Source organism: Ovis aries, chromosome 11, assembly GCF_016772045.2.
Source record: "Ovis aries strain OAR_USU_Benz2616 breed Rambouillet chromosome 11, ARS-UI_Ramb_v3.0, whole genome shotgun sequence".
Lineage (NCBI taxonomy): Eukaryota > Metazoa > Chordata > Mammalia > Artiodactyla > Bovidae > Ovis > Ovis aries.
The window spans coordinates 12545940-12684510 of NC_056064.1; the positions used below are offsets into that span (position 1 = coordinate 12545940).

General features: G+C 49.9%; 6 protein-coding genes, 1 long non-coding RNA gene and 1 other non-coding gene across 25 annotated transcripts; 6 read left to right on the forward strand and 2 right to left on the reverse strand.

Moving 5' to 3' along the window:
- The first annotated feature begins 315 nt into the window (after positions 1-315).
- On the forward strand, positions 316-7415 carry ZNHIT3 (zinc finger HIT-type containing 3). Its single transcript, XM_012185251.4, has 5 exons — positions 316-465; positions 558-589; positions 5053-5139; positions 6325-6408; positions 6911-7415. Exons 1-5 carry the CDS (start codon positions 380-382, stop codon positions 7090-7092), a joined length of 471 nt encoding a protein of 156 aa, XP_012040641.2. The 5' UTR covers positions 316-379; the 3' UTR covers positions 7093-7415.
- Positions 7291-40571, reverse strand: MYO19 (myosin XIX). 5 transcript variants are annotated; one of them, XM_027975321.2, is made up of 26 exons: positions 40512-40571; positions 39725-39882; positions 38355-38508; positions 33615-33753; positions 33126-33274; positions 31583-31696; positions 25547-25679; positions 24555-24624; positions 23902-24004; positions 23139-23235; positions 22940-23016; positions 21347-21437; positions 20720-20891; positions 18741-18814; positions 18039-18160; positions 17777-17890; positions 17394-17570; positions 16926-17078; positions 15980-16087; positions 15030-15100; positions 14087-14190; positions 12324-12439; positions 12097-12226; positions 10756-10841; positions 9155-9457; positions 7291-8057 (listed from the first exon to the last, which is right to left on the reverse strand). In XM_027975321.2, the coding sequence occupies exons 3-26, from the start codon at positions 38364-38366 to the stop codon at positions 7929-7931; spliced, it is 2844 nt and encodes a 947-aa protein (XP_027831122.2). In that variant the 5' UTR covers positions 38367-38508; positions 39725-39882; positions 40512-40571; the 3' UTR covers positions 7291-7928. The 5 variants fall into 5 exon arrangements, 4 of the variants coding, with proteins under 4 accessions (XP_027831122.2, XP_027831123.2, XP_042111288.1 ...); XM_027975322.3 differs by lacking the exons at positions 38355-38508; positions 39725-39882; positions 40512-40571 and having other exon boundaries at positions 33126-33288; positions 33615-33727; XM_042255355.1 differs by lacking the exons at positions 7291-8057; positions 9155-9457; positions 10756-10841; positions 12097-12226 and adding an exon at positions 12893-13003 and having other exon boundaries at positions 12332-12439.
- On the forward strand, positions 9635-9764 carry LOC114117095 (small nucleolar RNA SNORA11). Its single transcript, XR_003590886.1, has one exon. It is a non-coding gene; the product is annotated as a small nucleolar RNA SNORA11 (small nucleolar RNA).
- Positions 40572-40716: 145 nt separating the features above from the next.
- Positions 40717-44603, forward strand: PIGW (phosphatidylinositol glycan anchor biosynthesis class W). Of its 3 annotated transcripts, none has more exons than XM_012185252.4 (2): positions 40717-40815; positions 42567-44603. In XM_012185252.4, the coding sequence occupies exon 2, from the start codon at positions 42579-42581 to the stop codon at positions 44088-44090; it is 1512 nt and encodes a 503-aa protein (XP_012040642.1). In that variant the 5' UTR covers positions 40717-40815; positions 42567-42578; the 3' UTR covers positions 44091-44603. The 3 variants fall into 3 exon arrangements, with proteins under 3 accessions (XP_012040642.1, XP_042111295.1, XP_004012480.1); XM_042255361.2 differs by having other exon boundaries at positions 40717-40810; XM_004012431.4 differs by lacking the exon at positions 40717-40815 and adding an exon at positions 41159-41263.
- On the reverse strand, positions 42053-49265 carry LOC114116922 (uncharacterized). Its single transcript, XR_003590762.3, has 3 exons — positions 49138-49265; positions 47019-47163; positions 42053-42913 (listed from the first exon to the last, which is right to left on the reverse strand). It is a non-coding gene; the product is annotated as an uncharacterized LOC114116922 (long non-coding RNA).
- A 109-nt stretch (positions 49266-49374) lies between these two features.
- Positions 49375-81402, forward strand: GGNBP2 (gametogenetin binding protein 2). 12 transcript variants are annotated; one of them, XM_042255356.2, is made up of 15 exons: positions 49375-49551; positions 50080-50281; positions 57594-57674; positions 60100-60353; positions 62728-62826; positions 66719-66844; positions 66934-67047; positions 72976-73185; positions 74190-74364; positions 75775-75969; positions 77649-77796; positions 78130-78255; positions 78338-78486; positions 79458-79706; positions 80754-81402. In XM_042255356.2, the coding sequence occupies exons 2-15, from the start codon at positions 50189-50191 to the stop codon at positions 80955-80957; spliced, it is 2223 nt and encodes a 740-aa protein (XP_042111290.1). In that variant the 5' UTR covers positions 49375-49551; positions 50080-50188; the 3' UTR covers positions 80958-81402. The 12 variants fall into 12 exon arrangements, with proteins under 12 accessions (XP_042111290.1, XP_012040647.1, XP_042111292.1 ...); XM_012185257.5 differs by having other exon boundaries at positions 75775-75954; XM_042255358.2 differs by having other exon boundaries at positions 75775-75909.
- A 2127-nt stretch (positions 81403-83529) lies between these two features.
- DHRS11 (dehydrogenase/reductase 11) lies at positions 83530-91883 on the forward strand. The gene is made up of 7 exons (XM_027975317.2): positions 83530-83913; positions 86621-86830; positions 89174-89268; positions 90029-90158; positions 90767-90859; positions 91053-91118; positions 91242-91883. Exons 1-7 carry the CDS (start codon positions 83557-83559, stop codon positions 91281-91283), a joined length of 993 nt encoding a protein of 330 aa, XP_027831118.1. The 5' UTR covers positions 83530-83556; the 3' UTR covers positions 91284-91883.
- Positions 91884-92647: 764 nt separating this feature from the next.
- On the forward strand, positions 92648-101849 carry MRM1 (mitochondrial rRNA methyltransferase 1). The gene is made up of 5 exons (XM_004012434.5): positions 92648-93256; positions 93459-93552; positions 98836-98968; positions 99061-99180; positions 99667-101849. Exons 1-5 carry the CDS (start codon positions 92694-92696, stop codon positions 99837-99839), a joined length of 1083 nt encoding a protein of 360 aa, XP_004012483.3. The 5' UTR covers positions 92648-92693; the 3' UTR covers positions 99840-101849.
- The last annotated feature ends 36722 nt before the right edge of the window (positions 101850-138571 follow it).

The following is a 138571-nucleotide window of genomic DNA, read 5'->3' on the forward strand; positions in this document are numbered from 1 at the left end:
ATCCCATGGACTATATACAGTCCATGAAATTCTCCAGGCCAGAATACTGGAGTGGGTAGCCGTTCCCTTCTCCAGGGTATCGTCCCAACCCAGGGATCGAACCCCAGGTCTCCCTCATTGCGGGCGGATTGTTTACCAACTGAGCCTCAAGCCTAATCAGGGAGTACCCCTGACAATGGGCTCTGGATGCGTATCGAGTGCATCGACTTTCTACTTCTCAGGCCTGGAACGATGAGTGTGATCAATCGATTGCTTTTGACGACCAGTAAGTGCTGCGCGCTGATTGGTCCTGGTTGAGGAAACGGAAGAAAGGGCGTGCACGTGGGGCTCCGCGGCCTGGGGCTGGCACGCAGTCGGGGGGCGCGTCCCGGGAGAGACCATGGCGTCGCTCAGCTGCGGTACCGCCGTCTGCGTTGTCTGTTTGGAGAAACCCAAATACCGCTGCCCCGCCTGCCGCGTGCCCTAGTGAGTGCCGGGGGTCGCGGGGAAGGGGGCGGGCGGCGGGAAGCTCCGCGCCTCCCTCGGGACTGACGCAGCCTGTGGCTTTGTTTTTGCAGCTGCTCCTTGCCCTGCTTCCGGAAGCACAAAGGTAAGGCCCCCTTCTTCGTGGACCGCAGCGCCCTCATGCCGCTGCGGTCTCGGGAACGTGAATCCCGGGGCCCGGCTATCAGCCTATCAGCCTTGCAACGCCTGACCCTGGGGACCGCCTCCCACCCACCGTGGGCAGACGGATACCTCTTCCTGCGAATGCGCCTCCACTGTACGGAAAATAAAAAACCTTTCCTCTGCTCCACTTTCCTTTCTGCGTGCCATCTTTTTTTTTTTTTTTTTAAGTCTTTGGTTTTTGCCCCCAAAGCCTCTCCTAGCTGTGCCTTCCTCTTAGTTTTCAGCTCCGCGTTCTTTGGCAGAAGCTGCTCTGGCTGAGGTTAACGACGTTTTCTTTCTTTTAAGTGGTGTCTTCATAGAAACGGGGAGGTAACACCAGTTTTCTGTAAGGAGCAGCGACCCTGGCTCTCACTGTTACCAAGTCTACATGTCTTTTTCTATCGGCGCCTCTTTTCAGTCTTCAGGGAGCCTTTCCCACGCCCTCTTTTTCTGTGACTTTTCTGCTAAGAGTTCCTCACTGGTGGTTTGCCTGTAGTTTTATCCCCTCCAGTCTCTGATTTTACAGCTGTTTGTTTTGCGCACCACCTTCTCCGCTCCAGCTTTTTTTTTTTTAAATCCTAATGTCTTTGGAGCACTTTAAAAAAAAACACCTTTCAGCTCAAGATAGGAACGAAGTAGAACTGCTTTGCTGGAATAGTTTGGGAGCTGTGTCTGGAATGCTTCTGTCTGGTCTTACAGCCCTGTGAGGCCCCTGCCAAGACCCCCTAGCGCAATCTGGGTAATTTTTCTGATACACAGATTTGCGTAGTTCACTCCTGTGTTGAGAGTCTTCCCTGGTGGCTCAGATGGTAAAGCGTCTGCCTGCAATGCGGGAGACCCGGGTTCGATCCCTGGGCTGGGAAGATCTCCTGCAGAAAGAAACGGCAACCCACTCCAGTACTCTTGCCTGGAGAATCCCACAGGCCGAGAAGCCTGGTAGGCTACAGTCCATGGGGTTGCAAAGAGTCAGACACAACTGAGCGACTTCACTTTCACTTTCTCCTGTGTTGAAAACTCCAGCCTCTAGGCTAGTGTTTTTTTTGAGGGGCCAGGGGAACGCTGCATTGGTTCTTGTTTGCTGCTAAGGGACTTTGTCTAGTTGCGGTGCGGGGGGGTCCTTCTCTTTAGTTACAGTGCTTGGGCTTATCATGCAGTGGCTTCTCTTGTTGCGGAGCACTGGCTCTAGGGTACATGGGCTCAGTAATTGTGGCCCACAGGCTTCCTTGCCCTATGGCATGTGGCATCTTCTCAGACCAGGGATTGAACTGGTATCAAAGCACTGGACCACAGGGAAACTCTGCTTGCTTTGTTCTTATTAAAAAAAATTTTTTTTAATTGAAGTATAGTTGATTTACAATGTTTCAGGTATACAGCAAAGTGATTCAGTGATCTGTATCCTTTTTTGGTTCTTTTTCATTATAAGTTATTACAAGGTAATGAATATAGTTCCCTATGATATACTTTCCTTGGTGGTTCAGTGGCAAAGAATCTGCCTGCCAATGCAGGAGACACGGGTTAATTCCTTGAGCTGGGAAGATCTGCTGGAGAAGGACATGGCAACCCACTCCAGTATTCTTGCCTGGGACATCCCATGGACAGAGAAGCCTGGAGGGCTATAGTCCATGGGGTCACAAGAGTCAGCTACCACTTAGCAACTAAATGAAACAATAATATATTTTAGGCCCATGTTGTTTATCTGTTTTGTACATGGTAGTGTGTTTCTGTTAATCCCATATTCCTAATTTATCCTTCTTCATCCCTTCTCCTTTGGACCCATAAATTTGTTTTCTGTGTCTGAAGTCTGTTTCGGTTTGTAAGTAAATTCATTTGTATCATTTTTTAGATGCGATATAAGTGATATCAGGATTGTTTGTCTTTCTCTGACTGACTTCATTAGGGTTCATAATCTCTGGGTCCATGTATGCTGCTGCAGACGGCATCATTTCCTTTTTATGGCTGTGTAGTATTCTGCCGTATATGCATACACCACGTCTTCCTTATTCATTTTTCTGTTGATGGACATTTAGGTTGCTTCCATGTCTTGGCTATTGTAAATAGTGCTGCTGTGAACATTGGGGTGCATATATCTTTTCAGATTTGAGGTTTTATTTTTTCTGGATATATGCCCAGGAGTAGGATTGAGGGCTATGGTAACTATTTTTAATTTTTTTAGAGAATCTTCATACCGTTTTCCATAGTGGCTATACCAATTTACATTCCTACCAACCGTGTAGGAGGGTTTCCTTTTTTTTTTTTGAAGGAGTTCCTTTTTCCCACACACACTGCAGCATTTATTATTTGTAGATTCTTTTTTTTTTTTTTTTTGGCTTACTGAATTATTATAAGGTGAACACCACCCAGCTCAGGAAAATAAAACTTGGACTTCCTGGTGGTTCAGTGGATAAGAACCTGCCTGTGAATGCAGGGGACACAGGTTCTACCCCTCGGAGCTTCTAAGCCCGTGCACCACAACTACTGAGCCCACATTCTAGAACCTCTGCTCTGCAACAAGAGAAGCCACTGCAGTGAGAAGCCCGTGCATTGAAAGAGCAGCCCCTGTCTGTTGCAACTAGAGAAAGTCTGTGTGTAGCAATAAAGACCCGGTGCAAACAAAATAAAATAAAAATAAATTATATATTTTTAAAAATATTTAAAAAACTGCCTGTCAGTGCAGGGCCAGTGTGTTCCATCCCTGGTCTCTGAAGTTTCCATATGCCTCGGGGCAGCTAAGCCCGCATGCCACAGCTGCTGAAGCCTGTGCCCCTAGAACCTGTGCTTTGTAGCCCCCACTTGGTGCAAGGAGAGAGAAGCCCTTGGAGCAAGAAAGACCCAGCACATCCAAAAATAAAAAAAATTTTAAAAGAAAATAGAACTTTGCCATCCACTCCAGAAACCCCTCCACACGCCCTGTCCTGACCCACTGTTCTCACTTCCTGTAAATGACCACTCTGTTGAACTTTATAGCAGTCACGTCTTTGCTTTTTCAGTTTTATTATGCAAGTATGTATCCTGAAAGAGTGTTGTTTCATCTTGTTCCTAGTTCCCTGACCAGGGATTGAACCTAACCTAACCAAGTCCCAACCACTGGACTGCCAGGGAATACCCCCAAAATGTGATATTTCTTTTAAGTCGCTCTCAATTTGTAAATTGCTCCTCCATCCTCTGTTATTACCTTTTTAAAAAAACAATTTCTCTGTGGAAGAATTCAAGCCATTTGACTTGCAGAGTTCCCCACAGTCCGGGTTTTGCGGACTGCAAACTCGTGCTGCGGTTAGGCATACTCCTCAGTCCTCTATTTCTTACAAATTGACAGATTAGAGACTGGATCAGAGCTCAGGGTCAGTCTCTGGCAAAACTACAGGTGGTCTTAGGCACAGCTATAGATGGTGCATAATGTCTGGTGGTCTTTTTTTTTTTTAATTGAAGTATAGGTGATTTACAGTGTTACTAGTCTCTGTACAGCAGTGACTCAGTTATGCACATACATAGCATTCTTTTTTCTTTATATTCTTTTCTATTGTGGTTTATCATAGGAGACTGACTGTAGTTGCCTGTGCTATATATAGTAGGACCTTCTTGTTCATCCATTCTCCTAGTATTTTGCATCTGCTAACCCAAACCTCCTGCTTCATCCCTCCCCCAGTCCCCTCCCCCTCGGCAGCTACCAGTCTGTTCTCTGTCCAGGAGTGTGCTGCAGTTTCATAGGCTCATTTGTGACATTTTAGATTCCACATTAAGGTGCTGTGGGATGAGACAGACTGGCGTCTTGCAGGCGGCTTCCTCCTCTTGTGCCCCATCCTCCTGCCAGGCCTGCTTTGCCTATCCGCTGCCAATTGCTTGTCACCATGTCCTTGCACCTGGCTCGACTTGCTCAAGGGTCCGCTCCAGCCACGGGCCTTTCCTGCTGCCCGGAATGTGCTGGCAGCACCTCCCCTTCGTCTCCCCACCCTCTTGGGTGACTCGGATCCGACTCGCCTTACCTCGTCCATCTCTCTGTCCTCTGTGAGGCGGCACCCCTCCCAGGTGGGCCTGGTGAGTTTCATGTGTGGACTCCCGGTGGCTCGTGGAACCTGCACATTCAGTATCTGAAACCGCTGAGAACACAGTTTGCGGCTAATTAAAGTCAGTGTGTTACTGCATTGTGGTGAAGTCTCTGGGATCAGGCAGGACAGGGAGGATGGAGACGGGCCCTAGGGGAACGTGAGGCGGGCTTCCTCAGCCCTTCTGCCGGGCCCAGGTTTCTCCTGCCCCTTGACTGGATCTCTCAGTTCCACTCCTTCGTCCCCCACCCAGTCCCTTACCCCCTACGTAGGCTTCCCCCTAGATGCTGGATGCTGGCTTGGGGGAGTGCTGCAGCCTTGTCACTCAAACGGAGGTGACGTACACCTGAGATTTGTGTCTTTTCAGAGCAGTGCAAGCCTGCAGCTGGTCCTGTCGAGAAAAAAATAAGATCAGCTCTTACTGCAAAAACTCAAAAGCCTGTGGAAAACGAAGGTGGGTTGGTTGACTGCAAACACACAAACCGAGAAAAGGCTTTCAAATAGAATATGTGGAAAGAGGAGAAGAGACTCATGGACTGGGGCCAGGAGGCAGGCTCACCAGCGAGCAGCAGCTTCCTCAGCCCTGTGCACCGGGGGGCACACGTCGTCACGGGTGGCGAGGTGGGGCCGCCTGAAGATGCAAGAGAAGGACGGGGGGTGGGGGGCGCGGGGGGGAAAGGCCGCAGCCGTGGTTTGGGGTGAGCGGTGGACCCTGCTGGCAGGAGCCGCCTCTAGTCACGGCTTCGGGTCTCCCTCCCTGGGCCTGGCGGGGGTTCACCTGACCTGGACCCGTGTGGCGCATGGCCTTTGGCCTGGCTGCTCCTGGTGGCCCTCAGAGCCTGCAGCACGAGTGTCCTTCCCATCCATCTAGCCTTTTTAAAAATATATATGTATATATTTTTTCTGGTATTGGGCCTTGGTTGCCGTGTGCTGGCTTTCTCTAGCTGCAGAGAGCAGCACAGGCTCTAGGGTGAGTGGGTTTCAGTGGGACAGCGCTCAGGTTCCAGAGCGCAGGCTCCATAGTTGTGGTGTAGCATACAGGATCTTCCGGGCCCAGGAATTGAGCCCGTGTTCCTTGCACTGCAAGGCAGATTCCTAACCCCTGGGCCACCAGGCAGGCCCCACGTACCCTTTCTTTAATGCCGCCTGTGCCCCGTGCACCATGCTGGGCTCTGAAGACGGCCCCTCCCGGTGCCACTGAAAAGGTATTGAGCAGTCAGAGCCAGGGGATGGCCCGCTTCTGCCCTTTGAAAAACTTCCTTGTTGCGTTCACAAGTTTCCGCCCTTGCCGAAAACACAGGGAAGTCCTGTCTGCGGGTTTTTAGACAGGGCTGGAGCCATAGTGAGCAGAGGTAGGCTGGGAAGAATTGGAAAATAAGGCCCTAAGCCCAAACATAGTTCAAGTGTGTGAACACTAGGAGGCATTTGTTAAAGTCACCAGCTCTTCCCTTTCCTAAAATAAAGCGTGTTAGTGTAGTCACAGATTCCTCAGAAGTGGTGGTTTCGTCTGTACCCGCTTGCTTTCTCTCTATTCTTGTCGTTTGTGTGCACACACATTTATTATTTACTGGAGCTGTTGAAGTCTGGCACCTAGGTTTCCTTTGTGGTCACTTAAACAGGTGACTGTTATGTTCCTTAGATGATGGCGACGACTCTGTGGCTGATTTTCTCAATAGTGATGAGGAAGAGGACCGAGTGTCTTTGCAGAATTTAAAGAATTTAGGTAAGTCTGCAGGTAAGACAGTTTTTAAGCTAAGTCTGTGCAGATAAAATAACTTTTTCTTAGGTGAATGGCATTAAGATATTTACAGAGGTCTAATAAAGATTCGGACAGCATTTAACTTGGAAGCCAGCTGACGTGCTGACCTCACCTTACGTGAGCATGCATGCTCAGTCATACCCGACTCTCTGCAACCCCCTGAACTGTAGCCCACCAGGCTCCTCTGTCCATGGATTTTCCAGGCCAGAATCCTGGAGTGGGTCGCCATTCCCTTCTCCAGGGGATCTTCCTGACCCAGGGATCAAACCCACACCTCGTGTGTCTCCTGCGTTGGCAGGTGGATCCTCTACCACTATCGCCACCTGGGAAGCCCTACCTCATGGGAAATGCTGGGTCGGGGGTGCAGCGTGCTTGGTGTTTATTACGTTTGGAACATCTGGCTTTCAGCCGTCTCTGCCTGCACCCACTTGAGCTCAGCTTGGCTCTCCTCGCTGTTCATTTTAAGGGGAGTCTGCAGCACTGAGGAGCTTACTGCTCAACCCGCACCTCAGACGGCTGATGGTCGACCTCGATCAGGCGGGCGACAAGGCCGAGCTCATGCGAGCCTGCATGCGGGAGCCCTTGTTTGTGGAGTTTGCTGACTGCTGCCTGCGCATCGTGGAGCCGCCTCAGCGCGAGGGTCCTTAGGGTGGATTGCTGTGTTGTCTGCTCCTGCTGGGAGGCCGCCACATGGGGGGCCCTGCCCAGGGGTGGTGCTGCCAGGACTCAGCGGCTGACGTCAGGTGGGCCCCCAGACCCCTTCCAGCACTGCAGGCTGGGGCGCAGGCAGGCGGAGGTACTTACGGTGGCAGACCCATATGGAGAGAGAGCTCGATGTTCAAATGGTGGTTTTTAAGTGTTTTATTTTTGGTACAATTAAGACATAAATATTTACTGAGTTTCCACACCCATTTGAGTAAAAACTTGCTCAGTGTTTCTAAATAAAATTTTGGTGTGGTGTTTCTTTGGTATATTGCATTGATCATTCTTGATTTACAATCTAGTTGCTTGACATTAAATTAATCACATATTTAAATAGTAAGGTTTTGTTCCTTTTAAAGGAACTCAAGGCAAAGTTTCCCCCAGCCACAATTCTAGAGCTGATTTCAAGCTGACTTTGCCTGTGGGGTTGGAAGAGTGAGGTGCCCGCTGCAGTTATGGCCAGCACCGCTGAGTTGGATCCGTGAAGGTAGTGAAGGCCCTGATGTTTCCTAATCCTGGTTTGGTCACTGCCAACCCTGACACCCATCAGGGTGTGGAGGCAGGGGGTGCGTAGCCTGCCGCCCCAGGCCACTGGTGCAGCCGCTGGCCCGCCTGCCCACAGAGCCACGGCTCCCTGAGTGCGCTCGGAGTCGCTGTGGGAGTCGTCTGGCAGCCGGGTGTTGATTACATGTCTCTGGCGAGGCCGCTGGCAGGAAAAGGCCTTGTGGAAACAAAGGCATAGGGGATGGCCCAGCTGGGCGAGGCTGGGAGGGGAGAAGAGGTCACACGTGGCCCGGCCTGTGTCTTTCCAGCAGGATCTGATTAAAGCCAGTAACACTGTCGGGCGAGGGTCCAGGGCAGGTGTCAGCGTAGCGCAGTGGAGACTTTCTGCAGTGGAACCTGATTGAGCCCTGGGGAGGGAGACGCAGCTCAGCCCCAGCTCCCGGGAGGTCGAAGGGACCTCTTGGAGCGAAGGCTAGGAGTGCAGGGAGGTAGGGACACCCAAGGACCTGCTGGAGTCACAGCAGTGGCAGACTGAGTGTGGTTTTCCTCCTTACTCTAAAATGGTAGCAAAGTCCAAAACGGTATTAAAGACAAACTGTCACGTCCACCTAGCATGAGATAGATGAGGAAACGCTAGGAGGGAGCGCTCTCCTGCCAAGAATATCATCTGTCCCAGTCTCAGGACTGCTTAGAGCTGGAAAGTCAAAGAGCTGCACTTGTGTTTACGCTCTGGCGGGCCTGAGTGTTGTCATGGCGATTTTATCCAGATTATGTCCTATAGGAATTCCTCCGGTAGGAAATGCAGTTTCCTTCCTCCTGCCTTGTGTCACTTGATCCTTGTAAAAGGTGGGTATTAGCCCTTGTCTGCGCTCGCTGCCTCTTTCCCTGGCGGCTGCCCACAATATAAAACCCTGAACCACTGACTCATGTGCTTCTCAGGAATAAGATAAACCAAGGGATACAAGTGAGGGGAAAGTGTGTGTTAGTCTCGCTAGGTCGTGTCCGACTGTTGGCCACCTCATGGACTGTAGCCCGCCAGGCTCCTCTGTCCCTGGGAGTTTCTAGGCGAGAATAGTGGAGTGGGGCGCCAGTTCCTCCTCCAGGGGATCCCAACCCAGGGAATGAGCCCGGGTCTCCTGTATTGCAGGCGGATTCTTTACCGTCAGAGCCACCAGGGAAGCCCAAGTAGGGGGAAGCGTGTGGTGCTAAATCCAGCGCCACTGGAGGGAAAAGCTGCTGTTACCACGACCCATTTTTCTGGAAGTAGGACTAATTTAAAGATGACTCAGAAGAGATGCTGCAACACTTGGAGGCAGCTTTTCACCAGTGGAAGGGCTTTGGAAAACCCTAACTGTAATGATGGGGACGACGCGACTGCTGCCAGCTGGGGTGCGTGGGGTTCGGAGGCCTTCGTCTCAGCCTCAGTCCCGCTCCTGCTGAGACCCCTGGCTCTGCCCCCCACCCCGCACCCCAGTCCGAATGCCAGCCCCATCGCATGGCGCACCTGAGGCAGCGCTCGGATGGACAGGACTCCAGCTTGTTCTTGGGCCGTCTGGATGGCGCAGCTCCTGGGGCTGCCCACAGGGAGCTGGAGGCAGGCGAAGACCACCAGCTTCCTCTGAAAGCCGTGAACACCCACCGCTCCGTTGGCCAGGGCCAGTCCCAGGGGCCAGAGGCGGGTTATTGCGCCCTGGAGCCTGGTCTGAGCCAGGGGCAGTGGGCTGGAGCTCGGGGAGCAGGGAGCTTGAGATGAGTGTTTTTCTTCCACACCATCCAGTTCTTCAGAAGCAAGGAAGGCCATTCTGATCTTAAAAAAGAACACCACATCACAGCTTTCTCTTAATGGAAAACAGAAACCAAAAGGCTCTTTGGTGATTCACCCTTAACAAAGTGAACTGAAGGGCACCTGGCTGGATGCGGCACAAGCCTGTACCCACGGCGGCTGTGCTGAGGATTCACATTCTTTTAAAAAATAACGGCCTTTGGGGTGTGCTCAGAGCAGGGGGCCTGAAGAAATGGCTCGTCTGTTTATAACACACCCGACAGGAATCTGGGTTCACTGTAACAAGGGGCATAAAACGTGTGGCCTTCCTATGAACAGAAACCCAACACGTGTCCCCCTGACCTCCACGTGGCTGCTGGGCAGGGCCAGTACTGGAAGGAAAGTCGCAGCACGTAGTGGGGGAGCTTGCCACCTGGAGCCTGTCTAGTCCACGCCTGGGTGGGCCAGGAGTAGTCTCATAAAGGGTCTGAACCTCTCATTTCAAGGAGAAAAAGATTCCAACTGTGTGGGAAAGGCAAAACTGTGGAGACAATAAAAAGATCAGTGGTTGTCAGGAGTTTGCAGAGAGGAATATACAGAGTACAGAAGTTTTCATGAGCAGTGGAAGTACTTTGAGCGACATTATGGATATATGTGGTCATACTTTTGTCCAAACCCACAGAGTATGGAACTGCTCTGCCCATTGGAGTGAGCCCTAAGGTGACCTGGGGATGTTCTGATTATGTGTCAGCGCAGTCATCCTTGGTCTAAAAAGAAAAAGAGAAGAGGTACCATTCTGTTGATAATGGCTGTTCATGTGAGGGAAGGCCATATGTGGGGAATTTCTGTACATTCCTGTCAAGTTTTATTTTAAACCTAAAACTGCTTTAAAAAAAGAAAAAGATCTCCAAAAAAAATTTAACACTCAGGTAGACACTTTTGGCAAAACTTTTGTTTCACTTTTATATATATATACATATTATATATGTGTGTGTGTTTGTTGGATTGTGATAAAAAATATATATTTTTTTAGATCAAAGAAGCCTGCAGGCCACTGTGGTTAATTATGCTGGCAAATAAAAGCATAAATTAACCTTAAAAAAAAAAATCCGCCTTATTGAGATCTAATTGATACACTGTAAAATTCACGCTTTTAAAGTGTATGGCTGTGTGAGTTTTAGTGTATTCCCGGAGTGCCTTGTACCCGTCACAGCTGTCCTGCCTCATGGCTGGCGCGGTGCCCACATCACTCGTGAGGCCCTGCGGTCACCTGCCCCGAGGGCAGGGCCAGTCCCCAGCCTGGGCCCATCACTGGCCGCCCTGACCTCCGGCTCAGCACTTACCCTCCACTCCCGCCACGCACGCTTGATGACAGTGGCAGCCGCGTGCAGCCGCTGGACGTGCTTCCGAGCCAGCCAGGAACGGACGGCTGAGGGGTTTGTCCGGAAACAGGAAACCAGAGTTAACATGCTGGTTAGAGCTCTTGGTAAACCAGGCTACACCAGTGCCAGAGCTGCCGTAAATGTGGGAATGAACGGCGGCACCTGCGTGAGGCCAGGGACCGAGTCAATGGGACATGGACCTGGCTCTGAAAAACAGTGCTCAGACCTGCAGGCAGATGCCTACAGCCAAGGGGAAGCTGCCACCTCCCATCCTGGGCAGCGCCCAGGGAGCACGAGGGGTCTCAACTGTCTGCACCTTTTAAAACGACCTCTAAAAAAAAACAAAAAAAATGACCTCTATTTTTGGAAGCCCTCATTTGAATTTGCTCGCTCGCCTTATGAATCCGTGATGGATGCCACCACACACCCACACCTGGTGAAGGTCATAGCTACTGGACGGGAGACTGATCATGGGGCAATTTTAATTTTCTCCTTTTGAAATAACGCATTTTCTGGTTTCTTGGTACAGTCACTCAGAAAAAGGGCTATTTGGTAAAGACAGGAAAGTCACCGGTTATCAACCCAGGTAGTTTTGCAGCACCCTTCATATTTTTCAGGCCTACACACACACCCCTTAGGAAGGTGGCATCACCTTGCTGTGTAAGCGCATCATGCAGGTTTAAGCATCAGATTGGAAGTGGGGTTCCCATGAAACTAAAAATATTCTTCAAGAACACTTCTTAGCTGGATCACAAGGATGGGTCCATAATGTAGCCATGCCTCCACCAGCGTCAGATACTTGGGTTGTTTCTAGTATTTTTGCTTTTCAAAGTGAGGCTGTCTCATGGTTCATACATTGCTTCCCTGTTTCATCAGATCTTACTGGTTTTTACCTTCTTAAGCGCAACAAGCCCAGGAACCCAGGTGATGATGGGAGTTGGTGTCAAGGGGAATACTACATGACAAACATAGCTAGCTGGGACTGGGGGAGGGGGATTCAAGGCGACTTCTGAGCCTCTGCCACCTATGGAGCACCCTTAGTTGGGGTGGGACGTGGTCTGCACTGAACTGGGGGTGCTCTGGGTGAGCTGGACAGGGAATTGGAGGCCCAGCACACCACAGGGTCATGCAGTTAACATCTAGAGGCTGGGACACAGGCCGCTTTGGCCTGTGGGGACTCTAGGAGCAGCGTCTCAAGGGAAACGGGTATCCTGTGGGGCCATGTGCAGCTGCAGAGATGGCCGCCCCTGGGCCCACCTGCTGGCCGTGAGTGTGGGCCATGTGCCCCAGGCCCCCTCCTACCTGCCTGGATGAGCACAGCTGCCCGCCTCCGCCTGGCCTGCGTGCGGCACCGGTGTCTCCTCCAGCCACGCTGGATGTGGCGGGCACACTGCTCCAGCACCTGGGCACGCGCGCGCTCCAGGAGCTCCAGCTGGGGGAAGGGCGTCCGCTGAGGTCCTCAGCCTCCTGCGTTCCCCGTCCTCCACCCAGGCCTGTGGCCGCCAGCTCCTCACCCCAGGCCCGCTTACCGTGGAGTCGGTCATGAATACCTTGGTCCTGCCGCAGTGCAGCGGGGCTGGCAGTGCGTGGAGGATCTCCTGGAGGAGGCCCCGCAGCGTGGCCGGCTCGGTGCACGGAGGGCGCTCTGAGGATGGAGACATGGCCCGTCAGCGTGTCACCATCCCCTCAGCGTCCCCCTGACGTACCACAGGCTTCCTTCCCGCTGCACCTGCTTCTCAACATCCCTTCCTTCCTTTTGGGGAGGAGGCCAGAGGGGGCCTCTTCTCATTGTCCCCCAGGCTGCCCCAAGGGATCTCGAGGTCCCCCTGGAGGCTGTGCCCTGCACTGGCCGGCAGCCCCCACCCTGGAGGTCCCCTCGGGCAGGGGGCACTTGGTGCCTAGACTCCCACGCTGCTTCGCCAGCCTGTTTCCAAGGCTCCAAACATGCTGAGGGCCGCACAGGGCAGCCCAGCCTCCCCCTCTGCCCCCGAGCCCTCCCGCCCCGGATGGAAAGTGGAGAACAGATCCCCAGACCCCAGCGGAGGCCCTGCCTGCCCCCCACACCTGGCAGGGCAGCTCCTGCAGACGGAGGGTTTACCTGAGGGCTCTGACCACCTTTAGCTGCCCAGGGCCTCTCTGGAGACAGCGGCAGCCAGAGGCGACGCAGCAGATGAGAAACAGCAGCAAAGCCGACCAGGGGCCCGGGGGGCTTTGGGCAAGAGACAGAACAGGAGAGCACACCGCAGGGAGAGCGGGGAGAGGTGGGGAGAAAGGATGAAAGGAGTGGGAAAACTGCCCGAGAGATGGGAGATCCAAAGAAGAACTGTGCCTGCGGGTGCAGGGCCCCGGGGCAAGGCTGGGGGGGGCGGTGTGCTGGGGGGACTCGCCCCGTCCTTGGCCTTTGCCCAGGTGTGTGTGTGTCTGTGTGTGAATGTATTGGGAGGACGCGGCAGCCTTTGCCCAAGTGTGTGTGTCTGTGTCTGTGTGTGTGTCTGTGTGTGTGTGTGTGTGTGTGTGTGTGGGTGTATTGAGGGGACTTGCCCCGTCCTTGGCCTTTGCCCAGGGTCTTCACACCTGCTCTCACAGCCTCAGTGACGCCAAGTGCGACAGACAACCCCCCGAAGAGCAGGCCTCTCCTGACATCCCCCTGGCCAGGCCTGGCCCGGCAGCTGCCCCCAAAAGAAAGCCCTTTCCCGACCACTCTTCCCTGCTGGCCGGGCCTAGCTAATCCTCCCTACATCAAATCCAGTGCTAGCCAAGTCCGACCAATTTATTCCCAACATTCCCAACTGTGCCCACATCTAGAGCCTCTCTCCCCTTTGGCCACTCAGGGCCCCACCCCGCAGTGGCCTCCGGAAAGCCCCAGGCTGGAAGTGCCTCCCATCTATCTGGAGACTGTCCGGCTTCTGGGACTGGGGTCCGCCTGCCCCCAGCCTCGCCTCACTGTCCTCTATCCCCAGGAGCCAGCAAGCTTCAACAGCCTGGAGCTCCTCACACACACGGTGCTGTCTCCTGTCCATGCAGTGCCTTCACCCAGCTAGTCCCACCCCACCTCAGACGCCACCTCCTCCAGGAAGCCTTCCTGGTTCACCACGCACAGCATCCCATTTCTGTCTCGCCATTTTCCTCACTGCTTAACTGCCTTCTTTCAGTCTCTCCCACTGGACCAAGAGCCATGAGGGCAGGACTGTGTCTTACGCATCTCTGAGGCCCCAGGCCCTCGCCCTGAGATGGTCCAAGTAGGTGCCCAGGGAACTGGGTGAACAGATGACTGGCCAGTGGGTGCCCTCACCTGAGCGCCCTCCATCAGGACACGGGCCATGGCGGCCGAGGGTTGTGGCAGGACGGAGCCTTCTCAGTAGCTCGTACCGCTCCACAAAGTTCCGGTGAGAGACCCTGGAAGCCGAGACAGGTGGAAGGAGAATCAGAGTGACCAGCGGGGAGCCGGCTCACTGTTTACTCTGCTCGACCACCCGTGAGACACTGCCCTGCTGTGCCCACTGCATGGATGAGGTCACTGGGCTCCCTTGGCGGGAAGCCAGCCTTGGCCTTTGCCAGATGGAGCCTTGCTTTTCTCCGCAAGGCCTTAACAGAGTGCACTCGCTCTCAGCCTCCAGGACACCCGCAGCCCCGCTTCCTCTTTTACCCCCAACTCCCTCCAGGCTGTTGCTGGCTTCTCATCCCTCAGGGAGTGGCCTCACACCTCCCGCCTCACCCTGGGTCTCCTCCTTGCTCATGCTGTTAAAAGTCACCGAGAACAGTCCCTCATGCCCCAACATTTCAAACCTGACTCCCCACCCCTGGGCGTCCCCCCAGGTCATCCTGTGTCAGCAACTGTCCCGATTCACCCATTTGCCTCAGATGGAAGCTGGAAGTTGCTTCTGTGGCCTGGAAGTCGGCCGCTCCGCTCCCCAGTGACCCACCATCCATCAGCCCAGGTCCCACTCCCACAGCCACGCCACAGTCCACTTCTACCCCTTTTCTTTCACCAGGCCAGCCTTGCACCTGGAGGATCGGTAACCATCTCCCACTCACGTCCTCCCTTCTCTCCTGACTGTAGGGCAGACCCGGTGCCTCCACAAACCAGGGCACAGCAAGTGAGCACAGCCCCCGAGCTCCAGGCCGACTTCTGCGGGCCTGCCTCTCACTCCATCTCCGCGTCTGCTGGGCGTGGCCTGAGCGCCACCCTGGCTCCGCCCCGCCCCAGTGCCGGACCGACAGACCGACCCACTCACCTGATGGGGAAGCCGGCGGCACTGATGTGGATGGTCTCCACGAGGCCACAGGCCTCCAGCTGGCTCAGGACCTGCGGGGAGGGGAGATGGCGTGGGCAGCAGGGGCCAGAGGCCCCAGACGCCACGCCATCAGTGGCCCCGCTGGCAGGGAGCCGCGGGCTCCCGTGAGGGCGGACACCCTTTGGGGCAGCGAGCAATCAAGGGACCTGGAGAGACTCTCCCTGCTAGAAGGGGTCCCAGTGGCTCCAGATCCCTTTATGTGAAGCCTGGCTTCTGGTACAGTGGAGGCCGGTGCTGGCCGTCTTACTGCTTCCAACTCTGCTTCACAACGTAGCCTGATCCAGTTCCTAGTTTTTATTTATTTTATATTCTGCAGACAACACAGTGCGTCACAGCTGAGAGGTGGGGGAGGTTATACTGTGAAGACGCTTCCGGGACCCACCCAAGGTCTTTACCATACAGCCATGATCCTGGCCATGGACCCTAAGGCCACATCAACCATGTGGCTGTGGGGCCCACTCCAGCACCTTCCAGCTCTCGCACCTCACCCACATCCCTCCACAGGCCAAAGGGCAGCTGCTGGCCACACAGTGCTTCTGAGCAAATTTTAGGAACTACATACACCCTCATCAGAACCAGCCCTGTGCCTGGTCTGTAAGGTGATGCAGACTCTCAGCTAATCACAAAAGACACCCGTTCCTCTGGGCCGCCTGTCCTTCAGGGCACGTGACTTGGCGAGCAGAGAGCATGATGCACTGTGGCCCCTACTCGCCGCTGTGGCTGGGCCACTGTGCAGTAGGCCACACCACCGTACACGACTGTCCTGCCAGAGCTGGGGAGAGAAGCCCTTCCTCACGCCATTCCACTTGGAGCAGACGTCCGTCTCTCACCCCTCCAGCCTCTCGGCACAATGGGACCCTCCACGAAGCAGCTCCAGCCCAGTGTGTTACCTCCTCTCGGTGGAATATCTGCGCCTGGGCCTGGCTGTTGGGCTTGATGCAGCGAATGTAGTGGGGTGTGGTGCCGCGTAGCACCTGCAGGAGCTGCTCCAGGGAGGCCTGCAGAGGAGAGACTGTGGCTCAGGCTGCAGGGGGGCATCGGCTGGGCAACCCGGAGACCAGGACCCTTACACACCCAGGATGACTCCCAGCGGCCCTCACTGGGTATACCCAGAGCACGCCCCCAGGGACCCTTCTTGACCTGTGACCCTCCACCTGGTCCATCTGCCTGCATCTAGTCTCAGGCTCCCCCCACAAAACCAGGGCAACCTTCCCAGAAGGGAACCGTCTCAGAACCCCTGTCGTTCGTTCAGGCGACTCCTGTCATTACTAAGCCTGTTGTGTGTGCCGGGGCTACGACACAGCTGTCCACCGTCATCTCACAGCGCTGGGCCTCGCAGACACGGGGCAGGCCCTCAGGGGCGTGTCTGAGGCTGGACAAGGAGGTGTTTCCGGGCCCCGGGAGGTGATGAGAAGATCGGTCGGAAGCAGGACAAGGAATAAACCGAGAGGGGCGGCAGGAGGGTGGGAGTGCCGCAGAGCCGAGGGGAGGGCCGAGGGGCGGGGCTGGGAGCAGCCCACGGCGCCCCAGGACAGAGTCCGTCCGGAAGCGAGGAGGCTGGCAGCCGGCTGCCACGGAGCTTCAGCAGCCGCTGCTCTTTCGTGATCGCTCTATCGGCGGAGGGCGAGGGCACACCGCCGCCCACGGGCCCGAGGCTTCCCATCACGCCAACTACAGACCCCCAGTTCATCTGTCAGGTTCCCGTCTCTACCGCAAACCGGGACCATGGCTCTGGGCTCCGCCGTGCTCTGGGTGCACAGCCCCGATCCCAAGAGGTGTTCGGTAAATGCTGGACACTCATGAGAGAGCACGTGGTGTCAATGCCGCCAGACCCACCTTGAACTTGGACACCACGGTCAACACAGGGGCCCGGTTCTGCCCGGAGGGCTCCTCCTGGGACTTTTCTTCGGGGTCGGCAGGAAACAGCACCTTGAGCAGGGGGTCCTGGGATTGCTGGAGGAGCCTGGTCAGCTCCGGGGGGACAGGGTCCTATGGGGAAAGGAAAGGGCAGCGGGTGAGGGTGGAGGGCTTGGGGGGAGCTGCCGGCCCTGTTCACTGGGGCTCCAGGAGGAGGGCTGGCCCACGTCTGAGCCTGGAGGTCAGGAGACGCTGTGTGAGGCGGGTTGTTTCCGGGCAGGTCGTGCCGGAGTAGCAGAGACTTCAGAAAGGTGGGCCCGAGAGGTGACCCTAGACCCCGAGAGGATGTCGGGGCAGGCAGGGGACACCGTGGATGCTTCTGCACACGTGCGGCGACGCCTCCGCCTTTGGATTCACAGGTGACACTGGGCACGGCCCGGCCCTCACCTTGTTCTTCTCCACCAGGCCTGCGGTGCGGTACCGCACGGGCCCCGCGTAATGCAGCACAATGAAGTTGGGCTCCGGGCTCAGCCTGTCGCGGCCCAGGCGGGGGCGGCCGGTCAGGGCGCTCTCGATGCGCGTCTGGAGCTGGGCTGCGCTGCTTGGCCGATTAAGGCGGCACTCCTGTGTGGGGCGGGCAGTCAGCTGCAGGGCAGAGGGGTGCGGGAACCCACCCATGGGAGCACCACGGCACCCCTGCAACGGCGGGCTCACAGGGCAGGCGAACCCATTAAGCAGACAGACAGAAAGAGGCACACGGTGGGCCTCGGGGTCCCAGGAAAAGCCCAAAGCCCCGCCCAGGGGCCTCTGCACACCGGCGACCCTCCCACCTCGTTTATGAGGGAGCAGATGCTGACGGGGCTCCCCTCGATGAGATCCAAGCAGGGCTGGTTGTCCTGGTAGCTGACAAACGACCACTCCAGGCCCTCGACTGCGTACTCCTCCTGGGGGTGGAGGGCAGGGGTCTGAGCTCTGGTGGGTCACCCCCTGCTGGCCTCGGCACTCACAGAGGGAAGTGAAGGCGCCCAGCGGCACCCAGGCCGGGGCTGGGGGCCGGGGAGAGGGCGAGGCCGTGGGCCGCCCACCACGCACCTGCTGGGCCCGGAGGTAGTGAGCCACGAAGTGCTGCTGCAGCTTCTCGTTGGCGTAGTTGATGCAGAGCTGCTCCAAGCTGTTGTTGGGGAATGACTCAAACCCGTACACGTCCAGCAGGCCTGGGGGGCCGGGGGAACCCGTGGGGGTTACTGTGGGGCTACAGCGGCCTGGGGTGAGGCCTCACCCTTGGCAGCCTCAGGATGGAACCGAGTGGGTACTCTACCCCACCCCAAGGAGGGAGGCGGTTCCCATCGCCACCTCCTGCCCCTCAGAACTCAGCAGGAAGAGGCCGAAGGTGTGAGGGAACCAGGACCCAGGGACCCCGTGTCCCACCCAGTCTGAGTGCTCACCATTCTGTTAGCCAACATTACTGATGCCTCTGAGCTTTGCTTCCTCCCCTACCTGACTGTCCCACCCAGGGTCCAAAGATGTTCTCAAATCCCCCCCCGAGGCCCTTCGAGCCCGTTCGCTGCTCCTCACTACTCTCCTGAGACTGGATCTGGGTCTCCAGGGGGTGAAGGGGCCCTCGTGACCCGGGCACCAGCTGAGCCTGCCTGGAGAGCTAGGGATGGCCAGACACGGGCACCGGAGAAAGCGACATTGGCCCACACTGGTGGAGCAGGAGGGGATGGGTGCAGGAGTTGCCCAGAGGCCCGCAGGAGACCTGCGCTCTGCTCTGTCCAGGGTCCCCCGACCTACCTATGAAAGTGGTCCAGGAGTCGGGGGCGGCACAGATGCTGCTGTTGATCACTGAGACCAGCCAGTCAAACAGCCTGTTGGTGTGTGTGTGTGGGGGGTTCGGGTGAGAGGGGTCCAGTTGAGCTGGAAGGGTGGCAGAACTGCCCTTCCCGCCTGGGTACCACCCTTGGATGGAGGGCCTGTCTTCTGAGCCTGAAAGGTCAAGGGCTAAACCCTCTCCGCTGGTTTCCCGCCCATCCTGTCCCAGCCCACTACATCTGCAGGCTGGGGTCACGTGTGTTCCCAGGCACATGAAAGCCTGGCTGGTTCACAGCAAGAGTGAGCAGGGGACCAGCTGCAGGCACATCACAGTAAACTCCCTTTACCGCCTGCTTACAGACTGAAAGTCTGTGCCAACTCGACATCGAACAAGCCTATCGTGCCACTTTTCCAACAGTGCTATTTTAAAATTATTATACGTTGTTCTTTCAGACATAAAGCTATTGCACACTTAACAGGCTACCATCCAGTGTATATACACCTTATCTATGTACTAAGAAACCAACAAATTTGTGCGACTCGCTTTATTGCGGTGGTCTGAAAGTGACTCATATCGCTGAGGTCTGCTGTGGAACACTGGGGCTGGACAGGGTGGGGGTGCGCCTCAGTCACTGGCCTGACACCCAGCTGCCGTCTTGACAAGAAGGGGTGGAGGGGCAGGCCTGGGTGGGATTATAAAGGACTGAGTTCACTGGACTCCCCTGCAAACCTCGGCCAGTGGAGGCCAGAGCTCAAGGCCCCGCGACATCCCCCTACTCTGTCCTGTATGAGGGCACCCCGTCACCCCAGTTGGACAGTGACACCCTGCACTCTGCAACCATCGCCCCTGAGACGATGGAATGGTTGCCGTCCAACGTGGTGACACGTACGGCATGATACAAGGGTTTTCTTCCTTATGGCTTCTTTAAGTAACTGCTCTGCAAATTTTTAAACGGTTTCTATTTTTGCAATAAGGGCTTCAAATATCCATGTGAGGTAGTAAAAACAAGAGACCTAGTGATACCTGTTTGCTGTGTGTAGTGAGAGGTTCACCGTGTCTGTGACCGGCATGCTTTATCTACCCATTTTGCAGTCATTTGACACAAAACCTTTAAAAATCTTTGCCCTGAAATTCTGACCTGAAATTTGCTTCAAGGGAGTGAGAACGGAGCCCCTTGCTAAACTGGGTTCAGTCTGGGCCCAGGGGCCCTGGGCCACTTTCCCTCAGAGGTTCCGACTCCCTCAGCAGTGCTGGTCAGGCTCTTAGCTCTTGAGCAGTTCATGAAAGCAACGGGACCGTCCCTCCAGCTGCCCAAGCACTCAGATGTGTGCACACGTACACACAGAGGTGTTCTGTCCCATAATTTCAGAGACTCCTGGGCCCCAGATACCCTCAGGGGCATCCTGAAGGGTCTGAGAGCCCAGGGTGAGAAATGCCCCCAAGCGCATGCCTGGAGGGTGGAGATGCCCACAGAACCAACAGGGAAAGGCCACGACCCCCACCTTCCCTGTTCTGGGCTCCACTCCCTGCAGTGTTGCTCAAGGCTGAGGGCTAAACTCCCGGCTCTACCAGCAGCTATCAAAACCCCACTACAGAGAGCACGAGGGCAGGGACCCAGGAGCCTGTTTACCCACAGGTCTGCGCCTGGACCTGGGAGGACCTCACGTCACCTCTGGGCCGGCCTTGCCAGCGGCCAGCCAGGCAGGCCTTCCTCGCCCATCGCCAAGGTGAAGGCAGGCTCCTGTCCCTGAACAACACGCTGAATCTAGGCCAGGCTGTGGCCACTTCCCCAGGCAGAGCCCTCTGGAATCGAGCCAAGGGCTTTGCTCCAGGAAGCCCAGCAGCCACTCCCTGCTGTCCCCCCGGGGCTGGGGAACAGGGCAGGGAACCCGTCTGCTTCCGTCTGATCCAACTCCAGACTGGGGGCATCTGGGAGGAGGGCAGGGCCCGGAACGCTCACCGTGCATAGACCAGCTTGGCCAGACAGTCTCTGCGGGTATCGCACTCGGCCTGGGAGCAGGGCTTCCGGAACACCTGCCGGCCCCTGCCCGCCCGGATGGTTCGAATCCGCAGTGTTTCTAGCAGATGATCTTCCAGGAGCCCCAGCAGCAAGGCTGATGTCCCAACAGAGCCTGGGAGGCACAAACATCCTCTGTCCAAACAGCCCTCTGCACAAGGCCCCGGGAAGTCAGCATGGTGCAGCCGTGACCCCCTCAGTGGGGCAGAGCAAACTCAGGAACGGGGAGGGAAGAGACTCAGCAGGGGCAGGGGCAGGACTTGAACCCAGGACTGCTGTGTCCCAGTCCACATGGCCAGGAGTGGGATAAAGCACTACATAATCCAACCGCCCCCACCCGCCCCAGCTCTCGTTTTCTCATCTGTAAGGAGGCTGTCTGCCTCAGCAGAATTGGGGTGAGGAGGAACCCCTCCAGGGCAGGGCCCTACAGCAACAGCTTCAGGGCCACAGATCCCAAACTGCACCCTCTGGCCTCCTTGCACCCGATCCCACCACACGCTGGCCCTCCTCCGGTCGGGGCCTGCCTTGCTCCTGGGCAGTGTGACCAAGGGCCCCCGTCCTCGCCCTCACACTGAGCATCATCCACCAGCGGGCAGAGCTGGGCTTCATTTCCTGAGTCAGCAAACTGGGTGTTGCCGAGGTGCAGCAATCCAGCCAGGGCCTGAGGGGGCAGGAGAGGACACCCAGTGGGCACCTTCTCAAGGGCTGGAGCCCAGCCTGGGAAGGGTCTCTCTCCTGCCAAACAGAATCACGATAGTGGAATAGCAACAGCTCTCATTTACTGCCCACTTACTCCCGGACTCAGCCAGGCAGGACTCTGCACAACTGATACGCATCGTCTCGTGTAACCAGTAAGGCACGTGCTATGGTGATGCCCATGGCAGAGACGCCGCAAGCAGAGGTTAAAGCCCACACTTGGTAAAGGAGAAGGAGCCCAGGGTGGAGCCCAGGCAGTCCGACTTCCGATCCCTCCTGGGGCAGCCAGAGGGAGCGCCACGCCACCCAGTCTGACCCTCTGTCTCCCACTCCAGGAGCAGGCTGTCTCCTGTGGCCCAGGCCACTTCTGGGTGGCTGCTGGGGGCTTGGCTCTGGTGCCCTTTGGCCCTTTCCCAACACTGTTCGGCTCCGATAGCCCAGCCCAGCCCAGGGAAGGAGCTGCGAGCTTGGTCTCTGTACAGTGGGTGCTCCCTTGCTTTTGCACTCAGCGATCCACTCGGGGGAGCCTCTGGGGGCTGAAGGAAGAGGACCCCCAGGTCCAGCAGTTTGGAAACCCTTGGACCAGGCACCAGTAGAGCAGGGCCTCTCCCCCCATCCCTGTCTGGTCCCAGAAAGGGTGGCTCCATATGCTCCCGGCTTCCAAGCCACAAGCACCTCAGGAGGAGACCGCCATGCTGATGGGCATTGTGGATGGGCCAGGGCTCACGCTGGCCTCAAGCTCGCACTCCTGGCCAGACTCCTGGGTGGTCCACTTGCCCTGGGCTTGTTCCCTGTGCCGTCCCTCTGGCCAAGCTGCCTGTACTGGCTGTGACCCCCCTCCCCTGCCTAAGCAGCCCCCACGTGGAGATGGAGGCCACACTTCACCCCACTGCTCTGCAGGGGTCACCACCTGCAGACGGAAGCTGCCATTGGGGGTGACTGGGCCCGGCTCGCCTGGGCCAGCACTGAGTCCCAGGAGGAAGAAGGAGGTGGGAAGTTGGAACCAGCACATCCCAACAAACTGTACCACCGAGTGCTGTCTGGCTTTGGGCAGGTCTCAGCCATGGAAAGGGAATAATCTCCATACCCATGGAACTGCTGAAAAACACAAGTGAGCTAAGAGTGACGATTTAGAAGCTTTAACACGCTAGACAAACACGCGGCAGCACTGCTTGCTCTGCTCTGAGTTAACAGAGCAGCAACTGATCCAGGCACTTTCCCTCTGACCTCCGGGACCACCGTGCTGGTCTCTTCTGCGGCGCTCTGTGCTCTGCCCCGTCCACCCTGACACCCTGTCTCCAGGCTCCGCCGCGCAGAGAGGTGGTCGCCTTCTCCTGGCGATGGTGCTGTCGGAGCCTAGAGTCCTAGATCCTCAGGGAAAGAGACTCCCGAGTCGAGAGAAGGGCCCTTCGAAGGGGGCTGCCCATCACCGCCGCCACAACTGAGTGGTGTGGCTTTTCCTCTGACCTGAAAGATGTTGTTCTGGGTGGGGGCATCGATGCCCAAATGAAGCATGGCCTCCCTGGTCACCTCGAAACAATCCTCTGTAAAGGAATCCGAGCCACAGCCCTGTGTCAGGACCCGAGGTCAGCGGGGGCGGCGGGCCCTGGGGGGATGTGTGGGTGCTGCTGGGCCAGCCCAGGGCGCCGGGCAAGGCTCCCCCTACCTTCCAAGGTCCTCTCTGGGTGGGGCAGCCAGGAGAAGGTGGCTCCCTCGGGGAGGCACCACCGGACCCTCTCCTCCGCGTGGGCTCCTTTGTAGATCTGTGGGGGTGGAGGCGGGTGGCTGAGGCGGGGGTCCTGGGGATGCCCAGGCCTGCATGGGCTTGGGTGGGCAGGGGGGGTAGCAGCAGCCATACCACAAGACCCAGAGGCCCCTGAAGGGAGCCACGGGCGGGCGGGGGTGCGAAAGCAGCAGCAAACAGTTCTGGGAGTCTCCACTCGGAGCAAAAAAACCCCACTCACTGATGGGGCCTGCGGCATGAGGAAACCCTAACCCTGTCTGGGGAGCCCCTGGTCCCGATCTGAGAGCAGAGAGACACTGTCCATGCCTCGGGGGACCCCTGGTCTGATGGAGGGGGCAAGGTTTAGAGAAGGCCTTGTTCGGTTGGTGGAGGCAGCTGCCGTTCCAGGACAGCCCTCAGTCTGAAGGTGAGCGTTTCCCATGTGGAAACAGGCCCAGCCCCAAGGACCCTCTGACGGGAAGAGAAGGCAAGCGCACCTCCAGGCCTGGGACTGCCCTGGGAGCTGAGGGCCAGGGCGAGGCGTGAGTGTGACGCGAGGTTTGTGGGAGTAAGTAGGGTGGCAGTGCTGAAAGCCGGGCGAACAGGAGGCAGGAAGCAAGGCGGGCGGGGGGGGTGGGTAGGTTGAGAGGCACAGACCCTTCTCCATGCTGCACCTGGGCAGCTGCGGGCCCCGCCTGGGACTCACCTGGTAGAAGATGTGGAAGTTCCTCTCGCTGGGGGCCTGGCAGGCCACTCGAGTTTTCTCCAGGAGGTAGGTCTGAACTGCAGCTCCCGTCATCTGCTGGGCCCTGGGCACAAGCAGGTTGGCCCGTTAGTAGCCTGTTCATTCCAGAGCCATTTATTGGGAACTTACTATGTGCCAGGCTGCAGCCTCGCCCCAGCTCTTTCACTTAAGGAAAGGGGATCATGAGGACTCGGGAGGACCACTCAGCAGGTCCTGGGGTGGGGACAGGGGTAGGGAGGGAATAGGCCAGGATAGTCCCCTCCAACCAGCTCAGGGACAGGGCCCAGGCCTCGGTGCCTCACTTTGCCCCAGCCCAAGGCAGGAACAGCAGCCCCAGCCTCAGGCTCAGAGATGCGGCCGAGAGGTGACAGTTTTAACTAGCAGTCTCCGCGAAGGGCAGAAGCCAGAAGGCGCGTGTCAGGACAGGCACTGTCCCTGGGTCCCTCGGGCCGGGGCAGCTAGAGTTCCCAGGTTCAAAGTGTACACGCAGGTTCACTCACCTCACGTAAGAACCTGCCAGGAGCGGCGGGGTTTTGTCCGCGGCGGCCGCCCAGGCTGGGCACTGCCCCTGAGCCCACCCGGCCCCCAGCAGCCAGGGCGGCCGCAGAGATTACCCGTTCAGCTGGAGCTGGATGAACTTCCCGAAGCGGCTGCTGTTGTTGTTCCTCAGCGTGCACGCGTTCCCTACGGACCACAGCTTCTGTTCAGAGGCCCCACGGGCTAAGGTGGCCGCAGGTCTGCCGGGGCCACGTCGCTATCCTCAAGTCACCGACAGGCCCCTCTACTGGTTTCCGGGTCACAGGGGACAGGGCTAGGGACTGGGCACTTGGGCTTTTAGCAAGTGTGATTCAGTTGGGTTAGAACTTCCTGGCAAAGTGGGAGGAGCCAATCTAGGCAGTCAGGGATTTTTGTTTGAAGGGAAAGGATGAAAAACAAGACGTTGGGAATTCCCTGGTGGTCCAAGGGTTAAAAATACTCCTGCTAATGCAGGAGACCCAGGTTTTTGATCCCTGGTCCGGGAAGATTCCATGTGTCTCGGGGCACCTAAGCCCATGTGCCACAACTACCAAAGTCTGCTCGCCTAGAGCCCGTGCTCAAGAAGAGAAGCCACTGCAATGAAAAGCCTGTGCACTGCGACTGCAGAGGAGCCTCCACTTGCCACGAGAGAAGGCCCATCTGCAGCAGCAGAGACCCAGCATGCCCCACCACCCCCTCAAAAAAAAAACAGCGGTTACTACTGAGGTGGACAGTAAGGGGCAGCATCTAGAGTGCCAACATGGACACGACCGCTGTGCATCCTCAGACACGTCCCCTTCTCTGAACCATCAGGGAGCTGTTCAGAAGGACGGGACATGGACTGGGCGAGCCTCTCCTGAACCTCTGCTCCCTCTGCCTGGGCGAGACGGAGAGGACGACAGAGTGATACTACCACCGCTGGAAGGAGGCTAAGGGCACCCAGGAGGCGTGGTTGTGGATCCAGGGCAGTGAATGATGAGTCACTCTCCACCCCGCAGAGAGGGTCTCAAAGCACTGCTCCCCCGCCCGGAAGGTGGTAAATCCCAGAGGAGACAGGGCAGGGGAGCTGTGCGGAGGACACTGGGCTTACCAAAAGCTTCCATGACGGGGTTGGAGTTCAAGATGCGCTGTTCGATCCTCTGGGCAACCTTGTGGCTTTCCCAGGACGTGGGTGAGGCGGCCACCACGGCGTAGAACTTCATCAGGCAGCGGGATGTCCATGTCTGCGGCAGAAACAGCCCTGTGGGAGCTGTGCCCACATTCCATCCACGTGTGAGCCTGCCAGGGGGACTGGGGGCCCATGACTGCCCTCTTGTCCGCCATCCATGGTGCTCATCAAAGGGCTGAAAGCTGAATTCAACTGTGTCCCTCATCTGTGTGATGGGGACACTGACTTCTGCTTCTCCTAGCTCCTGAGGATGCATTTAAGAATTGGGGGGTGGTGGTGAGAACTTCTCTGGTGGCCCAGCGGTTAAGAATCTGCCTTCCAAGGCAGGGGATAAGGGTTCGATTCCTGGTTGAGGAACTGAGATCCCACGTGCTGTGGGGCAACTAAGTCCAAGAGCCGCTAGAGAAGCTGGTAAGTGGCAACTACTGAGCCTGCGCTCCAGGACAAGGGAAGCCCACGGGACACAACTAGAGAACGCCTGCCAGCTGCAACAGAGACTCGGCGCGGCCAAAGAGAGAAAAAGCAAATGACAGGGCCTGGGATAGAGGAGGACCACCCACGCCGACCTGAGCAGGCTACTGAGCCACATATGTTTTCACCAGCCCTACAGATGCAGGTGCAATTATACACCACCTGCTTTCTAAATGATGAAACTCGGGCATCAGAAAAACCTAGATTTTATTGAAGATGACTTACTCAGTAAATGATAGGGCTCTGATTTATACTCAGGCAATCTAATTATAAAATTCCCACTGTTTTTATATCCGCTGAGGTCTATTTACATTTTGATTTCCATTTGTTCATCACGAGGACAGAGAACCACAAGAGATTTCTATATACTGACTCTGGATCTCGTCACTGCTCTAGACCTAAGTTTTTAGTTGTAGCTTTGTTTTGGGTTTTTTTTTTTTTTTTGGTTGCTCTTTTGGTATATATTTTTTTAGATCTCGCTCTGAGGTGGGAGGTGTTCCCTCTCTACTGCTTTTTAGAAGAATCTGTATGAAACTGGTAACATTAATCTCTGAAATACTTGGTTGTAGCTGTCCTTCAGTGGCTCAGTTGTGTCCGACTCTTCCTGACTCCAGGGACTGCAGCACGCCAGGCTTCCCTGTACTTCCCTGTCTCCTAGACTTTGCTCAAACTCACGTCCATTGAGTCGGTGATGCCATCCAACCATCTCATCCTCTGTCATCCCCTTCTCCTCCCGCCCTCAATCTTTCCCAGCATCAGGTTCTTAAACACTTGGAAGAATCCACAAAGTGAAGCTGCCTGAGTCTGGGGCTTTCTATGATTTAAATTTGCCTCAGAAATTTAGATATTGAGGTTATATATTTCTTCTTGTGTGAGCTGCAGCTGTTTGCATATTTCAAAATACTCTTTTGTTAAATTGGAGAATTTATTGAAATAAAGTTAATGAGAAATCTCATCTGTGGGATCTTTAGTTATGCCTACTCTTTCATTTCTGACATTTGTAATTTGTCCTTTTCTCTAAGTCTGGTTAGAGGGGGACCTCCCCAGTGGTCGAGTCGTTAGGACTCTGTGCTTATACTGCAGGGGGTTCAGGTTCGATCCCTGGTCAGGGAACTAAGATCCTGTGCTAATGGACAATAAAAAAGTCTGACTAGAGGGTTATTGATTTTACTGATCTTTAAAAAAGACAGCCATTGATTTCATTTACTTTATTATTTTTTTTGTTTCCACTTTAGTGTTTTGTTAAAAATACATTTATTTATTTAAGAACTATGGACACCACTTTGCTGACAAAGGTCCGTATAGTCAAAGCAATGGTTTTTCCAGTACTCGTGTACAGATGTGAGTGTTGGACCATAAAGAAGGCTGAAAGCCAAAGAACTGATGCTTTCAAACTGTGGTGTTGGAGAAGACCCTTGAGAGTCCCTTGGACTGCAAAGAGATCAAACCAGTCAATCCTAAAGGAAATCAACCCTGAAGATTCACTGGAAGGACTGATGCTGAAGCTGAAACTCCCTTACTTTGGCCACCTGATGCGAAGAGCTGACTCATTTGAAAAGACCCTGACGCTGGGAAAGATTGAGGGCAGGAGGAGAAGGGGATGACAGAGGATGAGACGGTTGGATGGCATCACCGACTCAGTGGACATAAGTTTGAGCAAGCCCCAGAAGACAGCGAAGGACCAGGACACCTGGTATGTTGCGGTCCGTGGGGTCGCAGAGAGCTGGACACGACTCAGCGATTCAGCAGCGACAACTCCTTCATTCCTGGCTGTGCTGGACCCTGGTGGCCGTGTGGGCTTCTCTCTGGGTGTGGCCAGTGGGGCTTCTCTCCAGTTGTGCTGCGCAGGCCTCTCGTGCTCTCCAACACAAGCTACAACAAATCTCCCTCCAGGCACCGCTTTTTCTTTTTTAAAAGCACAGATTTTGATGTGTTGTGCTTTCCTTTTCATTCAGTTCAAAGTGTTTTCTAACATGCATTGTGATTACTTCTTTGACCCAAAGGATATTTACAACACAGTTTATATTTTAGTCTTTTCAAATTGAGATATGTTTTATGGCTCAGAAGAGAGTCCATATCAATTCCACGTGTACTTGAATGTACAAATATCAAACTACTAGTTTTGACTTTATTTCTCCTTTCAATTGCATTTAAGAACAAGGATCTGTGGTTGCCACCTTTTGGTAATTTTCTTAGGATATTAATACTTCTGACCCACATTCTCTCTTCACCTGGGACACCAATTACAAGTATGGTAAACCATTTGATATTGCACCAAAGCTCCTGAACACACTTTTTCTCTTTGTTTCTCAATTTCCTCTTTGTTTTTTGATTTTTATTGACCCACTCTCAAGTTCACTGATGTATTCTTCTGCATGTCTAATCTGCTGATAAGCATAAAGGAGTTGTTCGTGTTTTTAATTTTTATCATTTCCATTTAACTGTAGTTTCCATCTTTCAGGAAAGAGATTGGATGAAATCTTTTCTGGAGATACTAACAAGCTCATGAGAAAAGTTATGGGCATTCAGGGTCCTACAGGTTTAGAAAGCTACCCCTGGTGAAGTAGCTTTCTAGACTCTCATAGTCTCTTATGTTCATGGTATCCTGTCCATAAACAAAGAGATTCTAATCAGTTGCTTAAGGCTTTACTCTTAAGTATGAACAGAAATTCAATCATCAACTACTTGGTGAACCTCTTTTACGTGACTGGCAAGCATCACAACAAAAGAGGAAAAGGACTAGAAGGAAACAGAAATGAAAAGGGCAGGAGCCACGTAAAAACCATGAGAGATCCTCAAAGAGAAGAGAAGAAATAAGGCCAAGATGCTGGGGGAGAATTATACTCAGAGAACAAGAAAGAACTCCTAGAAGTAAACTGCTTAATAAAAATCCAAAATTAAAAAGAACCGAAGGATAAATTAGAGAATATCTCCCAGAAGACACGACAAAATATTAAGAGATAGAAGAATATGCAAGAAAAATAGGATATTAGACAATTTATCAAACTCCCTACTAATAGGAATTCCAGAAGTAGAAAACAAGGGGTGTAAATCATTAAACTATTACATATAGCATTTTCCCAAACTAAAGGACATGAGTCTCAAGGTTAAAAAGACCTACACAAAGTATCCAGCATAGCAAGAGAGAAAAGACACGTCACTGTGAATTTGAACACCTATGGATAGAAAAGATGACCCTGAAAACTTTTGCCAAGAAAATACAAACTGCCACTTATGGACTGGGACTTTTAACATCAACACTTGAAGAATATATAAAGAAATGACTTCTAAACTCAGAAAGAAAGTGATTTCCAACTTGAGATCGGAATATCCAGCCAACAGGTCGAATTAAGGCACAATAAACGTGCAGATGTGAAACAACTCAAAAAATGCCCTTCATGTGACCTTTGTCGAGAAGCTACTAAAGAAAATGCTCCAGTCAAACAAGGCAGTAAAGCAAGAGGAGGAAGCGCCTGGGCTCCAACAACAGGGGATTTACCGTAGGACAGACGGCACTCTGGATCCCCGGAGCGAGGCAGACAGCTCCCGGGTAATAGCGCCCCAGTAGCCCTTGGCAGCCACCAGTCCAGATGGAGGAGACGTGAGAGCGCTAGCTAGGGCATCACCAGGGGAAAAAAAGCACCTGCTGTACCTGCCAGCTGGGCAGGTGTTTCCCAGTTCTGGTGACAAGTTTGATAATAAAGAACAGGTATATGAAAACTGTACAAGTGAAAATATGCGGGAGTTATTAAGAAGAAAGTAAAAATCATATAAGAAAGGAAATATAATCATAGAATATTATAGTGCTTGGCTGTGAACAATATGTACGTAGCTGTAAATGAGCACTATAGATATTAACCTCCTTAGAAATCGTAAGATAATTACATATGCATTTGGGGGCAGGGTAACAGGGCTACACCGTCAAAGGAGGAAGTGAACAGAGAAGGTTCAAAAGGTAAAAATCAGTAACTAATTACATAAGCACACTGTTTAGAAACATGGATGGTCATACCCAAACTGCTAAGATGGAAAGTCAGTTGCCCCTGAGACAGGCAACAGGGTTGAGAGACACAAGGCAGGGCTGCTGTTTTTCTTTGTAAGCCCTGTAGTATTGCTTGATTTTTGAAGTATATAACTATATTGCTAGTTTGGGTCTGGGGCCAGATCCAGCCTCAGCTCCCCAGAGCAATTCTGGAGGACAATGGGCTTCATCCAGGAGCCGAGCATCACCACCCCACCAGCAGCCTCGGCACAGCTCTCGAAGATCACCTCTGTACTCAAGTCCTAGCCTCATCCCTAGAGCGTACAGTCTTCATCTGCTTCCTTGTCTGACTTTCCCACTGGGCCAAGCATTGTTGTGAAAGTTGCTAAGTCGCATCAGACTCCTTGTGACCCCATAGACTATACAGTTCATGGAATTCTCCAGGCCAGAATACTGGAGTGGGTAGCCTTTCCCTTCTCCAGGGGATCTTCCCAACCCAGGCATTGAACCCAGGTCTCCTGCATTGCAGGAGGATTCTTCATCAGCTGAGCCACAAGGGAAGCCCAAGAATACTGGAGTGGGTAGCCTATCCCTTCTCCAGTGGATCTTCCCAACCCAGGAATTGAACCAGGGTCTCCTGCATTGCAGGCGGATTCTTTACCAACTGGGCTATCTCTGTTTCTCCCCTTGCTACTCCTCACTGGCTAGCCCAGGGCCTAGAACCTGCCTCGGTGCTTGGCAATGCTTTCATGGGTGACTGTAGACAGAGTGGGTTTACAGTCCAAAGAATCCCTTGAGAAGGTAACGTGGAGGAAAGGGTGGGGTGGCTGGTGAGGCTTGACAAGAGGGTGAGGCCCGGGCCAGCAGGCCTCTGACAGCCGCGCGACTCCTCACCCATCCGTGCACAATGGTCCGCGTCACCTGGACTGACTGTGCCACCTGGGGACCACATGGCCACACAGGAGACTCTGTCCTTCCCCGCAGCCGGCCCCACGCACTGCCCTTGCCATCAAGGGCAGCCCAGAGATGCAGGCAGGCTGCTTCCTTATTGGAACCCTGAATTTGGAGGAGAGCAGCCGAGTGCCAAGCACGCCACCAAGCGCCTTACGTGCACAGAGGCCCCCATGAGCTACGTGCCAGTCCTTCCCTCCTTGCCATTTTACACATGGAAGAACTGAGGTCTGCAAGAGCTAAATACTGTTCTGATGTGATCTTCAACGCTATGCTGGAACCCCCAACTGCTGACTTTAGTTTCAAATGGCTCTCAGAGTTGGGAGAGTCCTCCCATGAGGAAATGAAGGCTCAGAGAGGAAAGACTCTCCCCTCGGGTCAGGGCAGAGCTGGCGGAAGAGCCGGCCTAGAACCCCTGGCTCCTGACTTCTGCCCAGGTCCCACCCAGTGCTGCACGCCGACTCCACGAGTGACACTCCCCGGAGCCCCAGCCCAGCCTGTCTGCCCGCCCAGCCAGTCATGAAGCTGACAGGGTGGGAAGGAGGCCCGCCTACCTTTCCAGCGCCACTCTCGCCACTGACGACAATAGACTGGTTGACCGGCTCCATCAGGCTCTTGACATTCCTGTAGGTCTGTTCACCCACAGTGAAGATGTGGGGCTTCAGTGTCTGAAACATCAAGGGGTGAAAGGTCATGGGAGCAAACCCCTGTCTGCGAGGAGTGGTTGATCCAGCGATGGCTGCAATGGGGAGCCTGTCCACAGCAGCAGCAGAGGCTTCCTCTAGAAAAACTTCTTGGTATAACAATGTGAGGCCCAGTTGCGGGCGTGACCCATTCATCTTCTGTTTGGAAGCAGTGCTGGCCTTGACCAGTCTGTGACATTAACACGTTATTCTCCCATCTTATCTTATGTCAATAGTTTTATTCTGCTACTTTTTTTATGTTATTGCAATTTGCAAGAACTTTCTTACCAGTTATTGCCTAAGAAGCAACCCTATTTTATAGATAAGAAATCTGAGGTTCATATGGGTTAAATAACCTTCTCAAGGCCACTCAGCAAATAGAGGCATCTGATTTGGATTCCAATGTTACTGTTCTCCTTTCCATCAACAAGGATTAATTGTTCTGTATGCTAGGCATCAAGCCGGGCACTGAGGGAACAGAGGGGACCATCACACGGCTTTGCCTTTGAGGAAGCAGTCGGTAAGATGGGCTCTCAGGCCAGACCTCCCTGGCTTCCCATCCGGACACAAACCCTGGATGAGCCGAGTTAGTCCATGCAGACCCAGTGCGGCTCTACCGCTTGCCTACAGCTTCCTGAAGGGAGAGGGCATTATCCTGGAGGCTGTCAGAACCATCTCTCTCTCTCTCTAGGCCCTCACCCCACCCACTGCTCACCTGGACAGTTACAAAACCTCCCACCCTTCAGCCGCTGATCTCACCTTCCTTAACCCAAGTCCCCCAGCTTCATCCCCATGGTGGGGTCCGCTCACAGCCCCACTCCCACCCCGATGAAGCAGCTCTGTGGACTCTGAGCTGTGGTGCAGGCCCTCTGGCGCCAGCCCTGGAGTAGCTCACCTTCCCGCCCCATCTGTGCTTCTCCCCACAGCACCCTGCTCCCGCCCTGGAGTCTGCTCTGGCTTCTCCCTGCACGCTAACATCAGCTGGGCTGTTCCCTGCCTGCACCAGCTTCATCCCCACTTGTGTAAGACGTGACCCCTCATCTCAATCAGTGGAGACGAACATGTGCTGAATTTTCTAAGGCAATCCTTACCGCACGTAATTTTATTCTTTTCCCCAAAAAGTGGTTTTTAAATACACAAATGTGCCTTGGGAAATTCCTTCCAACTAATAAATTCACAAACAAGAATGTCTCTATTTTAGGTTCCAAAATCAGTTAGGCAAATACTGCTTTATCTCTCATTTTGCACCTCCTGGCATGTGTCCAAACTTCTGTGAGCTTCTGGTGGGCAGGTCACTGCCCCAGTAGACTCTGAAAGACAGCATGGCTGATGAAGACACAGATAAGGACAGCAAAGCTGCCAGGTGCCTGCGGGGAGGAGAGCCCTGATTCCCTCGGAAGCAGGGGGGTCTCACCTGGGGCTGAGAAGCAGCGTGGTACTCTTGCATCAGCTCGGGTGAGTAAAGCTGAGGGACAGGCTTGAAGGGGTTCATAGCCACCAAGGTGCAGCCGGCGTTGGTGTAGAATGTGTCAGCCGTGTACCGGGCCTGCAGACACCTCAGGACTGAGGCAGGGGTGCTGTTAGCAAACTCTGGCTCAGATGGAGACACAGCCGCATGTACAGACCAACACCCCACCTACCAGAGTTCCCTCTGCAATTAGCCAAGAGCCATGAGATCCCAGCCTCTCCCTGATGAGCAGGTATGAGACAGATCTAATTAAGATGAACCCCACATCTGGAGCAAAGCCTGTGTTGGGGAGCCTGGGGGGAGCCGCCAGGCGGGGGTCTGGAGCAGCCCACCTGGCTGTCCACGTCCGGTCTGGCCTGAGGCAGCGGAACTGAATACCCTCTGGGAGAAGGCGCACCCCTCTGGGATGGGGTGGGGTGGGAGGGGGAGGCATACCTGTCTCCAGTGTCACAGGATTCACCTTGGTGAGGTCATCGAGCTGTTGCAGTGGGGCTTCCCCACCCAGGAACTCCTGCAGGTCTTCCCTGAGGGACTCCCCGCCGTGGGCAGCAGAGCCTGAACCATGGCCGTTAACCTGGGAGGGAAAAACAGGACCAGAAGCGCGGGGACTCAGACCGGCCAGCAGCTCCGTCAGGGTGAGGGCTTGTACTGGAGATAGAAAACGGCCTCTGGGATCACAGTCTGGTTGTGCAAACCGTACCTCTGCCATTTACTAGACCTGTAAGCCTGCAAAAGCTTCTTAACCTCTCTGAGGTTAAGTGGCGGCTTCTTTGTTTGTAAATAAAGGAAAACAGAATCAACTCACAAGGTTGTTTGGAAGAAAAACAAGAAGGAGATATGCAAAGCACTTAGCTGGGGACCTCCCTGGTGAAGCAGTGGTTAAGAATCTGCCTTGCAACGCTGGGGATGCGAGTTTGAGTCCTGGTCAGGGAACTAAGATCCCACGTTGCAGCGGAGCAACTAGGCCCACAAGCCACAACTACTGAACTTGTGTGCTCTGGACGCAGTGGGCCACACCTGGAGAGCCCTAGTGTTGCACCTGCCACAACCAGAGATTCTGTGCTGCAAGGAAAGACACCAGACAATGCAATGAACACCCTGAATGCAGCAACCAAGACCCGATGCAGCCAAACAGATAGATGCTGCGGGCAAACACGCAGAGCCCTTGGTGCCTGGCACAGAGAATGTACTCAAAGCGGAAGTGTTAGTCGTTTCAGTCATGTCCGAGTCTTTGTGACTCCATAGGAATGTAGCCCGCCAGGCTCTTCTGTCCATGGGGTTCTCCAGGCAAGAGTACTGGAGCGGGGTGCCATGCCCTCCTCCAGGGGATCTTTCCGACCCAGGGATCAAACTCTCATTCCCTGTGTCTCCAGCAGTGCAGGCGCATTCTTCACCCGCTGAGCCATCAGGGAAGCATGTACTCAGGAAATCAATACATGCGATCCCTTCTCCTCTGCCAAGCACTCCAGCTTTCAGGTGGGTCAGTGCCCGGCCTTACTGGGCTGGCGGGGGTGAGGCCCGAGGTGGGGAGTACTGCGAAGGGAAAGAACCAGGGTTTGGGCCTTTTTTGAAAGAGACGCTATCAGCTTGAGGTGGAAAATCAGCGGTGAGGTAGTACCATGCCTTCGTCACCGGCCTCTGGAGACTGAGTTTAGCCTGGCTAATTAATTAGCTCCTGCTGCCCCGGTCTACTTGAGAGCAGGTGAGGGCAAGAACAAGCGCCAGGGGGAAGAGGCCGTTTCTGACTCTCCCTTGCCCATCCCTGATACCAACGCTTTACATAACTTCTCCCCACTTTCCTCCTGTGATCCCACTTCTCTCTTCTCCCAGGGGGCTGCAGGGAAGGTGTGCGGAGCAGGCAGTAACCTGGCTGAAATCTGCTTTTGGAGGAAGGGGATGTGATATAACACGTGTGGGTTTCTTTTTTTGGAAATTTTTATTCATTTATTTGGCTGTGCTGGGTCTTCACTGCTGTGCGGGGGCTTTCTCTAGTTGCGGCAAGCAGGGGCTACTCTCTAGTTGGGGTTCACAGGCTTCTCCTTTCAGCAGCTTGTCTTGTTGCCGAGCATGGGTTCTGGGGCAAGCGATCTTCAGTCGCAGCTCAAGAGCTTAGTCGCCCATGGCAATATGGGATCTTTCTGGATCAGGGATCAAACCCGTGTCCCCTGCAGGTGGATTCTTAGCCACTGGACCAACACAGGAGTTCCTATGTGCGGGTTTCTAATGAGACCGGTGAACCTTAGAGTTCAAAAATCTCCAACAAAAGTGGCAACTGTCACTTGAGAGGCCCAGTGATAAGTTTCCTTCCAAACATGCTACCTGTTCTCTGAACTTAGGCCCACCACAATGCATGCACAAGGCAGACTCTTATCTCCAGGATTAACTGCTGAGGTCAGAGCGTGACTGTGTCCATGGAAATCCCTCTACCCTAGTGGAAAAAGGAAATCACTCACACCCAGCCATAATTCATGAACAGATCTGATCCAACCAGACAGGCAGCTGAGTATCATGGTTCTTGAGTTGAACTTGAAAGCTAGATTGCCTGGGTTTGATTCTTGATTCCACCACATCCTAGTTACAGAATCTTATGTAAGTTTCTTAGTCTCTTTGCACCTCAATGTTCCTCATCTGTAAAATGGGAATGGTGGTAGTAGTGATAGATCTCATAGATGCTAACAAGCACATAAAGTATTTAGAAAAAACATCTGGTTTCTGCCACCAAAAGTTTGCTATTATTATTCTGTTAAAAAGTAGCTCTTCTAATTAGGCAATAAGATACTGGTGGCTCAGATGATAAAGCGTCTGCCTATAGTGTGGAAGACCCAGGTTCAATCTCTGGGTCGGGAAGATCTCCTGGAGAAGGAAATGGCAACTCACTCCAGTATTCTTGCCTGAAAAACCCCATGGACGGAGGAACCCGATAGGCTACAGTCCATGGGGTCGCAAAGAGTCAGACACGGACTGAGCAACTTCACTTTCTTTCACTTTTCATACCAAGGGCCTTAAAATTACCCTGCAATTCTTCTTCTAGAACATGATACTATGTAAAGGCCATAAGAATGTTCTGCGTATATAGAAACATTTACAATTGCAAAACAAACAAAAAACCCAAGCGTCCAAATAGCACCTTAAATTATAGTGAAGTGAAAGTGAAGTTGCTCAGTCATGTCTGACTCTTTGCAACCCCATGGACTGTAGCCTACCAGGCTACTCCATCCGTGGGATTCTCCAGGCAAGAATACTAGAGTGGGTTACCATTTCCTTCTCCAGGGGATCTTCCCAACCCAGGGATCAAACCCTGGTCTCCCGCATTGGAGGCAGACGCTTTAACCTACCTCCTTACAATTGAATAAAGCAGGTTACAAAGAGAATGATATCTTTAAATGTTTTAAAAATTTTTAGGGAGAAAAATCTAGGATATTCTTTAAAATGTCAGTTATCTATGGGCAGTACAATTATGGGTAATTGTAATGTTCTTTTTGCTTATCTATATTTCCCACATCATTGTAATGAACATGACCTTGAATAAGTCACCTAACTGCTCTGAGCCCTATCTTCAAAATGGGGATATAATGGCACTGGATATGTAATACTGTATCCTTCTCAAGTAGTAAACAAAATTATATGTGTAAAATGCTTAGTATAGTGCTCACTATACAGCAAGAGTGCAATACAGAGGAGCTGCTAGTATAGTTATGATAAACGTGGTTGGTTTTTAGTTGCTAAGTCACGTCTGACTCTTTTGTGGCCCCACAGACTGCAGTCTGACCGACTCCTCTGTTCACAGGATTTCCCAGGCGAGAATACTAGAGTGGGTTGCCACTTCCTTCTCCAGGGGATCTTCCCAACCGAGGGATCGAACTGTCATCTTCTGCATTACAGGTGATTCTTTACTGCTGAGCCAACAAGGGAAGCCCTGATAAACACTACTGTTTTTTAAATGAGAAAGAAGTTAAAAATGGACAATAAAAAAGTTCCCTCTGCAAAAAAAAAAAAAAAGCCTGGAGCAGGCAGCTGTCCTGCCTGCTTCTCTCTGGCTTTCAAGCCTGTTTCTCGAGCCAAAGGATTAAGAGGTCAAGCAGCAGAGTCTACCAGGGTTCCCTTGAGGCTGGCTGACTTCACATTCAGTCATCCTGTCTTACTCGCCTGGGACTCCACTAGTCCAGGAATCATCTTAAATATCCGCCTGGCCCAATGGCTGCTGCAGCTGCTGCTAAGTTGCTTCAGTCGTGTCCGACTCTGCGACCCCATGGACTGTAACCCACTAGGCTCCTCTGTCCATGGGATTCTCCAGGCAAGAATACTGGAGTGGGTTGCCATTTCCTCCTTCATGGTCCAATGGCAACACTCAGTAAATTAAAAAATTCAGCTAATATCTGGCATTCTCTCTGGACCAAGAGCTGCAAGTGAAGGATGATATAGGTAGGAGGTGGGGCTCCACAGGGAAGGGTGATTTGGAATCCTGCAGGCCCGGGGCCATAGGAGCCTTTAGTGGCAGAGGCCCGCAGTCAAGGGCGGGTTTCACATCCATCCTATTAGCAGCCCCCCATGTTCCCTGTGATCCATTCATCAGAATTCTTGTCTATTTCCACGTAGGTCATCTTCTCCCACATTTCTGCACAGGCTGACTCTGCCTGGACTGCTTGCTTTCCTTCTCCATTTGACTAATTCCCACTCTTTCTTTTTTCTGGCTGGGCCATGTGGCATGCAGGATCTGAGTTCCCCAACCAGGGGTTGAACCAGTGCCCTTTGCAATGGGAGTGCAAGTCTTAACCACTGGACTGCCGAGGAAGTCCCAATTCTTACTTCTTTAAGGCTCAGCTTTAAAGAACACCTCCGCTTAGAAGCCCCAGGCTTCCAACTTGTCTTTACAATTCAGGCTGTGAGGAGCATCTCTCAGGACTCCCTCACAGGTTCAGGCTTGTAAGGTCACCAAAACACCCCATCCTAGGGAAAAGAGCTAAAAACCACAACAGGAGATATTCAAATTAGGTATCGGGAAGAGCTTCTCAGCAACAGACAAAAGGCACCAAGGTGCCTCTCTGAAGACAGAAAAGAAGGGGTCTTTCCCTCCCTTCCAGGTCAGGGCAGTGGAAGCATTATTCGGGTAAACGAAAGAGGCGGAGCTGCCTTAGGTACTTGAGGGTCTGGGTTATCTTAGGGTGAGGACTTTACCTGCTGGAGCATCCTGCTTCAGTGTGGTCAGCCAGGATTCTGGGTCACGGGTACGTGGAATGCTATCCACCTGGTCATGGGTGCACAGGCTGGGGCATGGATCCTGCGAAGGGCTCAGCTCCCAAGGAATCTCTGAGATGAGCCACCCCAGAGCCTGTGGTAGAAGAGAGATGATATGGGCCGCATACAGGTGATGAGGGTTTCTCCAAGGTGACTCAGTCCTGCTCCTCCCACCGAGCACCAGGAACCAAAATGAGACCCAGGGCGAGCCTGGGCAGAGAGGAAGACTCTGTCCTGCTCCCTGCCAATTAGGGAACGAAGGTAACTTTTACAAGAGCCTCCAGAGCCTCCTGGGGTTCCTTCAGGGCCAGTTTCACTACAGGGCTTGGGGTGGGGCTGCAAATTTTCTGGGTCAGTGTGCCATGGAGGCTGAGGACACTGGAAGGCAGAGAAGCCTCTCGGGCACACAGAAATATTCCACCTTAGTATAGCCAGTATTCAGTGGGGCAGGAAGGCTGGAGTCAATTCTTGATATCCCAGGAAAGCGGCTGTGTGGGACAGAAACCATAGCTCAGTCTTTCACCTGCTTAGCCACCTCACCTTCCCTGCCTGCCTTCACTCCTCATCTGGAAAATGGAGATAATAAAAGCTACTTTGCAGGGAGCGGCTGTGAAGGTCAATCAGGTGAAAACACTCTACAAAGTCCAAATCTGAATATTCATTTAGAGGAGAAACATTGTTAGTAAGAAGGATGGATGACCCATTTAGGAGCACTGATCAGGTGGAACAGTTCAGTGTCAGCATTAATAAGGCCAAGCTTTTGGAGGAGGAGAATCCATCTGAGAGGGGGGTGTTGTGAGGCTGGGTTTGGGCCAATCTCTGAAAAACTGTGAATGACAGAATTTTCAGGCCCCACACATCCCCAGCAAGGAGGGATAGGATGAGGGGTCCTGGTAATGGACTGACCTTGGAGAAACTTTCTTGAGGCTCTGAACACATTGAGCCTTTGAAAGAACTCAGGAATGAGGGACCTCCAAGAAAACAGGAAAAAGGATAATGTAGGCAGAGGAGGGCATCAAGACTGGGATGGACACATTCACTCTGGATGGACTGTACCCCATCCAGGCGACAGCTGTGCAGAGGGTTCCGGAGACTCAAGGCCAACAAAGTTCCCTCAATGGAAAGCTCAGCTTAAGAGAGGGGATCAGAGGGGAATACAGCAGGTTGTGTAGTTAGAATCCAGAGCCCACAACCCCTCAAAAATGCAGTTCACAGGACCTCTGTAAGCCTTATTCCGTTTCTTCCTTTGCGAAAAGGACTACTAATACCCAGATCTCACAAGGCCGAGTTAAGGATCAGCGAGATAGTACCTTTGAGAGCGCTTGGCAAATGCTGGTTACTACGATACGGAGCCCACTTCCTGCCAGAATCAAGTCAGATGGAAGCGGTTTTCTCCAGGTTCCCCCAGCTCTTGCTCCCTGTCGGCTTCGCGATTACCAGCCGAGAATTTCTGAAAAGGGCGGGACCACTGTGGGCAGGAGGGAGACAGGGATGAATAGATGAAAGCCCCTAGGCAGGGCAAGGCAAGTGGCAACCTGATTATCAACTCCTCCCTCCCCCCGCCCCCCTCCTCCAGCCTCCGGGCAGACGAGACTGGCAGGGTAAGGGTCCCGGGGGCCCGGCAGGCCCCGCCCGCAGCTTCCCGGCGGGAACCGGGCACTCCCGGTCCCGGCGAGCTGCCGCCGGGCCCAGGGCTGGGATGCCGCTCCGGAAACACTGGGCACGGGGACACTCCGTCCTTCTCGAGAAGGTGGACGTGACCCCCCAGCCAAGGGCGCAGCTGTCTGCAAGCCTCCCTGGCCCCCCCTCCCAGGTCTCCAGGCGGGGAGAGGCGCGCAGCGGGAGTGGGGCCTCCCTGCACCCTAGGCCGCCCCTGCCGGCACGGTGAGGCGTGACCCCGGAGGGTCCTCGTCCTGGAGCAAAAGGCAGAGAGCCGGGCTTCCTCCTCCTGGGATACGAGAGGGTCAAAAACGAAAGGGCAAAGAAGTGAAGCCCGCGCTCTGGAAAGGGGAAAAGAGGGGCGCCCCCTTCTCCAGCGCCGCGGGGGCCCACTGGCCTCCCCGGTTCCTTCGGGCCCGGCTGCGGGGTGGCACTCACCGGTCGCACGGCCCGAGCCGCCGAGCGTGCGGCCCCCCGGCCGGACTGGAAAAGACAGACGGGCGGGCCGGGTGAGGCGGCGGGAAGGGCCAGCGCGGCGGAGGGCGGGCGCGGGGCGGGGGCCGGCCGGGGAGGCGCCGGGAAGGCTGCGGCCGCCGGGCCGCGGGCCGAGTGGCCGGGAGCCGGCCGGCTCCTCCCCGGGGGCGGGGCGCGCGACAGCCGGGCGCACGTGGCCCGCCCGGGACGCCGGGACCTGGAGACGAGGGCTTGCTCCGGGACTGTGTACTGTAGAGCCCGCGGTGAGGTGCGAGGGAGCGGGGAGGGACGGAGGGGCCCCGGCCCTCGCGGGACTGCGGGTCTCCCCGCCGGGAGACCGGGCGCCCTGACGCTCGCCGCGGGGTCTGATGGCCAGTGGTGGGGTGCGGGACCCGTTTCCGCCCGGGCGCCTCTGACAGACCGTCTTGCTAGCGGTCCGGGTCACGGAGTCAGGACCTGGGCTGGCTGAACCGGAGACCGGGAGGGATGCGCGCGGGGAACAGGCGGGGCGTGGGAAACGGGCACTCTTCGGGGCGGGGCCGCGTGGTGGGCGGGGCCTTGGAGCGCGGGCCGCCCCGCCCCATCGCGGCCGGAAGCGCCGCTCGCGAGGCGGAAGTGGCGGGCTTCCGCTCTTCCCGCGGCGGCGGGGTCCCGGCTCTCCAGCCCAGTGACGCGGCGCTCTGCCGCGGGGCGCCGAAACCCCAGGAGCCCGTGAGGTATGAGGACCGGCGCGCATGTCTGTCAGGAAAAGAGCTGTTTTTAAAAGGCCAGCCGGTTCAGATAGGTTTCTTCTCGGGTGATTGGGTCCCGATAGGCCATCCCTCAAACGTGCATTCTCGGGGTGGTTCTTGTTTGACTGACAGATGTGTGCTTCCCGTGTGCCGCTTTTCAGACATGGACGTGGGGCGTAGAGGCGTTTTGTAACCTTAAAACAATTAACACTAGTATATACTTTACGGTCCCTACTCCTCCGTGATTAGCGTCCCTTCCACTCTACCTACACCTTGTAAAGGAGGTGAGGAGCAAGCAGCCTGGGGAGCTCGGGAGATCCCTGGAGGGTTCGCATTTTGTGCTGGAGGTAGGAGGTTCAGAGAGGCTCGGGACAGAAACTGAGGCCCCCAAATCCAAAGTGTACTTAAGCACCTTCTCTTTCCGCGTCCCTTCTCCTCCCCCCTCATGCTGCTGCTCTTAAGTCGCTTCAGTCGTGTTCGACTCTGTGCGACCCCATAGACGGCAGCCCACTAGGCTCCTCTGTCCCTGGGATTCTCCAGGCAAGAACACTGGAGTGGGTTGCCATTTCCTTCTCCAATGCAGAAAGTGCAAAGTGAATGTGAAGTCGCTCAGTCGTGTCCGACTCCTAGCGACCCCATGGACTGCAGCCTACCAGGCTCCTCTGCCCATAGGATTTTCCAGGCAAGAGTACTGGAGTGGGGTGCCATCGCCTTCTCCTCCCCCCTCATAGTGGACTGGAAATCATTAGTTAGGTGTGTTTAACTTTCATTACATTATTTTCATGACAGTGTACTGTGTTTATTTTTTAGCAACTCTGGGTCTTCCTTGCTGTGGGAGGGCTCTCTTTGCAGAGAGTAGGGGGACTGCTCTCTACTTGTGGGTGCGCAGGCTTCTCACTGCAGTGGCTTCTTTTTGTTGTGTACAGGCTTCAGGACGTGTCTGGCCTCAGTGCTTGTGGCCCAGGCCTAGCTGCCCTGTGGCATGTGGAATCTTCTGGGACCTGGGATCGAACCCATGTCCCCTGCACTCTTAAGGTGGACTCCCAACCACTAGACCACTAGGGAAGTCCCAGCTAAAGCTTTTTAACCAGTAATTTCATTCTGTTAGTAGGACATCCTTATCTTCATATATTAGGCTTCTTCCAACAATCCTTGGAAGGGGAATCTCAAGTCCTAGATTCTGCTCTGAAATTCAGGAATAAGTAAGATCCAGTCAGGTGCATCTATATGCCAGTCCCACAGAAAGGTTGCCTTTCACAAATGCATCCCTTTGCTCTTGTTTTCACAGGAAGAAGAAAAAATGTCTCAAAAGCAGATGAAGGAAGCTTTTGTCAGTAACCAGAATGGAACGAGCGTGCTGGAGATCACCGAGGGCTTGTGCCTGCCTGCACTCTGCGTCCTGTGTAGAGGGCTCCTGATCATTCTCTCACAGCACTTATGTTCTTCTTCACATAACTCGAGGACTCGATTCTTGGTTGACTTTGCGTTCCTGATAGTTCCCCTGGTCACCACGTTGACCATTTTCTCTTCATTTGTCCTCCTCGAGTATCTTGTTGCAATCATCCTTGGGGCAGGGCTGCTCTATGAAATATACTGCAGAAGAACTTGCTATGCCAGAATGCCTTTCCAGAAAATCTGTGAAAAATTTTTGAAAGTCAGTCTAGAATCAGAACACATTCCAGCCATCTCCTGTTTCCGTGTTGTTAACAGTGCCTTTACTGCTGTTGCGATTTTGGCTGTGGACTTCCCACTGTTTCCCAGAAGATATGCCAAAACCGAGCTCTACGGGACAGGAGCAATGGATTATGGAGTAGGGGGCTTTATTTTTGGGTCTGCAATGGTTTCTCCAGAGGTTAGGAGAAAATATACGAAAGGCTCCAGACTTTGTTATCTTACAAAGTCACTGTACTCTCTTTGGCCATTAGTTTTCCTAGGAATGGGGCGATTAGTTGCTATAAAATCCATAGACTATCAGGAACATTTAACTGAGTATGGTGTTCACTGGAACTTTTTCTTTACCTTAATAGCTGTGAAATTGATAACATCACTGCTTTTGATTATTTTTCCCCTAAATAAATCCTGGATTGTAGCCATCAGCATTACTGCATTATACCAGCTAGCCCTTGATTTTACCCCCTTGAAAAGTTTAATTTTGTATGGCACTGATGGTAGTGGCACAAGGGTTGGTTTATTAAATGCCAACCGAGAAGGAATCATCTCTGTCTTGGGGTACGTGGCAGTACACATGGCTGGTGTTCAAACAGGGTTATATGTGCTTAAAGAAAGGTCACATATCAAAGACTGGATAAAAGTAGCATACTGTATTCTATTGACAGCTATTGGCCTCTTCATTTCTCTTTACATAGTTCAGGTAAATGTAGAAGTAGCATCTCGAAGAATGGCCAATTTAGCTTTTTGTATTTGGATAGTTGCTTCTTGCCTGATCCTTCTTAGTAGTTTATTACTGGGTGATATAATTTTGAGTTTTGCCAAATTTGTAATTAAAGAGGCAGCAGTACCATGTTCTTGGAAACTTATCCAGTCACCCACTGCAAATAAAAAGCATTTGGAATCCATAGTCTCTGAAGCCAAAAGAAAGGAACCCACTCTCTGTTTAATCACAGCAATGAACAGAAACCAGTTACTTTTTTTCTTGCTGTCAAATGTAACAACTGGTCTAGTCAACCTTTCCATAGATACATTACACAGCAGTACCCCCTGGGCCTTGTGCCTGCTCAATCTCTACATGTTTACCAACTGCTTAATTATATATGTGCTACACTTGCAAGATAAGACAATAAAATTTTGGTGATCAATAGGGGTAGTATATGTTTTGAGCAATATTATGTTAATGAGGAAGAATAAATATAAAATGTGAAGAAAATGGGCGTCTATCGATCCAGGGTTAAAGTTTTATTCCTGCTTTAACAGTAGTGATGCTTAATATTTTAAATGTATGTCAACACTATGTAAAACAAATCAATATAGAAGAAACAAAGCCTTATGACTTGTTAGAATACTTATACATTTTAGTTATTTTAAAGAAGCTGTTGTGTTTACAGTTGTGACACTGGAAGATTGGCGGGTAAGAAGGATTTTACATTATATCTTTTTTTGGGGGGGACAGGAGGAGGAAGGATCTTAGTTCCTCCACCAGGGATTACCTTTGTCCCCTGCAGTGGAAGTGGGGAGTCTTAACCACTGGACTGCCAGGAAAGCCCCTTTTACTTTCTGTCTTGTATCACCTATTACCATTCTGTATTTTCTATTGTATGTATTTTATAATATTTACCATTAAAATATCTCAGTTGTGGAATTGCCAACAGTACTGCTCAATTTTAATCTTTAAAAAGACTCGGTATAAGAAAGCAATGTTTAAAGTCAAATACTTAAAAGATCATAAAACAGCTAAATGCTCCAAAGAAGAATGTGTTAGTTGCTCAGGTGTCCAACTCTTTTTGACCCCAGGAGCTTGCCAGGCTCTTCTGTCCATGGGATTCTCCAGGCAAGAATATTGGAGTGGGTAGCCATTCCCTTCTGCAAGAGACCTTCCTGAATCAGGGATTGAACTTGGGTCTCCTGCATTGCAGGTGGATTCTTTACCTTCTGAGCCACCAGGGAGGACCCAAATGCTCTAAAGAATAGATTGAATTATTTGTTGTGATTTACAAGCTTAATGAGACAACAGTTTTGCAGTGAGATTCGTTTTTTTTTTTTTTTTTTTTTTTAGCCTGCTCTCTGCTACGGATTGGAGAAGGGAATGGCAACCTACTCCAGTACTCTTGCCTGGAAAATCCCATGGACGGAGAAGCCTGGTAGGCTGCAGTCCATGGGGTCGCTGAGTCGGACACAAGTGAGCAACTTCTTTCACTTTTCACTTTCCTGCATTGGAGAAGGAAATGGCAACCCACTCCAGTGTTCTTGCCTGGAGAATCCCAGGGACGGGGGAGCCTGGTGGGCTGCCGTCTATGGGGTCGCAGAGTCGGACACGACTGAAACAACTCAGCAGCAGCAGCTGCTACAGATGATAAGCAAAAGGTTCCTGATATCTTGGAGCTTGCAATCTAATGGGGGAAACACATGAAACTGTTATAAACTGTGCTGTCATGAAATATAGGTTGCCAAAAGTGTCAAATCAAGAATTGACTTTACAATAGAGTGAAGAAACTTTTCCCCACAGATGGTTAAATTTTTTTTTTTTTTTTGAGCGAGTAGATGGGTGGAATGAAGAGTTAGTGTTTGTGTGTCTAGAGAGCAGAGGGTCAGATGCTAGTAAGGGAGAGGGTCAACAGCAAACATGACTATTGTACCAATGAGTTTAAATTTCTTAAGTTGATGAGGACTAATTTAGTGCTTAGGTAGCATTTTATCCTTGCTAACTACAGTTAGTTATATTTGGAGGTAATCTATTGAAAGAAATTTCCCCCTTAAAAAAGTCAACATATTGAAGTTATGTTGCTATAAAAACAAAAGATTAGATTTTATTTGATTAATAAGGAAGACTTGAAATTTAACCAAGATTATAGTATGTAAATTAAGCGACTAGCAAAGGTGACTGGTTTTCCTGTTGTGTTCAAAGCATTTTAGGAGGGCTGAGAGGCTCTAACCATATTGTTCTCATTAAAATAGTAATTTAAAAAGTATTTGGTGACTTAATGACCATGTGTCTAATTGGTCTGCTGCTTCTTGTCCCAGGTCTTAAATATCTTTCAGTAAGTCTGCCAATTATAGACACTGAATCATAACTAAGAACAAAATGTACTATGTTTTGCTGCTAAGTTGCTTCAGTCGTGTCCAACTCTGTGTGACCCCATAAACGGCAGCCCAGCAGGCTCCCCGTCCCTGGGATTCTCTAGGCAAGAACACTGGAGTGGGTTGCGATTTCCTTCTTCAATGCATGAAAATGAAAAGTGAAAGTGAAGTCGCTCAGTTGTGTCTGACTCTTAGCGACCCCATGGACTGCAGCCCACCAGGCTCCTCTGTCCATGGGATTTTCCAGGCAAGAGTGCTGGAGTAGGGTGCCATCGCCTTCTCTGACTATATGTTTTTTCCACCTCCAATTTGGAAAGTACCTCCAATTAGGAAAGTCATGGAAGAGAAAGTTAATGAAATTACATTCATAAAAAATAAGAAAATAAACCAATCTGATTTGATTTTAGTTTACAGAAGAGAAAGAGATCATTAAATAAATATTGAGTTCCAATGTGCTAGATACAGGTGCTGGGGAAACAACAGAAAATAACACCCTGCCCTCAAGGGCTTCTATTTTAACTTGTGGACATTATTTTTCCTTTAAAAATTTTCTTATAATGGGGAAAATCTGTCCCTATTTTTGACAGATACAATAGAACTTCCCACTGTCAGGTCATGAAAAAGAAAACCCAATTCGCAGATACTCAGATCTGGACAACTGTGGTAAATTAAGTAATAAGATTTTGCTGTTGATTTTACTACCACATAAAACAATGAGGTTATTATAGTGAAAACAACAGTAGGTATTTTAATCTTCAACTATCAATTTTTGAGGACAGAGAAGGGAGGGGAAAAGAAGAAAATATAGTCTAGGACTTATCTGTGACTTTCAGAAAGTGACTCATTCCCATGACTTTAATTTTACACTATTATAAACTGGGGATGTCTACTACATATGTATTAATAGTTTTGTGTTCATTAGATGACAATGTTTTATTTTTATTGAGCACCTTGTCCAATATGTTGTGTAAATTAAATAAGAACATACTTTGCTCCCTAGGAATTCCTCTATGAATACAGGAATATAAGGAACAAATCAGTATCCTTTGTTGCTTTTAAACCCAGGTAGCTTGGAGACTAGTCATATCTCATCATGTCTGAGTTTTGCCCTTGACTTCTCGCACATCGTGGACCTGCCGAAGAAGAAAAGAATGGTATTTTTATGGAGAATGTGATACGATATCGCATCTCCATCGCACCAACTGTTCCTTATGAGGTACCAGCAAAAGGTCTTCTGTTGTTAACTGCCTGCTTTTTCTTAGCTTTTAAAAATTTTCAGCTTTGCCCTTCACAATGCCAGTATTGAAATTTAACAAGGCAACAACTGGCTCTTTTAAAAATGTAATCGTTTTATCAAAGATAAGCTCTCTGAAGGCAGATCCTTAAGTCATGAAACATTTGCTGTAGCACTAAATATAATATTTGCTTCAGCTAAATATAGCTGCAGACCAACAGTGAAAAAAATGAATGCCTGCTCTAAAATGAAGAAGATACAAGGTTAAAAATACTAAAAAGTTGTTTTGCAGTGAGGTAATTTGCTAAGCATTTTCCCCTCAAATGTTGATTTTGTCTTATTTGTAGCACCCAGGGACCTCCCTGAGAAAGAGCAATTTATCAAGCAAATTAACTTTTTAGCCTTATAAGAAGTTCATTATTAAACAGTATGTGAAACATTGTCCAAGATACTACACAGTGTGCTCAGTGGATCTAGAAGACAAATCCAAATCAGGGGAAGTAATCTCAGATTTAGACATTGCTGTAGTCTCCTCATTTTAAGTTTTATATCTGAGTTTTAATGCCTTTTTTTAAACTTAGATTTAAACCCCCAAGGTGAATACTCTTTCTTTGCTAGTCCCCAGTGTGTACTCAGTCATGAAAGTTATTAAAATTAACACCTATACATTGAACTTGTATTTTCAATGTCCTTTGCCAACCATCATCCAAGGAAAGTTTGAAAGGTATAACATAGGTACATTAATTGACAGTCGTTATAGGAGCACTTTCAGATTTTAGAAGCCACCTTATTCTTTTTTTTTTTTTTCCTTAGGGATGTTTTACATAAAACACAAAATTCTCTAAAACTGTCTGTATTTTGGCTATGGAGTCTAATTTGTCAGAATTTACATGCAATCCTATATGCCCATTGAATTTAAGCTAAAGACCACACTCTTCTGCTCTAACATGGCTAAGGACATAAATACTTACTGGATAATCACACCTTTGGGACTGAACAATGGTTCTTCCAGTTTATTATGTCACCTACCCTAACAGTGACCACACAATGTCATAAGTCAACATGGCTAAGGGGTTGCATGCACTATGGGTTTTTTTTGTTGCGAATCTCTAAGACTTCATGTGATGACCAAAATACTTTTTAAAGTCAGTATCACAGCTCTAGCCTATTCTACCAGGAAATACAGATCACCAGGATTAGTTAGTTGTAAGAGCATCCGATGGATTGAGTCTTAAAATCGTCAAGACTTTTCACAGGCAAAAAAATCTTCCCGACAACTATATTGGCCTTACAAACAGGACTCTAACGCCTTCAAGGTAAGAACCGAGTACACGATGGCACGCAGAGTGTGCATGAATTTGTCTTGACGGTAGCTCAGATTCTCGGAAGAGGATCAGAGGGAAGGCCTTTGGCCAGCACCAGCACTTTGCCCAAGGGAACTGTTGTCCTGTCTGAGTCTCTAGGTTAATATTAACCGGACCCAAGAAGTTTCTCTGCCCAGGACGCGTACACAAGCCACTATCTGCACAGTGTAACAACAACAAAATCTGTCAGCACTTAATCTATTTTCTGCCCCTCCCGGAGGGCTCTCAATGAGTCTGGAAATCGCCTAGCTTCTGAAGAACCAGGGGGTCAGGGAAAGCGGCGTCAAGGGCCTGGAAACCCAGCCTAGTCTCCCCTCCCCCGACTCCCACCTTTTGCTCTCACTGCTTTTTGAAAAGTCTCAGCTCCCCCCTCACTTCACTTACCCAAGTCCTCACTGGGCCCCGACCCTCGGCAGAGTCCCCTCGGCTCCCCTCCCTTCTCCCCTCCGCCCTCGGGAGGGCGGTTCCCGGGCCCCACACAGCGGAGGACTGAGGGGAGGCCTACTCACCCCTCCTAACAGCCCTATTTCGGGTTTATTTGAGTAGCTAGACTCCGGGGAGGGCGCAGGTCCCGCGTCAGGAGACCGCCGGGGGAGCACCCCGCCCCCTCCGCCGGGGTTTCGAAAGGGGCGATCCTGGAGCGCGCCTGGAGTCTCGCGAGAGGAGGCGGGGCCCCGCCCGGCTCGCTCGCCCTGCCCCGCCCCACCCTCCCCACATCCCCCCCACCCTCCCTCCCCCACTCCCCCGTGGCGCGAGCGGCTGACTGAGCCGGGAGAGGAAACGGCATTCTGAGCCGCGCTCCCGCCCAGGCCGGCCCCGACGCGGGCCTCGTCAGCCGGTAACGGGGAGCCGAGGTGGGGGGGGTCAGGGAGGCGACCACGCAAGCGGTGAAGGTCAGAAGCGGGAGGCCTCCTCCGAGAAGGGTGAGGAGGGGAGGGTCTGTGCCTCCCCCGCGGACTCCGCAGAGCTGAGGCGGGGTCGACCCCTCCCAGGGGCGGGGTCGCGCTGGGCAACTGCAGCCCAGGGGACTGATGGGGCGGGGCGCGCCCTTAAAGGGGGAGAAGGGGTCAGCTGTATGGGGGGGTGGGCTGAGGGCTTCCGGGCGGCGGGCCGTGGGCTGAGGAGCGGAAGCTGGGGGTGGCGTCCTAGAGCTGGGACTTCGCTGACCGGCTAGGGGAAGCCCCGGGGCCGCCAGGTCCCTTCCGCCTCTCCTTTGGACCCTGACTGGAGGCCGGCGGGCTGGGTGGGGGGGTGGGGAGAAAGGCGCGAGGGGGCGGGTCCCCGCGCTGCTCGCCGCTGATTGGCTGAGCGCGTGTGGAATCGGGTGATGGGAAACGCAGCCCAGCTCTCCCGTCCCCTCCTGCTGCTCTCCCTCTCCCCCCGCCTCCTCCCCGTGGCGAAAGTGCTGCGCGGCGGCGGGTGCTTACGCTCGCGGGGTTTGGCTGTTGCAGGCAGGAGCTGGGAGGAGGCGGCAGCGGCAAGAGCGGCGGCGGCAGCAGCAGCAGCAGCAGCAGCAGCTGGGAGGAGGTGGTGACGGTGGCAACGGCAGCGTCAGGGACGATGGCGCGACTGGTGGCAGTGTGCAGGGACGGGGAGGAGGAATTCCCCTTCGAGAGGAGGCAGATTCCCCTCTACATAGACGACACCCTCACGGTGAGCGGGCCGGGCCGGGCCGGGCTCGCCGCTCCCCTGGCAGCTGTTTCCCCTCCTCCCCCTCCCCCAGGCCGAGCGCTGCGCACTGGAGAAAAGAGTGTGTTGCAACTCCTAGGCGAGGCCTTCTCTCCGGCAGGCCCCACAAACTCGCCTTTGCAGTGGGTCGTTTGGTAACGTCCGCGGGCCCCTAGGCTGGCGCTCCACCCGCAGTGAGAGCCCCTCTCCCCGGCTCTTACCCTCCTTTGCCACTCTCTTCCTTCACCCTTTCCCTTTCGGAGACGGTGCTTTTGCCCAAAGCAAGCTCCTTGGAGAGGGGCTGAAGGATCTCGGGCGTCCAGGGCCTATCCCTTACAGAAACCACCTACCCTCGGGGAGGCTTAATTACCTGGAAATGTCGCAGCTGCACTGCTACCTGTCTATTTTCTAGCTTAATACTACAGCTCTCACTCCCTAAAGCATAATTACGGAGGGCAGGGTGACATGCTTTTGTACAGGAAAGATCCCACTAAAAGGATCTGATTTCGCTGGAGTCTCAATATGCCTAGTCCATTAAAACTGTTGGAAATGATTGTATTGCTAGGCCATGACTCTTCAAAACGGGCTTTCTTGGCATTAATGATTCTTTAATTTACAGCTAGCTTTTCCTAAGGAAGCCATAATATTGAATGTGTAAGGGCATTATAAAAGGCTGATGGCTCATCTTGAATGTCAAACCCAGTTCTGAGTAGTTTTCCTTTTTAGAGTTGATGGTGGTACAGCGTTACAGACCCTCTGCCCTGGGTTGCTGTAGTGTTTCCTTTAGAAGGAAATGGCAGAAATTTGAATCTGAACAGGAAATGAGTGCAGTCGCTTGTCACAATTTCTTAAGAAATGAAATGGACCTTTTCTGAGAATCTTGAAATGTGCATTTTGATGATGCTGAAGCTTTGGATTATACATTTGCATTTTGATAAGGTGTAACTAAGTGTTTTCATCATACCGCCTTTGCCTTTTTTCCTTTTCAAAGGTGGTTGGTGTGTTTTGTTCCTGAATTTCTTTTTTGCAAATACCTACTGAACTTTTTTCAAATTTTGTGTAAAATGCAAGTCATTGTAGAGATGTCACTCTATGCTTTCTGTTTGCCAGTCTCAATTAAGACTTGATTGAGCTGCAGTACCTTTAAAAAGCATTAGAAGAGCTATTGAATGACTTAATTTGTTAGAACTTTTTAAATGAAAGCATATAATTACCTAAGTGCATTTTTAAAATTTTTTCATGGAAAAAGAATGATTGGGCTCACATAAGGTACATGGACTTTGTGTTTCATAAGAAAGTGTACTTGTATGCTTTGGTCATGATTTCTGCACTTTTTGCATTAAAAGTATAATGGACTTGTATTTTAAAAAGTGTTTTTAAAAAAATTAGCACTCAGATCAAATTAAATGAAGGATTTCTCAGTTTGAAAATTAATGAGTTCATTTATTGATAATTTTCTTTCTTCTCTCTGCCTTCACCACAGATACTTTTCTAGAGCATATAGTTTGTTATCAACCTTTTGTGTTTATTGTCCTAAATAATCTTTGAAGTTAAAAAAAAAATTTGGACATAAGGTTACTATTGAGTGTATACTATCAAAACAGGGGAAATCAACCTAAGATTTGAGTATTTACAAAAATTTAAGACACTTATGAGTCTCTCCTTATGTTCAAAGAGTCACCTTTAATATGGACGTGGCATTGATATATCCATTAAATAGTTTTTTAAAATAGACAACTTTTGGGTGTTTTAAAACTCTCTTCTAAATGCATTTCCAAACTTTTCCTTAGAAAAAGATGTGACCTGCACTGTGATTTATCACTGTACTTACTTCTCTAGGGAAGTTGGCATGGGACTGACTTGGCGGCAGAGTTTTGCTTTTATTGTATGGTGGGCTTGTGACCCAGGCAAATAAAATTTAGGCTTGCTTAATTTAAGTATCTTAAGTAGCATCTTATTTTTTTATGTATCTTTACTCTGGAAGGGTTTTTATCACTAGGAAGTGAGTGGGACTCTCCATTGCTTTGTTATGGAACTTACATATGTCGCTGAATGCTGGTTTGTGTAAAATCTTGTCAAGAGTCCATCATATTTAGGGAAACAAGTTTCTTTCAGAACCGTTCTACCAGACACTACTTAAAGGAAGAGTGTAGAGCAAACACCTGTTGAGGAAGAGGGAGGAAGCAAGCCTGTAACAGAGGGTTATGCTCAGCACTGGGTCATTGATAGTTTGATGACATTGTATCCCTGAAGGTAACTTTGGTTTGATCTTTGTTCCTAGACTCCATAGGTAATCCACTGAGGAAACATTGTGTGATTATTTCAAGTCTTAGAACCTTGTTAACTTCTAGGTGTTAAGTCTAGTTGTAATCTTTACAGTCAGTTACAAATATTTATTTTTGCAGAAGCCAAAACCTCTAGTCTGAGGTAAACTAGCGATTTTAAGTTGGATCTGTAAAATGAAATTAACAAGCTTGTAGATGAGGAAGTAGCCTCTTTTATGTGGTATGTTGTAGCCACATTTAAAAGACTCATGACAGTTCAGTGGGTTTGAGTACTTGAGTACAGTGCTGATATAGGTGTGTTTGAGAAAAATCCCAAGTAAGTAAACTGGTGGAATATTTAGGAAAATGGTATGCTCTGTAGCCAAAATGCTTTTCAGTGTTATTAGAATTATAGAATAGCAGATGGACAGAATACAGATTTTATTTTAAAGACATCTTTGAAGAATTGGGGCTTCCCTAGTGGCTCAGATGGTAGAGAATCTGCCTGCAATGCAGGAGACCCAGATTCGATCCCTGGGTCAGGAAGATCCCCTGGAGAAGGATATGGCACCCCACTCCAGTATTCTTGCCTAGATAATTCTATGGACAGAGAGGATCCTGGTGGGCTACAGTCTATGGGGTTGAGGACAACACTGAGTGGCTAACACACTTTCTTTGAAGAATTACCGTTTTTAAAGTATTTTTAGAAGGAATTAATAGTCAGAATATATACTCCTTATAATATAATCTTGAAAAATAGTTGCAAAACAAAACAAATTATCCTTTACCCTGCTTCCCAGAGATAGCTGAGATTATAGAGCAGCGTTTCGTGTAGTTCCCATCACAGCAACATACAGATTCAGAGTTGAGATATGTCGTCTTCTGTAACACTTCATATCTTGCTTCTTCTCACTGAATGTAATATTGAGAACATTTTCTCTTGTTATTAAGCAGTGTTAATGGCCTTGTAATACTGTGTTGTATGACATTCCAGGATGTAATCATTCTTCCTTTGTTGGACGTAGAGGTGGTCCTAGTTTTTGCTATGAATAACATTCTTAAGAATATGAATAATGCATAAAGCTTTGCATTAACAGTTTTTTCTGGCTTTCCAAAGGAAAATTACTGGATCAAAGGATAAAAATCTTCTATAAAATTCTTGATACATACTGTCAAGTTACTACAATGTGGAACACAGTTTACCCTCCTAATTCAAACCAATCTAAATGGACTAGAAGCTCTGATAAGGGTTTTTGAGACTTTAAAAAGATGAAAAATGTAGTGTATCCTCTTGAGGATTAGGTAGTTAGCATCAGTTAGAAGTTTAGTATTGTTTGCTTAAAAAAAAAAACAACTTAGATCTTTATTTATTTATTTTATATTTTAGGCTAGGCCATGTGTGTCATGGCATGGGGGATCTTAGTTCCCTGACCAGGGATCGAACCTGTGCCCCCTGCGTTGGGAGCTCAGAGTCTTAACCACTGGCCCACCAGGGAAATTTGCCTGTTTTAAATTCTTGATTAAGTTTTTACTTTACCAAAGGTGATAGATGTTACAGATGGCTGTGAAGATGAAGAAGTAAAAAAGTAAAACTAAAAGGACAGGGATTTTTAATAAATACAAACAGTATTGTTGGATTAGAGCTTGTGAGAATGCGCTAGGAACAGATTATTTGTGATCAGGAGAAACCAGGACAGGTACTTAAGAGTGAAAGTGGGTAATGGATTCGATAAACTTTATAAAGCAGTAATTGCAGGACAATGACTTGTTCTGTTTTTGGCAAGCCTAGGGATAGGCAACCTCATCATGAAGCCAGACACTAATGGTTCCTCTGTGAGACCACAGCTGAAGCACTTTACGTGAGTGTCTTCCTTTGGGTAACCTAGAATCTGAAGGATAAGTCAGGGAAGTGACTTTAAAGAATGCGGGAAAATAGTTCCGCTGTCCTCCTATCTTCCTCTCTTTATTTTTTCCCTTTTTCTTATTTTGGTGTCGTCATTGAAGAGGATATAGTGATTGGCCAGTAAACAAGTAAAAAGCCATTGTTGTAAGGGAAAGGCAAGGACAATAATTATTTAGTGTGAGCATGGAGTTTCTAATTGGGGCAGTATTGAACATGTGTGTGAGTGTGTTCATGCATGCTCAGAAGCTCAGTTGTGTATGTACAAGAGAAAATTTAGTAGTATTCAAGCCAGTGAAACACAGGAAAGACACACTAATATACTTGATCTTTACATTTGTCTGTACTAGTTAGGTAAAAATGAAATGGTTGGAAATGAGGGTTTTGTTTCAAAAATTTTAACCCTGTTCTTTATCGACTTTTTGAAGAGGATTCGAGAATTAGGTATTATTCATTAAATTTTACTTATTTATGGCTGTGCTGGGCCTTCATTGCTGCGTGGGCTTTTCTCTAGTTGTGGCAAGCTGGGGCTACTTTTGGTTGTAGTATGCAAGCTTCTTATTGCGGTGGCTTCTCTTTCTTGCGAGCACACACTGTAGGGTGCATGGTCTTTAGCAGTTTCAGCTCCCAGGCTCAGAGCATAGGGTCAGTAGTTGTGGCACACAGGCTTCGTTGGCCCGGGGCTTGATCCTCCTGCATCAGGGATTGAACCCGTGTCTCCTGCACTGGAAGCCAGATTCTTTATCACAGGGAAGCCCCTATTAAATTTTATAAACATATATATTTTAAAGGTCAGCATGTAGATTTTAATATATAGGTATGCTCTCAGTCCTCTGCGTTCATTATTAAAACAATAAAATATAGTTGATCAGAATAAAAATAATTTACTTATACAGAGTCAGAATTTAGGATTTCACCTATGGACTGGTGAGGCATTGATTTGGTAAATTAAATAACTTTGATTTTAAAATAGTATAGGTAATTGTCTCAGTTGTTTTTTTTTTAATGGTGGCAAGTAATATGTGGTGAAATGATGTATATATGGATCAAGCAAGTGAAAATGTAAATCAAAGTATTAGTTGTTTAAATGGTAGATTGGAGTGACTTGCAGTGTTCTAGTGAGTTACATGGTTTATCCTGTACCTTTTTTTATGACTTGATGAGTTAAATTTATTTGTGTTTTAAACCATGTGGTGATTCCAGAGAACATGGGAGTTAATTGTACTGTTCTTTTTTTCAGTTTTTATGGGCCAGGATTTCTAATACCAGGATTGTTAAGACTAGTAACCAATTTTATTTTGTACTGTTGGCAAAGTTAATATATGACAGTGCTCAGAACAAAGGCTAGTATACATAAAGCTATGTTAAATGTCTTTATTATTATTACTGTCAGTCTTTGGGGATAAGACACCAAAAACTGGTGACAAGTTGGTTAGCCTAAAAATTCGGTAATTGATTGTAAAACTGTGAGCTATGGACATGCAGTCTATATGTATGGAAGAAGAAACTTCCAGCATAGTAAAAGCTATTGAGATGGAAGCATGAATGTATCTCTGAACTTGATATGATGAATACAGAATTGGAAACAAGGAACGCTAGCTCTTTCCCTGGTAATAAGTGGGGTATGTGTGTTACAATACATTTGGGAAAGTCATCTATCTTTTCACCTAGAGATAGCCACATCTAATACATATTTTCTTTTTCTGTAAGAAAATACACACATGAAAATTTGAGTCATATTGTACATGCAGTTTTTGGTTCTGTAAAATAAACTCAAGTCCTCTGGATTGTTGAATAGGTGTTTGCATCCATCCTTAGTAACTACTTGCCTTTCTAGCACACGTATCCAGTAGTCCCCTCTTCACAAATCAAGAAAAGGTCTTATATCTGTTGTTTATACTTGCCTTGATTGTTTAGTCCTCTGTTTACTGTTGGAACAAGCATGTGTTTAGGTTCTCATTTCTGATGTGGAGAGGAAAGAGTGGTCCCTTGGATAAAGAAGCAGGTCTTTGTGATGCTGGTTGGTGAAGGAAAGAATCTTTTTAAGATCTCGTTCAGCTGAGTGGGTTTTTTAGTTTTTGCCTCTTGGTCTTGACTTCACTCTTTGAGTGTGTAGGAGTTTGTGGCCCTTGTCACCTGGAAATAGAAGTTTGTCCTAGCATAGTATGTTTGATACATTTAACAATGCTCTAGTTAAGATATAAATGTGTTACTTTATTTCATTGTTTTGAAGGCATACTTTTTTCATATTTAACATCTCTAAAATTGGGATACTTCTTTCATTTGATGACATCTTCCAGTTACAATGGTTCATACCTAGTGGTACCTAGTGGTTACTAGTAATTTCAAGTTACTCCTTGAAATTAGTGGTGTCACAGATCAGTAAAATGTGGTGATTACCGATTTCCATTGTCTGACATCCCGAAACAGCCTTAAGCTTTATATATCTCTCATCCTCTGCAATGAATTTTGAGAACTGAATAAGTATTTCAGTGTATTTTTTTCCGTTCATGATTAGAGCAAACATTTGCTGTGTGTTGGGTATCATTCTGAGTATGTATCTGTGTGTGTGTATATATGTAAAGTGAAGTCATTATATATATAGTCATATATGTATATATAGTTATCTACATGATAAGATTTATTGTATTCTGTAGCTCTGAGGAATAACTGAAAATGTCAGGATTTTTAATGTAAGATAGGTTATTTCACTTACTAAGTGCTTTCATTAGCTGCTACAACACACATTTTTAAATACAAGTTAATCCTCACAACCCATTCTATAAGAGATATTAAAAGTTACTACTTAATCTCATTTTACACATAAGGAAGCTGAAAATCAGACTTGTTAAGTAACTTGCCCAGAATTGTGACATAAATTGTAAATTATAATAAACGTGCATTTGAATTCAGGTCTGCCTGACTTCAGTGCCCTTGCTTATAATGACTATACCATTTCTGGCTTTAAAAACTGTAATTTGGATTTTTTTTTTTTTAACTTTTTGATGGAGGTGGGAGGGAGCAAATCTGGCTTTAGGGGAGTCTATTTCTGTCCTAGGAAATTATAAAATAATCTGTATCAATGCTTTCATAGAAGGTAAAATAATTGATTTGTATTCTTTTACATATTAAGATGGTGATGGAATTTCCTGACAATGTGTTAAATCTTGATGGGCATCAAAATAATGGTGCACAGCTGAAGCAGTTCATTCAGGTAAGTTTTAAAAATTAATGTTTTAAATGGCATGTGTGTGCCTGAGCACGTGCGTGTATGTATGTGTGTGTGTGTTTTAAGGAGTCAGAGATGTGAGCAGTCATTTCATCTTACCTAGGGCTCTTTAGGTCTTAAGGTTCAGTGAGGTTGCTTTGTTTTACTATGGCTCCGGTTACATTTACATCCCTGTGATGCGAAAGATTTGGTGGTGGTGTGTTACCATTTTACATGTCCATAAGGCGTTAGTTTCACTGGTTTAATTTTAAATTTAGTTTAATTTCCTTGTTTTTAAAAGATAGGACAGACAACTTTTCTTTGAGAACTTTGTTATTTTCTATAATTGTTTTCTTCGGTTTTAAAAAAAAAACTTTGTATTGTGAATTTTCTGATTTTTATTCAATTCTTTTTTAAGTTTTTTTTTTAATGGAAGTATAGTTGATACACAGTGTCATGCTCGTTTTTGCTGTATAGCAGAGTGACTGATTATAGACAAGTACACACTCTTTATATTCTTTTCCTTTATGGTTTATCCCAGAAGATTGGCTATAGTTCCCTGTGCTGTACAGCAGGACCTTGTTTATCCATTTTAAATGTAATAGTTCGAGGGACTTCCCTGGATGTCCAGTGGTTAAGACTTTACTTTCTAACACAAAGGGTGTGGTGTGAGTTCTGTCTCTAATGAGGAGCTGAGATCCTGCATGCCTCTTGGCCAAAAAACCAGAATATAAACAACAGAAGCAATATTGTAACAAATTCAATAAAGACTTTTAAAAAATGTAATAGTTTGTGGCTACTAATCCCAAACTCCCAATCCTATTTAATTTTTAAACAGTGTGATACTTTGTAAATAAACCACTGGACATCCAGGGAAGTCCGGCAAACTATTACATTTAAGATGCATAAACAACAAGGTCCTGCTGTACAGCACAGGGAACTATAGCCAATCTTCTGGGATAAACCATAAAGGAAAAGAATATACAGAGTGTGTACATGTGTGTATAATCAGTCACTCTGCTGTACAGCAAAAACGAGCATGACACTGTATATCAACTATATTTCCATAAAAAAAAATTTTAAAAAGAATTAAATAGAAATCAGAAAATTCACAATACAAAGTTTTTTTTTTAACTGAAGAAAACAATTATAGTAAATATATATATGATCAGTATAAAGGAAGATAAATGGTTACTTTATTTCAAAATTGTTTCAACTTTTGGAGAAAACTGAATTAAAGGTTAATGGTAAATATGATAATATCCTTCTTGGGAGTTACCTTTCTCACCTTTATTTATTTATTTTGGTAAACTGGATTCTTGGTAAACTATACTACATTACTTGTAGTATAACTATAGCTCCAGCTAAGTAGAAGTTATTTCCTGGAGTTTTTGTCCATTTCCCTACGTTTATATGCACCAGCAGTTTACTCACTCACTGCTGCTGCTGTTGCTGCTGCTAAATCGCTTCAGTTGTGTCCAACTCTGTGCGACCCCATAGACAGCAGCCCACCAGGCTCCTCTGTCCCTGGGATTCTCCAGGCAAGAACACTGGAGTGGGTTGCCATTTCCTTCTCCAATGCATGATAGTGAAAAGTGAAAGTAAAGTTGCTCAGTTGTGTCCCACTCTTTGCGACCCCCTTGCCTGCACCCTACCAGGCTCCTCCATCCATGGGATTTTCCAGGCAAAAGTACTGGAGTGAGGTGCCATTGCCTTCTCCGACTCACTCACTGCAGGCTCCTCCATAGGTGAGATGGGCCTTGTTCTCTCCCACTGATCCGTAACTCACCTGCTCACGCCTCCAGGTTGAGAATTGCTATCCTGCATGATCACCATCCTAACTTGACTCATGCAGCTAAACATAGTGTGTGGTTAAAGGTTGAAAAGGAGACGTAGTAAAGCTACATTGTCTTTATTCTTTTTTCTTTTAAAGTTTTTTGTTTTAAGTGAGAGTGCTATGTTTAATACACACACTGAAAAACACTAGATTTCCAGATGCAGGGTTTCTTTTTGCTGTGCTGGTCACCTACTGCACAGCCCTGGCATCCCAAGCAGCGTTTGTTTATTTTAGCTGTGCTGTGCAGCATGCGGGATCTTAGTTCCCCAACTCAGGATTGAACCTGTGCCCCCTGCACTGGGAGCTCAGGGTCTTAGCTATTAGACCACCGGGGAAAGTCCGTAAGCAGAGTTTTTTATACTTGAGATTCTAAAACTGGGCTCGGGGGAGGGCAGTGTAAGGGTTGTGGAATAAACTCAGTGCAGCATGGATAAGGCTGACCCATCTTGCCTTCCTGATTCAGTTGCAGGTAGATGGCAGGCCCTGCCCAGTTGTACTTACTGCACAAGGATAAGGACTTAGAAAGAGTAGTGAAAGTCATTTTATGTCTTCCTTTATGAACTCTTCTTTATTTTTCTTCCCCTTTTTTCTCAGCGACATAGTATGCTTAAGCAACAAGATCTAAGTATTGCCATGGTGGTGACATCACGTGAAGTCTTGAGCGCACTTTCTCAGCTTGTGCCATGTGTGGGTTGTCGTCGCAGTGTGGAACGCCTCTTTTCCCAGCTTGTGGAGTCTGGAAATCCTGCCCTTGAACCCCTGACGGTGGGGCCCAAGGGAGTCCTGTCTGTAACTCGAAGCTGCATGACTGATGCAAAGAAGCTTTATACATTATTTTACGTACATGGGTGAGTATAATCAATTAGGAAACAATGGATTTGCTTAATTTTAAACTCAGTGACAGTGGGTAGCTTTTTTGTAACTTTGACTGGGGCAAATCTTGAGTTCAGATTTAACACAAGTAACTTCTGTGTGCCAGTGACTGTAAAGTTTCTTTTCTTGAGGGAGAGACAGGCAGTAGGCAAATACATACTTTGTCAAGAATGTTGTTATGAAGACAAACCAGTAAGAGAGAGAGAATGAGTGGGTAGAACTCACATGGAGAGTGGTCAGGGAAAGCCTCTCTAATAAAATGACATCCCATATAGGCTAGAATAGAGTGAGGGAGTGAGCCATGTAGTTATTTGGGTGAAGCAGAGAAAGGGCAGCAGGGTAAGGGTTCAGAGATTGGAGTTTCCCCGGCGTGTTTGAAGAACAGTAAGGAAGCCATTGTGACTGGAGGCAGATGAATGAAGGGAACAGTAATAAAAGATGAGGTCAGAGGAGCACTGAGAGGCCTAATTATGTGGTGCTATGCTGAGGTCTTTTATCTTAACTCTGAGACAGGAAGATTGAGGAAGGTTTTGAGCAGAGGAGTATGTGGTCTACCTTGGAGTTATGCTTCCTTTTACCTCTGTGTTACGAGTAAGTGGAAGGCAGAGAAACAAGCTGTTCAGTAGTCCATGCAAGAAAGAACAGTGGCCAGTGTAGTGGCCACAGAGATAATGAGAGATGGCTGGATCCAGTAGTTGCAGTGCCTGGGCTAAGTTGCCCCGAGGCATGTGGGATTTTAGTTCCCCAACCAGGGATGGAACCTGAGTCCCCTGCACTGAAAGGCAGATTCTTAATCACTAGACCACCTTGGAAGTCCTAGGAGGAGCAATTTCGCAGAGCTGACTTTTGGGCATGTTAATTTGAGGTAGCAGTTGGGAGTGCAAGTAGAGTTCAGAGAGTTCTGGCCTAGGGATATAAATTTGTGTCATCAGCATATGCACACACACACACATACACATACACATACCCACCCACCCACCCACACACACACCCACACCCCCACCTATGAGGCGAAATGTGATCACCAAAGGGTAGGTGGTGTGAATAGGAAAAGTGAAGCTGTTTGAAGGTGGTGGTAGAGATTATGGATTTTTATTCCGCCTGAGAAAAGAAGCTTTGAAGGATTTCTGAATCGAGATAGAACAATATGATTTTTGTCTTGAAAAGATGACTCCAGCTGCTGAGTGAAACGTAGAATGTAAAAGCAGAGGGTAGATGGCAAGGGGACCATCTGGGAGGCCAACTGTTGGAATTGACTAAGCTAGAGAGGTGAGTGGGACAAGGGTCATAACAGTGGCAGTGATGAGGAGTGATCTAATTCTAGATATATTTAAGAGTTGACAGGCTTTGCTTATTGGTTGGATTCAGGGTTTGGATGTTTAGCATTATGTATTTCTATATTTGCATAAAATTTCTGTTGAAGGCTCTTCGTCAAGGATAATTTAAGTTTATTTTTAGAAACTTACTAGCTGTATGAGCTAGGACTTTTAACAGTTATTTTTATTTTGGCTGTGCTGGGTCTTCGTAACTACTCGAGCTTTGCTCTGGTTGCAGAGAGTGGGGCTCTTCTCTAGTTGTGGTGCACGGGCTCCTCGTTGCAGGGGTTTCTCTTACGAGCACGGGCTCTGGGGCTTGTGGGCTTCCACAGTTGCTGCTCCGGGCTCTAGAGCACGGGCTTGATAGTTGTGCTCATGGGCTGAGGGGCTCCGTGGCATGTGGGAGCCTGGCAGAACAGGGATTGAGCCCGTGTCTCCTGCACTGGCACTCAGATTCTTTACCATTGAGCTACCAGGGAATCCCCTGTTTATTTTATTTTTAATTAACCTCTGCCTCCTCTTTCTTTTTTGGCCATACTACACAGCTTGTGGGATTTTAGATCCCTGAGCAGGGATTGAACCTGGGCTGTTGGTAGTGAGAGCTCAGAGTCCTAACCACTGGACTGCCAGGGAATTGTCAAGGATAATGTCAGTTTAGATATCTATTGTTTGGATAAGGGAGTGTGGCTGAGTGTCAGGTAGCAATAAGTCATAAAATACTGGAGTGCCAGGCACACTGCTAGATACAGTGGAGATGTAGGGAGGAATGAGATGGATGCAGACTAAGGGAAAGAGTATGTTGAGTAGAGCAGGCTTCCTTCAACATTCTGATAGTCTGAGAATGGAATAGGAATAAAATTGTATAGACTCTTGGGTTAGAGTTCATTTGAAGAGAATTTTTCAAAGTGATATGTCTGTAATACTTTAAATATAGTTCTCATTAAAGGGCATAAAGATTGTGAAAATTCTAAAGAAAAATTAATGTTAATCAGACCTTTAATGGTTTATTTATTTTTTATTATTTATTTATTAGGTCCAAACTAAATGACATGATAGATGCTATTCCAAAAAGTAAAAAGAACAAGAGATGTCAGTTGCACTCCTTAGACACGCACAAACCAAAACCTTTGGGGTAAGTAGAATTGATTATCAAGATACTTTGTTAGTGTTTAGATTATAAATGTTGATCCTATTTGGTAAAAAGAGAAGAAACAATGCTAGTTTTATTTCATTAATTGTTTACCCTGTAAAATAGAACACCATATAATTGGTCAAAATAAATATGTCTCCTAGTTCTTTTTGCATTGGGTCTATTTAGGGTCTCAGTGTAAGTCTGACTTCTAAAATTTATTTTCCCTTGTACTATATGTTTCAGAGAAGGGAGGTTGAGATCCTTGTGTAAATTTTTGTAGCCAATATTAATTTTTTCAAAGTAGTGGTATCATTCTTTAACCTATGTAATAGATGTATAAATTATTTTTCTTGTCTTTCTTGTCTTTAGGTCTCCTTAATAATTTATCAAGGATTTACCAAAAAAACCTTGAGTTAGTTAAAGCAGTGTGAATTTATGTAACTAATTTGCCGTTTTCTTCTTGGTTAGGTGCTATAGTGCCCCAGGCTGCCCCCTTCTCCCAGCTCAGTGTCAGGTTTCCCTTTCAGAAGTGCTTGGGGTTGGGGGTGGTAAGGAGAAGTCATGGAATTTGAAGGGAGTTTCTAAGAAGTAACTTTTGGGGAGAATGGGATGATATAAAACTGTGCTCCTGAATTAATTTTAGAAGTTAGTTTTTTGAACATCTTATTAGTATTGTTGACATTTTCCTCTCTGGTAAAAAGATCTGGATGACCAGGTGGTGGTATGTTAATAATCTCTTTTTCCCTCCATACTCAGGAACAAATAATTTTTTTTAAACTTTCATCATGAAGACTGTCAAACACATAGAAAAGTAGAGAGACTATACAAGGACTCTCTTACCCCCAAATACCTTTACCCAGACTCAGTTGTTATCAGGATTTGCCAAGTTTATTTCATTTGTTCGCCTTTTCCTTTGATGAAGTATTTTAAAGCAAGTTCCAGACATCATGTTATTTTACTACTGCATTCATCTCTAAATACAGTGACATTCTCTTTCATGACAGTGCCATTATAACACCTAACAAAAACTTAACTACAATAATCTAATACCCAGTTCATATTCACGTTCCACCGACTCTCTCTGAAAGTGTCTTCTTACACTGATTTGTTAGAATCAAGATTTACATAACAATCACATATGATTTCTAAATGTGAGAACTCTAAACGCAGTAAAGCTCTGTACAACCCCAAATGGTTATCTAAGGATAATTATTTCACATACCTGATTTACCAGTATCTTTAAAGAATTCCTGACTCTCTGAGTACAGAATTTAGTCTGATTTTCATTGGACAGTAACCTTTATCTGAATAACCCGTTGACTAAAACCACAGAGTAGTCTGATACAATACAAAGGCTGCCTTCTGTTTCTTGATTATGAATGTTTGTCACTGAGGAGCTGAAAAGCAAGAGCTACCCCACATTGTAAACGTCTGTGCTCATTGCTACCTTCCTACAAAGACCAGTCCTTCCACTTTTGCTCTGGATTCCACTGCTCTCTTGTTCTCCTGGACTGCTTCATCGATTATCTACTTTCATTAAATTGACATATAGCTGTATCTGCATACCTCTGCAGACTTTACATCCAACGTCAGCTCTAGCCCCACCACATAGGAAGCCAAATGTTTTGGAAGGTTGTTTGCCGAATTATGTGATCAGTGTGAGTGGAGTTAGTTGATCTTAAGCAACACCTCCTAAGGTAGTTTCAGTTATTCCCCACGCCACGTGGATAGCTGGTCAGAGAGTACAGTCTGCTTAGCCAAGACTTCTCCTCCTCCACTTTGGATGGTCACCGACATTCTGTGCTACTATGACTTTTTGTATTTTTCCACTGTTGTTCCCCCCTTTCATTTTCTTCAGGGGAAGGTATAATACAGTTAATTAGGTTTTAGCCTAACCAGTAGTAACAGTCCAGTTCAGTCTTTCTTAGAGTATTCTCATATTCATACAAGCAAACCCAAGTTATTGTCTGGGAGTAAGTGTGTGGTCTGAAAGAAAGGTCTAGGCCCGGGTTGTGGGCCTGTAGCTGATGAGTGAAGTACCGCCGACTCTTGAACAGCACAGGGATTAGGAGTACAGACCCTCCACACAGTGGAAAATTTGAGTGTAACTTCTAGTCGGCAACTTCATATATTATACGTGGTTCCTTCATGTCCTCATACTCAGTAACTGCAGACTGTGCAGTGCTGTGGTACTTACTATTGAAAAAAATCCATGTGTAAGTTGACCTGCGCAGTTCAGCCTCGTGTTATTCAGTGGTCAGCCGTATAAGATCACCTGCAGGAAAAGTAGGGGAACAGAAAGGAATGCTGAGGACTTCAGTTTAATGGTAGGAAAGAGTAAGTCTAAAGAAACTTGAGAGAGTGGCCGGAGGCAGGAGGAAACCACGGGAAAAGTGTTTTGGGGGCAGGGACTTGGACAGCCGTATTGAAGGTTGCTGAGTTATCAAGGACCTCAGAGTCCATTGGATATAGCAACACCAAGATAATTGGTGATCTTGATGAGCAGATCTGTGGTTGAATGGATCAGAATCCAGATCAGAATGTGTAGAAAAATGCATGCATTGCAGGGTTTTAATGGACTAAGCTGTCAGTGGAAAGTATGGAAGTAGAACAAAGAAGTGAAAAGACTTCCTTTTTCAGAAAGCTTGATCTTGACAGGAAGAAGTGGTATAAAGACATTTGGTTTGGAGAGATTTCCGATAACATCTTGATTTGAGTTATAGAATTTTCAAGTCGTTTTAGAATAATGGTTTCACATTCGGGTGGTATAATAGTCATTCCCCAGCCCTCTTCATCAATGCTGAGAATTTGAGAGTTTTGTGGATCACTGAAGCATAATTAGAAAATTCGAAATCTGGAAGATGAGAGTAGGAGGATGTAACATGCAAGGTGGAGCAGGAGTTGAGGTGTTTGCTTCAAAAACAAGGACAGTTCACCCTTTCTTGAGCCCTTGTGAGATGGGACTAGGGAGCTGGATTGTATTTCTGATCTTATATGGTGGGCAGGGGGTTGAGAAATACCTGTTTAGCTGTAGAAAGTAGGTCAAGTAAAGATTCAGCAGTGTTTCCATCTCAAGCATCCCAGGTAATGAATCTCTAGGACTAGTGAGACCTGCAGAAGAACAGGCAGGAGCCAGTTGTTCAGAATCATGAAAGATCGAGAAGACTATCATTGAATGGAAAATAGAAACACATTTCTCTTGGAATGCACATCTGCAACAAAGCAAAATGCGTGACCAGCGCCACATTGAGACCTGTGGGGGAGGGAGAGTCTGGGAAGTTTTTAGTAAGTTTTTAAAAAATTATTTGTGTAGTGCTACTAATTTAGGCTGTGTAAAGTGTTCATCTTAGTATGCTATCTTTATTTTCAAAAATGTAAAATTTTATTTACTATAATTAGATTAATCTGTGACTTTCCCAGCTACTTATAAATGTGAAGGTAGATAAGAATTTTGTTGCCATGGGCTAGCTATAAAATCACATTAAGTAGATCAACACTAGTTAGCATTTTCAATTTGTGAAAAGTTGATCCGTGTATAGAAGTGAAAATATTTTATAATTTTTTCAGCCCTTTTGACTTTAACATTCCAAGTAGATATGCTCATAAAATGCTTACTGTATTAAACAGTTACTATCTTGATAAATGTAAATGTTAAACTATTATCAAGTAAACGTAATAGTTGAGCGCACGTTTTTGTGTAAAGCTATGAGCTCCTGTATAAATAACATTTTAATATGGTTAAAGTAAATATGTAATTATATACAAATTTGCAAACTTACCCTACTAATATATCTTAAAGTATTAAAGAGTTCATGATCTTAATGTAGACTATAGAGATTATTCCTTCAGGTCATCTCAGTGTCACTAAGCTTTGTACTGTACTGTACTACAGTGAAGGGAGCAGTAGCAGTGTCAGTTCAGAGAAGTTAAGTACAGATAAGAGGAGTAGTGAAGACCACAGGAAGGACAGCAAGTGTAGGATCATTTTCCATTATGGACCTTTCCAGGGAACAGCCAGGTAAAATCAAGCACTCCTTTACTCCGCTTTTTAAAATGTTTTTCCATTATATATGCCTCCACCTCACTAAGATTTGTTTCTTTCTGCAGAGGTTGTTGGATGGACGTATGGGAACTCATGTCCCAAGAATGCAGGGATGAAGTAGTTTTAATTGACTCTAGTTGTCTTTTAGAAACACTAGAAACCTATCTGCGAAAACACAGGTAAGTCCAAAGGTCATGATGATGTAGTGGGAAGATGCTTTAGGGGTCGGTCACCTTCTTCCTGTAATGGTACTCTAGCCTTCTGGTTAATACCTGACGCCAGGCGGAGCTTAGTGGCAGGGCAGGAAGTTCCTTTATGGCGTGATGTTGGCCGCCTTGTGTTTTACCTGTTGGGTCCAGGCCAGCCTTTCAAGGAACACAGAGTAGCTGTGAATCGAGTAAAGTGTACTTAATCACTGTGGAAATTCTTGTATTCCTTGTTTTTGATGGAAGTGTTTCATGATGTCATTTTCAAAACTAAAGTTAAAATAGCAGCTTTTACTTAGTAATATTTTCAATTATTTTTTTCTTTGTCAAGAGCTAAAAATAGAGTTGGAAATCATGTGCTTCATGTATTATAAAAGTAACTTCAGATTTTTCTTTTTAGAATACTACTTTACAAAGAATTTTCCAAGTGTCATTAACATTTGCAAATTTGTAGGGAGGGAGAGTGCAGTAGAAAGGAAACCGGGAAAGGAGTCATCTAGAGGTGGCGTTCTTGGGGGGAGTTGCACTCTTGCAATAAAAATTTGTCACATGTTGGGTTTGTGGTTATGTGTTCTTTGACTTTGGGACAGATATACACAATTACTTTGGGGACGCTTCTAGAAAACATGCATAAATTATAAAAACTGGCATTATCAAGGTTGGTGTTCTTATGGCAATGAGCTAATGACTTAATCTGCATACTAAGTTTATTAACTATTTTTCTTTTTTCAATTACAAGCTTTCTTGTTTTTTGCCTTTTGGGTTGATTGTACCCAAAAGAATAGAGAATGTCAGTTATTTGGAGTTTGGGAAGTAAACGTAACATATGAATGTATAGGCCCGTCATAGATACCTTTCTTTTTCAATATGAATTGATCCTTACATTCAGTATGAACTGGCCCAAAAGAGCTTTTTTGGGTGATAAATTACTAGTTATTAGAGCTAACATTTTGGAATTTCCTGTATTGGTTGTAGATATTTCCTGTGTTTGGGGGGCAGTATTTTATAGGAAAGGTGGAGTCCGTTTTATAAATATTTTTAAGGATGCAGGGGAAGAAGTATGATTAGAAGCAGTTAAGGAAGATTGCAGTGAATCGAGGTCCTACTGATTATAGCTTTGTACAGATTACTTTTCTGTGCTTCCGTGTTTTTCTTTCTTAAGACAAAATAATAGTAGTAGTCGTATAGAACTTATAAGACTAAACTTGTTAGGATTGATGATACATAATAAGACTTAGAACAGTATCTGGCACATGGTAAGCACACCAGGGAATATGTGTCTGCCAGGTTTGCAAGTCCTTGTTATTCCTGTGTATCGAGTTCTTATTTTAGGTACAGTTTGAGTTTTTGAGTTACAGTCAGTTGAAAATGATTTTTAAAGGTCTGAATAGTGGATGTTCTTGGCACATCTATTTTATTTAATAGATTTTTCTGAGCAGTGTATAATAAAGATTTTATAACACTTTTTAGCCAGTTAAGTGTTATAATAGTGCATTATTAGAAATTAGGTGTTAGAAACTCTGAAACCTCTGTCTTAAGAAACTTTTTTTTTTTAATTTGTGTGCAAGGTTACTTTTGAAAACAGAAAAAATCACTTTCATTCTTACAGCTTCCGTATAAAATTTTAAATGACTGTTTGCTTATGTTTATGCTACTTAACGATCATGTACAGTCAAACATATTAAACTGACGATTTAAAGCAGTAAGATATGGGGAAAATATTTCAAGTTTTATTATTGGTACTATATGATATTTAACCATTTATTTACTAAAAAAATGTAGACTTACCATTTATAGCGTCAAAATGTGGAAGTAATTTTATTTCTGTGTCTAAGACCATTTCTCCCACCAAGGGGAAGACTTTTTAAAACTTGTGATAAAAAATACATAACATGCGTTTACCCTCTTAACAGTTTTTAAGTGTATAGTCCAGTGCTGTTAACTGTTTACTAGCTGTGGTGCACTGGATCTCTAGAACTTTTTCATCTTGCATGACTGAAGCTAAACCCACCCATTGAATAAAAGCTCATTTCCCCCTCCCTGCACCTCCTGCCAGCCACCGTTCTGTTTTCTGTTTGAGTTCAGTTACTTCATGTAACTCATATAGGTGGAATCATGCCATATTTGTCTTTTGTGTTTAGCTTATTTCACTTAGCATAATGTCCTCAAGGTTTACCCATGTTTTAACATATGACAGAATTACCTCTTTTTAAGGATGAATAATGTCCCATTGTATGTATACACTGTGTCCCTCTATCAAGGGACATTTAGGTTGTTCCCACATCTTGGCTTTTGTGAATAATGCTGTAGTGAACATGGATGTGTGCCAAAAGCTCTTTGAGATTCCCTTTTTAATACTTTTGTATGTGTTTCCAGAATTGGGATTGCTGGATTATATGGTAATTCTATTCTTAATTTTTTAAGGAAATGCTATACTATTTGCCGTGCTGGCAGCCATTTTATAATCTTGTCAACAGTGTGCAAGGAAGGGTTCCAATTTCTCCAGATCCTTGCCAACACTTGCTGTTTTCTAATTTTAAAAAATACATATATATATAAATATATTTGGTTGTGCTGGGTCTTAGTGGATGCACTTGGGATCTTCAGTCTTCATTGCGGCATTAGGGCTCTTTAGTTGGCGCCTGTGAACTCTTGGTTGTGGCGTGTGAAATCCAGTTCCCAGGGCAGGGATTGACCCTGGGCTCCCTGCATTGGGAGTGCAGTCTTAGCTGCTGAGCCTTTTCTAATTTTTGACAGTGGCCATACAGTGGGCTTGAGGTGATTTTGTGTGGTTTTGATTAGCATCTCCCTGATGATTAGTGATATTGAGCATTTTGTCATGTACTTACTAGCCTGTCTTCTTTGAAGTGGCTGTTCATGTCCTTTGTCCATTTTTTAATCATACTCTTTTTTTGGTCTGTTATGGAATTATGAGAGTTCCTTATTCTGTACATTAACCCCTTATCCAGTGTATGGTTTGTAAATACTTTCTCTGTTCCATAGGTTGTCCTTCACGCTATTGTTTCCTTTACTGCACAGAAGCTTTTAGGTTTGATGTAGTCTGATTTGTCTATTTTCTCTTTTGTTCCTTGTGCTTTTGATTCCATATGCAAAGGAGTCATCACCTATTCCATTGTTACATGTTCTCTAATAGTTTTACAGTTTCAGGTCTTAATATTTAGGTCTTTAACACATTTTGAGTTAATTTTTGTATATTTCTGTGTCTCTTTTTTAGTGAAACAGTGATTTAACGTTACTTGCCAACATGATTGCTTTTGTTTACAAAGGGCTTAGAGCTTCTGTTTTAACAAATATTCATTTCAAGAAACAGAGTTATCTGCTATTGGGTCAAAAAGATGTGCGTAACAAAATGATTGCATGACATTGTAAGGGTAAATGCTGTAACGATAAGTGTAAGTCAGAGATAATAGGAATATAGGAAGGTTGAATTTTAGTTATGGAAATTGCAAGAGGCTTTTTTAAGGATGGGTATGATTTAGGCAAATGGAGATGAATGGAGGGGAGTGGGGAGGAAACAGAAGGAAAAAAGACTTCGTAGTAGGGACGCATCAGTTATGTACAAAGTAGTCCATTGTACATGGAAGCGACCTAAATCTTCATTGACAGATGCATGGATTAAGAAGATGATGTGTGTGCCCATGCATACACACCGTGGAATACTGCTCAGCCAGAGAAAAGACCGAAATGATGCCACTTGCAGCAGCATGGATGGGCCTAGAGATTAGCATACTGTGTGCTTAGTTGCTCAGTTGTGTCTGATTCTCTGTGGCTCCATGAACTGTAGCCTGCCAGGCTCCTCTGTCCATGGAATTTTCTAGGCAAAAATACTGAAGTGGGTTACCATTTTCCTCCTCCACGGGATCTTCCCGACCTGGTGCAAACCTGCATCTCTTGCGTCTCCTGCGTTAGCAGGTGGATTCTTCACCACAGAGCCGCCTGGGAAACCCAAGAGATTATCATATTAAGTGAAGTAAATCACAAAGGCAAATTCCATATGATTCCACTTATATGTGGAATCTAAAATATGATACAAATCAACTTACTTACAAAACAGAGACGGACTCACAGACATAGAAAACAAACTTACGGTTACCAGAGGGCGAAGAAAATAGGGGCGGGGGAAGAAAATAGGCAGGGATAAATTAGGAGTTTGGGGTTAGCAGGTACACACATTGCTTTGTATAAAATCGATAAACAACAAGATCCTGCTGTATGTATAGCACAGGAACTATATTCAGTATTCTGTAATAAACCGTTATGGAAAGACCCTCTGTGTGTGTATCTGAATCACTGTGGCATACACCGGAAACTAACACAACATCGCACATCAGCTATACTCCAATTAAAGAGAAACGAAAGTAGTCCATTTGTGTATACATTGTGTGTATGGGGGCAGGGTAGCGTAGAGAGACCATGAGGAGAGAGGTGAGTCTTGGGAAAAAGTCTGGAAATAGTAGGTTGGGTAAGAGAAGAAAGCACCAGAGGCCTTGACGAGTTTGAACTTTATTCGTAGATGGTGGGGAGGTTTTTAAGCTGAGAGTGAGGTAATGAGATGTTTTAAAAAATTATTTTGGTATGAGAGATGCATTAGAGCTGGTAAGAGTGGAAGCAGGGAAATGTATTAGGAAGCTTTTTTTTTTTTTTTTTAATTGACTAGGCAATTTAAAACAGGGCAGAGGGAGTTGAAAAGAAGTAACCTTCCTCAGTATAAGAAAGAATTGATACCAATTGGCTCCACCCCTAAAAGCAGGAGTTGGAATTAACTAAGGAGGAGTTGGAATTACCTGAGGGTCCATCCTGGATAACTGTGTAAATGGTGATTTCTTAACACCTATGGAAGAGAACATAGGAAGGAAACCATGTTGCCCTTGGTTTTGGACATCTGTGTTGTCCCGCATTTTTCAGCATGGGTCTGGCCTTGAGGCAAGGACAGAGCCTTGAGCGGAGCTGTGGAGTTGACATGTTGATGGGAGCCGCTGGGAGTACCTGGATAGATGAATTTAAATCACAGAGAGCAAAATTTCCTCATTCCATCACAGCTGATCTTCTCAGAGAGCCAATTACTAATATTGTGAGCCTGGCTTTTTCACCTGACCGAATTCTTCCTTATTTTAGGAATTGAAAACTGGACCAGACTCTATTTTTTCTTTTCTGATTGAATGATGTTTGGTTTCTAGAAGAAAATGTTGTCATCCTCCTTCACATGCTTTTCTACACTTTTACCACATTAGGTACACTTAAGTTGAAACCACATTTCTACATATATGTTGTATATATTATTTATGTGTGTGTTGAGAAACACACTTTTTTGTGTGGCTGGAGGAAAGAATTTGACATTTAGGAAATTACCAGTAAACTAAAAATACATGTACCACTTTCCCATTCTTCTTGCCCTCCCCACCCGACATATTAATACTTAGCTGGTGATGTATTTATTAAAATGTAAACATTTGAATCAAGGTTTACTGGTTGAAGATACTGTTTTCAGAGACTGAAAGGAGAGGGATCCTAGAGTCATTGGTTGGTAGCCTCTGCTGTTTCATTTCTGACTTGCACAGATAGCTTGTGAAGTGAAGATACATAGTCCTTGGCAACTAATATCTTCTGGGCATGTATTTTATGAACTAACAGGTATTTTTCTGCTTCGTTCTTTTAGGCCCATGTGTTTCTCTAGTTTAAAAATCATTTATAAGTGGAGAACTAGCTATAGCTGTGTAGTCCCTAAATGTGTATTTACCTTATGTGTGTGTGACTTCAGTGTGTGGAGGCTTTTTTAATGCTCTGTATGGGCGGGGAGTGTCATTGTCTAGCACACTGTTAAATACCTCATGAAATAATTACGCAGCCAGTTCTTCATTTTGAAATTTTTCTTTTCAACAGGTTTTGTACTGATTGCAAAAATAAAGTCCTGCGAGCCTATAATATCCTTATTGGTGAACTTGACTGCAGCAAAGAGAAGGGCTACTGTGCTGCACTTTATGAAGGCTTGCGGTGCTGTCCACATGAGCGGCACATTCATGTTTGCTGTGAGACAGACTTCATTGCACATCTTCTGGGTCGTGCTGAGCCAGAGTTCGCAGGAGGGTATGAGTATGTAATTTGCTAGAATGGGCTATCTAGCGCTTTGCTTCATTTTATCCTTCTGCCTCAGTACATCTGTGTGTAAATTAAAGTGTGCCTGTACAGATTTTGCTTTCTTTAAAATATGCATTTAGTTGAGTAAAAAAAAGAAAATGTTGATCCATTGTCTGCTCATTGTTGCTTGAAGTAGGAATTCCGGCTTTTTTTTTGCTTTCATTATTATAGCTTATCATTTTCACTTGAAAATGATTAGAAGGGATTTTTTTCCTTCCCTCCATCCATGCATTTCCATGTTTAAATTTTGTTTATAATGATGGTTTTTGCATAGGAAACGAGATCTTTGCAACAGGGGTTTAAGAAATACCTTACTGAATGTAATTCATGAACTGTGGCTGTTATAAAATTTTATCTCTGGCTTTGTTGTAAAAGTCAGGAAAAATTGTTCACAGAATACATCAAACCCACTCCCTTTCTGTTTTGTGTATTAGCTGTCATGTGAGTGCCTGTTTTCTGCAGGCATTTAGAGTACAAACACCACTTCTGTCACTGAAGTTTGATCATTTCTAGTAAAGACTAGCCTAGAGGGCTTTTGCCCAACATTAAGTCACTTTAGCATTGTCTTTCTCCATTCCCATCAAAAAGAACAAAAACCAAGTAGGCATTTGGTATAATTGGAAGATGAACTGTCACGCCTGCTATGAGCTGGGCACTTAAATTTGTGACGTCTCTGTGCCCCCAAAAGCATCTCTTTAGGGCCAGTTCCTGAATTACCTTCTTTTTAGCAATATTAGGACTAAGTTCTGCTTGCATGTGTATTTTGCATTGGTAATATACATGTGTGCTTGTGTATTTATATATCTGTTGAGTTTGAATGTATAAATGTCTTGTTATTAGTTTGTTTACTAGATACGCAGATTATGTTTAAAACCTGAACCTGCAGGGAGGTGTCATCGATCTCTTAACTGTTTCAGCTTAAGAACTGTAGGAAACGTGTGATTTATTCTCCTTTATAGGAGAAGAGAAAGGCATGCTAAGACAATAGATATAGCTCAAGAAGAAGTTCTGACCTGCTTGGGAATTCATCTTTATGAAAGACTGCATCGAATCTGGCAAAAGCTGCGGGCAGAAGAGCAGACATGGCAGATGCTTTTCTATCTTGGTGTTGATGCTTTACGCAAGAGTTTCGAGGTAAGAACAGTGGACTGCTTCAGTGTCTGGGCTGCTTAGTTGGAAGGTGGAATCTTTTTTTTTAATTACTTATTTCTTGATCGTGCTGCGTCTCTTTGCTGCACGAGGGCTTTTTCAGTGCGGCCTTCTCACGTGATGGCGTCTCTGGTCACACAGCACAGGCTCTAGGTGCACGGGCTTCAGTAGTTGCAGGTTCAGTAGCTGGGTCTCCGGGTCTGCAGAGTGCGGGCGGGCTCAGTGGTTGTGGTGCATGGGCTTATCTGCCGCCTGTGGAATCTTCCCAGACCAGGGATCAAACCCGTGTCCACTGCATTCGCAGGCAGATTCTTATCCACTGGACCACTGCGGAAGTTGTGAACTGTGGACTGAATCTTAATGTGAATCGCTGCCCTCACCTTGCCTTAGAGAGCTGTGAGCCACTGGTCATGGCTCTGGAGGGTTAGGAGAGGAGTTTGCTGGAGAGCTGGAATTTAGAACAAGTCTGTGGATTTTTCTTTGTTTTTTAAACCTATTGCACTGCCAGCCTTGATTTTTAGAGATTTTCAGAGTAGAGAACTGAAATTGACGATTATTTAATGAGAAGCTGCTATGAAACATAACTATTGACAAGTTAAAAGCAGCCCAAAAATAAGCATCAAAACTAGAAATATTTAATGAGTCCCAGTTTGCCTGCTTCTTTCCAATAATATGAAGTAACTGCTGTCTGAATGCCATGATGTGAGAGCTACTTTTTAGAAGCACACTGAAGGCTCTTTATAATGCTGGTATTGGGTTTTGTGTTGTGATTGAGTACTGTCTTTTTTCAGTTATGCTCTGTAGAATATAAATATTTAGCTAGTGAATATTCTGTTATATTCTAGGGCAGGGTCATAACTGTTTAACTGGTCACCTGTCCCTTTTGAGAATGGTATGAGAACTATAAACTCTTTTTCAAAAGCCCATCCTTGGACTTTAAACATTGTTCTGGGGAGTCTGAGGAGATGTATGTTCATTCTTGCCGAAAAGATTTCTTATTCCTTTTCTCTTTGTATATTTGTGTCTTCAGAAACTAGATCATTTAATCAGGTTAAATAGTGTTCTCATTGTATGAAGAAATAGGATGAATATTTACTTTGCTGTGTTAAAATTCTGAAATTTAAAATTAGAATATTTCTGGATTCAAACTGGAGTATGTGTAAGTCTCCCTTTCCCATAGGAGTTAGTTGCACATTCATTTCCTGATATTTTAAGACTGTCATCATTTAAGGTATTAAAATTTAAAATTCTTTTTGGGACTGCCAGTCAGAATTGCAGCATGCAATGCCAGTTTCTGTGTGTGTGATATCATTTAAAATTAACGAGTGAGAATTTCCTTGGAGAATAAAGAGAAGTTTGAGCCGGTACTCAGTCTCAGCTTTGTTTTTATAATAGATGACTGTGGAAAAAGTACAGGGTATTAGTCGATTGGAACAACTTTGTGAAGAATTTTCAGAAGAGGAACGAGTAAGAGAACTCAAGCAAGAAAAGAAGCGCCAGAAACGGAAGAATAGACGAAAAAACAAATGTGTATGTGATATCCCTACTCCCTTACAAACAGCAGATGGAAAGGAAGTAAGCCAAGAGAAGGTAGTACTCCTTAATATTGACTTGACAATATATGGCTTTTTTCCTAGATTTCAGCACTTTCACTGTGCTTTCTCAGAACATGGGTTCCTCTGGCTTGTACGTTGGCTTTTTTTCTTACTATAGTCTGTATAACAACCTCTTTAATGTCATTTGTTTTATAAAGACAATGTTCAATAATCAGTAGTATCTTACTGTCTGACCTTAGTATTCTGTTAGATCAAAGCCCAAATGTGAAAAGTTACCTCCATGCATGACCTAGAGCAGTTCTCAACTTCTGGTCTCAGGATCTCTTCTCATTCTTAAAAATTAGGGTGCCTAGTGAGCTTTTGTTTATGTGAATTATACTTATCAGCATTTATTGTATTAGAAATTAAAGTGGAGAAATTTTACTTTATATTTTTGCAAATCTCTTTAATATTTGGCTTAAAAGGGATCAGATAGATTCTCTTTATCTGTTTCTGCATTCAGTCTGTTTGCATATGTTGCTTGGTCAAAGCATGTGAATAAAGTCTGACTTCACTCATATATGGTAGGAAAAGAGGAGAGGAATAATTTAGTATAAGCCTTTTTAGATAGTTGTGGATATTCTTCTTTGGCATTATAACTTGACAGGTGGTAATTTCGTAAAGATTTTTTATAGTGTGGAACCTGACACCTTAAAGTGACCTTTCATACTTTTAAAATCCATCAGCAGTTTGAATAAATTTTATTCACGCATGATTCTGTAACATCATGCACTGGTCATTTGAAAACATAATGGTTCACTGAGGTAGGCACATCTCCTCAGATGTTGACATTTCATTACGTAGTATCAGACAGTCATGTTAAAACCACTGTTCTTCCCATTAGAAAGGTCTTAAGCTTCAATCTCATTGTGCTTATATATATAAGTTTTCAAAATTCTAATTGCAGTTTGAAAGTTTAAATTTTATCAGTGACAACACATACTGTCCTTTTTTCTTTTAAGAGCTAGACTGACTTCATTTATTTTTGAGAAAATGTCTTTTAAATATTCAAGTCTGAATAACCATAGTTTGTCTCTTATCCTCTCTTTCAAGTGAAGTTGGTGTTCTAGCTAGTTTAGCTTGCAGCTCAAACTATTGCACAGGTGCTTCTTGAGACAGTCATACATTGGTATTCATCAAAAATGCTTTACGCCGCCTTCTCATTTCTCACAGGCTAATAAAAAGACCTCTACTTCATGAGTTGGTATTTAATAAAATTAATATTTTTAGTGCTGCATGCATCAAAGACATTTATAAGTGAAATATCCTTTTATCTCTGTTTATTTCTGATGAGAATGCTTGACAAGTGAAGAATACAGTGACTGTTGGTACACACTTTGGTTGCTTTTCCCACCACTGCTTTTATACCATCAGTGTAAGTGTCAAGACAATGAAGAAGGCAATCACATCTTGGGATGGAAACGGTTTTGACCTAGGGAGCCCCTGGAGCCAGCAGACCACACTTCTGAGGACAGTTGTCCTAGACTTTCCTGATACCATTAAGGTCTTGACTTGGTTCTAATTGGTTCTCGGTTTTTAAATGAATTAATGATCTTCATGAGAATAGTTTTTTTTTCTTTAATTTTTATCTTTAGTTAGTTAATGTTGAGGAAATTAAAATATAGCCATATGGAGGTAAAGATTTTTACTATCTCTTCATATTGATCCTTAAAGGAAACAGACTTCATAGAAAACAGCTGCAAAGCCTGTGGCAGCACTGAAGATGGTAATAGTTGTGTAGAAGTAATTGTTACCAATGAAAATACATCCTGTACCTGTCCTACCAGTGGCAATCTTTTGGGGTCTCCTAAAATAAAGAAAGGTAAGTAAATAGTTTAAAAAATACTAACTCTTAAGTTTATTCTTTCTTTTAAAATACAAGAGCTTTTAGAGAGTCTGTAACCTAAAGGTTAGGAAGTGCTTTATAGACCCAAGAATATCATATAATTTAGTCAAACACTTACAGTATTTGATTTGTTAAACAATAAGGAAGTAAAAAACCGTAAGTCTCCAGTCACATTTTCATTATTTAATGTACTATTTACTTTCAGTAAGCCATCGGTTTTGAAATTTTTAAGTAGTCCCCATTTGGGTTATCCTTTGTCTCAATATATTTATTGGCATGTTAATAGTAACTGACTTGATTTGTCCTCAGGCTTATCGCCACACTGTAATGGTAGTGATTGTGGATATTCATCTAGCATGGAAGGGAGTGAAACAGGCTCTCGGGAGGGTTCAGACGTCGCCTGCACTGAAGGCATTTGTAATCATGACGAACACGGTAGGTTCAGATTACACTTCCCAATTATTTCTGCTACATGGTTGAGTTAAGCACATAAATAAGAAATTACTGATTCCTGCAGGTGATGACTCCTGTGTTCATCACTGTGAAGACAAAGAGGATGATGGTGATAGTTGTGTTGAATGTTGGGCAAATTCAGAAGAGAACACCACCAAAGGAAAAAATAAAAAGAAGAAAAAGAAAAGCAAGATGTTGAAATGTGATGAACATGTAAGTGTCATAAAGTGTCATTCTTAAACCTTTGCTCCTTTCCTTGGAGTCGCTTAGTCGATACACACCTTAGTCACTAGGCTTTTTTTTTTTTTTTTTTTAGAATGAATACCTATGCAGTTCCGTTGGTTCCTCATCCTGTGATTTTTTTAGGCATGTGTGTCTGATGTGTGGGTGTTTGTCCAACAGTCCATGTGCGACATAAATCCAGTTCATTTTTTCGCAATAGTTTTTAATCTGTTAGCTCTGTGATCTTGAGCGGTTTGCTTGATCTGTTTTCCCTGCTGTACAATGGAGATAATAGTCCCTGTCAGATCAGATTCTGTGAAGATGAAATGAGAGTATATTGATGGGTTACATAGTGTTTGTGTATGCATGCTCAGTTGTGTCTGACTTTTTGTGACCCCCTGGACTGTAGCCCCCCAGGCTCGTCTGTTAATGGAATTTCCCAAGCAAGAGTACTGGAGTGGGTTGCCATTTTCTACTCCAGGGGATCGTCCCGACTGAAGGATCGAACCCTTATCTCTTGTGTTTCTTGTGGTGGCAGGCAGATTCTTTACTGCTGAGCCACCTGGGAAGCATAGTGTTTGCTGTGCAGTAAATGCCTAGTAACTGCCCGCTGTTGCTGCTCTTCTGTATTCCTGGTGAAATCTTAACATACTCTCGGGGCATGCATTTTTTTCTGTAAAAAATAGTCATTGCTATTATGCTCTGCCTTTTGGGGCTTCCTTGGCTCAGTGGTAAAGAACCTGCCTGCCAGGCAGGAGACTTGGGTTCGATCCCTGGATTAGGAAGATTCCCCTGGAGAAGGAAATGGCAGCCCACTCCAGTATTCTTGTTTAGGAAATCCCATGGACAGAGGAGCCTGGCGGGCTGCAGTTCATGGGGTCGCAAAAAGTCCGACATGACTTCACAACTAAACAACCACCACCTGCCTTTTTACCTGAGAGATACTTTTGCTGTGGTTTCAGATCCAAAAGCTAGGAAGCTGTATCACAGATCCAGGTAATCGAGAGACCTCAGGAAATACCGTGCACACAGTGTTTCACCGTGACAAGACCAAAGATGCACATCCTGAAAGCTGCTGCAGCTCTGAGAAGGGTGGGCAGCCACTGCCTTGGTTTGAGCATAGGAAAAATGTACCACAGTTTGCAGAACCTACAGAAACATCGTTTGGTCCTGATTCTGGAAAAGGTGCCAAGAGCTTAGTTGAACTCCTTGTAAGTAAGCCATGGTATTTTTTTGTGGATAACTGATTGCTCATGGGACAGATGTGGGAGGAGACAGTATTTGAGGGTTTAACATTCGGAATGGGAGGTGGCTTTTAAGCAGTATTTTATTATTTTTTGGTGACTTCATTCCTGCTCTTCCACTGTGTAACTGTTCTGGAGCACATTTCCTTGTCCTCCTTTGTCTCAAAGGTAGAAGAGCCTAGTTGGGAGAGGCACAGAGAGTTAGCATCAAGTCTAAGAGTCCGACTCCTTGGTGGGGGTTATTATAAGCAAGCTGCCTTTCTGAGTGCTTATTAATGGTAGCCAACCTTCCAGACCAGGAAAGTATATAGAATCTGAACTCGAGTGCATTTTCCGGGTTACTTCTTCATGTAACCTTCATGTCATGTAGGCATAACCGAACTTCGGACATCTTTTATAATTGATTTGCAGTCTTTATACCTGATGAATTATACCTGATTCCAAGCAACCTGGGGCATAGTTCATGTGGAATTTGGAGGAGGGGCAAGGAAAGAAAAGAGTGGCATCTTTTCTGTAGTCATTACAGGATTCCAAGGGAAACAAATACTTTAGAATACTAGCTTTTTTCTTTTTTATATAGTTGTAAAGTTTATTGGTGATACTGTATATTTCACAAGTTTTAAAAAGGTTATATTTTACCTAACTTGTGGAGATAACTATTTCAACATAGAACCAGCCAGAGAAAAGTCAGATTATTTAAAATTTGGTAGCTGTTTATAACCATCTCTAATTAATCACTTTTTAAGGCTAAGGTGTGTTAGTAGTCTGCTTATAGGCTTCTGGGACAAATTATAGATCGAGTTTTAAATCAAGTTGAGTTGCATTTTATTCTTACTTAGTACTTTCCAGGGCAGAATGACATTTTGTCATCCTGTAAACATTCTATTTAAAGGCTTTATGTGACTGAATTGAAACTAAAAACTAGCCTGCTTTAATTTTTAGCTGTCTTCAATTAGCATAGCATTTTGCATTCTTCATTTAAGTCATAGTCTTAACTACTGCTCTAATTTGCAGGATGAGTCTGAATGTACTTCAGATGAGGAAATCTTTATCTCACAAGATGAAATACAGTCATTTATGGCTAATAACCAGTCTTTCTACAGCAATAGAGAACAATACCGACAGCATCTGAAGGAGAAATTTAATAAATACTGCCGCTTAAATGATCACAAGAGGCCCATTTGTAGTGGCTGGTTGACAACGGCTGGAGCAAATTAAATAAATAAAATAGCTCTGTCTTTCAATGAAACACTCAAGATGACTACTGCGCCTTCTCTTTCAAAAAAACTCTTTAATTTTAGTGACTTATGGCAAAATTTTATCTTAAATCAATGTGATTCTTTCTTGTTTTGGGAGACGGTGGAGGTAACCTCATTAGTTTGTTCTTTCTTCAGGCTTGTGTCTTTAGTTGTGTGGCTGCGCAGGCCTGCCATATGATTTAAGCCATCTCTTTTCATTAAATGTTTCTCTTCCTGTGAGACTTACTAAAAAGCAACTTAGTGGCAAAAGTAATGTTGTACTTATACTTCTGTACAGAAATGACAATGAGCTGAATATATGGTTTTACAAAGTAGACATCCACTTGCAAAATGTTTGGATGTAATGTTAAAGCGCAATGTGCAAAATTTAAAATAAAGAATATTTATTAATACGCATAGTAAAATTTGGTGTACATGTTTCTACTTAATGTGTGGCAGTATTTTAATTAGCCACCTGTGGTCTTGGTACTTGACCAGTGATGATACTAAAGAGGATGAAGAGCAAATGAGGAGAGAGATACAGGCTGTTGAAGACAAAAATTCTTCCCTTCATCAGAGTTGACAGCTGAGAAGAGCAGGTTCCAGTCTTTTGTTCTGAAAGAATAAATCTGCGATACCTTTAAATACTGACTAGCATATTACTTCCTTGTGAGATTTTTTAACTGCTGTTATTTCTAATGCTCCCTGATAACATAACACAAAGCACCTTAAATTCAGAGGTTCAGATTGAACTAGAAGAGTGAAAGCAGAACTTGGCAGAATTTCAGCCAGGGGTTGCCTGGTCAGTAGTTACTCAGTGCCTAGAGAGCTGGGAGCAGAAGGCTACGCTGAGAGCTGACCGCACTGCGGTCTGTGTGAGTGCCTGTTCCTTATCTGGTTTCCAACAATAAAGTCACTCTGGCTTTACAGTTTACTGTTTTCACAAGCTGTCTGTGAGTACTGAAGGTGAGATTCCCCTAGGAGTAGCATTTGGCTGTCATTTAAAAGGTTGAGTCAATAGTTCAGTAAAATCATGTGCTTAGAGCTTTGTGTTTACATGTTGATAATACTCGGTGGGCAGCAGACAAATGGTGGGACGGTCAGTACCTCTCTGCAGTGGGGATGGAGTGAACCTTCTGGATTTTCTACCACTTACTCAGATTTCTAATCAGATTTCAAGTGGGAACAGCAGAAGCTTAGTGACATTTTAACTTTTGTATTTGGTATTCTTTTGAGCTACCTGCTGAGTTGTCTTTTCAAATCATAGTGTTGTACAAGGACTAGGGCAGAGATAAAATGAGTAATTCCTTTCTGATCCTTGTTTGCCTTCATCCTGGAATCCATAAAAAACGACTAAGGGTTCTCCCAACAGCCTTTGGCTCTGAGCCCAATCCTCTTTCCACCACCTGTTGCAGTCAAGTTTTCTCTTGAGACTCCTAAATTAAGCAAGGGTTGGTTTTGTTTTCATCTTTGCCCTTGGGGCCAAACACAGGAGGGCTTGCTGATTGAATACCCCAGCCACATTCACGGCTTATTCCACTGGTTGCAGTGGTGGGATTCCAGCAGAGATGGTTTCTCTTTGAAAGGATGGCTATATAAAGAATGCAGAAGTGAGGCAGTATTCCGTGTTTTGATGGAATATCCTTAGTGGTCAGCAAAGTGACTTCTACTTTGAACAGAACCAACAACCTAAGAAGAGACAAGGTGAAGAGACACAGTGAAGGCAATTTCAGAACACATCCCCTGGCCTAATACTGGACTGCTTGCCATCCAAGCCAGGCTCCTCATCTGTCTCGGTATATCCTATAAAATGACTGTTAATAGGTTCTATCTCATAGGGCTCTTGTGCACATTAATATATTTGAGGTGCTTAAAATATATTTTACTGCGCCTGTCACAGTAAGCGCTCAATAAATGTTAGCTATTGCTTTTATCTTTCGCGTACACCATGATGTATTTGCTCCAGTGGGAGCAGGGGCGCTTAGCGAAGTTGTAGACTGTAGGTTATTAGGGATACAATCCCCTCCACCCCAATACACGTGTACTTGGAAGTGTTTGCATTTTTAACCATGAGTTCTCCTCGGTTAGAAAGGCCGAGCGATCAGGCGGGGTTGAAAGATCACCCCGTCCCAAGGTCACCCAGCGTCGACCGCTAAGACGCTCAACCTTCTCTTAAGCTGAACCGCTCCCATCAGCCACCGGCTGGTTGAGGAAGGCGTCACCTTAAGTGCCCTGTAGCTTCTCTTCCTGGCCTTTGGGTCAGGATAGGGAAGGCGGACAGAGCAAGAGGCGAGTACGCGCGTCCCCAGGCCTGGTGCAAGCCCGCGCCGAGCCTCGTTCTCTTCCAAGGATAAGGGCTCAGAGGGAAAACTACAAACTACCGGGACCCTCCCGCCCAGTCCCGCGAGAAGCGGTTTTCTCCGGGCGGGGACCGGGCGAGGGCCGGAAGGGGCGGGGCCGAGGATCCGGCGAGAGCCGGATGGGGCGGGGCGGTGCCCTCGCGGCAGGGGCGGGGCGGTGCCCGCGCGGCAGGGGCGGGGCGGGGCGGGGCCGCCGGCCCGCATCGTCCGCCAGCCGGGATGTGGCCGATCGCCGAGGAGCGGAGGGTGGAGCAGGGGGCGGAGGCCGGCCAGAGTGGAGGCAGGTCCTGGCGTACCTCTGACGCGGGCAGGTCGACGGCGGGCGCCGCGGGGGTGACAAGAGAGCGGCCGGGCCCCTACGACCTAGGGCGGAGCCCGGCGGTCCAAGTGCTCTGCTCCCAGAGCGAGGTGCGCGGGCGGCTCGGGACCCTGGCCAGAGCCGGCATGGAGCGGTGGCGTGACCGGCTGGCACTGGTGACGGGAGCCTCGGGAGGCATCGGCGCGGCCGTGGCCCGGGCCCTGGTCCAGCAGGGTCTGAAGGTGGTGGGTTGTGCCCGCACCGTGGGCAACATCGAGGTAAGGCCCTGCGGGGGAGCGAGTGGCTCCGGGTGGCGTCGTTTCCGCCGGGCTTGGGTCCAGGTGGGGGATGGGGAGCGGTCGGAGCCAAGGTGTCACGCCGCCCTCTTGCCCCAGAGCCGCTTGCAGCGGGCTCAGGGACAAGAGAGGTGGATGCCTAGTTGGTGGAGGAGGCTTTTGGACCCCTCAGGGCAGGACTGTATCTTTGCTTTTTAAAGTCTTATCCGTTAGGGGGCTTTTTTCCTGACAGCCTCTGTTCTAGTATACTAAGTCTCTGACTCCCTGGCATCTTTTCTCCTGCTTACCTACCTGCCTGCTCAGGTTGGCTGAGAAAAGGAGAAGCCAGGGAGAAGGGAAGAAAGCTTTCTGGCCTCAGTGGCTAAGCTAGCTACTGGGTTGCTTCCTCTGATTCCCAGACCTAGTCCACAAAGCCAAACAAAGCGAGCAGGAGCTAGAGGACTTGATCCTGCTCAGTTTTCACCCAGGACTGAGAGTGGGGTTGGAGTGGGAGTGGAGCTTTTCTGAAGAGGCTCAGCTCCACTTCTCCTGAAGATGAGGGTTAACCCCTCCTCGATGGGCATAAGGGACAAATGGGATGTATATATAAAGTAGACCTTTTTTCAGTTTCACTGTCACAGGTGGGACTGAGCAGGTAAACCAGGGCATTGAACCTGTGCGCTCTGGGGAACAAAGCAATGTGGAACTGAACTCCCTGGTTTTTCTCTTAATGGGAGTTGGGAGCCCCAAGGGTTGTGAGCAATAAGAGCTTAGAGAAAAAGGAAATGAAGTTGGCTGTGTTGGAGCAGGGAGGAAGAAGGGAGAGCAGTTTCCATCATAGGAGCACTTTGGATTTACCCCAGGCAGGAGCCCCCCTCGGGGTTTGGGCTGGTGCTGAGCTTGACCTCCACCCTTGCTCAAAGTCCTCGGGGCAGGGAGAGGGCGAGGAGGCCTTGGGTGGGGCTGACCTGGAAGGTGTGCTGAAGGGAGGCCTGTCCCCTCCCCTGCTGCCGACCAAAGGTACGCTTTATAGCCTCCTAGAAGGTTCCAAGGTCACCTGGCTATACCCTTGCCCCACACTGCCCCTCCCTTTCTCCTGTTCTGAGGTGCTCAGGGCCTGCCTCCACTCAGGAGCCTAGAGGATCAGACCAGGGATTAGGCCACTTGATTCTCTGATTCTAAAGCCACTCTTGCCTTCTGTTCCTACTCCCACCCCCACTGCAAACCAGCCAGGAGAAGGGTCCCTGAACCCTGAGGAGAGCCCCCGCCTGATCACTTGCCCCCCAGGAGGACTCCTTTAATGAGGGGGGATGGCTCAGCTGTGAGGGGACTGACATGATTTCAGGTCCTTTTTGAGGATAGATGCGGACAGGTAGGGCAACGAGAAGACAGTGACAGAGAGACATGTATTATCAGTCCCTCCATTTAGGGCTTTGAGTCTGGAGGAGGAATGGAGAAGTTTCGTGCCAGGAGAGGGCAGAATTCCAGGGTGCTTTGCCCACCATCTGATTTTCTTGATTGGTTGATGGATTCATTCACTGACACTCAAACAAAATTTGAGTTCCAACCTCCTACAATGAGAAGCCCTGTTTCCCGAGGGGGTCGTTGAGCAGGTGAAATGTTGAGTAGGTGAAATTGGGTGAAGGGGGACTTCTGAGTCCCAGAAGACTGTACTGCTTAAACTCATGGAAAGTTAACGCAGAAAAGAATTTCCTAGATCACCTGACCGAGCCCTTTATTCCTGACTTCGTTTGGGGGTAGGACGGTGTTCCAGGGCAGGAGACCCAGCTGGCCCTCCTCTAGAGCTCCCTGCCCTGGTACCCAGGGCCCACCCACACATGTCCATAGACACCTTGAGGAGGCTCAGGTGCCCGGTCACTGGCCTCCAAAGCAACCACACAGCCGGTTTTCTTCATGCTTCTGAATGGCCGCTTACCTCATCTATCTCCCAGTGGCCTTTCTCTCTCAGGGATCCTTAGTGTCTCTAGGGCCCTGGCAGTGCCCAGCAGGTGCCCGGTGTCACCTACTACCTGGCTTGGCTCACAGTCTCCAGAGAAACTGGGGTGGAGGGTGGTGCCCCGTGGGTCAGAGAGAAAGACTTCCCTGACCTCCTGACGATTTTTATAGGTGGGGCGAAGGGAGACTGGCTGTTGAGCTCAAATGAAAAGTGAAAAGTCTGTGTGAGGGTTCTGAGCCAGCTGGCTGCAGCTTGTGGAGGGACAGCGATCATGTAGATATAAGCCTTTCTGAGAGGGGTTGGTAGAGTGATGGGAGAGAAGCAAATCGAGGTCCTGGTGACTCTGGGCGCTGGTGGAAGAAGCATGGGGTGGAGTATGGCTATGAGTGGAGGTGTGTTCCTATTGGGAAAGAGTCAGAAAAGAGACATCTCTTCATTCCCGGGATCCCTAGGCCCCTTCTCTGACCACTCCCCACCTCACCCCAGAGCCCCAGAAACTTCTCCCTTCTTGAACGGAAGACTCGAGTTTATTTGGGAGGTTCCTCCGCTGATGATCTCAGCCTCTCTGACCCTCGCTCAGGGACTGCTCTCACCCCTGGACTTTGACCTGAGAGGTCAGGCTGTGGGGATGGCCACCAGAGGAGAGAGCTCTGTGAGCGGTGACAGCAGCGGGAGGTGGGGTTTGAGGGCGTGGGATGGGTTGTGTGTGGAGTGAGCAGCTCATCCCAGTTAGACCCCTGTTGGGTTTCATAGGAGCTGGCTGCAGAATGTAAGAGTGCAGGCTACCCCGGGACTTTGATCCCCTACAGATGCGACCTGTCGAACGAGGAGGACATCCTCTCCATGTTCTCAGCGGTCCGCTCTCAGCACAGTGGTGTGGACATCTGCATCAACAACGCTGGCCTGGCCCGGCCTGACACCCTGCTCTCAGGCAGCACCAGAGGCTGGAAGGAAATGTTCAATGTAAGGCCTGGGGGTGGGGTCTGTGGGTGGGGAGAAGAGGGTCGCAGCAGCTGGGAGGAACGCAGAAAGAAACCATAGACATCTATAGCCAGGAGGAAAGCAGGAAGGTAGACATCTATGGCCAGGAGGAAAGCAGGAAGATAGACATCTACGGAGAGGAGGCTTCAGGTTTCTGCCTGGGGCCCTTTGAGTCTCACCTGCTCCCCAGAGGGAGAGGGAGTGGAGGAATGGCCAAATCTTTCCCATTCTTCTTTCCTTTGAGCCCGTGGGGGCAGTGCTTAAAAGCTGTTGGAAGAGAGATTGATAGGAAAGAAAACTGCCTTCAGTCAGATGTCCCCAGGTGTCAGCTTTGTGCTTGGGGACATGGTCTGATGGGAAGAAAAGGAACCCAGAGCCAGGAGATGAAGATGATGGTCTCATTCAGCCCCTCCAGTAACCATGTGGCTTCAGGCAGGTCGTCACCCTCTCTGAGCTGCAGTCTTGTCACATGTTAATTGGGTTGAACTGCACCTAGACCATCAATGTCTGGGATCATAAATTCCAGTGTCCCCTGAGGCCAGGTAGGAACTCAGAGAGTGGGGCGGGTCACACAGGGAAGCACTTGGCCATGGAGGCACCCCACCTCGCTGCCGTCTAGGCAAACACAGCCTGGTGTGGCCAGATCGTGTGACTTCTCGGCCATCAATTTCCATGGAGACCCCCCATTCACCCCATTCACCAAAACCTCAGCTCCAGGAATGCAAGGACTTTTGTCTATTTTATTTTTAGAATGTTTTAAAACCACGTGTAGACCAAGCACAGCCTTCAGGGCATGAGTTTTCAACCTCTAGACTGTAATATGGGGCAGTACCTTCAGGGTATGAAACTAATTCTGAGAAGTGAAAAGCAGTGTGTAAAAAAAAAAAAAGTGGAAAGCGGTGTGTAAATGGAATTTTTCTATCCACCCCCCCCCCCGCCCCGCCCCAGACTTTTCATATGTGCTTACAATAGCACCTGACAGGTGCTTGGGCCCAGAAATGAGCAACAAACATTGAAACGTTAAACAGGGATATGCAGCCCTGCCCTTGCCCTTAGAGAACCTTCTGGGAGATCCAAGTTGTGGACTTCACCTGCAGTCAGGGCGTCTCTAAACCTAGACCTCAGCTTGCCCGACTGTAAAGCGAGGCACGGATATGAAATCCCTAAGACCCCATTCAGCTCGAACATTATGTCTTTCTCTTAGGATTGTCTTACGAGACATCTCCCAAGAGAACCACATCCGTGATCACAGAGGGAACCCTTGACCCCCAGATCTAGGAGATTCGCTCCCCTGGCCTGAGGGGATCTGTTTCTCCTAGTTTCTCTGTCTCCATCCCTCTGTCCCCAGGAGCTGAGTTCTCTGCCCCACAAACCCACGTTGTTAAGAGGACCAAAAGCAGGGCTGGAAACTGCCTGTGTCCTGCCGTGAACGCGGGGCCAGGTTTATAGCGGGAGTGTTCTGTCCCGATGCCTGGCGCTGACACCTGATAAAGAGAAACGTCTGACCTCCCAGCTGGTCTCCTCTCTTCCCGGGAGGAGAGAGTGAAGGCCCGCTGAAAGTTTTATCTCTGCTTGCCCTCCTGGGCGAGCCTAAGTGGTGGGGCTGGATGGGTGCTTTTAGCAGAGACCCTTCCGTCAGGCCTCTGTTCCCTGCAGGCTGGGGTCTGGGGGTCACCTCTGCCAGAGGAGCGGGAGTGGGTGGGGTGCAGGAAGCCTCATGCCCTTGGGAAGCCCCTTGCCACACAGTGACACGTGACCGCACCCCCTGTGCCCAGTCCTGTAAACGGGATGGAGGTTGGAGGATGGCCTGGAAGGACGGAGGGCCAGCCTTCTCCCATCCACTCTAGTCTCGAGGGAGGGGCCAGAAAGGCAGAGAGCAGCGGGGTGAAAGGCTGAGCTTGGTCCTGAGGAGAGAGATTTTCAAAGGAAGGAAGGATTTTAGGCTGTTTTGGAGAGATGAGAGCCAGTGACTGTCCCAGAGAAGAGTAGGGCATTTGGGGAAGAAAAGGGGGTGAATTCCCTGAGGCAGAGGAGACAGCCAAGATGGGGAGCGCTCCTGGGTCCTGGGTGCATTCGGGGAGGGGTGGTGTCTCTCCCCGAATGCACAGGAACGTGAGGGCATCACCTAGGGAGGGGAGCTGTCAGCTGGGGCTGGTGGCTGGACGGCAGCGGCACGTAAGGCCCGCGATGCTGACCTGTCCTTCGTCTAGGGTAGGACCCGGCCCTGTTTGGGATGCCCCCCACCCCAGAGTGCTCTGGGGCTCCATCACCTGCTCATACGGGCCCAAAGATGCAGACACGCGTTGCCCCCGCCCCGGCCTGCAGGTGAACGTGCTGGCCCTCAGCATCTGCACGCGGGAAGCCTACCAGTCCATGCGGGAGCGGAAGGTGGATGACGGACACATCATCAACATCAACAGGTGCAGCGGGCGGCGCGGGCTGGGGTCAGGTTGCCCCCACCCTCCCAGCGGAGTGACCTGCCGCGGCTCCTTTGACCTCTTTGGACCTCAGTGTTCCCCGGTGGTAGAGCAGGGCTTTCACACCCAGTTAACACCCAGATGGCACGACTGGGGGGCTGGAAAGAATGTTGTTGTGGTTGTTTAGTTGCTTAGTCCTGTCTGACTCTTTGTGACCCCGTGGACTGTGGCCCGCCAGGCTCCTCGGTCCATGGGATTCTCCAGGCAAGAAAACTGGAGTGGGCTGCCATGCCCCCCTCCAGCGGGGGGAAGAGTACATGCCAAACGCCAGCCCCTCGTTGGCTGGAAGGGGTGGCTCGGCCCCTTGGTGGCCGAGGCCTGGGGGCCCTCCCGGGACTGGGGTTCTCCATCCCTCAGGCCGCAGCAGGAACCTCACCCAGTGGCACAGAGGCTGCAGTCTCTGTCATGGGGGCGCCCGCGGAGACACGGCTTCCGTGCCGTAGACTCTCAGGAGAAGCCTCTCAGTGAACCACACGGGTGAAAGGGAGAGAGCTTTGACAGCCTGCGTGGACTGGAGAGGGAATCCTGGGGTCCACAGAGGGAGGCCTTGGAGGAAGAGGGGGCCGGAGGAGCTGTCAGTGTGGATAAGCCGGATGAGTGGCGGGGGGACAGTCCCTGATGTTCAGGAGGCACCTGGGGGTGCAGCTGGTCCGGCAGGCAGCCCGGCGTCACTCTCTCCTTCCCCTTCCCTCCCTCCGCCCAGCATGAGTGGCCACCGAGTGCCACCCCCAGCCGAGACCCATTTCTACAGCGCTACCAAGTACGCTGTCACCGCGCTGACGGAGGGGCTGAGGCAAGAGCTCCGGGAGGCCCAGAGCCACATCCGAGCCACGGTGAGGGGCGACCTGACCCCGGCCCCTTCCCACCGCACACACTCGCGGCCCCAGAGCCTGGCGTCCGCCCCGGGGACGGACCTCCCGGGCTCTGCTGCTGCCTGCGTGGCCCTGCTCAGTCCTCAAGTCCCCGCGTGTCTCTGCCTTTAAGGCGGGAGAGGGGCTGACTTGAACCTAGAGGAGGGGGCGGGGGCGGAGGGGTGAGGCTGAGGGAGCACAGGGGGCCTTGGGAGGCCATGGCCGGAAAGCAGGACTGGGGCTCTCCTCGGGAAGGCTGCCCGAGCTTGGGTGGCTTGCTCAGCCTCTCCATGCCTCAGTCTTTCCAGCTGTAAAATGGAGATGAAAACACCTAGCAGGTTATGAGGGTTTAAGGGAAGCCACTTTGTAAAACTGACCTGGCTTTTAGTAATGGCCCGGTAGCTGGTAGGAATCATTCTGATAACCCCCCCGTGGCAGCTTTGGAGGGCGGAGGTGGCTGCTGGAACTTGGGTGGCCGTCCCTGTGAGGCTGGGGCCCTGTGGCCTCCGTCCTTTCCCTTCCAGCCCCCGCCCCAGGCCTGACCTCAGGCCAGGGCTCAGCTCCTGAGCAGGCTCTCTCTGTTGGCCCAGTGCATTTCTCCAGGAGTGGTGGAGACACAGTTTGCCTTCAAACTTCACGACAAGGACCCTGAGAAGGCAGCTGCCACCTATGAACACATGAAGGTGGGGCCCAGTGAAGCCACCCACTCCCTAAATGAAGGCGAGGGAGACCTGGCCTTCAGACCTCGCCCTTCTAGCCAGCCTGTCGCCTCTCCTGGGTTGGGGGAACATGGATGCAGGAGAGGACCTCCCTGGTGGGGGGGAGGACCTTGGATCATTCTGTCTTCGCCTCACCCCTTTCCCCCCGTGCTCCCAGTGTCTCAAACCTGAGGACGTGGCCGAGGCTGTCATCTATGTTCTCAGCACGCCCCCACATGTCCAGGTGAGTCTGGCCTTGGCTGTCTGTCCCCTGGAGGATCCCAGCCAGCCCAGAGGCGGAGAGTGGGGAGGCCTTAAAAGGGTGGGGAGAGCGTCCCGGCTTCCTCAAGCCTTGTGCCTTCTGCAGATTGGAGACATCCAGATGAGGCCCACGGAGCAGGTGACCTAGTGCCCTGTGGGGAGCTCCTCCTTCCCGCGCCCCCCTCACAGCTGGGCACCTGCCCCTGGACTGGGGGTGTTGATTTCTGAACCCCTGGATTCCACTTCCTTTCCCCACCCCCACCAGGGGCTAGAAAACTTGAGGTTTTTATATGTCAAATTGTTTCCACCATGAGTGGGTGAGGGGAGAGGAGGTGGTGTCCCCTGATTGTTTTACCTGCTCCTGCTTTCTCGGTCCCCTTCTTGGGCTCCCTGGCCTTTGTCTGCTGCCCTTGTCTTCTCCCCTTCGGCCTGGGGAAGGGACTGTGGCCAAAAGTGGGGCTTTCCCCTATCCCTATCCCCACCGTCCCTTGAGGATGAGGCTGCGGAGGGAAGCCCTCACCTTCCATCTGAATGCTTACTGGGGCTCCAGGGGTCCTTCTCTCCCTCCCCCACCGCCCGTCTTTGCCCCACCTCAGTTCTCCAGCCCCACTGTGGCTTCCCCACCCCTCATGGGGTCCTCCCTCCACTCTTGACTATGGCAGCAGAATACCAGGTCCTGCCTCCCAAGTGGGTTTCACTGTGATCATTAAAAAAAGAAAAATTGCATTAAAAAATCTTGGCTGCAAAAGTGTCTTTCAGTTCTTACCCCTTCCTGTGATGAGGAATGGTTGTCTCAGTTTCTTACAGGAGAGCGGGAAGGTGGGTGGATTGGGGGCATCCTTCCTGGAGTGTGAATTACCTTTCGGTTGGGTCTGGAAAATGGGTAGGAATTTCCGGCCAGAAAAAGAGGACCGCAGGGCGAGCCAGGCAGGGAAGCCCCAAAGAGCACGCAGGGCTGGAATAGCACAGAACTTAGTGCAGGAGTGAGGCTGAAAAGGTAGCTCCTGCCTGGATCTCGGTGGGGGCGGGGTCTGGGTCCTGAGCAAGGAGTCTGACCCTTAACCTGTGCGGCCAAGGGCATCAGCTGGCTTGTCAGTAGGCCAGATCGGTGCTAAGGTGTGACAGGCAGTGGAGGTGTCGCGGAGGGGCTGGATGCAGAAGCAGCTCCGGAGGAAAACCGCCAGCCCCCGGTGGCGGAGGGCGTCACTACGCCCAGACAGGTTGGACAGGAAATCCAACACATCGCTTTAACGTGTCCTTTGCTGGCGCCGGGGTGAAAGGTCTTCCAGCCTCCCGGGGCCTTGGAGGGAGGGTGCACGACGCCGCCCAGCCCGCGGTCGGGTCAGCTTCGCGGCGAGCACCACTTCGCTTCGGCGGTGGATGGTGGTCGCTCCGCCGGCCCCCCAGGGGGCGCTGTGGGAACGGCTTGGCCTCCGCGCATGCGCCTTGCGGCTCCCGGGCGGGGGCGGGGCGTCCAGACGCGGAAGCGGAGCTGCTCACGTGGGGGACGGCGCCAGCGGGAGTGACCGCCCCTGCGGATGCAGTCTGGGCATCGACCATGCCGCTGCTCCCGGCCGTCGGGGCCGGGACCTGGCCCTGCTGCGGCCTCCCCCTCACGCGTCCTTTCTCCCAAGCGACGCGGCGTGGGGGGCGACCCGGCGGGGAGGAGCTCGGCCGCCTGCCCCTGGATGACCTGGCGTCGGTGCCGCGGCCGGCCGAGGGCCCAGAGCTCCTGTTTGGCCTGTCCCCGTGCCTCTTGGCGCTGCAGGCCGCCCGCCGCCGCGTCGCCCGGCTCCTGCTCCAGGCCTGCAGGTCGGGGCTGCAGGGGCAGCGGGCCGAGCTGCTGCGCGCGGCCGAGGCGCGGGCCATCCCGGTGCTGCGGCCCCGGCGGCGGGAGCTGGACGCCCTGTGCCGTCACCAGGTTCACCAGGGCGTCTGCATGGAAGTGAGCCCCCTGCGACCCCGGCCCTGGGCCGAGGCCGAGGCGGCCCGGCCAGGAGACGACCCCCAGCAGCTGTGGCTCGTCCTCGAGGGGCTGCAGGATCCCCGGAATCTTGGGGCCGTGCTGCGCTCCGCTCACTTCCTCGGAGTGGATAAGGTCATCACCAGCCGGAGAAACAGGCACGGACGCCCTTTATTCCCCGTGCGTCCCCATCTGGAGGCGCAGCCGAGTTCCTAAGCACCTTGACCCTTGGGTGGTCCCTCAACCAGGCCTCCCCGACGCCAGAATTCTTACCCCCTAACCCTTGGGGTATGGGGGGAGGGCACCGCACCGGGCCTGAGGTTACCCGGCTTCATATGGTGGCATGGGGAAACCTTGCAGCTGCCCGCTCACTCCAGTAGTCAGCAAGGCCAGCGCCGGGGCTATGGAGGTGATGGACGTGTTCTCCACTGATGACCTGGCCGGTTTTTTACAGGTAATGGCGCGGGGGAAGCGGGGGTGTGTCAGTAAAGGAGAAGAAATGAGCCAAGCTCAGTCTCTCCAAGGGCCTCCTGGCCAGCAGCTGAGGGAGGAAAGGGTCGGCGGTGGTGGGGGGGCGGGGGGCCGTGTTGGTATAGCTTCCTTGTTTGTTTAGTCACAAAGTCGTGTCCACTCTTTGCTACCTCACGGACCTGCAGCACGCCAGGCTTCCCTGTCCAAAGTATTGTGGCCACTGGAGCTTCAGCATTAGTCCTTCCGGTGAATATTTAGGATTGATTTCCTTTGGGATAGACTGGTGTGGTCTCCTTGCAGTCCAAGGGACTCTCAAGAGTTTTCTCCAGCTCCGCAATTTGAAGGCATTAATTCTTCGGAGCTCAGCCTTCTTTATGGTCCGACTCTCGCATCCATACATGACTACTGGAAAAACTGTAGCTTTGGCTATATGGACCTTTGTCGGCAAAGTGATGTCTCTGCTTTTTAATAACGCTGTCTAGGTTGGTCATAGCTTTTCTTCCAAGGAGCAAGCATCCTTTAGTTTCATAGTTAAAGTCACCATTTGCAGTGATTTTGGAGCCTCCAAAATAAAACCTGTCACTGTTTCCACTTTTTCCCCTTCTATTTGTCATGAAGTAATAAGACCAGATGCCATGATCTTTGTTTTTTGAATGTTGAGTTTTAAGCCAGCCTTTTCACTCTTTCACCCTCCTCAAGAAGCTCTTTAGTTCCTCTTAGTTTCTGCCATTAGAGTGGTATCGTCTGCATATCTGAGGTTGATATTTCTCCTGGCAGTCTTGATTCCAGCTTGTGATTCATCCAGCCGTCTAAATCGCTTTGAGGAGAGAAGGATCTGGAGTTTTAAAAAGCATGCATGGAGCAGAATCTGCCATTAGGGACTTCCACTGCACTCCTTTCAGGGGCATACTTTTTGCCCCTCCTGCTGGTTTACTCAGTGCTTCACTGCCTAGGGGCATCCTGATGGCTCAGTTGGTAAAGAACAGGCCTGCAATGCAGGAGGCCCCGGTTCGATTCCTGGGTGGGGAAGATCCAGTGGAGAAGGGATAGGCTACCCACTCCAGTATTCTGGCCTGGAGAATTCCATGGACTGTATAGTCCACGGAGACGCAAAGAGTCGACATGACTGAGCGACTTTCAGTTCACTGCCTAGTAAGTAAAGTGTTAGTTGCTCAGTCGTGTTCAACTCTTTGGAGCCCCATGGACTGTAGCCTGCCAGGCTCCTCTGTCCATGGAATTCTTCAGGCAAGAATAGTGGTGTGGGTAGCCATTCCCTTCTCCAGGGGATCTTCTCAACCCAGGGGACCGAACCCAGGTCTCCTGCATTGCAGGCAGGCTCTTTACCATCTGAGCTATCAGGGAAGCCCATCTAGTCAGTAAATGTTCACTCGTGAGAAACCAGTGGTTCCTGATTCCTCCTGTAGGGAAGCACTTTGAAAGGTTCTTTGAACAAGGACTAGTCTATCCCTTTCCCCTGGTCCCTCCCACAAACGAAGAAACAAAACCCCCCAAACCACTACCACCAGCAGCAGCATCACCACCACCAAAAAACCCCCCTTTGATGTCTAGGAAGGAAGGGACAGTTCAGTTCAGTCGCTCAGTCGTGTCCGACTCTTTGCCAACCCATGAATTGCAGCACGCCAGTCCTCCCTGTCCATCACCAACTCCCGGAGTTCACCCAAACTCATGTCCATCAAGTGGGTGATGCCATCCAGCCATCTCATCCTCTGTCAAACCTTAGCAAAACCCCTGGTCCGTCAGCATTTGTCTTCAGCCAACACCAGGGTGTCATAGCAAACACCCTCTTCCAACAACACAAGATAAGACTCTACACATGGACATCACCAGATGGTCAACACCGAAATCAGACTGATTATATTATTTGCAGCCAAAGATGGAGAAGCTCTATATAGTCAACAAAAACAAGACTGGGAGCTGACTGTGGCTCAGATCATGAACTCCTTATTGCCAAATTTAGACTTAAATTGAAGAAAGTAGGGAAAACCACTAGACCGTTCAGGTATGACCTAAATCACACCCCTTATGATTATACAATGGAAGTGAGAAATAGATTTAAGGGACTAGATCTGATTGAGTGCCTGATGAACTATGGACGGAGGTTCGTGACATTGTACAGGAGACGGGGATCAAGACCATCCCCATGGAAAAGAAATGCAAAAAAGCAAAATGGCTGTCTCAGGAGGCCTTACAAATAGCTGTCAAAAGAAGAGAAACGAAAAGCAAAGGCGAAAAGGAAAGATAAAATCATCTGAATGCAGAGTTCCAAAGAATAGCAAGAAGAGATAAGAAAGCCTTCCTCAGCGATCAATGCAAAGAAATAGAGGAAAACAACAGAATGGGAAGGACTAGAGATCTCTTCAAGAAAATCAGAGATACCAAGGGAACATTTCATGCAAAGATGGGCTTGATAAAGGACAGAAATGGTATGGACCTAACGGAAGCAGAAGATATTAAGAAGAGGTGGCAAGAATACACAGAAGAACTGTACAAAAAAATCTTCACGACCCGGATAATCACGATGGTGTGATCACTCACCTAGAGCCAGACATCCTGGAATATGAAGTCAAGTGGGCCTTAGAAAGCATCATTACGAACAAAGCTAGTGGAGGTGATGGAATTCCAGTTGAGCTCTTTCAAATCCTGAAAGATGATGCTGTGAAAGTGCTGCACTCAATATGCCAGCAAATTTGGAAAACTCAGCAGTGGCCACAGGACTGGAAAAGGTCAGTTTTCATTCCAATCCCAAAGAAAGGCAATGCCAAAGAATGCTCAAACTACCGCACAATTGCACTCATCTCACACGCTAGTAAAGTAATGCTCAAAATTCTCCAAGCCAGGCTTCAGCAATACGTGAACCGTGAACTTCCAGATGTTCAAGCTGGTTTTAGAAAAGGCAGAGGAACCAGAGACCAAATTGTCGACATCTGCTGGATCATCGAAAAAGCAAGAGAGTTCCAGAAAAACATCTGTTTCTGCTTTATTGACTATGCCAAAGCCTTTGACTGTGTGGATCACAATAAACTGTGGAAAATTCTGAAAGAGATGGAAATACAGACCACCTGACCTGCCTCTTGAGAAATTTGTATGCAGGTCAGGAAGCAACAGTTAGAACTTCACATGGAACAACAGACTGGTTCCAAATAGGAAAAGGAGTATGTCAAGGCGGTATATTGTCACCCTGCTTATTTAACTTACATGCAGTGTACATCATGAGAAACGCTGCGCTAGAAGAAGCACAAGCTGGAATCAAGATTGCCGGGAGAAATATCAATAACCTCAGATATGCAGATGACACCACCCTTATGGCAGAAAATGAAGAGGAACTAAAAAGCCTCTTGATGAAAGTGAAAGAGGAGAGTGAAAAAGTTGGCTTAAAGCTCAACGTTCAGAAAACAAAGATCATGGCATCTGGTCCCATCACTTCATGGGAAATAGATGGGAAATAGTGGAAACAGTGTCAGACTTTATTTTTTGGGGCTCCAAAATCACTGTAGATGGTGACTGTAGCCATGAAATCAAAAGACGCTTACTCCTTGGAAGGAAAGTTATGACCAACCTAGATAGCATATTAAAAAGCAGAGACATTACTTTGCCAACAAAGGTCCATCTTGTCAAGGCTATGGTTTCTCCAGTGGTCATGTATGGATGTGAGAGTTGGATTGTGAAGAAAGCTGAGCGCTGAAGAATTGATGCTTTTGAACTGTAGTGTTGGAGAAGACTCTTGAGAGTCCCTTGGACTGCAAGAAGTTCCAACCAGTCCATTCCAAAGGAGATGAGCCCTGGGATTTCTTTGGAAGGAATGATGCTAAAGCTGAAACTCCAGTACTTTGGCCACCTCATGCGAAGAGTTGACTCATTGGAGAAGACTCTGATGCTGGGAGGGATTGGGGCAGGAGGAGAAGAGGACAACAGAGGATGAGATGGCTGGATGGCTTCACTGACTCGATGGACATGACTCTGAGTGAACTCCGGGAGTTGGTGATGGACAGGGAGGCCTGGCGTGCTGCGATTCATGGGGTCGCAAAGAGTTGGACACGACTGAGCGACTGAACTGAACTGTGCTTCCCTTGCTAGACACAAGGGGGCAGTATTGCCATGTATTTAGCAATTTCTCTGGCCATCCCCCAGGGCTCCTCAGTCCTTGGGTCCTTTTTCTGTACATACTTATTTCTTGTCTGTCACATGCAATCTGACGGTTTTAAATTGCCGTTTAGATACAAATGCCTCCCAAATATATATCCTTCTGGGTTTTGCTCCTGAACCTCAGATTCACATATCTGGTTGCCAACTCAACAGCTCTTTTTTCTAATGGGCGTTTCAAACAGGGTTTCCAGATGCTCCTGTTCCTTTCGCAGACTCAGCCAGCCCAGCTGATGGCAGCTCCTCCTGCCTTCAGTTGTCAGGCCTTGGCGTCCTCCTTGGGTCTTCCTGCTCTCTCACCCCGCATCCCACCTGTCTTACGAGGATGTGGTTGTCCAGTCCTGCACATGCAGCTGACGGCAGAGGTGCCCCAGAGATTAGACAAGGATGTAAAATAAACAGATATTGTTAAGGCACATCCTTTCATTTTTACCTTGACCTTCTTTCCGCATTCTGACCATTTCTAAGCATCTCCAGTGTTACCACTGTGGCCCACGCCACCATCATCTCTGCCTGTGTTACTGCAGAAACCTAACTGGTCTGCTTGCTTCTGCTCTCAGCATAGAGTGATTGATTCTGTAGAGACGTGAGTCAGACCATGTCACAGCTTCTCTGCTCAAAACCCTTCAAAGGCTTTGCCTCTCTCAGAGTGAAAGCCAAAGGCCTTCCAGTCACCTTGAGGTCCAACTTCCCGTGGCCTCTGTTTTCCTTTCCTGTCTCAGCAGCTCCCTTTCCACTGGCCACTTGGCTGTTCTGCTGTTCCTCACGCTTGCCCGGTAAGCACCTGCCTCTCGGCCTTTGCCCTTACTGATCTCTGCCTAGAGTATCTCCTCCCCCAGGTGTCTGCGTGGCGCTCCCTTCCCTCACCTCCCGCAGGTCTACACTTCAATGAGGCTTCCCTGACCTCCCTGCCATGAGGCTGGGGTTTGGGCCTGTTTTGTTCATCGCCTTATCCCCAGTGCTGAGCACAGAGCCTGTCTACTCTAGGTGCTTGATAACTACTGACTGAATCCAGCGGTTTAACGAGGGGATGACTAGATGGGCAAGGCCAGGCTCCTCCCAGCTGGTGCTCCACTGAAGGATTGATTTCTCCTCCCCTCTTCAGGCCAGAGCCCGGCAGGGCTGGCTCGTGGCTGGCACAGTGGGCTGCCCGGGCCCTGAGATCGCCTCATCCTCCAAGATCCCCATCACTCGCTGCTTGGATTTCCTCTGGGACCGGCCTACCCTCCTCGTGCTGGGTAGGTGGATGTCCCTGCTCTTTGCTAAGATGAAAGCTTCCTGAGTGCCTGCCTGCCCAGCTGGGGCCTCCATAACCCTCTGTGCTCTGCAGGGAACGAGGGCTCTGGTCTGTCCCGGGCAGTGCAAGCCTCCTGCCAGCTTCTCCTTACCATCCTGCCCGGCCGGCAGCTGCCTCCTGGACTCGAGTCCTTAAATGTCTCCGTGGCTGCAGGTGAGTTTCCACTCCCTGTCCTTCTCTGCCTCTGATCACACGTATACAGCTGCTTCAATTCATCCTAAATACCTTTCTCAATCTTTCTGTGTCCAAATTGCTTATATGTGCCAAATGAGGAACATATCTACATCTTAAAAATTAATATAAGTTTTGACTGCTCTGGGCCATCATTGCTGCCCAAGGGCTTTCTCTTGTTAAGGTGAGCAGAGGTCGCTCTAGTTGTAGGCTTCTCCTTGCAGTGGCTTCTCTTGTTTGTGTGCAGGCTCAGTGGCCGTGGTGCCTGGGCTTCATCGCCCTGCGGAGCATGTGGGAATCTTCCCGAACCAGGGAGGGAACCTCTGTCTCCAGCATTGGCAGGCAGGTTCTTAACCAGTGGACCACCAGGGAAGCCCCCTGTTGCTTCTTCAGGATGAAGTGAAGAAGTGCCTGGCCCATGGCCCCTCCTCCAGGTGTCCACCCTTGTCCTTCTGTCTGTCTGTGCAGGAATCCTTCTTCACTCCATTTGCAGCCAGAGGAAGGGGTTCCCAGTGGAAGGGAGGAGAGAGCAACTTCTCCACGACCCCCAGGATCCCTCGGCCTCATCTGAAGCAGCCAGAGCGGCTCAGCACCCAGGACTGTCCTCAGGATCGGAAAAGGAGAGCCAAGACGGGGGCTGACCGGGACTGTCCACGGTGTCTGTGTGCTGGGGGCGCACGCACCCACACCCTCGAATGTGCTGGAGTCTCTTGTCTTCTTGAGTAGGCATCAGGCCTCTGCTTATAAACCGCTGTCCTGGGGAGCCAGGAGCTTTGCAGTAGAGGCCACAGGAAGTTCAGTTTCCCATTTTTTTTGGGCTTGCGGTTGGAGATGGCAGCTTGTTAATTTCTACGCTGCGCTGGGACAGAGGGTCTGTTTCTTCCCAGGTCCCACCTGGAAGTGAGGGGGAGTTTTGGACATCAGAAAGAAGGGCATCGGGCAGCCCCATCCAGGGTCCTCTTCCTCTTGGACGGGTGTGAGAAGGCAGAGGGAAGCCCGGGGTACTCCTGTGGGCCAGACAGGTGCAAATCCAGGCTCAAACCCTGTGAACACACGGCTTCATCTTTCTAACCCCTAGGGCTATTGTCAGGATCCAGTGAAACATCACTTGATATCCAGCAGGCACCCCTTCTCTCTGGTTCCTCCACTAGGTGGCAGCCTTGCTCTTTGGTCCACAGTCCCTTTGGGAAGCTCTCGCAGCCACCTGGGGAGATTCCTGGCTGTGGCCCACCCAAGAGAGGCAGGAGAAAGATTAGCAAATAACTATCAACTCACTGGCCCTCCAGTACTCACCATGGGTGAGTCACCTGTCAGTTGGCCTCCATGGAAGGACCTGCCGAACCAGAGTTCTGGCCTTTGCTTCTGGGAGGTGGTGAGGACCTTGGAGATTTGCCGTTTATTGTACAACCCAGACAGATTTGGTACTCCTTTCCTAGGCTCCCATGAGTGGAGCAGAAGCCACTAGGCTAAGTACCTTAGAGTAGTCTTGGCTGCTCACTGGAACCACCTGGCAAGCTTTGAAGAACAGCTGACCCCCCTCTCAGTCGGATGTAATTGGTCAGTGTGCAACACGAACATCCGACTTTCTGTTTTTTTAAAGGATTTTATTTATTTTCTCTTTTGGCCGTGCTGGGTCTTCACTGCTGCTCGGGCTCTTCTCTAGTTGCGGAGACCAGGGCTGCTCTAGCTGTGTGCGCGGCCTTCAGTGGCTGCGGCACAAGCGCTCCGCGGCTGCAGCTCCCCAGCTTCTAGAGCACAGGGTCAGTAGTTGCGGTGAATGGGCTTAGTTGCCCTCCGGCACGTGGGGTCTTCCCGGATCAGGGATCCAACCCTTGTCCCCTGCATTGGCAGGCGGATTCTTTACCTCTGAGCCACCAGGGAGATTCTGAACATCCGAATTGTTAAAGCTCCCCGAGCTGGGTTCCAGTTGCAGCCCAGGCCGGGACCCATTAGGTTTCTACTGATGTTCTGGGCTGGGTAACTTGTGAAGGCCTGTCTTGTACATTGTAGGGTGTTTAGCAGCATCTCTGGCCTCTGCCCACAAGGTGACAGTAAGCACCCTCTGTCTCCTGAGTTGTGACAACCAAAAACATCTCCAGACGCTGCCGTGTGTCCCCAGGGAGATGGGATCAGCCCTTGAGCAGCACTGCTTGGGAGCGTGGGTCTGGGGGATGGCCGCCTGAGGTACAGGTCCTAATCCTGTGACCTTGGCCAGTTCCTCACCCTCCTGCTCCTGGTGGGCGGGGATAATCCTGCCTCCCTGGGTGGCAGGGAGGAGAGAGGCAGGAGAATTCAGGGCCTTACACATTGTAGATGCTTGGTAAGTAGTACTGCCGTATTCTCTGTGGGATGGATTCATCTTGAATCCTAATGGTGATGCCAGTTTAGAAAGACTGACTTCAATTTTAAAAAGGCCAAAGATGGGACTTCCCTGACGGTCCAGTACTTAAGATTCTGTGCTCCCAAGGCAGGGGGCCTGGGTTTGATCCCTGGTCATGGAACTAGATCCCACGTGCTGAAGCTAAGACCTGGTGCAGCCAAATAAATATTTTAAAAAAATCGTATAATTCCAGCTGATTTGGATTGTTGTACAGCAGAAAACAACACAATATTGTGAAGCAGTTTTCCTCCAATTAAAAAGTGAAAGTGAAGTCAGTTGTGTCCGACTCTTTGTGACCCCAGGGACTGCAGCCCACCAGGCTCCTCCATCCATGGGGTTTTCCAGGCAAGGATACTGGAGTGGGTTGCCATTTCTTGCTCCAGGGGATCTTCCCGACCCAGGGATTGAACCGAGGTCTCTGCGTTGCAGGCAGACTACCGTCTGAGCCACCAGGGAGTCCCTCCAATTTAAAAGTAAATTATAAATGAATAAAAGGGACAACGATGGCTTTAAAGTCAGAGCTTTTCCTCTCAAAAAGGAGGAGGAACTCCTCCTTCATATACTCCATAGATCTCCATCACACAGGTTTCTCCCTGAGCTCTGTCCCTGACTGCCACACAAATGTGACCTCCATCCATCTCAGGTGTATGACACCGCCTCCCACATCACCTCTGCTCTCGTGACGAAGAGGCTAGTGTGTTTGTGTTTTTCTTCTTTTTTCTGGCTGCACCACATGGTAAGTGAGATCTTAGTTCCCCTGCCCAGGGATCAAGCCCCTTCCCGCTGTAGTGGAAGCGCTGAGTCTTAACCTCTGACCACCAGGGCGGTCCCCCTTGTGTGGTCTCTAGTTTCATGGGGTCAGGGAACTGGAGGGTCACTTGAATAGTCCAGGTGTGCAGAGGTACCAGGCTAACTGAATCGGCATCTCTTGGGAAGAAGCCAGGCACCAGCATTGTTTTTTTAGAACTGTCCAGCTGATGGCCAGTATACAGCCAGGTGGAGAATCACTGGCTGCCAGAGTACCACATATGTCCAGCTGCTTCCAAGTCGTTCACACCCGTGCTTTTGAGTGCATACCTGAAAGTTTGGGCCAAGCAAGCTTTTACCTGTCCCCAAGGTTCTTCAGAAGATGCTGGATCTCCAGCCCTGACTCTGGCTTCCTCCCTGGGTGGTGCCTCGGTCTCCTCATCTGTACAATGGGGATAGTGCCATCTCCACCTGCTCCAGCTACCCTTTCCCCAACAGGGAAGTTGTAAAGATAAAAAAGCGCTGTGTAAACTGCAGCACTGTGTGCCCAGGACTGGCACGTCATAATTCAAACCTGGATGTAAGGGTTCAGGTAAATGTGTCAACCTGAGTGGGCCACAGGGTGCCCAGATACTTGGTCAAGCATTACCCTGGGTGGTTCTGTGAGGGTGTTTTTGGATGAGATTAGCATTGCTGGACTGAGTAAAGCGGATTGCACTCCCCTGTGTGGTGGGCCTTGTCTAATCCGTTGAGGACCCCCAGCAGAACAGAAAGGCTGACCCTTCGCCAAGTAAGAGAATCTGCCTGCCTTTTGGAACTGGAACATGGCCTCTTCCCAGGTGTCAAGCCTGCTGGCCCTCAGATGGTCACTATATCATCAGCTCTCCTGGGGTTTCCAGCCCTACCCTGCAGAACTTGGGGCTTCTCAGCCACTATAATCACATGACCCAATTCCTTATAACATATGTAGTGTGTATATATATATGTGGGTGTGCATATTTGTGTGTGTGTGTGTGCACACGCATGCCTGCATGCTTGGTCATGTCTGACTCTGTGCAACCCCATGGACTGTAGCCCGCCAGGCTCCTCCGTCCATGGGATTTTTCAGGCAAGAATACTGGAGTGAGTAGTCCTTTCCTTTTCCAGGGGATCTTCCTCACCCAGGGATCAAACCTGCATCTTGTATCTCCTGCTTTGGCAGATTCTTTACCACTGTACACCTGGGAAGTCAAATTGACTTAGCAGCAGCAGCAGAGAGAGAGAGAGGGGTTCCGTTTCTCCTATTGGGTCTGTTTCTCTGGAGATCCCAGACTAACAGATCTGGTGAAAACAAACTGAGGTGTCCTGGTGCTCCCGCCATACTGGGGTGCAGAATTGAGCTCTGCTCTCCAGAACTAAAGCCAGCATGGAACCTAGAAGTAGGCTTGGGTGTTCTTGGGGTCCGGAGCCCTCTCCTGCCCACCGACTCCTCTGCGGTGTCCGGAGCCCTGTCTAACCTTGGGCCTGCTATCTGTCAGCTTTCTGAGTCTGTGTGGTCTGGGTCACCTCCAGGACCACTCCCCCGGGGAGACAGCCGTGCCCAGGTGGCTCCTTCCTGCTTCATCCCCCCAGGCAGCAGGCTGGCTGTCCTCTGGAAGACAGGTTCACTTGAACCAGAGGGAATTGCGGCTGAAATTACCTGCCTAGGACGTACAGATGCGTAGTTGTCAGGCAACCCAGACACTCACTCTCCAAATGAAGAAAGGCCCTGAGGCCAAGGCTGAGGCCTGCTTCTCTGCACGCGACCTCAGGTGCCAGGTACATAAGGGCTGCTCAGCTCAGCTAGTGTGGTTCAACACCCGGGACCTGGGGCGGCTGAGGCGTGGGTACAAAGGGCAGCAGGGTCAGGGTGCAGCCGGAGGAGAGCACGGTGGTAGCTGAGGACACGACCTTGGCTGGCAGGCAGTGTGCGCTTTGAGCTCCAGCTCTGACACTCGGCAGTGGTGTCAAGGTGGCCATGTCCTTAACTTTTCCAAGCCTTGGCTTTCCTCATCTGTAAATAGGGACGACAACAGTGTCCACGTGGGCGGATCGTGCATGTAAAGCCCTCGGCCCTGTTTCCTCGGACTTCGAGGTGCTCTCACAGCCGACATGGGGGGCCGACCTAGAGGTCAGGACACTGGACCCTGCCCTCCCACCACTCTGGCTTCAGTTCCCCCAGAGGCTCTAGGACCCCTTTTGGCTGCAAGACACAATGGTTTACAGGGGAGAACAGAGGGAGCTGGACGAGGCGGGGGCTGAAATGACATTCCCAGGCTCCTCTTGGCAGGGTCTCCCAGCCAGTAGGGGCAGGGTCTCAGAAGGTGGGGTTCCCAGAGAACCCTACCCCCTCCAGGGCTGGCATCTTTTTTTTTCCCCGACAGAAGGCTATATTGCCAGTTTCCCCACCCTGCCCCAGGCTGGGATCCTCAACTAGAGTCCCCCTACTCCTACAGGGAGGGCCGGGTGCCAGGGAGCCCCACAGTTTGTAAATGTAATCAACCTTGAGGTCTCTGACTTCCACAGGTGCAATTAGCATGCCCATCTGCTAATCCCTGATTAATGATGTTTACAAACACAGGACTCTGCTCTCAGAGCTGCTCAGCACCCTCCTCCAGGGCCAGGAGGCAGGGGTCTTCTGAGCACCACCCCCTAGCCCCCCACCCCATGTAGCCCACTACTTTAGACCTCCCCACCCAACACCCCTTCCATCCCCTCCCCCAGGCAGCGAGCAGAGCTGGAGGGCCTTCCAGAGCCCTGGCCCAGTCCTCACTGCACACAGGTAGAGCGGAGGCCCCGTGAAAATGCAGGGAACCCAGAGGCCGCGGGGCTGGGCCCTTGCTCTCTTTCCTCCCCAGTTCCGGAACTCCCAGCGCTAGCCCTGGGGCACACACGCCTCCCTTCCTGGAGGAGTGGGCCTGGCCCGGGCGCCCCAAGGCCTCTCCCCAGACAGGGGGGCATTTCCACCCCACCTACCCTCCTGAGAACTGCCTGGGTCCTCTCACAGGCAAAGTAGCTAAAGCATCAGGAACACACCTCTAGGGGACTTCCCTGCTGGTTCAGTGGTTAAGGATCTGCCTTCTAAAGCCGGGGACGTGGGTTCCATCCCTGGTCGGGAGACCAATCTCCCACGTTGGGTTGTTTTGATTTTGTTGTTAAGTCGTTCAATCGTGTCCAACTCTGTGTACCCACATGGCCTGTAGCCTGCTAGGCGCCTCTGTCCACGGGATTTCCCAGGGAATTATGCTGGAGTGGGTTGTCATTTCCCTCTCCAGGGGATCTTTCCAACCCAGGGATCAAACCCAAGTCTCCCGCATTGGCAGGTGGGTTCTTCTATCACTGAGCCACCACATGCCACCGGGCAGCTAAGGCATTGCACTGCGACTGCTGAGCCTGCTGCTCTGGAGCCCACGTGCCACCACTAGAGAACTTGTCCGCTGCCCCGCAGACCCTGCAGAGATCCCGTGGGCAGCAACTAAGACCCCACGCAGCCAAATAATGAATATCAAACACACAGAGACACTTCTGAGTCAGACAGTCCCGGGTCCACATATTGGGTCAGCCTCAGGCCCATCCCTTAACCTGATTTTACTGCAGTTGCTTCATCTGTGGAGATAGGAACAGTGCCTTTCGTAGGGGTCGTTGTGAGCATAAACAATGGGATGTATAAAAAGGACTCAGCACGGTTCTGGGGACACAGTAGGTGCTCAATAAAGGTGAACACTTTCAGGGCAGCCAAAGTAATGATAATGGTGAGGACGATGATAGGAAAGGAGGTCTCTGAAGTTCCAGGATGTTTGGGGAGTTTCCTCCTGCTGCCCCCCACCCCCACCCCCGGGCTCCTCTGGGGGAAAGGACAGGTCCCGGCTCATTACTGGCAGGGGCTGGGGTGGAGGTGTCAGATTGGAATCCCTCCTGGGTCTGTTCGCAGCTTCTCTGTTTCATTAACACCTCCCTGGTGGTCTTCAGCTCATCCTGCTGGGGGAGGTGCTCCGGAAAGTTCTAACTCCCTGGCCCAGAGCTCACTGCTCCGCGCTGCTAGGTCTGTGCTCAGACTCGTGTAGACAGAGCTTTATGTGGGAGAGAGGTGGCCGCTGGCCCGGAGGCTATCTCTGTCCCCCCACCCCAGGGTCCTGGGGGCCTGGTCAGGGGGGTCTGGCGTCTGAAGCTGCCCCTTGCTCCCCACCAGCCTCTCCTCCCCAGTGCGTCCCACCCAGCCCAGCCACTTCTTCCTTCTTTTTGGATCTCCGTGACTGTGAACACGGCTTGGTCCTGGGCTCTCATCCTGACCCACCACTTCCTAGCTTGATGACCAGAGGCAAGTCGCTCTCCTCCAGGACATCTAACCAGTTCTGCAAAACGGGGACACGACACCCACAGCCCGGAAGCCCACGGCCCGCTAAATCGGTCAGTTCTCCACAACGGGCAGCAGTTGTGATTTCACAGGGAATGACAACCACTCTCAGAACGATCATTCTACACCCCAGGACTTGGTTTAGCCAGCCGGGGGGTCGGGGAGCGGAGGCCAGGGTCCCAAGGACCTGTCAGGTTCCAGGAAGCAGGAGAGGGCATGAGCTTTGCCCTGATGAATTGTTCCAGCTCCGACCGCAGACTGGGAGAGGGAGTGGGGCTAGTCAGTGAACTGGGACCAGGAGATTTATTCCTCGGGCTCTGGGAAGGCTGCTTCTAAACAAGGTTCCTCTCCACTACACTCCAAGAAGGCTTCTTATGGAAATGCCTGTCCTTCGCCCCCCTCTGCCCTCTCGGTCACAATGGTCCATTTCTGAGGATGCTCTTCACCAGCTGCGGTGGCCCGGAGGAGGAGGGGCTGGGGAGGAGGGGGGGCTGGGCCCGAGCCCCTCTCCGCTCTCCCCACCCCCAGTCAGGCAGTCTAGTTGAACTTGACCCCTTCTGCTTTCTCCTGCCACCTGTCACCCTCGTGGCCCCCCTCCGATGCGCTGCTTTTGGCTGGGGTTTGTGGATGTCAGAAGGGAAAGACTATGGAAAGCGGTACCTTCTGTGGTTTGTCTGTCAGCTCAAAAAAATGTCAGTGGGCTCAACAGTTTCCTTCAGAAAGAAGAAAATGAGAAGTCAGCAAACAAGGGAGGCAGTAACGGGGTTGGGGGGGCTTGCTTCCTTCTTGCTAGCAGCCTTAAGGCCCTTCCCCCAGCCTCTCGGCCCCCAGAGTCCTCTGAAGACACTAAGCTCCCCCTCCCCTGCCCCCAGGAAGGCCCACCCCGTCCTTGAGTCTTTGGGGCAGGAAGTATTAACAGCTTCCTAGGTCCCCCACACAGGGCCAGGCACTTACGGGGAGAGGGGGGCTAGTTTATAAACCATGAATGAAAAAGCAAATAGGTCCTGAGGTTGAAGACTAATTGCCTCCTGCTTCTCTTCGGTGGGGTGGGTTGTGGGGGCAAATCCCTGCCCCTCCACTTTTCATAGGAGGCAAGATGCAAATGATCCCTCAGCCACAGCTGCTCTCAATTCTCTGAAACAAAGGAGCTCATCGAAGGCTGAGGGGACGGTCTGCAGAGGCCCTCAGCCCTTCGCCCCGCTGAGATCCATCAGCACCCAGGCCCCGCGTGGAAGCCCCTCCCCTCGACGGGGGTACTAGCCGTGGGGCTGGATCTTGCTTAAAGCCCCGAGGCCAACACACACACCCCTCACTCACCGTGGTGGATGTGGGACCCGGAAGCCGGCAGCAGGGCTATGATGCTGATGATGGGAATGATGATGATGCTGGCGTGGTGATAGTACTAATGTTTATTATGTACGCGCCGTGTGCTGGCAGTTTTACGTGCCTCGTCTCCTTGAATCCTTTCGATGCTTTTGGGGTGGCCACCGTTACTACCTTTGCTTTAGAGATAGCAAACGGGCACGGAGGGGTTGAGGAACTTGCCCAAGGTCATGGTGGGGCAGTCAGAAGGGTGTAGGAAGGAGGGAGGAGCCAGGGTGGGCAGGAGAGGACCTGCCACCCAGGCATCCCCTCGGAGGCTGCCGCCGGGGAGGCCAGGCCACGGGGGTATGTGGCCACCCTCCCCACCCCTACACCAAGCCCCTCCGCGCATGCAGGGCCCCACCCTGACTCCCCTCCCTGCCTCTCCCCAGCTCTCCTGACAAGCTCAAAGCGGGGCATCCCAGTGCAGGGCAGCTCCACCCGCTCCCCGCTCAGCCGTGGGTGTTAGGCTGGGTGGGCTGCAGTGGGTGGCAAGGCTCCTAGAGACACTCAGACTTGGGTTGAATCCTGCCCCTGCTCCTGTGTCTAAAGCCTTGGACCTGGGCTGAGTTTCTGAGCCTGTCTGCTTAGTTTTCTCCCTGTAAAACGGTGCCCACGGGACTTCCCTGGCAGTACAGTGGTTAGGGCTTCGCCTTCCAAGGCAGGGGGTGAGGGTTCGATTCCTGACGGGGGAGCTAAGATCCACATGACTCGTGGCCACAAAAACCAAAACACAGAACAGAAGCAGTATTGTAACAAATTCAACAATGATCTAAAAAATGGTCCACATCAGAAAAGTAAAACGGTGCCCAAACTGGCTTTGAATATTCATTGGAAGGACTGAGGTTGAAGCTGAAACTCCAATACTTTGGCCACCTGATTCGAAGAGCTAACTCATTGGAAAAGACCCTGATGCTGGGAAAGATTGAAGGCAGGAGAAGGGGACGACAGAAGATGAGATGGTTGGATGGCATCACTGACTGGATGGACAGGAGTCTGAGCAAGCTCCAGGAACTGGTGATGCACAGGGAGGCCTGGCGTGCTGCAGTCCATGGGGTCTCAGAGTGGGACATGATTGAGCGACTGAACTGAACTGAGAGTGGCTTTCTCCTGAGGGTGTGCTGGGGCTTGAAAGCAGATGCCCATGGCACGAGGTGGGTCTTCAGGGCTCTGGGTCTCCCGCCCCCTCTCCTCCTCTGCTCTGCCTGGGTTCCCATGTTGCCATCCCGTCTGCTGTCACGGGGGGCCCCTGCCGCCTTTCCTCTCTAGGGCTACATCTCCACACACCGGATGGCCCTCTCTTTGCCTCTCCTCTGGCTCCACCCCTTGGGGCTGATCGATAGTAGCGCTGGTTATCGATTGGGGTGGGCATCCAAGGGAGGCTGCCGGAGGCCAATATTGATGGACAGGATCGGTGCCCAGGCCGGGGGGAGGCAGTTGGGGAGCCTGGAGCTGCAAGGCCCCAGGGCTCCGGCCTCTCCTGCTGAGACCCGGGAGTGGGAGTCCGTCCAGCTGCAAGACCCTGCTGCTCGGATGGGAGTAGAGGGTGGGGCAGAGGTCTTCTGGGGACACACTGCTGAGGCTTAGCTCATGCTGTCATTGGACAAGTATTTATTGAGCATCTAGTATGGGTCAGCCAGGGATACAGCAGTGCGGGAGTCAGTGAAAATCAGTCAGTAAAATTATATAGTGTGTTATGTAAGAAGTGGAGCAGGAAGAGGAGGGTGAGCGTGCAGTCTGAGGGAGGCGCCACTTCGAATAGTGTGGTCAGAGACTGGCCCCCCTGCAAAGATGACCTGCACACAAAGACCCGGGAAACGGAAGCAGTGAGCGCTCTGAGCTGTCTGTGCTGTGGAAACCGAGAGAAGGGCCAGACGCCTTCTGGCAGGGCCAGAGCGGTGTGCTTTGGGCTCCCAAGGAAGGCAGGTGGCTGGAGTGAGGGATAAGGAGGGAAGGAGGGAAGGAGGAAAGGAGGGGAGCTGGATGGGGTGGGGGTGGGGGTGGAGGGCCAGGGTCAGGCACGGCAGGGCACACAGTCAGTCCAGGCTGAGAAGCCCAAGCAGCTTCCGCACAGGGCAGCTTCTAGAGCACGACTCTGCTGCTCCAGCCATGTCAGGAGTTTCTGTTTATTTATTTTTGACTTTTACTGAAGTGTAGTTGAAGTATGTAGTGGGCTTCCTGGGTGGCTCAGTAGTGAAGAACCTGCCTGCTGATACCAGAGATGCTGATTCCATCCCAGGGTTGGGAAGATCCCCCTGGAGGAGGAAATGGCAACCCACTCCAGTATTCTTGCCTGGAGAATCCCGCAGACAGAGGAGCCTGGTGGGGTGCCGTCCATAGGGTTGCAAAGAGTCAGACACAACTGAGCAACTAAGCAAGAGCAAGAACAAGCATAGCTGAAGTACAGCTGACTTACGACGCTGCCTTCATCTCAGGTGTACAGCGCAGTGAGCCAGTTGTACACGTGTGTGTGTGTATACTTTTTCAGATTCTTTTTCCTTATAGGTTATTGCAAAATATCGTTCCCTGTGCTAGACAGAAGGTCTTTGTGGGTTATCTAGTTTTATTTTATATATTTTAAACGGGTGTTTAATAAATGGTTTCATTCACTTATCGGCTGATATTCTGGCTGCACTGGGTGCTCGCTGCTGGGCACGGCCTTCTGTAGTTGCTTCGGGTTGGGATGACTGGTTGCAGTGCGCGGGTTTCTCATTACGGGGCCTTCTCTTACTAAGGAGCTCAGTCTCTAGGGAGCCTGGGCTTCAGCAGTGGCCAGGCACAGGCTTAGATGCCCCGCGGCACGTGGGATCTTTTCCAACCAAGGATCGAACCTGTGTCCCCCGCACTGGCAGGTGACTCCTCACCACTGGACCACCAGGGAGGGCCGGTTGTCTACTTTATATAAGCCACTAAAAGCCACTAGTGTGAAGTCGCTCAGTCGTGTCTGACTCTTTGCAACCGTGGACTGCAGCCTACCAGGCTCCTCGGTCCATGGGATTTTCCAGGCAAGAGTACTGGAGTGGGGTGCCATCTCCTTCTCCAGGGGATCTTCCTGACCCAGGGATCAAACCTGGGACTCCCACGTTGTAAGCAGATGTTTCACCGTCTGAGCCACCAGGGAATTTTATACATGGTAGTACGTATATGTTAATCCCTTCCCGCTAATTTATCCCTCCAATAGTGACCATGTCCAAGGTCCTCCACTGACTTTGCCAGGAAGATAACGCTCTTCTCAGACTCTCTCAAGTTCCTCGTCTAGTTGGGGGTACTGAGGCTCAAAGACATTCAGCAGCTTGCCCAGGGTCATGCAGCTAGGAAATGACACAGCTGGAAATCAAAGCCAATTTTGTCTGATTCCAAAATCATTTCTTTCCTTCTTTTTTGGTTACCATCCTTATCACTTTTTTGTGTACATTCCAGGAGTTAAGTATTTTCGCACTGTTGTGAAACAGATCTGGAGATCTTTCCCATCTTACAGAATTGAAACTCTCTACCCATTAAACCATCATTCCTCATCCCCAACCCCTGACGATCACCATTCTATTTTCTGTTTCTGTGAATCTGACAAGTTTAGATACTCATTGAAGTGGAATCATACGGTATTTTTTTTTATGACCGCATTATTTCAGTTAGTACAATGTCTTCAATGTCCGTTCATGTAGCATGTGACAGGATTTCCTTCCCTTTTTAAGGCTGAATAGTATTTCAGAGTATGTATTTACCATGTTTTGTTTATCCATTCATCAGCTGGTGGGCACTGGGTTGCTTCTGTCTCTTGGCTATGGTGGGTAACGCTGCATGGAACGTGAAGGTGCAAATCTCTCTGTGAGATCCTGTGTTTTAATTCTTATGGATATATACCTAGAGGGATTACTGGATCGTATGGTGTGTGCGTGCTAAGTCGCTTCAGTCATGTCTTTCTTTGCAACCCCTATGGACCAGAGCCCGCCAGGCTTCTCTGTCCATGGGGTTCTCCAGGCAAGAATTACTGGAGTGGGTAGCCGTGCGCTTCTCCAGGGCATCTTCCTGAGCCCGCCTCTCGTATGCCTCCTGCATTAGCAGGCATGTTCTTTACTACTAGTGCTTCCTGGGAAGCCCAGCTCATATGGTAGTTCTGTTTTTAATCTTTTTTCATTTGAATGCTGGAGTGGGTTGCCAGTCCCTTCTCCAGGCGATCTTCTCGACCTAGGGATTGAACCCACGTCTGCTGTGTCTCCTGTATTGGCAGGCACATTCTTTTATCATTGCACCACTTGGAAGTCCTCTCTGATACGCAGAAGTTTTACATTTTGATGTAGTCTCATCTACCTTCTTTTATTGCCTGTGTCTTCATTGCCAAGTCCATCCAAAATGGTTGTTGTTGACCACTCCTGTCTGTCAACAATTCTGCTGACAACTTTGGGTGAGTAGGAGGGATGGGGGAGGACAGTTGGCCGTGGTTGAGGAAATGAGGACGAGTTTAGCCAGGAGAGTGGGGGTGGTGGTTGTAGTGGGAGCAGCGGTCGTGGTATTCCAATTACAGAAGAGCTTTTCATGGGCCAGACTGATAACCCAGAGGGCAGGATGCACCCAGTGGGAGGCCCAGGGAGTCAAACAGCAGCTCAGTCTTAACAGGATTCCAAAGATTGAATGGGGGTACTTTGTAGATAGTGAGCTCCCTGTCACTGGAGGAATGCAAGCACTCAGATGACCACTCAGGCAGGATATTGCCAGGGGCTTCAGGCACACGATATTAAGATTGGGTTGATGGCCTCTGGTCCTTTCGATTATTCAGTAGAGAAGGAGGAAACTCAAACTTTAGCCAGTGGGGTAGGGTAGACAGGATTTCAGCTGACAGATGTCCTCTGTTTTGTGCCTGGGGTATGTCTTGTAATTTGGGGTTGAGTTGTGGAGAAGATTCCCTGAGTTCCCGTCACTCTGGAGCCTGAACCCAAGCTCTGACCCAGATGGTCCATGTATCTGGAAGAGGAGAAGACAGGTGACGATGTGGCACCTTCATGGCCTGCGAGGTGCTGCCTGCCAGCAGAACGGGGAAAACAGACTTCCAGGCCTGGCAGGCCTTGGTTCAGGTGCTGCCTCGGGCATTTGCCACCTGGGTGGCTGTGGACAATTTCTTCAACTTCTCTATCCCCACTCTCCTCATCTGAGCAAGGGGGCCATTGTGCATTGTGTCTCTTGCAGGATTTTCTGCAGAATGATGATAACAGGTGCTTCGAGCCAGGAAGCTGCTCAATAACTGCCCCTCATCACCCTCCAAAGCCAATGACCTTGAGTGGGCTGTACAACCCCCACCCTCTGTTGCTGCTTCCTGCTCTTCTTTGCCACGAGCAGCTCCTCAGACCTGGGTAGATCTCAGCCCCTCCTTCCTTCTGAGGTTGAGAGTCCAGAGTCCTGGATCCAGAATGCAGCCTGGCCCCAGCAGACCCCTAAGCTGGCCCAGGGGCCCTCTTGGCCCAGCAGGCTGGGGCTGGGTGGCAGTCTGATTGCCTATCTGTTGGCCCTCTGTCTCGGCCTGTCCTGGAGGCTGCTGGCCCTGGAGCCTCCCTGCCGCTCGTTGCCCAGTCCCTCCCTGCCCTGTAAGCTGTGTCTAGCCCCATCTCCTAGCACACTGCACCCAGAGAGCTCCCACATCACTCCCAGCTCAGCACCCCTCGTTGGGGCAAAAACTCAAATCTCAATAAAGGTCATTGATTTTCCTCCAAATTTGTAGCGAGTATACTCTGAGGCTTCTTAAGAGAGTGAGAGGGCTAGGGAGCGGTCTTCTGGAGCCCCTAGCCCTCTCTGGCCCTTCAAGGCAACAAGATTCTAGAAATGCCCCTGATTTCTGGGGAGTGAGTATTCTCCTATCTGGCTGACCCCATCTTCCGGGTTTGCGCAGAGCAGTGTGTGTGTGTTTCTTTGTGTGTGTCTGTCTTTGCATGTCAGTGTGTGACTGTGTGTCTATGTGTGTGTCCCTGGGTGCTGATGGTGTGTCTCTGTGTATCCGAGTCCATTTGTCTCTGTATCTGTGTGTACATCTGTGTGTGCGTGTGTGCACGCTTGCATGACTGCAGTATGGGGGATGGGGCTTGGCAGGCAGTTGAACTCTGGATGTTCTGCTGCCCATGGACCAGCCAGACTTGACTTGGGGTGTGTGTATGTGCAAGCTAAGTCGCTTCAGTCGTGTCCAACTCTTGGCGACCCCATGGACTGTAGCCCGCCAGGCTCCTCTGTCCATGGGATTCTCCCAGCAAGAATACTGGAGTGGGTTGCATGCCCTCCTCCAGGGGATCTTCCCGACCCAGGGACTGAAACCTCATCTCTTACATCTCCTGCACTGCCAGGTGGGTTCTTCACCGCTAGTGCCACCTGGGAAGCCCTACGTGGGATAAACCAGTGGATCTGTTCCCAGAAGCCACGGACTGGGAGGGCTCTGGAGGAGGCATAGGCATCCCTGTCTTCTAGCTATCCCCGCTGTCCCACTGTCGTCTTGGAAATGGGACACCTTGCTGGTTTTGTTGTTCCCCAACAAAAAACTGGGGCTTGGGGGAACTGGTGGAAAAGATTTGTAGCCTGATGTTGAGTGTCTGAACTAAGAGCCCCAGGTGAGTGTGTTTGGAGTGGAATGGACATGCATTCACCCGAGCAAACTCTGGGGGACAGTGGAGGCTGGAGGAGCCTGGTGAGCTGCAGTCCATGGGGCTGTAAAGGGCCAGAGACGACTCAGCGCCTGAACAACAGCCACATGTGCACCCGGTGAGTCTGGAGGGAAGGTTGGTCAGTGAGGACGCCAGAAAGGGGGTGTGCACAGAGAGCATCCCTGTCCGCCTGAGCAGCCTTCCCAGCAGAATCAAAGACTGCCTTAATGGGGATAAAGGTCACACGGGCCCTTTGGCTTTCGTGGTGTGGAGTGGCTTATGGCCTGGCTGCAGGGGTCTTCTCTGGTAGCTCAGACATTAAAGAATCTGCCCACAATGCGGGAGACCTGGGTTTGATCCCTAGGTTGGAAAGATCCCCTAGAGAAGGAAATGGCAACCCACTCCAGTATTCTTGCCTAGAGGATCCGATGGACAGAGAAACCTGGTGGGTTACAGTCCATGGGCTTTCAACGAGTCGGACTCGACAGAGTGACTAACTCACAAAATCACTACCTGCCAGGGACAGAGGTCAGCCATGATGCTGGCCTGGCCTTCTAAGCCCTGGCAAGATGCCCCAGAAAGCAGCCTCAGTGAGGTCTCCCACACATTTGGGGGTGGGATGGTCCCTGGATGCGTGCCCTCACTGAAGCCTCGCCTGCACCCCCAGCCCCAGCCCTTCACAGGCGTGTCCTGTGTGAGTTCAAGGATGAGCACGTGTATTCTCACTGCGGCCTCTGCCGGGGGAGCTGGGAGCAGCTCTCTGGGTTCCGGGGACAGGCCAGATTTATGGTGCTGGGAGAAATATTTAGGCCTGAGACAGTTTGGTTGTGTTAATTATGGAAATCTAAAGATAATCTATATTTAATGCTGAATTTTGTCAAATTTGCTAAAGAATTAGGGGAGCATGTGCAAACAGTGACACTTCAATGAAGAACAAGGTGCAATTAAACTCTGAAATTTACAGTGGAATAATTGGAGAGCATGACAAATATAGTTATCAGCAGCAACTAATTAGGGGTCTGCTCGAGGTTTCTGGGCTTGATTAATCTCGCCTAGATGCTAATACGTTATGCTGGGCAGCTGATTCCATTTGTAGCCTCCTACTTTCCACTCTGCCTCCAGAGCATCTGTGGGCCAGGAATGTAGCCCATTGGGTCATCCTGGGTACGACTACAGCCTGGCCTGAAGGGGGCCATGGGGGTACCACACATGCTCTGCTGAGACTGCCCTCCTCTGCCAAGGACGGCGTGAACAGCTTGAGCTGCTCAGGCATTCTTGGGGTCTCACTGGGGTTGGGAAGTTCTTCTCAGTGTCTCACTCGAGCTTGTTGAGGTTGAGGGAGGGAGGTATTGGAGGCAGAGTTTTAGGGTCTGACTCAGCCTCAGTGGGTCAGATCTGTGCCCTCCAAGCTGACATAGCTCGGTCTGTCTCCTACCTCCGCTTCCCACTCCATGTCTTGTGGGAAGGGGTGCTGAACCCTCTCTCCCCCCAAGATAGATTCCATGCACATTATTCCTTGGCCCGGCAACCCCCCCAACTCCTCCTTCCCTCCCTGGTCTTTGCTAATCTTCTTTGCGGCTGATTGTGGCCAAGCCTTAGATGGACTGATTCAAGTTTAGGCCTGAACTGGTGCTATTACTGGGCTGGTGTGTGGCCAGCACCCTGGGCATCACTGGAGGTGAACCAGAACCATCTGCTTCCTCTCCACCTCTCGCCCTGCCTGTGTCTCCTGCCCAGATGCCCCCTCTAACCTGCTGTCCTTGTTCCCCTTCAGGGGCCCAGCCTTCCCTCAGCACTTCTCCTGTCTGCCATGTCCCCACCCCAGGGAGGTCCCCCAGGGCTGGCGGGGCGTGGACCCCAACCTGGGGACCCCCTCTGCTATCTCCTGCCTTTACTTCACATCATCTGGCACAGGCCGGGGCCTCCGGTCGGCATCCTCAGATGAGGTTGGTGAATAAACTGGAAGTTGGATGAACTGTGATGCTCTCTGTGAACGTCTGTGATGCACTAGGAACTCAAAGCCTGATGCGTGTGAGCGTGTGTCCTAGGAGGCTGGTGGAGAGACTGCAGGGGCGGGGGCCCCCAGAACGCCTCCCCTTGGGGTCTGGGCCAGAGTGGTCCTCCCGGGAGCAGGAAGTTTGCTTCCTTGAGGTCTCAGTTTCTCTTTCTGCTTGTGGTCTGAGGAGCCTTGAGGTCAGACCCTCCTGGGCTGGAATCCTGGGGCTGGAATCCTGGGCCTGGGGTTCCTGGGCTGTTCCTAACCGCCTCGGGTCTTGGTTTCCTTCTTTGGAACAGAGATAATTATTTCAGGGCACTTACCCCCATGGTCACTGGGACCTGGGGTAAAGGGTGAGGACCAAGCAGACGCTCAGTAAAGGGGCTCCCTCCCGGCCCCCTTCTGATCCCCTGCCCCTTCACCTTTCGGGGGACTTACATACTCCTCAGGCAGTGTTGGGGCCCTGTCTGAGGAGGCCAGTGCGGGAACCAGCGCCTGGAGTTTCACTGTCCCCAGCGCCTGTCTTCAGGCTGGAAACCCACACAGCTTGAGGCCTGTGTGCAGTGGTTAAAAAAGGGCTAGCTCAGATGGTAATGTGTCTGCCTACAATGCAGGAGACCCGGGTTCGATCCCTGGGTCGGGAAGATCCTCTCGAGAAGGAAATGGCAACCCACTCCAGGACTCTTGCCTGGAAAATCCCATGGACTGAGGAGCCTGGTAGGCTACAGTCAGTGGGGTCTCTAAGAGTCGGACACAACTGAGCGACTTCACTTCACTTCACTTCAAGGTCTCCTTATAAGAATTGATCCCTTCGAGTTGTGGTGCTGGAGAAGACTCTTGAGAGTCCCTTGAAATGCAAAGAGATCAAACCAGTCAATCCGAAAGGAAATCAACCCTGAATAGTCACTGGAAGGACTGAGGCTGAAGCTCCAATACTTTGGCTTCTTGATGCAAAGAGCTAACTCATTGGAGAAGACCCTGATGATGGGGAAGACTGAAGGCAAAAAGAGAAGGGGGCAGCAGAGGATGAGATGGTCAGATAGCATCACTGACTCATTGGACATGAATCTGAGCACACTCCAGGAGATGGTAAAGGACAGGGGAGCCTGGGGTGCTGCAGTTCACGAGGTTGCAAAGAATTGGGCACAGCTTAGCGACTAAACAGTAACAACAAAAGGTCTCCAGTCAGGCCATGAGCTGCTGCTTTTGTTAATGGAAGGAGGTGGCGCCCATAAAATTGTTTATTTATGGCTGCCCTGGGCTTTCTCTAGTTGGGACAAGCAGGGGCTACTCTCATTGCGGTTCACGGGCTTCTCATTGCGGTGGCTTCTTTTGTGGAGCATGGGCTTAGCTGCTCCATGGCACGTGGAATCTTCCTGGACCAGGATCAAACCCATGTCCCCTGCACTGGCAGGTGGATTCTTAACCACGGGATCACCAGGGAAGTCCTCCGATAGCCTTTTCGTCTCCACTCCCTCTCCAAAGGGTAATCCTAAAATGCAAATCAGATCTTTCCTGTCCCAGCTCAGAAAACTTCAATGGTTCCTGTTGCCTCCAAGATGAAGTGCAGGTTTCTTAGCCTCAGGGTCAAAGCTATCCACAATCTGCCCCAGTCTGGCTCCTACATCCTCCTGGGTCCCTTGAAGCTCCTTCACTCTGCCCTCGATCCCTACTCAAACCCTCTTCCCCCCAAACCCCTGCGGCATCTGACACTTTGAAGACTTTTATTGTGGGTAGTTTCCACTGCCGGAAATGTCTTCCCTCCTGCTCTCATCCCCATGTCCACCTTCTAGGAGACGCAGCTCAAGCCTCACTGCCCCTCTTCCCACAAAGCCTGCCGAGATGCTCCCTTGGAACTGTCAGCCCCTCCACCACCCCATCTGAATTCCTTCTGGTTGCGGTTGTCCCTTGGTGGTTCAGACAGTAAAGAATCTGTCTGTAATGCAGGAGACCTGGATGTGATCCCTAGGTCGGGAAGATCCCCTGGAGAAGGGAATGGCTACCCCCTCCAGTATTCTCTCCTGGAAAGTTCCACAGATGGAGGAGCCTGGCAGCCTGTAGTCCATGGGGTGTCAAAGAGTCTGGACACGACTGGGTGTCTAACACTTCCACTTTCTTGTACCTGCGGCATGCTTCTCTACCAGGGCACGGTGGATGCCATGTGGTTCTTGTTCAGTTGCTCAGTCATGTCTGACTCTTTGCAACCCCATGGACTGCAGCACGCCAGGCTTCCCTGTCCTTCAGCATCTCCTGGAGCTTGCTCAAATTCATGTCATTGAGTCGGTGATGCCATCCAACCATCTCGTCCCCTTCTCCTCCTGCCTTCAATCTTTCCCAGCAGCAGAATCTTTTCCAGTGAGTTGACTCTTTGCCTCAGGTGGCCAAAATATTGGAACTTCAGCTTCGGCATCAGTCCTCCCAGTGACTATTCAGGAGTGATTTCCTTTAGGATTGACTGGTTGGATCTCCTTGCAGTTCAAGGGACTCTCAGGAGTCTTCTCTAACACCACAGTTCAAAAGCATCAATTCTTCACTGCTCAGCCTTCTTTATGGTCCAACTCTCACATCTGTACGTGACTTCTGGAAAAAACGTGGCTTTGACTATATGGACCTTTGTTGGCAAAGTGATGTCTCTGATTTTTAATACACTGTCTAGGTTTGTTATAGCTTTTCTTCCAAGGAGTAAGTGTCTTTTAATTTCATGGCTGCAGTCATCAATTGCAGTGATTTTGGAGCCTGAGAAAATAAAATCTGTCACTGTTTCCATTGTTTCCCCATCTATTTGCCATGAACTGGTGAGACCACATGCCATGATCTTCGTTTTTTGAATGTTGAGTTTTAACCCAGCTTTTTCACCCTCTTCTTTCGCTTTCATCAAGAGGCGCTTTAGTTCCTCTTCGCTTTTTGGTCACAAGCCAAGGGGACCCGCCACAGCCTGGCTGTACCTGGCCTTGGACCTGCCTCTGCTGTGGTGTCTCCTGGACTTCAGGGCTGGAGGATTTGGGGTCAGGGTGTATCGCCTGACCATTTCACAGACCACTGTGGCTAGGAGGGGTTAGTGACCTGTCCACAGACACACAGAACTTGGAGATTTCGGGGCCAGAAGCCTGAAGCACCTCTCACAGTTGGTGTTGACTCTTCTCTGCAGAGTTAACACTCCTAGAGATTTGGATGAAAATAAGCTAGGTGTCAATCAGCAGCTCAGCGGTAAAGAATCTGCCGGCTAAGCAGGAGACTCGGATTTGATCCCTGGGTTGGGAAGATCCCCTGAAGAAGGAAATGGCAACCCCTGTATTCTTGCCTGGAGAACCCCATGGACAGGAGCCTGGTGGGCTACCGTCCATGGGGTTGCACTGAGTCGCTCACCTGACTTAATGACGAAACAACAAGAGCCCCAGAACTAGAGTCTTACATTTGTGTACATTGGGGCAAGTTTACCTGGGTCCCCAAGATAGGCCTTTGCTGGCCCATTTTACAGATGGAGAAACATGTCTTGGTCATTGCTGGAACTTGCAGAGTCTGACAAGTCATAGACACAGAATGCGCTGGGTAAACCGAGGCTCAGAGCACATTTGCTGTGGGTAATGTGACCTGCGAGGAGAGGATTGGGACCCAAACCCAGGCCTCTCTGATTTTACGTTAGCAACTTTTCCTCCACACCAGTTTCGTGGCGATTCAAGACCCTGGTCCAGTCCTTCCCTGTCAATCTCACAGCCCCTGGCGCTGAGGCAACTGTGAGCGGGGCGTCACGCTTCAGCCCCGAAACCTCCAAGTCCTGTGTGTCTGTGGACAGGTCACTAACCCCTCTGAGCCACAGTGGTCTGTGAAACGGTCAGGCGATGCTCAGTCACTTCGTGGCAGGGTTATTATGGGGTAAAAAGGGATGATGGATGCCAAGGTCCCTCTCCCCTAAGATGGGCCCCCTGTGAACCTGGGCTGGGGTGTCTCCCAAGGACTCTTGGTCTGCCAGTTGGGGCGTGGAGGGGGAACGCAGACACTGGCCGATGTAGTTCAGCCCTTCTCCAGGGGAGGAGAGGAGAGGCCTGGGGGGCTCGTTCCTCAGGAGCCTCCAGCCCTTGCTGCTGCTGGAAGTGAACAGGTTCTGTTGCCATGGCAACTTGGGCCAGCCGCTGACCTCACTTAGGATGATTACCTTTTGGCAAATAAAATAATTGTGTTAATAAAGAGGCTGTTCACCCCCTCCTCCCTCACTGCACTGGCCCATTCCCCATCCCCAGCCCAGGAGAAAGAGAACCCCCCCCTCACCACCCAGTTGCTCCTGGTCTGTGGGATGTCTTCTCTGTAGATCAGCTGTTGACTGAGACCCTGACTGGGCTTTCATTTTTGCCTGTTTCAAGCATTTCTCACTCGGGCCTGACTTGCCCTCGGCCCCCTTGCCCGGATGTCTCTGGTGCACAGAGATGACACTCTTTCTGTTTTCCTTTGATGTAGCCTTTTTTAAAAAATTCAATTAATTATTTTATTTTTGGCTGGGTCAGGTTGCAGCGCATGGGACCTTGTATTGTGGCAAGCAGGCTCTAGGACGCACTGGTTCAGTAGCTGTGGCTCGAAGTCTCAGTTGCCCTGCGGTATGTGGGCTCTTAGTTCCCCGACAGGGGATTGAACGTGTATCCCCTGCATTGGAAAGCAGATTCTCAACCACTGGACCTCCAGGGAAGTCCCTCTGTTGACATCGCTTTGAAACCCAACGGGGCCTCCCAGCGATCAGCATAATGCATTGTACCTGTTATTCTACTTGCTGGGTGTTACACCCTTTACCAGGGCCTTCGAATACGTCTTCTTCATGTCTTAACACACTGTGCAAGTCAGGAGCTTCAACACCACTTCAGAGTGGGGAGAAGCCTGGGGCTCTGGGACAAGGCGTGTTTGTTTGGACATGACTAGAAAGCTGGGTTGGTTTCACCTCTGTACTGAAGAACAGGCTCTTCCCACAGGTGTGGCCGTTTGGCCTGAGAACATTCTGTCGAGCGGCTGGTTAATATACACTCACTGTTGGCTTGGCACCGGGATGGGTAAATGGACATGTCCGCAGAAAATAGAGGTGTGCCTGTGACATGTGCTCCGAGACGAGAAAACGGCGGAGACCTGGCTTGAGATGCTGTGGAGTCCCCGCGGGAGATGAGGAAGACGAGTCTGGCTGTTACAGAGACTCGGGTGAGTGGCTGGCACCGCTGAAGGCCACGTTTGTTATCTCATACGATGCTCATTACAACCCCATCTCACAGGTGGGAAAAGTGAGGCTCAGAGAGCCTAGGTGAGTTTTTCTTTCTTTAAAAAATTTTTTATTGGAGTATAGTTGCCTTACAATGTTGTAATAGTTTCTGCTGTACGGCAGAGTCAATCAGCTGCGTGTACACAAATATCCCCTCTTTTTTGGATTTCCTTCCTGATTAGGCCACCCCCACGGCATTATTAAGTGAATTTTTCAAGGTCACACAGTTGGTACGGAGCGAGGCTTCAAACCTGGACTTGGCCTGACCTCCCTGCCCCTGCTGTGTGCTCATTTGACTGTGTTTGGAGGCGGGGGTGGGATGGAGCACAGGCCCCACACTGTTCACTGTCTGAGGCTCTTGTGCAACATCAGGACTTGAAGGGGATGGCAAGTCACTCCACCGTTCTTGCCTGGAAAACCCATGGACAGAGGAGTCTGGTGGGCCTCAGTCCATGGGGTCACCAAGAGGACACGACTGAGCACACACAAAGAGGGTTTATCAAAATTGTGGCCAATTTGGGAAATTTGCTTTTCACCAAAGGACACAAAACAATGCAATTTGATTAAACTACTGGAAAGCTCACTTTACGCCTTACAGGCAGTATGAAGCCAGGGCTTTGCGGGCAGTGCTGTCCCATGATGGGGCACTGCCCTCACTAGGTGCCAGGATCTCTGTGACTGGAGGAATAGTTTCACAGCGCAGAACGTCAGCAGGTAGGATTTGAGGCTCTTTGCAAGTGAGTCCCAGCCAGGACAGAGACTCTTCCTGGTGTTTGACCCGCCCTAGAGGAGAAGTGATGGCACCCTACTCCAGTACTCTTGCCTGGAAAATCCCATGGACAGAGGAGCCTGGTGGGCTGCAGTCCATGGGGTCGCTAAGAGTCGGACACGACTGAGTGACTTCACTTTCACTTTTCACTTTCATGCATTGGAGAAGGAAATGGCAACCCACTCCAGTGTTCTTGCCTGGAGAATCCCAGGGACTGGGGAGCCTGGGGGGTTGCCATCTATGGGGTTGCACAGAGTCGGACACGACTGAAGAGACTTAGCAGCAGCAGCAGCAGCAGAGAATGAACCCGGCAAGTCCTGGGCAGGGTCCGGGGCGCCCACCAGGCACACTAGGTGGCGCTCTGACATCGGTCAATCCCTGGAGCGCCTGGAGGGGCCTGGCCAGAGGGCACGGCAGGGGCGACTTGGAGGGGAAGGGGGTCTGGCTGGACCTGACGCCCGGCTGGGGCTAGGTGACAGGCACTGGAGAGGTCCCAGCCAGGCTGGGGGTCGAGTGTTGTTCCTCCCACTCTGGTCTCCTGGTCATCCTCGGGGCTACAGGCAGTGGGGACTGGAAGGGTGGCAGTAGGAAGCACAGAGAGACGTGTGCTGCGTGGCGGTGAAGGTCGGGTGGGGGCCCTGAGCCAGGTGTCCTGTTGTTCAGTCGCTAAGTCGCGTCCGACCCTTTGCAACTCTGTGGACTACAGCACACCAGGCTTTCCCGTCCTTCACCATCTCCTGGAGTTTGCTCAAACTCACGTCTAGAGATTCAGCGATGCCATCCAACCATCTCATCCTCAGTGCCCCCCTTCTCCCCCTGCCTTCAATCTTTCCCAGCATTAGAGTCTTTTCCAATGAGTCAGCTCTTCTCATCAGGTGGCCTCAGTCCTTCCGATGAATATTCAGGGTTGATTTCCTTTAGGATTGACTGGTTGGGATCTCCTTGCAGTCCAAGGGACCCTCAAGAGTCTCCTCCAGTCCTGTCATTGATCACTAAAGCCCAGGGTTCTAAACCTAGGACCCACCTCATTTGCTCTTGGACCCCAGGACAGGTAAGAGGCGGAGGGTGGGGGGGAGAAATGTGTAAGGCATCCAGCCTCTATCAAAGGAAGCCTTGGGGACGTCCCTGGTGGTCCCATGGTTAAGAATCTGCCTGCCAGTGCAGGGGACATGGGTTCGATCCCTGGTCCAGAAGATTCTACTTGCCATAGGACAAAGAGGCCCAGGTGCCCCAACTACTGAGCCCACGCTCTAGAGCCTGTTCTCGGCAACCAGAGAAGCTACCGTAATGAGAAGCCTGTGAACTACAGCTAGAGCATAGTCCCTGCTCAAGGCTGCTAGAGAAAGCCTGCACACAGCAGTGAAGACCCAGCGCAGCCAAAAACAAATAAATACAAATCTTTAAAAAAGGAAGGCTTGGGAAATGTTGGTGAGAGAACAGCTTTGTTCTCAGAACAAGATGCAGGCACAGGCCCCCAAAGCCTTGCATTTGTCTCTAGTTTAGCCGTGTCCCAACCATGTGACTGGGGCTCCCCTGGTGGCTCAGATGGTAAAGAATCTGCCTGCAGTGTGGGATTCTCAGGTTCAGTTCCTGGGCTGGGAAGATCCCCTGGAGAAGGAGATGGAGATGGCTACCCACTCCAGTGTTCTTGCCTGGAAAGTACCATGGACAGAGGAGCCTGGGTGCTGGAGTTCATGGGTTTGCAAAGAGCCGGACCTAACTGAGCACCTAACACACGCACACACAGCCATGTGACGAGGGGCAGGCCACTGAGACCCGTGCTTGACTCTTTGTGATATGCACATAATTCTCAGAGTTGCTGGCAAGCTTGAACAAGAGTGTGCCCAGAGAAGCACTCAGTGTGCCCAGCTGAAGCACCTCTCTTGGCTGGTGGTTGGCAGGAGTGGCATCTTCACCCATTCTTTGCCTGCAGGCCAGTGAACTCTCAGTGATGTTGGTTGATTAACGCCTGGGGTTGGGGCAGCTGGAGTTGGCAGTGTTCCAAAGGGACCTTCAAACCTCAGCCTGTGGGGGATCTTCCCTGAGAGACTCCTGCCCTCAGATATTAGCATCTTCCCTGTTTAGGAATGCACGCTCTGGAGGTGGGGCTGACCAGGCCTCATACCTGTCCTGGTCTCTCCCCTTGCAGGTCCCTCACTGCGTGTCTGCGGTTCTGTGGGGCTCGAGAGAGAAAGAGGATCCCAGCACCCCCTGGGGTGGAAAGAGGTTGAGGGCCTCTTTTCCAGCAGCCTGCTTGCCTACAGCTCTGGTACAGGTGGGGAAACTGAGGCAAGGGGTGTCATTGCATCAAACCACAAATCCCTGAAAGCTGGTAGGTGCAGGGGGGAGGTGGCAGATTGTCTTTCCAGCCTCCTTAGGGGGCCTGGGGGTTCCATGACCCTGAACTCCTGGAGGCGGTATGTCAAATGTCTGGCTGGAGCCGTAAGGAGTCAGGAGAGGGAAGGACGAGAACGGTCCTGAAGGAGAAGCAAGATCAAGCAAGTGGGGGACAACTCAGTGGACAAATGTGCTGCAGACGTTCAGTGAGCCCCTTAGCGGGTCACACACTGTCACACGTGCCGGGGACTCAGGGGACCCACTCTGGGGAGGGTCCACGGGGCCCGGCGGTTTGAGGCTTGGCTCTAAGTGGCTTCCCCAAATCACCCAACAACTCTAAGTGCGTGTTTCATCATCTGTGAAATGGGGAGATGGGGATGATAACGTCTCCCCACCATGGGGCTGAATGAATGTCATATGCATGGAAAGCGCTCAGTGCTGCTCCAGGCACTGAATGGCTGTGGGGTTATCAGTAACGTGGTCACTAGCTCTGGACAGTGTGACCTTGATTCGGTTGCTTACCTTCCTTGAATCTCAGGTTCCTCATCTAAGAAATGGGTTCAAGACATCTGCCCTGCCCACCTCCCAGGACCCTGTTCTGAGGTTTAAACCAATTAAGATAATGCATGGGGAAGGGTCAGTTTAAATTGTGTGTGTGTGTGTGTGTGTGTAACAGAGATGCCAGCGTTTGTGCTCCATCCATCCTGCAGGCTACCTGAGTTCAGGCAAGCCGTCAGATGGCTGTGTGGTGCCTGGCAATTCATGACAGCATGTCTATTCCAGAGCCTTGGGGCTGGGACTGAAATGCAGGCCGAAATGTGAAGATAAGGGCCCAGGGGAGAATTGTAGCATTTCTCCAAAGGCCTAGGAAGTCAAGGGCTTTCCAGGTGGCACAGTGGTAAAGAATCCACCTGCCAGTGCAGGAGATACAAGGGACATGGGTTCGATCCCTGGGTTGGGAAGATCCTCTGGAGGAGGAAATGGCAACCCACTCCAGTATTCTTGCCTGGAGAATTCCATAGACAGAGGAGCCTGGTGGGTCCCAGTCCGTGGGGTTGCAGAGAATCGGACATGACTGAGCAACTGAGTGCACACGCAGGAAGTCAAGAGAGAAATTTCAGAGACTGAGTTGGGATCAACCCCTCTCGCCATCCCAGCTCAGGATGAAGCGCTGGCAGGGAAGCCTGCTGAGGTCAGGGGGTCCTTTCTCCCCTCTGTGAGCGTCTCTTTCTGCATGAGCCTCCCTCTCCCCCAGCAGCCTCTCCCTCCAGGCTAATTCCTGCTGCTAAGATGTGGACTGACCCAGGAATAAGTAATACAGTGGGACTCTATCCCAGAAGATTTTTTTGGCCATGCAACATGAGGGATCTCAGCTCCCTGATCAGGGATCGAACCTGTGCCCCTGCATTGGAAGCATGGAGTCTAAACCAGGAAAGTCCTTTCCAGAGGTTTTCGATGTCTGTGCCTCCTGCTCCTTGTGCCCATAAGGTGCTTGGTCACTTCCATTGATGTTGTTAGTGCCCAGGACTCCCCAGCCCTCACCCACCCCACCTGCCCAGCAGCTGGCTGAGTGGCAGAGCTGGTCAGAGTTCAGCTTGGATGAGACTGAAGAAGCAAAGAGGAATCATCTCCCTTCTGGGAGAATTTGGATTGGGGGCAGCTCCCGCTTCCCCCAGAAAAGACATGTAAGAGGCACTGTGACAGAATAGGAAGAACGTGGGTCTTGGATTTAGCCAGCCTGGGGTTCCGATCCTTTACCAGCTGGGGGGCCAGATCCTGGGCAGGATGGGATGGCAATAGAGTCTGCTGTGTAGGGTGGAGATGCGAATTTCAGGGGGTGACGTGTGTGATGTGCCTCAGACTGTGAATCCAAACTTCGTTGATAGGATCAGTTACCTGGGATTTGGGCAATTTTGTGGCCTCCCATCCCCCACCTCAACTACTTTTCTTAGCTTGTTGATTGATTGATTAGGTGAAAGGCAGCGCAGGGAATGAGCAAGATGCCATTCAGTTGGGGGATCGGGGTGTGAGCAGAAAATCCCAGAGTGTAATTCCTTTCCTAGACAGCAGAGACAAAAAAGGAGCATTTCTAGTTGAGAGACTGCCTGGCCTTGTGAAGGAGGGGCTGCTCGGAGACTCTGACTGGTGGGGAAGGGGAGGGGTGCCTGGTGGAAGGATTAGCAGGAGCAGAGCCTAGAGGTGGACACGCTGGGGACACATGCGCCAAAGTGCAAAGAGGCTGCTTTCCTAGAGCAGAGGGCGGGTGAGTGAGGCTGAAAGGGCCTTGACCCAGTTCCCGGCTTATTAGAAGTCCCGCTGGACTTCCCACCAGGACTTCCCTGGAGGTCTGGTAGTTAAGAATCTGTCTGCCGATACAGTGGACACGGGTTCGATCCCTGGTCTGGGTAGTTCCCACATACCTCGGAGCAACTGAGCCTGTGTGCCATGCGGCAACTGCGAAGCCCACACACCCAGAGCCCACTCAGTGCAACAGAGCAGTCTCGGTTGCCACAACTAGAGGAAGCCCACGCAGAAATGAAGACCCAGCGCAGCCAAAAATAAAGAACTGAAAAAAGAAATAAAAAACTCGAGTGCACTGGGAAGAGGGGAGGAGGCTGAATTACTTGGATCCTCACTAAAATGCTGTCATTTGAGGAATCTGCTCCCTCAAGGTGACCCGCCTCTTTCTTTCCCTTTCTCCTTAAAAACAACAGCGGAGGAAAATGTTTCTCTACTACCTCCCCCAGAAGAGCATCCCGTTCCCTTCTTCATCCTCCCCTCCTTCAACTTCACCTTGTGTCTTTAACCCCATTCCCACTCCTTGAAGAAAGAAGGTGGTGTGGGAGGAAGTTCAGACAGGAAGACAAGGTGGTCCCCCGGCTGTGCTAGGATAATAAAGAGGGACAGTCTAGCCCTGGGGGTGTCTGGGGTCCCATGTCTTTCTTAAGTCCCCAGGGCAGATACACATTGGGGAGGACCCTGTTCTCTGCCAGAAATACTCAGGTCGAGTGATTTACATTACACTGGGCTTACTAGCCTCTTCCTTCTTCAAGTGGATACCCAGGGAAGGGGATGCTGTTTGGGCAGCGGGAGAGAAGGAGGAGGTGGCGGCCGCCAGCTAGCAGAGATCTGGCAGAGCCCTTCGCTGACGGGGGCAGGCCGCAAGCTACAGGAGGAGATGCTTGGGCCCTCCTCCGTCCCTGCTTCCAGCTCTCCCCCTCATCTCCCCTGTGACTCTTTTGGCTCCTTGGTGCTTCCTGAGAGCTGAGCCGGGTGGGATGATTTTTGTTCCTTCTCATTTTAGATGGACAAACTTCTCCTGCCCAGCCACGGAGTGTGGCTTTGGTCCTCTCTGGGGGCCCTGGTGGCAGGGAACCCACACTTCTTTCCCCCTCCTTTCTTTCCTTCCTTTTAAAAATTGTATTTATTTATTTTTGGCTGTGTTGGGTCTTCACCACTGCGTGTGGGATTTCTCTGGTTGTGGCAAGCGGGGGCTGCTCCCCGTTGCTGTGCTCAGACTTCTCTTGTTTCAGAGCATGGGTTCAGGAGTGGTGGCCCACGGGCTCAGCTGCTCCTCGGCGTGTGGAATCTTCCCGAACTAGGGAATGAACCTGTGTCTCCTGCCTTGGCAGGTGGACTCTCAACCGCTGGCCTGCCTGGGAAGTCCCTCTCCCTCTTTCTTCCAGAGCCCAGCCAATCCTTCCCGGGTCTCCTGTCCTCCATGGGGAAGCCTCAAAGCTCTGGAGCCCTTCCTCTCAAACCACGTCTTGTCTTTTTTCTTTCTTTCTTTTTTTTAAATGGACTTATTCCAAAAACGATCTAAAGAATTTTTTTTTTTTTTTTTTTTTGCTGCACCATCGCCTGTGGGATCTTTGTTTCCCCACCGGGGACCAGGTATTGAATCTGGCCACCCCTGCCCCCAGCAGTAAGAGCATGGAGTCCTAACCGCTCAACTGCCAGGGAATTCCAAGAACTTTCATTTCTAAAAGTTCGAATTTTGGTCCGTTCTTTCTTGATTTTTACAGCCTTCGGGGAGTGTTTTTTGTTAGCCCCAAAGTTTGGAACTTCGGAATCTGATTTAACCCTCCCACAACACCATGCCACTAGCAGGGGTGTTGATTGCCTTTTACCAATGGAACACTCAAGGCTCATGAACAGCGTTAACCAATGAGGTTGGATTGGAACCCACCTCAGTTCTCCCCTGAGCTGGTGCAGGTCACTCTTCCTGGGGGCTGTGTGCCCTCTGGATCTCCTGCTTTCACCTAACGTCCAGGCACACGGACATTTTCAGGGTGCCAGAGTCTGAAACATGGTCATTTTAACGTCCACGTGGTGTCCCATCACTTCGATGGGTGCCGCCTTTTTCAGTCACTCCCTCTTTGCTGGGTGTGTGAGGGGTGTCTAATTTCTTACCGTAATAAATGCAGCTGCTGTGAGTATTTTGCTCAAATTGCTTCCACTATGGTCTTCATGCCCAGTGTGTTCCATGAGTAGGTGCAGGTAGGGTACCGTGGCTCGGTCTCACAGTCAGGGTTCAGTGGTAGTCAGTCCTTGGTATCTTGACTCAGAGCAGAATCAATGCAGAGCAGGCTCCAACCACCTCTTTTTTTTTTTCCTCTCTCCTTACTCAAATTTTGACTGCACCGAGTCTCAGTTGTGGTGCTCAGGATCTTGGTCCCTTGCTAGGGCTTGTGGGGTCTTTAGCTGTAACAAGCAGGATCTTTAGTTGCAGCAAGTGGGATCTAGTTCCCTGACTGGGAGTTGAACCCATGGCCCCTGCCTTGGGAGCTCAGCGTCTCAGCCACTAGACCACCAAGGAAGTCACTCAACCATCTCTTGTGGTTTTAAATTCACCTCCACCCAGAAGAGGTTACACCACCTCTTTGAGGACTGGTATATTGGTAGTTGCCAGTAATTTACCAGCAGGGTAAATTCCCTGTGTGCACGCGGTCTGGGCCCATTTCACTACTGCATAGCCACCATCACATCAAAAACCAAGAGCTGAAGTGACCCAGAGAATAAATCTACTTCAAACCTTGTCCAGGGGACTTAGCGTTAGCCAAATGGCCAAGGTTGTCAATAGCCAGCTTAACGAGAAATTGCTAATGCATTTTCCCAAACAGGTAGCAAGATTTAGAGACTGAAAATGGGTAGGTGGTAGAACCATGAAGTTCAGGTTTTAGCCTTAACACGTCTGTTTGGGGGTAGAGCATACATTTTATGAACAAAGTGGGGAATGGGAAAAGGGATCAACTATAGAAAGAGACCCTTATTTCAGATCCAGTGGGAGGAAAGTCAGTGGTTCAGGTGGCAAATGGGCTCGGGAATTTAGGTGGTCCTCTTGGGGTGTGAGGCTCTCATGAGCTGGCAAAGAATGGAAGCAGAGGGCAGTGGTCACTGCAGAGGGATAAGGAAGGGGCAGGTCGTCCCAGTTCAGGGGGAGGTGAAGGCACAAGTCAGGAAGGGACGTGCCTGGGGTCAGGATTGGACTCCTGTGGAGTTCCAAGCATCCCGGCCAAGCTGCCTCGTGGTTTTGCAAAGCATGGATATTAATAAGGATGATTAGTAATCATGACGTGTGAATAATAAGGGATGGTTAATTGTCCTGGTTATGATGAACAGCAGTCACTGGGAGAAGGTGGGAGAGTTGGGACCCCCCAACACACACACACACACACACACACACACACACACGTATGTGATCTGTTCTTGGCTGATGCTTATGAGACCATGGAGCCAGCAAGCTAAAGGGCATCAGTATTTTAAAAACTGCTAATAAGTCAAATTTAAAAATTCACTGAACACATGTTCTCAACAGAAAATTTGGAAAATGTAGAAACATTAAGGAAGGAAACAAAAGCACTATAAATAAATATTTTGGTATGTATATCCCTCTAGCCTTCTGCGCTCAGTCGCTCTGACTCTTTGCGACCCCATGGACTGGAGCCCGCCAGGCTCCTCTGTCCATGGGGATTCTCCAGGCAAGAATACTGGAGTGGGTTGATTCTCCAGGTGATCTGCCCAACCCAGGGTTCGAACCCATGTCTCTCACATTGCAGGCAGATTCTTTACCACTGAGGCACCAAGGAAGCTCAAGAATACTGGAGTGGGTAGCCTATCCGTCCTCCAGGGGAACTTTCTGACCCAGAAATCAAACCGGGGCCTCCTGCATTGCAGGCGGATTCTTTTCCAGCTGAGCTACCCTGGGACACAAATATAGCCATAAACTACATTTAAAGTGAAACATAATTAGGATTATATTCTGCACGACATTTGGTAGCTTGATTTCTTTTCAACTTACAAATAATTCTTGTGTGCCTCTCCATGCTGTCAAGTAATCTTTGAAAGTGTGGTTTTTTTTGATGAGGGAAACAATATTTTGGGCAAGAAGTCCATCCATTTTGGCCTCCCCCAGTCTTCAGAAATACAGAAGGGTGATACTGGGGTGGGGCAGGGCCACTCACTGCGACCAGTGGACGGGGAAGTGGGGCAAGGAGCCGACAGGGTTGCTTTAGAACCTGAGCTTGAGAGAGGAAAATATCTTCTGAAAACATAATTTTTTTTTCATACTCAGTTGAGGATAGACAACAGTCAGAATCCTTCACTGGGCATTGATGCCAGGGTTAGTACGTGGTCCTGGAGACAATTTGAGCCCGTCTAAGCCTTAGTTTCCCCATCTGTATGTAGAGGAAACAGCACCTGCCTCCTACCCATCTCCTGGAAGGTTGTTACCAAGGCCTGAGACACAAGAAAACTTAGGATGTGGAAGAATACTGACTCTGGGACTCACATCAAAATAACAAAAGACAGAGCAAACCTCCAGGTATGGAGAGGGGACCAACTGTGTGACCTGTCCTCTCCTTGGGCCTGACTTTTCTCTGCTGTGAAACTTCCAGACACCTGGCTGGTGCCAGGGGACAGGAGGCTCAATTATGCTGCTTCCCTATTCTTGGGAAGAGGTTACAGCTGGAGCCACAGAGGTTCTGTCTCCTGGCTGGACCTCTGTGAGAAGAACATCTGGTTTGAGAGAGATGAGGGATCGAGTGTGATTCCATCCTTCCTAAAAATGGGACAGAAATCACGCGACAGCCAATGTTGACTTGAGCTCAAGGCCTTTCCCACCAACACAGAGAAGCCTCTGTTCCAAGGGCTCTGAGGTCAGCTGCCTCTGCCTTGCTCTGCAGCCCCAGTGTTCCTGGGCTCAGTGCATGTGGGAGGGACTCCAGCACCACTGGCAATATGTCAGCATTCTGAAAGTTTCATTCACTCATTAATTCACCCATTAAAAAAAAAAGATTTGTGTATTTCTGGTTGTGCCGGGTCTTTGTTGCTGCACGTGGGCTTTCTCGAGTTGCGGTATGCGGACTTCTCATTGCAGTGGCTTCTCTTGTTGCAAAGCACGGGCACAGTAGTTGTGACACACGGGCTTATTTGCTCCGCAGCATGTGGGATCTTCCTGGAGCAGGGATCAAACCAGGGTCTCCTGCACTGGCAGGTGGATTTTGTTATTGTTGTTGTTGCCACTAAAGCCCTTCATCCACCCACTTAAAAAATTTCTTTTTAAAATTTATTTGGTCTCCCTGGGTCTTCGTTGCAGCAGGCTCGGTCTTTTAGTTGGAGCACGCAGGATCTAGTTCCCTGACCAGGGATCAAAGCCCAGGCCCCCCAAATTGGGAGCGTGGAGTCTTAGCCACTGGACCACGAGGGATGTCCTCATCCACTTGATAAGTAAGAATTATCCACACCTGTTTCCTGAATAACACTCCTGCCACCCACAAGCTCTGTGACTGCAGTCAAAGGGCTTCACCTCTCTGTCCTCAATCTCCTTACCTGTAAAATGGGGCTGTGTAATGATAGCTATCTCATAGCATTGATGGGAAGAATCAGATGAAATTGTATAAGTGTGAATTGTGTTTAGGACAATGCTGGAGCAATGATGCTGATACCATCATTATCAGATCAGCATCACTATTACGTGTCAGGTACCAGGTAAGTAGTAATAGTGTTAATCGCTCAGTGTCCAACTCTTTGCGACCCCATGGACTGTAGCCCGCCAGGCTCCTCTGTCCATGGGATGCTCCAGGCAAGAATACTGGCTTGGGTTGCCATGCCCTCCTCCATGGGATCTTCCCGACTCAGGGATCGAATCCAGGTCTCCTGCATTGCAGACAGACTCGTTATGGTCTGAGCCACTAGGGGTTATGTGTCAGGTACCAGGTAAAGGGATGATTAAAATCATCCAGACCCAGGTCCTACTTTCAGGGTGCACAGAATCAGCCTGCTGGACAGGCTGCTCTGGGAGCACAAACAAAGGAGTGCCTCCTGGGTAAGGCTTTGGTAGGCAGCCTCCCACCCCTAACTCCTGCCTGCTCCCAGCTGCAGCTCCCACGATAGGTAGCCCCCTCCTCATCTCTCCCCTCCTCCAAGACCCAGCCTACAGCACAGCTTCTTCTTGGCCATAGAAAGCCAGGCCAGCCTCTCCCCCAGCACCCGACCCCTCCACTGTACCAGCACGCAGGCTGTTTGGAGAGGTGACAAAAAATTAAAATTAAAGCTAAATTAAAAAGAAGATTCCCATTTCCTCTCCCCATCGCACTTTCCACCTTAATTTTATCGCATCTTCCTTCTCGTTTTATTGACTTTTAGAAGCATTGCCACAAGATTTAGTGTGGAGCAGGAGGGAAGGTAATAAATGTGGTACTGCTCGAGCCTCCAATTAATGCCGCCAGGGGTGGGGGCCAGTCGGGGAGCAGGGGGCGTCCTCTGGGTGTGAAGCCCTGGGAGGGGAGCCGAGACCCCAGAGGTGGGGGAGATTACCTTACCCCATCCCACGGTGGGGGCGGTGGTTGCTTTTGGCTTTTGTCCCCTCCCTGGGCTTGTTTCCTGGTGACCCAGAGAAAAAAGAATCACGCTCAACTTTGCTCATCAGGCCAGACAACAGAAATCAGAATTTCATCTCCTCGGTCTGGCTTTACAAAAAAAAAAAAATTAAATAACAACTCTCCTCTCCCCGGAAACCTCCACCCATATTTCCCAGGATGAAGATTCCCCACCCACCAAACAGATCTTTATTTAATTTTATTTTATTTCATGCTCTGTTGGTGCAAGGCAGTTTTCCCTCTTCTTCCCACCCTCCCTCCTTCCTTCTTCTATTTATTTCCCCCCCATCTCTAATATCATTTTCACCCACCCACAGCGACGCCGCGTGCTTGTAATTTTCTTCTGACCCTAATGGCTCCGGTTTCCCCTCAGTATTTAAGCGGAACAAGACAGAGGTAAGTGGCAAATAAACAGCGGTTCCTATTTGCGCTGCCAATTTCTGTTGATGGTGAAGAGGCTGCCTTGAAATGAACTCTGCCGCTGTCTGCCGCGGAGGCCTGTCTGCCAGACGCTGGGGGAGGTCGGCTCCCTGCCGCCCCTTACAGCGCCTCCCGGATATCCGCTGGGGTTACACTGGAGGCAGGGGTGTGGGCCGCGTGGAGAGGTGTGCCCAGGGTAGTGCCCTTGTTCGTGTTGTTGTTGTTTAAACAGACTCCTCCCCTTCCTGGCTTTGGCCTTTCACCTCTGTAGGCCAGCGGTCCTCCCGCTAGGGTGGGACGTCCTCCCACGGGGGTGGAATGGCCTTAGTTGTCACCAGATAATAGGGTTGATTCTCCAACCATCTCAAACCTACTGAATCAGAAACTGTGAGAAGGCTTCAGCAATCCATGATTTTTTTAAAAAAACAACTTTATTGAAGTATAATTCACATACCATAAAATTCACCCTTTTAAATTCAATGATTTTTCAGGAAATTTATTGAGTTGTGCAACCATCGCCACAACCCAGTTATAGAACGTTTCTATCACCCCAATAAGATCCCTGACGTCTGTTTACAGTTCATCCTCTCCCTCCCTCAAGCCCTGGGCAACTACTAATCTACTTTCTGTCTGTATAGATTTGCTTATTTTGGGTGATCTTTTGAGTCTAGCTTATTTTACTTAGCATAAAGTTTTGTTAACAGCTCTGTGGAGATATACAATTTACCCTTTTAAACTAGAGTTCAGGACTTGCCCGATGGTCCAGTGGTTAAGATTCCACCCTTCCAATGCTGGAGGCTAGGATTGGATCCCTGGTTAGGGAACTAAGATCCCACATGCTGTCAGGCACAGTAAAGAAAAAAAAAGTGTACAGTTCAATAGCTTTTAATATATTCACAGAGATGTGCAACATTGATTTGAGAACATTTTCATTACTCCAGAAAGAAATGCTGTTGTCACTTCCAAATTCTCTTATCCTCCAACCCTAGGCAACTACTAATCCACTTTCTGATTCCAGTAGATTTGCCTATTCTGGACATTTCCAGAATGTTATGTAATAGATTCATAACATGTGGGCCTCTGTGACTGGCTTTTTTTCACTTCGCATGATGTCTTCAAGGTTCATACATATGGTAGCAGTATAAAAGCAACTTAGTCTTTTTGCTGCTGAATACTATTCTATCGTCTGTGTATGCCACGTTTTGTTTATCCGTTCATCACGTGATAGACATTTGTGTTGTTTCTCCTTTTTGGCTATCATAATAATTGTATTGCTGATCCTGTTCATGACGCCAATTGTCTTGCTGTTCACACCATTTCCAGGGTAGCCAAGGTGAGTAGGAACTAAATGTGTCTGTGTTTCCTATGGCTCCTCAAGCCTCCGTCCAGCCTCTGAGCTCCCCTTGCCTACGCTGGGTTCAGGAGACAGTGTGGACAGCCATAACACAGCCTCCCTCCTGGCTGATGCAGCAGCTGTAGCCGCAGCCATAACACAGCCATAACATAGGCGTAACGTAACCTCATTTAACATAACCATGATGTTGCTCCAGCGCAGCTCCAGTGCAGCAGCAGTCAGGGCTTTCATGCTGAAGCTCATACCTTTGGTGTACTGCACAAAGTAGCCTGTGGCCAAGCGGCTACCTCCTGACGCGTATGTGCAGTGCCACAAGTGAGTTCAGCCGTTTACATAATGGTGCAAAGGCCTTGGTTACGGAATATGGGGTGAGAGGGCGTGAAAGAATGGGGGAGAAAGGCTGACTGCTGCCATCCTGTTCACTTCCCCACAATAATACTATGGAAATTTGATCCAAAAAATTCTGTGTGCATAACTGTAAGAAATCCTTATCCGGTTCTGATTATGCTAAACTTGAGGACCACTGGTCTAGGCTTCATCCCCCATCTCTCTTCTAGATCGTTCCTTTGCTCTCCGTCTTCCCACACCAAGTCCCCTGTTTCCAATCTCTACCTTCTTTAAAAAAATTTTTTTATTTTTAATTTTTGGACCACGTCACACAGCTTGGTGGGAACTTAGTTCCCTGGCCAGGGACTGAACTTGTGCCCCTTGCAGTGGAAGATGAGTCCTAGGACCACCAGGGAATTCCCCCTTCTTTCATTACCTGAACAAACATTAAGGCAGCACCTTCTGTGTGTGTCCCGTGCAGGTTATGGGGGATGCCAGGGCCAACAAGCAGCCAGGGTAGTTGTGCTTCGCACCATCCTTCTTATCTAAGCTTCCTGAGGCAGCGTGACTGTGGCCCTTTCCTTCCTGCTGGACCTCAGGGGTCCCCAGAGCATCACTGGAAGCATGGAGTCTCAACCACTGGACCACTAGGGAAGTCCCTCCTGGGGGTTTCCTAATGTGTGTGCCTCCCAGCTCCTGGCATGGATAAGAAGGTGCCCGGCCACTTCTGTTAATGTGTTACTGTGTTGCTGCTGCTGCTAAGTCACTTCAGTCATGTCTGACTCTGTGCGACCCCATAGACAGCAGCCCACCAGGCTCCCCCGTCCCTGGGATTCTCCAGGCAAGAACACTGGAGTGGGTTGCCATTTCCTTCTCCAATGCAGGAAAGTGAAAAGTGAAAGTGAAGTTGCTCAGTTGTGCCCGACTCTTAGCGCCTACAGCCTACCAGGCTCCTCCGTCCATGGGATTTTCCAGGCAAGAGTATTGGAGTGGGGTGCCATCGCCTTCACCCTGTGTAAGTGCCCAGCTAATAGGGCGGCCTGTCCTCTACCCTGTCTCTTTCTAAGGGCACCCAGTATGTCAGCTGGTGGACTTCAGGTCCCTTTCGTTTCTATACCCTGCTCTTCACTGGGGCTGCCTTCCTTCCCCAGAGCCCATGGCCTCCCCCTCCCCACTGCCTCGGTGGCCTGCCTCGGGTACCCAGGGCCTGGGCCCAGAGCGCTCCAGGCATTCCTTCCACGCTTCCCAGGAGGACAAGGCCGGGGCTGCCTTAGGCCCTGTGTCTGCTGAGTCGCTTCAGTCAGTGTCCGACTCTTAGCTACTCCATGGACTGTAGCCCACCAGGCTCCTCTGTCCATGAGAGTCTCCAGGCAAGAATACTGGAGTGGGGTGCCGTTTCCTTCTTCAAGGGATTTTCCCCAGCCAGGGATGGAATCTGGGCCTCCTGCATTGCAGGCGAGTTCTTTACCACGGAGACCCCTGGGAAGCCCCTCTGTGTCTCTACATAGGCCCTGGGCAATCTGCAAAAACCATTAAAAATGCAGTCTTTTGGAATCCACTGTCCAGCGAGGCCGGGGCTCCCCGGCGCACCAGCCGCTTCGGCGTCCCATCCTGGGGCCTGGCCTGTGTAGTCCTAACTCCCGGGGTTTCAGGAGCCCCTGCTCGAGGCCGGGACTCCCTCCCCAGAGGTGTCTCCGCGGTGTGAAAGCACACAGGGCCGCCCTCCGGGGACGGGGGCGCCCCCCTCTCGCCTTTGCTCCCCTTCTCCTAGGCCTATCTCACACCCTTCTCGGGGGTCGCTCCTTTCCGTCCCCAGCGCCCTGGTCGTGCTCCCGGTTGCCACTCCGGGCCACGCGAGGGGTGCGCTGGGGTCCTCCCCACCCGCGCCGCCAGCCCCGCATTAAAGCTGCTCATTAGCGTGTTTGTTTTCATTGGACGCACAATAACCATCATGGGCGCCGGGCGCGCTCTCTAATTACAGCTATGAATATTCATAGCGCGGGGTGGCTCTTGGTAGGGGGGACGCCCCAGGGAGATGCGCCGGGGGGACTGGGCGCCAGGAGAGAGGGGGGTGTGTGTGGGGGGCGGGGGTGCTGCCGCTAGTCCCGGGCTAGGGTGGTGGGTGGGCTCCCGGCCGGCCGGAATCAAGGGGTCCCGGAGCCCACAAATCAAAGCACTAGCTAAAAGCTTCCCTCCGTGCAGTTCCTCCCCTTCTTTCACCTTGGCCGCTGGGCGGAGTAAATAGCGGTGGATTTGGGATCCAGGCGATCCCACCGCACAGTGCGGACTCCGAAGGGCGTCCTATTCCCAGGCCTCCTACCTAGGTCTTGCCGGCGGCCTGGGTTCCCTCCTTCGCTCCGCTCTATTATTCTGTCATCTGCTCTCGGTTTTGGCTTTGTCTTCCCGCCCACCGTTCTCTGCCACGGAAAGTTCCCGTGACACAAAACTCCTGGCGGAGACAACGGAGCCGGGCGCCGTAACGGGAAGCGTGTGCCTTGTGAATTAAAAGATTTAGTCACTTGTGGAATGACTTTATTTTATAGCGACTTCCTCCCCGACTGAGTGATGTTGCACGCATTG

Coding starts and splice junctions, on each gene's coding strand:
- ZNHIT3 (XM_012185251.4), top strand. CDS start 380: ATGGCGTCGCTCAGCTGCGGTACCGCCGTCTGCGTTGTCTGTTTGGAG. Junction 5,140..6,324: donor AAAGCCTGTGGAAAACGAAG/GTGGGTTGGTTG, acceptor TATGTTCCTTAG/ATGATGGCGACGACTCTGTG. Junction 6,409..6,910: donor GCAGAATTTAAAGAATTTAG/GTAAGTCTGCAG, acceptor GTTCATTTTAAG/GGGAGTCTGCAGCACTGAGG.
- MYO19 (XM_027975321.2), bottom strand. Junction 17,571..17,776: donor TCTGCTCCCTCATAAACGAG/GTGGGAGGGTCG, acceptor CGCCCCACACAG/GAGTGCCGCCTTAATCGGCC. Junction 12,227..12,323: donor TATTCATGACCGACTCCACG/GTAAGCGGGCCT, acceptor CCCTTCCCCCAG/CTGGAGCTCCTGGAGCGCGC.
- PIGW (XM_012185252.4), top strand. CDS start 42,579: ATGTCTCAAAAGCAGATGAAGGAAGCTTTTGTCAGTAACCAGAATGGA.
- GGNBP2 (XM_042255356.2), top strand. CDS start 50,189: ATGGCGCGACTGGTGGCAGTGTGCAGGGACGGGGAGGAGGAATTCCCC. Junction 75,970..77,648: donor AGGAAGTAAGCCAAGAGAAG/GTAGTACTCCTT, acceptor TGATCCTTAAAG/GAAACAGACTTCATAGAAAA. Junction 77,797..78,129: donor GTCTCCTAAAATAAAGAAAG/GTAAGTAAATAG, acceptor ATTTGTCCTCAG/GCTTATCGCCACACTGTAAT.
- DHRS11 (XM_027975317.2), top strand. CDS start 83,557: ATGTGGCCGATCGCCGAGGAGCGGAGGGTGGAGCAGGGGGCGGAGGCC. Junction 83,914..86,620: donor GCACCGTGGGCAACATCGAG/GTAAGGCCCTGC, acceptor TGGGTTTCATAG/GAGCTGGCTGCAGAATGTAA. Junction 86,831..89,173: donor GCTGGAAGGAAATGTTCAAT/GTAAGGCCTGGG, acceptor CCCGGCCTGCAG/GTGAACGTGCTGGCCCTCAG.
- MRM1 (XM_004012434.5), top strand. CDS start 92,694: ATGCCGCTGCTCCCGGCCGTCGGGGCCGGGACCTGGCCCTGCTGCGGC. Junction 93,257..93,458: donor ATCACCAGCCGGAGAAACAG/GCACGGACGCCC, acceptor GAAACCTTGCAG/CTGCCCGCTCACTCCAGTAG. Junction 98,969..99,060: donor GCCTACCCTCCTCGTGCTGG/GTAGGTGGATGT, acceptor TGTGCTCTGCAG/GGAACGAGGGCTCTGGTCTG.